We start from the raw sequence: 137749 nt of genomic DNA on the forward strand, positions 1-137749 counted from the left end.
TTGTCCTTTACCTAAAACACATACACCTCCCTCTGCCCTCTGGCCACCTCCCAACTCCTGGCCTGAGAGCAGTGGCTGAAGGGGGGCTGGGATCCAGGAACCCCGAGTTCTAATTCTGGCTCCTGCCACTAACTTACTGACCTGAAGCTTGTCACCACCTGTTCTGAGCCTCAGTTTCCCTGAGGAATGACAGGAATAGACTGGTGGTCTCATGTTTCTGAGCCTAAGGGGAACACCTAGTGACCCCTTAGACTAGACTGAAGCTTGGTGGAGGACGTGAAGGGGAGTTATCAGGGAGGTGCTCCCCCTTTGGAGACAGCTCCGTTTTGGTTTTTGAGTGAGGAGCAGGCCATTCCCAGGGGTGCTCCTCCCCCAAGTGTTCCCCACCCCAGGTCCTCCTTCTCTTATCAGAAAAATGTGTCCAAAAAAGAAGTACCATGGGGCTTCCCTGGTGGCGCAGTGGTTGAGAGTCCGCCTGCCGATGTAGGGGACACGGGTTCGTGCCCCGGTCCGGGAAGATCCCACATGCCGCGGAGCGGCTGGGCCCGTGAGCCATGGCTGCTGAGCCTGCGCGCCCGGAGCCCGTGCTCCGCAACGGGAGAGGCCACAACAGTGAGAGGCCCGCGTACCGCAAAAAAAAAAAAAAAAGAAGTACCATGAAGAGTATCTCCAAACACACACACACACACACACAAACACACACACACACACACACACACGCACACAGAGCCAACATCAAGCTTCATGGTGAATTACTGTAAACTTTATTATGAGATCAGGAATGAGACAAGGATTTCACTATCACCACTTCTGACTAGCACTACACTTGGAAGTCCCAGACAGGGCAATGAGGCAAAAAATAAAAGTTACAAGAACTGTAAAGGAAGAAATAAAACTACCAGTATTTTGGGGTGGGGAGGGGTGTTGAATCATTTATCTTATTTTTTTTTTTATTGAATGAAAGATTCTTTAAATTCTATAGTGCTTTACAATTTTCAAAAGTTTCACACACATAATTCATGTAATCCCATCATAACCCTTTTTCTCCCTACCCTTATATTGCCCCTCTCCCCTTCCCTCTCCCCACTGGTAACCACTAGTTTGTTCTCTATATCTGTGGGTCTGTTTCTTCTTTGTTGTATTCACTAGTTTGTTGTAGTTTTTAGATTCCACATATAAGTGATATCATACAGTATTTGTCTTTCTCTGTCTGACTTATTTCATTTAGCATAATGCCCTCCAAGTCCAACCTTTGCTGCAAATAACAGAATTTCATTCTTTTTTATGACTGAGTATTCCATTGTGTGTATATGTGTGTGTTTGTGTGTATCACATCTTCTTTATCCATTCATCTGTTGATGGACATTTAAGTTGCTTCCATACTTCGGTAATTGTAAATAATGCTGCTATGAACATTGGGAAAACTACTAATATTTAGATGACATATGATACACAGACAAAATCCATAAAATATACAAAATATTAGACTAAATAAGTGAATTTAACAAGGTCACTGGATACAAGATCAGTATAAGAAATCAAATGTTCTTCGATATACTATCAATGTACAATTAGGGAAAGGAATTTTTTTAAAACACCATTTATACACCTTAAGATTAGCAAATACCTACCTAGAAATAAATCTAACCAAAATAGTGCAAGAATAGTCAATACATAGAAAACCACAAAACATTACTGAGAAATACTTTAAAATACCTAAATTAACAGAGGGGTATACCATGTTCATGGATTGGAAGACTAGATATTGTAAAGGTGTTCATCCTCCACAAATCAATCTATAGATTCAATGCAGTCCCAATCAAACTCCTAGTGAGAATGTGTATGTGTGTGAGTTTGTGTGTGTAACTTGGCCAGTTGATTCTAAATTTACTCCTATAAAAAAAAATAAAATTTATACAGAAATGCAAAAGACCAAGAAACACCAAGACACTCTTGAAGAAGAGCAAAGCAAAATAACTCCAGCACCAGATATTAAGACAGCATGGTATTAGTGCAAGAATAGACCAGATAGAACAAAATACAGAGCCCCAAAACAGATCCACACAAATATGGCCACATGATTTTTTTTTTTTTTTTTTTTTGCGGTACGCGGGCCTCTCACTGTTGTGGCCTCTCGCATTGCGGAGCACAGGCTCCGGATGCGCAGGCTCAGTGGCCATGGCTCACAGGCCTAGCCGCTCGGCGGCATGTGGGATCTTCCTGGACCGGGGCACGAACCCGTGTCCCCTGCATTGGCAGGCGGACTCTCAACCACTGTGCCACCAGGGAAGCCCCGCCACTTGATTTTTGACACAGATGATACTGCTATGCTATACTGGGGAAAGAATGGTCTTTTCAAAACGGTGCTGGGTCAATTGGATATTCATTTGGAAAAAAAGTATCTTTTAGAAATTGAAGTATAATGGACATACAACATTATATTAGTTTCAGGTGTACAACATAATGATTCTACATTTGTATACATTGCAAAATGATCACCACAATAAGTCTAGTTATTATCTGGAGAAAAGATATCTTGATCCCTATTTCACGCCACACCAAAAATAAATTCAGGATAAGTTTAGTTCTAAATATAAAAGGTAAGGAAACTAGAAGAAAGCATAGAATATCTTCATGCCTTTGGGGTGGGCAAAGATTTCTCAAACAGGACACACAAAGTACTAACCATAATGGAAAAAAACTTGATAAATTATTCTCCACTAAAATTAAGAACTTCTATTTATCACAAGTCACCATGAAGAAAGTGAAAAGGCAAACTACAGAGTTGGAGAAGATATTTGCAATGCAAAGGGCTTGTGTCCAGGGCTTGTCTTGCAGATCAATAGGAATAAGATGGACAACCCAATCAGAAAATCAAGAGGCTTGAATAGGCACTTCACAAATAAGGCTTTGCAAATGGCTTGTAAACATCTGGGAAGATGCTCAATATCATTAGTCACCAGGGAGATGCGGAACCATAAGGAGCTAAAAGGGAAAAGACCGACACTATTAAGTGTTGGCAGGATGTGAAGCATGTAGCACTCTTGTACCCAGCCGGTGGGAGTAAGTTGGCACAGCCACTTTGGAAACCTTTATGGCAGCATCAACTAAAGCTGAACTTATCCAACCCCTACGGCCTAACAATTTCCCATCTGGGCATGTATCCAACAGAAAGGCATACATTATGCCCCAAAAGACAGGGACAAGAGTGTTCACCACGGCACTATGGTCAGCAGCCGCAAATTTTAAAAGCTGGATGTCCATCAGCAGTAGGATAGACAGATAAAGGGTGATATGTTCACATGATGGTGTATTATACAGCAACTCAAAGGAACAAACTACAACTACAAGAAACGACATGGAGGATCTCACAAGCTTCACGCCGAACAACAACAACAAAAAGCCAGACACAGAAGAACACATACTGTACGATGCTGTTGATAGAAAGTTCAAAACCAGGGAAAACTACTCTGTGGTGGTAGAAGTCAGGGTGGTGATTACCTTTAGGGAAAGCAGAGATTAGGGGGAGGCAAGAGGGGCTTTGGGGGATGCTGGAATTAATCTAATTTTTTGAGCTGCATTCTGGTTACATATTGTGTTCATTTTTTGCTTTAGAAGTTTGATTTTTTGTTGATGTTGGCCATGCCGTATGCCGTGTGGGATCTTTTATTTATTTATTTGGCCGCACCGGGTCTTAGTTGCAGCACGCGGCATCTTTGTTGTGGCATGTGGGGTCTTTAGTTGTGTCATGCGGACTCAGCTGCGGCATGCATGTGGGATCTAGTTCCCTTACCAGGGATCGAACCCGGGCCCCCTACGTTGGGAGTGCAGAGTCTTAACCACTGGACCACCAGGGAAGTCCCACATATTGTGTTCATTTTGTGAAAACCCATGCACTTTTCTGTCTGTATGTTACACTTCAATAAAACATTCACATTACAACAAAGTTAAATGGTGGCCCAGAGAGACCTGTGAACTTGCTCAGGGTCACACAGCTCTTAGACCGGCAGTTAAAGTCCTAGGTTCTTACTCCTGCTTTGTTCCCCCCCATCTATGTGGAGTGGGAAGAAAACAAAACCACAGTTGCTGTTATAAAAGCTGACAGCAGAATTCCCCTGAGAGGAGGCTATGCTTGGGAAATAACTTGCTGGGCTCTCTCTGGACATGAAAGGAAGAGCAGCCTGGCCCCAGCTAACAGCCTGGAGCACTCGGGGTTTCAGGGGAGAGTTCTTGAAGAGAGATGTGGGCGGGGCGGGAGGGTGGGGGGAGACAGAGAGACAGAGAGAGGCTGAGAACCAACGAGATGATGGGTGACCAGGGTGAGATGAAAACATGGCGGCTGGCTGTGAGAGGAGAGGGCAGCCGTGGGGCTTGAAGACCAGTGGTATCTGATATTCATCACTCCCCTCCCTCCTCCAGCACCCCCACCCCGCAGGAATGATCCTCCACCTTCACTGCCTTGGGTGACTACTATTCAAGGAGGAATTAAGGAAAGAGGGGGTGCATTCCACACCTGGGCTGACAAAGTGCAGGGCCAACAGCCCACAGGTGAGAGGCAGAGAAGACAATTCAGCAAAAGCCAGACCCTCGGGGTGGGGGGCTCATGCTGTTCCAGTATGATTTTTTTTTTTTTTTTTTTTTTTTTGCGGTACGCAGGCCTCTCACTGCCATGGCGTCTCCCGTTGCGGAGCACAGGCTCCGGACGCGCAGGCTCAGCGGCCATGGCTCACGGGCCCAGCCACTCCGCGGCATGTGGGATCCTCCCGGACCGGGGCACGAACCCGTGTCCCCTGCATCGGCAGGCGGACTCTCAACCACTGTGCCACCAGGGAAGCCCCCAGTATGATTTTTATTGTGAGAAGGGGAAGGGTGAGCCTAGAAATCTGGAGCACTCGAGTTCCCTGGGTGACTGACCCTTGGGTTTCATGTGAACCAGGCAGGGGAGCTTGGATGTGGTTTAGGGCCCATTGCACTCAGCTAACTTCCCCAAGCCCTTTCCTGCACTGGTGCAGGCTGTAGAAGGTCAGACCTTTCAGCCAGATGTTACACAGACACACAAACACCGTGGAGCGTGTCAGTGACCAAAGGCCAAGATGGCTGGAGGAGGCCATGGAGACCTTGCCGACATCTGGGAGCTTGAAGGAGCCCCCCTTTCCAACCCACCTCCACCCCTGCCCTGTCCAGGCCTATCCTTGGGTGGAAGGACTCTGACACTCAAAGAAACAGGGGTTCAAGGCCCCAAGGGAAGAGTCAGCAGCCCTGAGGAGCTGAGACTGAAGGCGGGGGTGGGGGGGCGGGGGCTCAGCTCCCCCCCAGGGCAAGTGGGAGGACGCTTACCACAGTATCTCCTTTGCCTCTCACAATTTAGAAACCCCAGTCACCTGCAGTAGGTCTAGTTTGTTGGTGCAGAGGTGCAGGACCTCTCTTCTCTCGGACCTGTCACTCACAGGACCCCAGTCGATCAGCAGGAAGACTGCAGGAGGCAGTGCTAGACCATTTCTTTCGCACTGATGAGGCTCTGAGAGGCTCCAGCCCAGACACAGCTGGGAAGTCATGGGGGTGCAGGAGAGTCCGGCCCTGGGTGAGGTGGCAGGAGGGCGAGGAACGTGCTTTGCTCCTGGCGGTTAAGGAGGCTCCAGGTCGGTGTGGGAGTGCGGGGGCAGCAGTGGTGGACACAGCCCCCAAGAGGGATAGGACCCTCCTCATGGAGGCCCGTCTCCAAATGTCACCTCCTCCAGCAAGCCTTCCCAGATGCCCTCATTAAAGAGGCTGTCCCCATCCTCAGCCCCAACCTGCGCTCCCAAACACAGACACACCAGCCCCCCACCTGAGTGGAGGGCCTGCTCTGCCTGTCTCCCCACTGAGCACTGAGTGACCTCTGAAGAGCAGGGCCAAGGGCTCCTCTGGGTCTCCCCCAGGCTGCCGAGGTGTGCTCCGCACAGGGCAGGTGCCCACCAGCACTTTCTGGGTCAACCAGAGACGGGTCCACGCCACCTGGAAGACTTCCTGAGGGAGGGGGCCCCGGAGAGGCAGGAGGACCTTCCAGAATTTAGGGGAGAAGAGGGGGTGCTCGGATCTCCTCTGACAGCCACATGCCCACCGAACCCTGATTCTAGGGCAGACCTGCCCTTGCTGCCCTGGCTGGGGACCAGCCCATCCCCATAACTAGTCCCAGCCAGGGAAGCCCAGGTCTGGGGAGGAGAGGCCATGACTGGGCAGAGGGCCCATCCTTCACTGGAGCCCTTGGACCCACAGGGCCTGGAGCCTCTCAGGCCTACAGCCCCTCCCCCCGCTGGCCAGAGCTGAATGGGGCTCCCCAGGAGGCAGGCGGTGCTGCTTCCCCCTCTGTCCCCAGGGGTGTTATCAGGGAAAGGGTGGCCTTCAGGGAAGGGGAGCAGGTGTTTGCCTGGTTGGGAGAGGCTTGGCTGAAGTTCAAGTTTAGCTACTTAAACATGCCAAGGGGGAAAGAGGTGTCGTTTGCTCCTATGTTGCTGCCTCAGACCTCCCAGGGCACGGGTGGGGCCGGACGGGACCGAGAAAACTGAGTGTCTGGGTCCTCAACACGCTATGGGGATGCACAGCCACTTCTCCTGGCCCGGCCCCTCCTTCCACCAGACCTCTCTTGGGTGGGTGGCACCTGGATTCTTGTCCCAGCCTGTCCGTGCAGAGATGAGAGATGAGGAGAGAGGGGACAGAGAGGCAGAGGAAGACAGGACTAGAAGGCAGAGGTGGGTGATGGGGGCAGAGGAGGGGACAAGGGAGAAGGCTCGAGAAGGCTCTTGGGCAGAGGCCCTGGGAGTGGAGCAGGGCTGCCCAGTTTCCTGGCCCAGAGGGAGGGAGCTACACAGGTCTGGCCCCTGTACACTGCCCAGGAAGAGTAGCGTAATTTTCTGGGGGCCGGCCCCTGCCTCTGGCGCCCCAGGGCAGTTCTGAGGGTGTGTCTGAGGCTGCCATGCATGATGGGGCGGTGTGCCCTGGGTGGGGGCCGCTTGTGAGGCCGACAGGCCTGGGACGGCACCCCCAGCCCTGTCAAGCTCCTTGATTGTTTTTTCCTGTCAGCTCTGCCTTCAGGGACGGCCTCCCGCCCAGGATGTAAGGCAGGCAGCAGCTTGTCTGACCCAGCCTGGCCCTGGGGGAGCCCCCCTCCTAGGGGGCTGAATAACCTACGCCAGTGTGACAAGAGAGACTCTTCCCACCGTCATCCCGGGAGCCAGGGAGGGCCCCCTCCCTGCCCCCAGCTCTCCGACCTCTCCCCTGAGAGCAGGCCCGGAGCCTCTGGGATGCAACCAGATTCCTGCTGGGCTGGTGGGCTGTGGGAGGATCAGTAGGCTGGCTACTGTTCTCTGCATCTCCCATCCCCCTCAGAGGGTGAGCCAGGCTCCTGCCTCCTCCGACTTCCCCTCCCCGTGTCCAGGGCCTGCTTGCCTGAGTGAGACAAGAGTAATGGATGCAGCCAGGGCCTGACCCAAGTTCCTTGGCTCTGGGCCCAGCGCCAGGAACACAGTCCGTAAATATTTGGGGAGTGAATGGTGCCCGCCCCTCCCCACACAGCCGACTCATATAGCCACAGAAGGCTTGCAAGAGAAGGAAGCCTTGGTGCCCGTCTTCATCAGCCTTGCTGATGGATGTTCTTCCGAAAATCTAGCCTCTGTCCTTCAGGGGCCCCTTTACTTGGTATTGGGACCGAAATGAACTGGTCTGGCCTTTGGAAAGTTAACCATGGTCCTCATCCGGCTCCACTGTGCCCCCTCCTGGAGAGTTGTCTGCCCGCTGTCACCCTGTCTGGAAGGGCTCAGCCCTGGGTGGGCGCCCCAAAACTCCTTGGGAGTCCCCTTTCCTGCCCTACCGGGAGCCTGGAGGGGAACAGCAGCCTTCAACTCCCCCTCTCCCGTGGCCTCAGATCAAGACAACAAGGATGTCTTTTTTTTTTTTTTTTTTTTTTTTTTGCGGTACGCGGGCCTGTCACTGTTGTGCCCTCTCCCGTTGCGGAGCACAGGCTCCGGACGCGCAGGCTCAGCGGCCATGGCTCACGGGCCCAGCCACTCCGCGGCATGTGGGATCCTCCCGGACCGGGGCACGAACCCACGTCCCCTGCATTGGCAGGCGGACTCTCAACCACTGCGCCACCAGGGAAGCCCCAAGGATGTCTTTTGAAGGAAGTCTCTGGACAGTTCCCATGCCAGGCAGCTGGGAATTGGAGGGAACCGGCGGCCGCCGGCTGCAGGGGGATGGCTGAGGTAGTCTCAGGGTGCTCCCCGCCCGCACTCCTAGAGCCTTGGGACAGGCAATGGAGCAGGAGAGCTGGAGTCAGGGCAGGCAAGGAGGTGCTCGTGTGTGCTCTTCCAATTTAGCTCTGTGGGTCTGCCCTCACTTCATGATACTCCCCTGGCCCACTGTCTTGTCGTGTAATATGCATGGGATAGAGTATGCAGTAAGTAGTCAATAAATGTTAACCATGATTACTAAGACTTTTAAGACTCAAAGACCAAGTTCTCCACGTTCCCTCAGCCTTGAGTTCCGGGTGTGCTTCTCATTGCCTGGGGGAAGGAAGGCTGTGTAGGAAATAATATACTTTGGGACTGGACAAACCCCTGCCCCAACCTGCCTGCCCTGAGCAGGCCGACCTGCTCCCAGCCACTGTTGCCCTCCCCACCGGGTTCTCATGGGACCCCAGATCTGGAGTCTTCCTTCATAGTCCTCCAGCCTTGCCGGCCTGGTGCCCATCCCACTTCCAGGAAGAAGGACGTAAACACTGCTGAGATAGATTAGAGCCCCCAGCATCCTCTCCGGAAGTACCAGGATAGTTGGGGTTCCTGTCTGGGTCAGGGAGGTCTGGGAATTCCTAGGGCTTGGGTTAGGGAGCCCAGAGAGTGGGGAAGCACCCATTCCAGGAGCTAAGGAGAGAGGGAGCAGGATGGTCCCACCCAAAGGTGGCATTTAGACCCCTACCACCTCTGCCTGCATACCTAATGGGTGTGAAGTGGCATCTCCTTGTGGTTTTTTTTTTTTTTTTTTTCGGTACGCGGGCCTCTCACTGTTGTGGCCTCTCCCGTCGTGGAGCACAGGCTCCAGACGCGCAGGCTCAGAGGCCATGGCTCACGGGCCCAGCCGCTCCGCAGCATGTGGGATCTTCCCGGACCGGGGCACGAACCCGTGTCCCCTGCTTCGGCAGGCGGACTCTCAACCACTGCACCACCAGGGAAGCCCTCTCCTTGTGGTTTTGATTTGCATTTCCCAGATGACTAATGATGTTGAGCATCCTTTTTTTTTTTTTGAGCATCTTTTTTTAAAGCGCTTATTGGCCATTTGTGTATCTTCTTTGGCGAAATGTCTATTCAAATGCTTTCTAAACACCTTGCTGGCACGAAGCCACTAGGCTGTCCTGCCTGCATCCATTCTCCCCGTAGCAGCCTGTCCTTTGCTAAGTGAGGCTCTAGCCAGGCTCTTCCCTGCTTAAACCTTTAATGGCTCCCCACTGCTTACAGCTGAACTTGCCAAACTGTGTCCTGTGAAAAGTGTTTTGGGAGAGGTCAGGAGAGGTTCCTTTGAAGATGGTTCCATGGTCAAATTATGGTCACAATTTGGGGAAATGCTACGTCCTCTCACCCATGCCAGGAGTTTGCCAACACATGTCAGCCCAAGGAAGTCCCAAGGCAAACATTCCCCTCCTTAACTCAGCATTTCCCAAACGAATTTGATGATAAATTCACACGCTCCTCACCTTGTATTTTCTTTTTCACAGCTTTATTGAGATAGAACTCACAAATCATACAGCTGACTCATTTAAAGCATGCAATTGAATGGTTTTTAGTATCGTCACAGAGATGTGCAGACATCACTAGTATCAATTTGGGAACATTTTCATCACCCTCAAAAGAAACCCCATACCCCAACCTGCCCCCCTTATCCCTCCCTCTCGTCTCTGGACAGCTACTAATCTACTTTCTGTCTCTATATTTGCCTGTTCTGGACATTTCATAGAAATGGAATCATACTAGATGCAGCCTTTTGTGAGTGTCTTCTTTCACTCAGCAAAATGTTTTCATGGTTCACCCATATTGTAATGTGTATCAGTACTTCATTCATTTTCATGGCCAAATAATTGTCCATAGTGTGGATAAGCTACATTTTGATTCATCAGTTGATGGACATTTGTGTTGTTTTTACTTCGGAGCTATTTTGAATAATGCTGCTATGAACATTCATGTACAAGTTTCTGTGGGAACGTGTGTTTTCATTTCTCTTGGGGTATATACTTGGGAGTGGAATTGCTGGGTCAAATGGTAACTCTATGTTTAACTATTTGAGGAAATTCCAGGCTATTTTGAAGCCATTGCATCATTTTACAGCAGCGTATGAGGGCTCCAATTTCTCCACATCTTTGCCAACACTTATCTGACTTTTTGGTTCTAGCCATCCTTGTGGGTGTGAAGTGGTATCTCACTGTGGTTTGATTTGCATTTCCCTAATTATTAGAGATGTTGAGCATTTTTCATGTGCTTGTTGACCATTTGTATGTCTTCTTTGGAGAAATGTCTATTCAGATCCTTTGCCCATTTTTAAACTGAGTTACTTGTCTTTTTATTATTGAATTGTAAATGCTATTTATATATTCCAGATACAAATCCCTTATCAGATATATGATGGATCAATATCTTATTTCATTCTATGGGTTATCTTTTTGCTTTCTTAAAGGTGTCTTTTTATTTATTTTTATTATTTATTTATTTTTATTTATTTAGGCCGTGCCACATAGCATGCAGGATCTCACCCATGCCCCCTGCCGTGGAAGCATGGATTCTTAACCACTGGACCACCAGGCAAGTCCTTAAAGGCATCCTTTGAAGCACAACTTTGATTAAGTTCAGTGTCTCAATCCATTCTGGCTGCTATAATGAAATACCTCAGACTAGGTAGCTTCTAAACAACAGAAATTTATGTCTCACAGTTTTAGAGGCTGAAAGTCCAAGATCAGGGTGTCAGCATGGTCAGGTGAGGGCCCTCTTCTGGGCTGCAGACTTCTTGTTTTAGCCTCACGTGACAAAAGGGGCTAGGGAGCTCTGTGGGCCTCTTTTATAAGGATACTAATCCCAGTCACGAGGGCTTTGCCCTCATGACCTTATAACCTCCCAGAGGTCCCACCTCCTAAAATCATTGCCTTGGGAATTAGGATTTCAACATATGAATACGGCGGGGGGGGGGGGGGGGGGGGGACACAAACATCCAGCCCACAGCATTCAGTTTATCTATTTTTTCTTTTGTTGTTTGTGCTTTTGGTGTTATAACTAAGAATCCATTACCAAATACAAGACCACAAAGACGAACCCCTATGCTTTCTTCTAAGAGTTTATAGGTTTACCTCTTATATTTAGGTCTTTGATCCATTTCGAGTTAATTTTTGCATATGATCTGACATAGTGATTCAACTTCATCCTTTTGCATGTGAATATCCCAGTCCTTCCCTGCAGCCCACCTTGTATATTTACAAAACCTCCAGTAGCATCTCATGGAACCCTGGTGCTTCAGGGAACACCAATTGGGAATTGCCAACCTATATGATCAGGTCCAAGTTTCTTAGCCTAGCCAAGGCCTCTCACCATCTGCCCCCAACTGGCCTCTTGCTGTTCCTTAGACTTGCACTGGGTTTTTCTGCCTCCAGGCCTTAGTATATACTGTTCTAACACTGCACCCAACCACTATCACATTCACACACACCATCCACCTTTTCCTACTGAAATTCACTCATCCTCTAAGGGATAATAATAGCTAACATTTATTGAGCACTTGCTATGTACCACTTTCCTAAGCGCTTTATTTGTAGTATTATCTCATTTAATGCTTACACTAACCCTATGACATATATACGCCTATTATCCTCATTTTATAGGTGAGGGAATCGAAGTTCAACAAGGGTAAGTAAACTGCCCAAGGTTGCACAGTTAGCAAGTGATGGAGGGAGAATTTAAACCCAGACCGTCTGCCTCCAGAGGCCCTGCTCCAACTAATCACTGCCCTCCAATCAGCCTTCGTTTATCACCCCCACTCTGCCCACTACTTCATTGGTACCAAAATATATTTACTGAACTCTACTATGTAGTTTGCTGAAATACCAAGTTAGCAAATGAGTAAAAGAATGAATAGAACTGCATTGTCAGAGCTGGAAGGGCCTCAAGCTTCCTGGAATGTGGGGTACACTCCAGGATAACAGGCTCTGTGACTCACCCAGGGTCACAAGGTGGGGCAGAAACCATGTCAGGAGGAGGTCTCTACCTCCTGCTGGTAGCTTTGATGCCATGCCTGCTGTGTCTCCATTCAACATGCGTTTATTGAGTTCCTTGCCTGTGCCAGGCCCCAGTCTGAGCCCCATCTGAGACAAACAGAACAAGACCCCTGGGACCCTGCCTTGTCTCTCTCCCCGGGGACAATGGGGCTTAGGCCTGGCAGGGTTCCTCCAGGGTTTCAAGGGCCATTCCCTGGGCTCCGACCCAGCTTTCCCTGTTCCCTTGGAGGAAGCGCTGAGAATGGGAGATGGCAGGCAGTCGGGGCACAGAGCTGGCCGGGAGGAAGGGCCTCAGCTCCAGTTCTTTTCCTGGCACCCTTGTTTGCTGCGTGTCCCTGACTTCCGGTGGTTGTTTCCGCCCCACCCATAACCTCCCTGGCTGAGTGGGCAGCTGGCCTGGGACTGGAATTCTCCCACCATCCTCAATTTCAGCCATCTCTCGGATAGGCAGTCCCTCAAAGCCCAACAGACCTGGATGAGAATCTTGCTCCCTCCACCAGCTGCATGACCTTGGGCCTGTCACTTTGCCAGTCTAAGTCTTTGTTTCCTCTTCTGGAAAAGGGGACAATGGGACTGACCTCACAGGTTTGTCATGAAGAATAAAAGACATAATATACATAAGGCGCCTGGCACAATGAGACTCCCAATACAAAATGTTATCTCTTTTCTCAGCCTAGCTCTTCCCACTTTCCTCCTCCAGGAAGTCTTCCAGGATGCCCTCTTTCCCCTGTCTCCCCATCCCTGTGTTGGGGTCCCAGTCTGAGCCCTGAGGAAGGCCAATTGGGCTCCTGAGTGATGGAGGTGCTATGATGGGGCTCTCCAGGTGCTGATATCTCCATGAGCTCTCAAGTGTCCATTTCTCTTACATAGACGTATCCATGTCTCATAGGGAATGGGGCTGAAGGGGACCCACAGGGAGCTTCATGAGTTTTTCAATGGACCAGTTCAATTCAATGTACATCATTGACCTCGAGTCCAAGCAGAGCACTGTGGTAGGAGCTATTGGCAGGGTGGAGAGAGAGGGGGGTCTGAGCTTACTTTTCCTGGAGTATTGAGCTATAGGGGGAGAGGTAGTCACTGCCACCCCCACACCCATTGCAATGAAAAATAACTTTTATTGAGCTATTACTATGTGATAGACATTGTGCAAATTCTTTTACTCTCCACAATGACTCTATGCTTAGGGTGCAATTTTAAACTCAATTTTACAGACATAGAAACTGAGGCACAAAGAACTTAAGCAACTTTGCTCAAGTGAATAAGTGACATCTGGCCAAATGTGACAGATGCTCTATCAGAGGGAGAAACAGGGTTATGCTGGAGCAGAAAACATCCACTGAGATCCAGGGAGCCTGGGAAGATGATGGGTTTCAGCTGGCCTTGAAGGACGAGGAGTTGTTCATGGGCAGGAAGAAGTAGGAGCACTGCTTGCAGGCAAAGGCCTCAAGAAGGGGGCGAGGGCTTCCCTGGTGGCGCAGTGGTTGAGAGTCCGCCTGCCGATGCAGGGGACACAGGTTCATGCCCCGGTCCGGGAAGATCCCACATGCCGCGGAGCGGCTGGGCCCGTGAGCCATGGCCGCTGAGCCTGTGCGTCCGGAGCCTGTGCTCCGCAACGGGAGGGGCCACAACAGTGAGAGGCCCACGTACCGCAAAAAAAAAAAAAAAAAAAAAAAAAGAAGGGGGCGAGCAGGCATTTGGGGGATGAAGATCTGCCTGGCAGTTGGGGCTGTGTGGGGAGGACGGGAGTGCAGCGGGCAAGGGCAGAAGGTGAACAGGACGGTCATGGAGGACCTCAAGGCCCCGGCTGAGGATCTGGGCTCCGGGTTTGGTTCTGCAAGGCACCCAAGGTAGTGTTTTAAGTGGAGTCAGATCAGAGGAGAGGAGGAGGGCCTCCTGGGGCCAGGTGACAATTGTCTAAGGGGAGAGAAGGGAAAGATATGGTGGGTAGCCCGATGCCAGGTGCTCCCTGGGTATGATCTCAGCCTCCCAACAGTCCCTAGAGGTGGGCATGATCATCACCTCTTTGTAAATAAACTGAGGCTCAGAGCTGACCAGAGGTGGGTTCGAGGCTAATGGCACTGGGGTGGGGGCCCTGTTCCCTAAGGTGAGGCCAGGCCCCAGACCATGTTTGCCCACTGGCGGCGAGGGTGGGTGTGCAGTACTCTGAGGTCTTCTCAGGGTGTCTGTGGGTGCAGAGAGGAGGGTGGGCATGGAATGAATGAGGTGGGGCTTCTGGGGTTACAAATGGGGTCACCAAGAGAGCTAGAACAACAGGGGGTCAAAAGGAAGGAAGGGCAGAGCTGAGGGGCCGGAGCCCAGGGTGCAGGTGGTGAGAGGCCTGCGGGGGTTGGGACCGCAGGGGTTGTCTTCAGTGAGTTTGTGGTGGGCCTGGCTGACCACTGGCCTGATCAACAGCAGAGCTCAGGCTGGTGCTCTTGGGGAAAGGCCTGGGTTTGGGGTACAAACCTTGGAGTCCCTCCTGGCCTCTGGCCTCCGTGTCTATCTCTAGCCCTGCCCTGGGGCCTCGGGCAGATTGCCAGCCAGACCTGCACCTCCACGTATGAGGCCCTAGAGGTCCCCGACTCGCTGGCTGTCCTTACTGCTGACTTCTCCCGTGTGCCCTGCATCCCATAGCCACCAACTCCTGCCCACACTCCTCGTCCAAATATCTTGACAGTCCACCTACATCTCTACAGTAAGGCAGCCCCTCACCCCTTCTCACTTCTCTCTCCACATCAGCCCCAGATGGGTCTCCCTGACTCCCAACCAGAGGAAGCTTTTGAATCCACAAAGGCTGTCAGCTTACTCCAAGGCATGAACCCATCACTTCCCTTCAGTGCCAAGGCCAGCAAGCTGAAGCCCAAACTCCAGGCTCTAGTGCTTTCCTGAGCGTGTCCCTTACAGCCAGCTGTACTTGTGATTACTGCCCAGTGTCCTACCTGCTGCATCTCAGTGCCCCCCACCTCTCCACACTCCACTCGTAAGTTCCCTTCTCAGCAGCCATGGTGGACTGTGCTCTCACCCATCGCAGAGCTATACCTGTCGGGGGCGTGGTCCAGAGCAGTTCAGCCACTTCGGGAGTGGCCTTCACATCCCCCAAGCCCCATCAGATGAGTCCCTGGTGCCCAGGACGATCCCCCAGAGAGAAAAGGCCAAGCCCCTGGGGGATTGTTTTACAGGAAAGTGAAATCTCCGTCATTGCCCTCATCATGCTAACAGTTAAGCGAACAGGGCAGTGCCAGGGCCTCTCTGGAACCCCTGCCTGCCCCGCCCGCTCCCCACTAAATCATTCTTTGTCCCAGCTCTTCCCCCAGCACCATTTCCTCCCTGCCACCACCACTCCCACCTTCATGGCTGCCTGAGTCATTTTATACCCCAGGGCCTTGGTTTCTGTGTGTGATGCTGTAACATCCTGCCCCATCCCTGCCAGGTAGGGCTCCCCGCCTTTTAATAGCAACCTTCAGGAAACAGGCCCTAAGCCACAAAAAGGTTGCCCAGTGGTGAGAATATCTGTGATCCTGGCAGGAAAGGAGAGGGCCATGAGGAGGAGGAACGTCTGCTGTCTCCCAGATCAGAGTCCAGAAGGGTGCCCTGCCTTGCACATCAGACTCTGCGTCCCTAGAGCAGGCTTGCACCTCCCCGCTCCGTCTGCCTTGTAATCTACTCTTTAGCTCACTGAAACTTGCAAGCAGATTTCAAATCAGCGGCAACTCGCCCCACTGCCCTTCTTGCCGCTGGCCGCTCAGGGGTGAGGTCCCAAGTGAGGGGCTGGTTGGGGACGGGGCGGTGCTGGGATGAGGGGCGAGAGCTGGGAGGAGGCTACAACCTGCGTTACTCAGGGCCCTGGCCCGTCCGGAGCGGGCGGGGAGGAGGAAGTGAGTCAGTGGGCACAGCAATTCATGCCTCAGTATTCTGACTTTCCTTTTCAACCCACTGAGCCAAGACGTTTGTCCCAACAGGATCCTGCGGTGGGGGAGGGAGGAGAGCAAGAGGGTATTTATGAGACAGAGCTGGCCTCTCACTCACCTCTACCAGGTTCACTTTTTTAGGGCCATAAACAGTATGTGGCCAACTGAATTCAGCCAGACATGCAGTGGTTGAAGACCTACTGTGTGTGAGGGACTGTCATGGGTGCCGGAAATACAGGTGTCATTGACAGTGAGCACAGCTAGTACTTAGTGAGCGACTTCTGGGTCCCAGTTCTGCTGTTTTTCAACAAACCTGTGAGTCTGGTATCTGTGTCCAATTTATAGTGAGGAAACTGAGACTAAGAGGTGAAGGGACTTGTCCAAGGTCACGGCCCTATCAGTCTCAAATCATACCATGAGCCCAGCCTACAAGTCAGTGCAAGGCCTGGGAGATGCACGAGTGATTACGTGTGTGTGTGTGTGTGTGTGTGTGTGTGTGTGTGTGTGTGTGTACACAGGGGTGCAGGGGGCAGGGGTGAGGGAAGGAAGTGAAAACTCATGAAAGAATTCAAAGAACAAGTGGATATTTCCCAAGTGAACGAGGGGGTGTAGGGAGGCAGAGGTATCAGCAAGTGGCACGGACCAGCCCTGGCGTGTCTGTGGAATCCTGCCAGGGGCAAGGCACTGTGACAGAGGCTGTTACAGGGGAGCAGGCTGTGGGGACAAGGGGGAGGTGCTGAGCCCGTTCCGGACGCTTAGAATCTGGGAAGCCTGTGGGTGGCCAGCTGGAGGTGACTGGCAAGGGTTGAACATCAAGGCTGGAGCCTGGAGGTGCTTGGGTGGGGGTCATCAGCATGGGGGAGGATGGTAATGCACAAAGGGTGATCCGGGGAGGCAGAGGGATGAGCACGAACAGCAGCCCAGGGTGGGCTGAGGAATCTCGCAAGGGGGTGAGGGTGCTGGGCAGAGATAGTGCGGGAGGAGGGCCAAGAGAAGGTGCAGAGGGCAGTCAACAGGGTCACTGCTGCCACCCCAGAGAGGTCAGGGGCAAAGGACCAAAGACTACTACCGGGCGTGCCCCCCAGAGGAGGCTGGTTCCCAAGTGGATAAGGTTTCAGTGAGATGAGGGGGCTGAAACCAGGTTGGGGAGGTAGAAGGGACCAAGACAACCCAAGGGCAGAATCCCTACTCCAGAGAGAGCAGACAGGTGACCGATCTCAAGGATGTGACTTCTAAGCTGTGTGTGTCCTGGAAGAACAGAAGGCAGCCAAGATGACTGGGGGATGGGGGAAGCAGGGTGCCTGGAGGAGATATTCACACCTCTTGCACCTTGGGCATCTCAGTATTTTCAGCTGTAAAGTGGGAGACATCTCCACCTCATAAGGTTATTAGAAGATAACATACATAAAGGGCGGGACACACAGTAGGTGCTCAATAAACGTAAGCTTCCCTTCTGAATTCAAATGTTCATAAAACATTCAGAGACACATAGTCACAAAGGCAAACAGGTGTGAATGTGCAAGGGACCATGTGCACAGATACATGTTCCCAGCAACATGTATATAGGAGTGCTCCATAGACAACCACACATGGCCCTCCACCCTTAGCAGTAGCTCTAGGAAGTTAGTAGGAGTGTGTGGAGGAGGCAGATGAAGCCCCCCACCTGTCCAGATTTCCCACCTGGCCAATAAGAACCCTGCCAATAAGAAGGCATCTCCCCAAGAAATGGCAAGGCCCTAGGGGGCTGGTGACTCAGCTCAGCTGGGGCTACCAGGTGGGTCCCCGTGGCCTCCCAAACTTGAAGAGGCCACCTTGGCATGAGGTAGAGAATGCTATAGAGTCCTAATCTCCCAGCCAGGAGGGCAGGGCTTGTGCAGCAAGGCCAGGCCGTGGCAGGCAGCAAGGGGACCATGGAGAGGGTTGAAGGAACTAGAAAGACAAAGGGGTGGGCCAGCACGGAAGTTTCCTGATGTCTGCAGCCTGCTCGCCAGGCCCCTGTGGGGGTCACTGCCCATTTATCCCTGGAACCCCTCTGCTCTTTCCCTCCCCCACCCGCTGCGTACCCCACCACACATGTACCTGAAGTCCGAGTCAAATCAGCGCCCTGGGTCCTTCTCACTCACTCTCTCCCTCCCTCCCTCTGCCCCTGCCCCTGCTCAGCCCACTTCACCCATTGCCTAAATGATTACAGCAGCCCCTTCCTGCTCCCCAGCCCAGTTCGTCTTGGCAATGCCAGCGTCACGCTGTAGCCAAAATGTTCTTTCTAACACCCCCATTGTTCCATAATCACCAGCCCTGAAACATAATGCAATGTTTAAATTTGAGAGCTTTCAGAACGTGAGGCCGGGATGAAACCCTGCCCTCCTGAAGAAGCCCTCCTTCATCTTTGAACCCCTGAGGCTTCTCAGCTCTGTGCCAGTACATAGCAGGTTGTCAAGGAATGCTTGAAACTGACAGATTCTGAGCCAGAGAAGTTGCCTGGCCTGGATGTCTTTCCTCCCCCACATCTGGGGCACAGGAGAAAGGAAATCTGATAAACCCATTCATGCTTCACTGCTCCTCCCTCCCTCCCCAGTAATTTGCATTTTCAATTCATGTCAGAGATAGAGACCTGAGTCTTAGTTCCATAGCTGAGATTTGGTCCATTTAATTCAAGGAATATTAGGAGCCTTGGGACACAAGGGATGCCAGGTGAGGAATAATAAGGGATTCCTTCCAGTCTTTCGTTTCATAGATGGGGAAACCGAGGCCTGGAGGAGGAAAGGAACTTGCGCAAGGTGAGAGGGCAGAAGACAGCCTGCATCCAGCCCTCGTGGAACCACAGTTCCACTCCATCCATATCTCTCCGTCTCTGCACTGACCTTCCTATGAGAAGTGAGTGAGCAAGTGGTGTGCTCTGGGGCTCTGGGAGAGGGAGATGGGGAGGGGGAAGTGTTGTGTGTGTCGGGGGGGAGCAGCAGAGGAAGGCTGGTATGAACACAGCAGGCACTGAATAAATGGAAGGTACCTTTACAGAATATGACGTTGTCATGTTACAACTGGGAAAACTGCACCCCAAGTTAGGCCCCAACTCTTCTGCGTTCTTCTCTTGAGGCTCCCTCTTGCTAATAATCCTTTCCTTCTCACTTGTCCAGATACTCCTCCTCCAGGAAGCCTCCCTGACTCTACAGCAGAACCCACAGTTTGTATGTTGTCATGTTTGCCCACAGAGGCAGATGGACCCCATCCAAGATTTGGTTCAATGTCAAGACTGATGATGCCACACGCACGCTAAGAGGGAATGAAAAGGTTTGTTATTTACATAACTGAGGTCTCTGCAGGAGCAGGGCTGGCTTCTCAAACAGGTCCAAAATGGCTTGAGAGAGCGAGGAAAGGAGATTGGCCTGGGTTTTTACTGTGGTGAGGGAGTGAGGCCAGGTGAGCATTTGTGAGGAAAGTGGCTTGCACGGTTCGAATCTCCCATGGATGCCAAAGGAGGCAGCACAGCACCGAGGCTTTCTTTTTTTTTTATTACCAAGCTATGAGCTTGTCCAGGTGGGAGGCACAAGGGGAAGAGGGAGAGGGGATGGCTTAAAAGGTGTCAGCAGTCAAACATCAAAAATTGGGCTCAGGGCTTCCCTGGTGGCGCAGTGGTTGAGAGTCCACCTGCCGATGCAGGGGACACGGGTTCGTGCCCCGGTCCAGGAAGATCCCACATGCCGCGGAGTGGCTGGGCCCATAAGCCATGGCCGCTGAGCCAGCACGTCCGGAGCCTGTGCTCCGCAACGAAGAGAGGCCACGACAGTGAGAGGCCCACATAACGCAAAAAAAAAAAAAAAAAAACTGGGCTCAGACTCCTCATTACACATGTTATTCTCCTTGTTTACATTTCTAGGTGGGTCCCTTCTCTACAGGGAAGGGTTGGCATGGGTCAGCTGAGGGATGAGATGAGGCTGTGGATGATAATGGCACTTACATCAGAGGATTCTGGACCTTTGGCATGAATTGGGGATTTCTCTTTCTGCATCTCTCCAGCCCAGAGACCCCTCCAGTCCCTTCATCCCTCCATTCCCATTCCATCTCCCCCAGATCTGTCTGACACTCCCCCGCATTCCTTAGCTTGGGCCCTCCCCCTACCAGGCACCCGTGCTCCCACTCCCACATTCCCTCTGGACACTCCCCCAGAGTGGAAAAACCATCCCTCATCCCTTTCCTGCTCCCAGCCCTGGGATCGGACATGCTGGTCATTCCTGTTTGGGATGGCCAAAGAGATAACACCTGGCATGGAGCCCATCTGTCATCACAGGACTCTCAAAGCTGTTTCAGGTGGGGCCCCTGTCCACACTGAGTGTCCACCCTGGCCCCTGGGCTCCTGGCCCTGTCTGTTTCCTCCTTCTCTAAGAATGAGGTGGAGGACCCAGCAGCCAGCTGGAAGGAGAGCAAGGTAACTGTTCAACTTCCATCCAGGTCAGCTTCCTGTTCCTTGGCCCCACATGTCCTAACCCCTGGAGGCTCTGGGCCACAAATCAGACCATGGAGAGAGGCTGGGCAGCTCTGAGAGTCAAAGCTTGGGAACAAATGCTGTTCAAAGGGCAGACAGGGATGAGTGTCCTCTCCCCAAACACCGCAGAGAACGCTGCTATCACAGCTGCTTTTGTTTAGGCATGTCTGGCTTTCTGACCAACATCTGGAGTTTGTCTCTTAAAGACACAGCTGTGGCCAGTGGCCTCCAGTCCTAGCTCTACCTCCCATGAGCTGCGTGACCTTGGACATCCATGTTCCTCCTTAAGTCAAATGAGGAGTCAGATGAGGCCAGGAGAATATGAGAGTCTGCAGTGAAAGGATTCATAAGCACAAGTTCATCTCGAGTCCCTTCCCAGGCTCTGAATCTAATTCTGTACTCCTAATTCTTTGAATCTAATTCTGTACTCCTAATTCTTTATCTTTTTCCTTAAAGAGGACTCCAAATTGTACAAGCTTCAAGGCCCCACAAAACCTAGATCTGCCCTGAGTATGGTACAAATGTTAATTATTAGCATAAGTGGTCAAGAAGGGCGGCTCAGATAACACAGGATTAAAATCCGAGTTGCATAGCCTTCAAGTTGCTTAACCTCCCTGAGCCTCAGTTTTCTCATCTTAAAACAGAGATAACACCTCAAAGATTGCCGTGAGAATTTAATTTAATAATATTTGTGGGCTTCCCTGGTGGCGCAGTGGTTGAGAGTCCGCCTGCCGATGCAGGGGACACGGGTTTGTGCCCCGGTCCGGGAAGATCCCACATGCCGCGGAGCGGCTGGGCCCCTGAGCCATGGCCGCTGAGCCTGTGCGTCCGGAGCCTGTGCTCTGCAACGGGAGAGGCCACAACAGTGAGAGGCCCGCGTACAGCAAAAAACAAAAAAAAAAAATTGTAAAGCACTTAGCAGTTTCTGCTGCACAAGCACTACTATATGGTGGTTTTCTTATTATCATAATCTCTCAGAGTTAGGGGCTCTAAAATGAATTTCAAGGAAGTAAGAGCTGAGAACTGAACTCCTGGACCAAAATAAGAAAGCTCCTTTAGCCTAGAAAAAAGAATGGTCAGGGGAAAAATGGGTCTTTGTGCTGCAATAAGGGAAATCTTAGTCAGACTCAAGAAAATACAGAGTGATCTCTTTAAGTTCCCTTTCAGTTCGATTCTTCTGCGGATAACCAGGCCTTTGGGCCTCGCCCACCGAACTCCTCCACCTTGGCGCCACCCACTACACACCAGTGGGGGCTGGAGTCCCCCGCCGTCTCCAAACGCTCGGTTGGAGCCTGCGTGGTTGGAGGGGGCCTTTGGAATTCTGCTGGGCTGGGCCCTGAAGGCAAGGGTGGATGAGAAATGGGTCCAGTCTGGGCCCAGCTCCCTGGCCACGCAGACACTCTAAAGAGAAGGGACTTCTTTCCACATCTACCGGACATCCATGATACAAAATAGATATCAGAAGGAGCAGCCCTTTGGGGAAAACGCTGTCTTGTTGCTAATTACAGTTAGCGATGCTTGGTTATTACCAATGCTAAATATCTGTCTGATTTTGTTGAGCGACCATTCCCAGCTCGGATCAGGGTGGGTGGGAGCGAGTGGGCAAAAGAAAGAAATCTTGACAAGGACGGTGAAGGGCTGGGTACGAGGAAGAACGCCCAGAGACCGCTAACCTTCTCTCAGGGGCTCACAGCGCGGCGGAGGCGAGGGCATTCCAGCCAGTGGCTTGCGGATGTCGGCTCCCAGATGCGCCAACGCCGGGGCTCTCCAGCCGGACCCACAGAGGTGGCCGCGTCCGGAACGGCCTTTCCAGCGGCTGTAGCCTCCGCAGCAAAGCAGCGGGACAAATCCCACCCCCCGGCCCCGCCCGTCCAATCCATCTTGCTCGGGAGGCGACGCTTCTCGGGAGAAACAAGGGGCGGGGAGGGGTAATCCAAGCCTTTGGGGGCTCCGGACAGGTGTTTGGGGGAGAGGGCGGAGCCGGGTTAGGGAGGATGGAGAGGGAGGGGCGGTGCTGCCCCTTTAAGAGGAGGCGGCCGAGCCGGGACCTTTTCTTTTTCCCCGGAAGGAAAGCCTAGCCCCGGCTGGGCGCGCAAGGTGGGGAGGTGCGGGGCTGGGCGTGGAGAGGCGGGGCGCGCGCGGTGGGACCCCTCCTTCCCGTCCTCCTTGCGGTCGACAGGTCTGCCAGCCCAGATCCGCTGCCGAGCCCGGATCGAAGGCGACAGTGCGGCCAAGTGGGCGCGGCCGGCACGAGTTGGGGGGCAGGGTGCCCGGGGCAGGGGGGCGGTGACCCGGGACAGTGCAGGCGGGAGAACAGACCTGCGGACCTCAGAGGGGAATCTGAGAGCTCAGACCGTGAGCGGACGTGAAACTGGCCAGGGCTGGGGGCCAGAAACTGATCAGCGCTTCGGGGCTCAACGAAGCGGACGCCAGAGTGTTCTCCGGTGGCGCGGGGGAGCAGGTGAACAGGTCCTCACTCCCAGCTCCACGCCCTCACGCGCTCTCGCCCGGGCCCCGGCTCCCGTCCGCAGCCATGGGCCCCGGCCCCAGCCGCGCCGCCCGCGTCCTACGCCCGATGTTCTGCGCGCTCGCCTTGATGGTGGCCGCCAGCGACCGCGTCGCCTCCGCCTTCAACCTGGACACCCGATTCCTGGTGGTGAAGGAGGCCGGGAACCCGGGCAGCCTCTTCGGCTACTCGGTCGCCCTCCATCGGCAGACGGAGCGGCAGCAGCGTTACCTGTAAGTGAAACTGGCCGAGGTGGGGTGGGAGAGTGTGTGAACAGGGTGCGGATCCCGAGTGGAGTCCAAGCCCTGGGCCAGCTGGCTTCCAGGCTCGCAGGCCTCCAGCTCTGGGGAGCGACGATTAAGGGAGCGGGGACCTAGGCAGCCCTTCTGCTGCCGAGGCTTGGCGGGAAGTAAAGGGATTGGGTGTGGGATGGGGGCAGTAATTATTGGCAAGTGCTGACCCGGCCAGAACCTGTCTAGACTCAGCCCCTCAGGCCTTTAAACCTCTCTTGAGAGTAGAAGTGGGGTCCCCGTTTCCTGACCCCCCTCCCATTCAGTGAACTGGGTGCTTAGTATACCGAATGCCTCTTCTCTCCAGGGCGGGGAACTGGGGAAAACTGCAAGATAAACACCTTTCCCCTTTCCTGGGAAGAACCTACGGGGACATGCATTTAAGCCCGCCCCCACCTCGCACATAGTCTGCGGCCCGCCAGCCACACCCTCTGCAGAACCACACTGAAGGGCCTTCTCAGCTGCTTGGCGGTTGGGGAGTGAAGTGATGGGCGAGTCTGGGCGTTTGGAGCTGTCCAGGCGCTCCTTCTGACCCCTTGAGGATGCAGAAGTAGAAGTGAGAGGAGCTGCTGTCCCAACTCCTGCTTGGTCTTCTGCAACCTACCCCCACCCCCAGCAGTGATGCCCTCGCACCAGACGTCCTCCTCGCATTCCACGGATTCATGTTGAATCTTCAACCCTGAGTGTGTTTGTTTTGGTCTCCGGAGGGAAATAGTGTTTTTCTCTTTCTTCTGTTCTCCTTCCCCAACAGCTGCAAGAAGGAGGAGAAAGAGCTAGGCAGAGGGGAGAGAGGGGAAGGAGCGCATCCAGCTGCTTGTGTTGCCACCCCCGCCCCCCTTAGTCATGCCCAGTGGGGCATGTCCAAGTTTGAGAAGTTTCTCTGCATGGGCTCAGCGTGCTGAGGTTGGCAGTTAGAGGAAGAGGCTGCTGGGGAAGGTGAGGCTGCCACGGGAGGGAAGGTTGTTAGGACGGGACAGGCAGGCCCTCTTTGGGCAGTAGCCCTTCTGGTTGACCTACCGAGATGTCAAACCCTGCTGAGCAAGAGGACATGGTCGGATAAAGGGTGTGTTGAAACCTCTCTCAACTCTGGCTGGAACCTGCAGAAACTTGAGGAAGTTGCAATGTCCAAAGTTCAGACTGCCCCAGCCTTGTTCCCTGCCCTCCTGGTCCAGCCCCTGCCCAGGCCACCTACCTACTTGGCCTCAATTCCATCTAGCTTCTGCAGAGGCTAGGGCCACCACACCCTTCCCAGCCTGGCCCCAGCAGCTGCGGTCTGGCCTTAGCCACTCTTCCATCTTTTGGAGACCCTAAGTGATCATCAGCACACGTTTCTATGTTGGTGCTCTTTCTGCCCCAGCCCAGAAAAAGATTTTCAGATTTTCAGTGCTGAATCTGCATGATATGAGGCAATGGAGTGTAAAGAGAGTATCAGAAAAGCAAGGGTAAATAATGCAAAGCTGGAGTAAATAATAGATTCTGTAATCACACACACACACCCCCCCCTTTTTTTTCGCTGTGTGACCTTAAGCAGGATATTTCTCTTCTCTGGGCCAGTTTTCCCCAAGGAGAGGTTGGGTCTGGATCTATGTACTCCTTCCTGCCTCTGTTGGCAGCGTGGCACTGTGGAGAAAGAAGAGGCTCCCAAGTCCCATTGCCAGTTTCCTGTCTTGAATCTGTCACTAATACCTGAGTCTTAATTATCTTACACGTCAGGGGGAGGGGAGCCACATGCCTTCTTCATGGGGTGACGGTGGGCTTTTAATGAGATAATTTGTGTAAAATGCTCTGCATCTGCCTTCTTCTCCCAGGGGCAGCTGAGGGCTCTTGTGCTGAAGCTGGGACCTGGATGCGCCCTCACTAACCAAGGACCTCACCCAAGAGGGCTGAGCAGAGGGGTCCCGCTTTTCTTCCTGGGCAGCTAGAGATGGCATTAGGCCTGCCAGGAGCCCGGAAGTTTCTAAAACGAATGAATCTCGTAGAGGCAGGTAGTTCTAGATAGCGTTCTGGGTGACTCACTTGGGTATCCTCAGACTTTTCCAGGGGTGGTTCTGCATCTTGGATCATCTCCTCATCTCACTGAATTCTGCCCCGTGACCCTTTAGGAGAATCAGCTGGGCCAGCTGGGCTGAGCTACAGCCAGCTGTATAGCCAGATGTAAACAGCTGCCTGAGTGCACAGCCCAGGGCATCCAGCAAGTCAAGTGGCGGTTTTGTTAGCTTCAAAGTCCCTTTGGAAAAGGGGGAGGGTTCATGATCCTGAACAGCCTGAAGTTCACTGAAGGTTTTCAGGAGATGCAGGGGTCCTGGAAAGTGTGTGCAAAATCTTGCGTGTGTGTGCCTTGTTCTGGGGCCTGGAGGAGGGGAGAGCATAGCTTTCGTTATGTTCTCAAAGATGGCCTTATTCCAGAAATGGTTAAAATCCCAGGTGTGTCTTTGTTCCCCATCACCTTCATCTCTAGACTGAGGTTCCATGCCCACAACATCGGAGGCTTACTGCATCCCCAGCCCCAATTTCGCAGCCTCTGGAGTGAGGGGTCAGGAGCAGGACAGGGAACCAAGGTTCTCTGGGCTTCTTGGTGAGATACGTGAGGACCCCTGGGTGAGCAGAGGGACTGTTCCTCGGGGAGATGGTCACTGACCTCCCCCCCTTCCCCCAGCATCTGTTCTGTCATTCCCTCCTGGGATTCCAGGTGTCCTGGTCCGGCCTGACCTTGTGGGCTATGGGAGATACCTCTGGGGCTCTTGCCTGGAAATGAGGATGTCTGGGATGCCTGGGGCGGGGGTGGCTGCAGCTCCTGGAAGATGAGGTCATACCTGAGGTAGGCAGGAACTAGGCTTACTTGCTCTCCTAAAACATGTTTCCCTGGGCAGGGTGGGCACCTGGCAGCCTCCAAGGCTCGTGCCAGAGGAAATGGGCGTAGCAGCTGTGGCTGCAAGCAGAAGGCGGGGATGCGTAGTGTCCTTTTTCTCTGGCTCTCTCCAATGACCAGGCCGAGCCAGAGAGCTTAAAACTGGGCAGGAGGTAAGGGAAGCCTGATCTTGTAGAAAATGAAGTGAAAGGGGCTTGGTCAGAACTAAACAAAGAAGGAAGAGGATGGCGGTAACAGCAAGGGAGATTGAGGTTACATGACATGCAGAATGCCCTAAGGGATCAATGTGGAAAAATACTAAGGAGCCAGGGAAAGGGAGAAGAAGTGAGAAAAACAGCCTCGTTCTTTACTGTTGGAGGCTTGAGCAAGGCCTCTTTCTCCTGTCCTCTCTCATTCTCTCGCTTTCTCCGGCTTGTGGCTCTGATCCTAGGGCTGCGTCACCAGAGGGGAAAGGGAGCTGGGGGGCAGCGTAAGAAGTAAGGCGGGGATTGAGAGGACTGCAGTTTCAGCGACCGCAGGAGAAGCCTCTGGGGACGTGGCTAACTCAGTCAGGAGGATTGGCTCAGAGCTGGGATCCAGGCATCTGAGAGCTGCCCCCAGCCCACCCCAGGGCTCAGAGCTGGAGTGGGCCCCCTCCCCAACTGGCTTCCTGGCCTAAGGAGTAAGGCATGGGGGCCCGCTGGACCCTCGTTGTTAACTGAAGTCTTTCCACTGGGGCTACCCCAGTGCCTTCCTGAGGTGAGGAGTCTGGGAAGTTGAATCCTACAGGCTGTTTCTCTGAGCATCACCCCACCCCAGTATCCCTCAGGGGGCCTTCTTCTCTGGGGTGAGCCAGCCTGGTGCCCTGACACCCCTGGGCCCCATTCCCCTGCCTCCTCTGATTCCACTGCTTTCTACCTGGCTATTCCATTAGCTTTGAACTGCCCCAGGAAGAGTGATGGGGCAGGAGTGAGAAAGTGCTTCTCCGGAACTTGGAGTTCAGGGGCCTCCACAAAGGCCAGGAGGAGCTGTCTGGACGGAGCCTAAGGATAGGGTGAAGAGGCAGCTGTTTGAAAGCCCTTGCGAGGTCATTTTATTCATCTCCCTACCTCCTGGAAAGACACCTGCTCCCACCCGGCCCAGCCTGACTCCAGCAAGGAGGCAGTCCGGTCTCCTTTCCTCCTTGCTCCCAGAGCTGGGCACAGCCTCCCACGTAGCATCCCACTTCTGGCTGCTGCTGGGAGGGTGACCTCAGTGGTGGTTTCAGAGGGATCAGCTTCTCCACTCTTTGATCTGGACCAGACCCAACAACAGGAGCAATGTGCTCATTTGCATAGTAACTTACATTCATTTACATACCAGTAAGAGCTTTCCCACCCTCTGGATTTTCCCACACCTGACTGTGGCTGGAGGAAGCTGGACCTGGCCCTCTGTGCACCCTCCCTCCCCCATCTACTCCCAGTCCTCTGGCCGTAGACCCATTGGATCCTGGGCTGGGAGCCAGAGGGCCTTAAAGGGCCTCTAAGCAGGCCAAGTAGGAGCTAAAAATACTCCAGGGAGGTGGGAGGTGCTCCCTGTGGAATCTCTGAGGAGGGAGGGGCCTGGGATGCGGGGGGGCTGGGATTAGGACCCTGCCCCACCGCCCATCAATGGGCACAAGGCTGGTGCGGGGTGAGAGTGGAGAGGGTATAGGTGGTAAGGGGATTTATGTCAATCCAATTGCTATTCATGCCCAGCTCTGCCTGCTCTGTACCACAGGAGGCAAAGAGGCGGGGACCCTCAGGCCACTCCCTCTAAGATGAGGGAGCTGGGAGGGCGTGGCCACCCTGTTCCTCAGCCACCTCCCACCCTGACAACTTGGGCCCAGAGAGCTGTAGGCACGGCAACACTTCCCTTGCATCCACGCCCTGGAATGCAACCTGGGCTCTCCAGGGACCCCTTGCCCACTGAGGCCTGGACCCACCCCTTCAAGGTCATTGTAGCCAACCCCCAGCTGCCACCTCCCACCCCCGAATGACTAGCTGCCAGTGCCCCACCCCCACCTGACTGATTGCCTTAGGCCGTGGATCCTCTGCCCCATGGGAACACCTGAACTAGTCTGCTCTGTGCCTGTGCTTCAGGTCCCCTAACCCAGTGGGGCAGAAATTCCTGGGTCCCCGGAGCAAGGCCTGGGGGTGTGCTAGGGCCAGTCCTGGTGCCACAAGAAAGCAGAACGACAGTGCTCACGTTGGCCTTGGCTTCATAGTCAGGAGGCCCTTTCAAAGAATGAACCCACTTTTTCCCCCAACAACCCTGGAGGATGGTGAGATAGCTGCTGTCCCATTTTACAGATGAGGCACTCACAGCTCAGAGAGGGAAAAGAAATTGTCCCTTGAGGCAGAACAAACCTAGAACCAGGCCCTTCAGCTCCAAGGCTGAGATATTCCTTTCCCACAGGCAGCAGCTCCCCTCTCGCACCTGTCAGGCTGGGGGTGGATGCCCATGGGTGGTCAGGCAGCGGACTCGCTAGGCACCCCACCCAGCCCAGACAGAGGGTGACTAACAGGGCCTGGCTGCCACACTGGCCCCCTGCCAGCCTTCCTGCCGGAGCTCCCAGCCCTGCTCTGCTTAGAGAAGCTATACCCCTGCCCCCAGGAACCCTTCCCCAGGGTGAGGTCTGAGCTGAGGTGTGAGGTGCAGGCAGAGTCCCCTTCCTGGCACCCCCAGGCAGCGCATTCCTGACACCCAGTGGGCCGAGGCACCCAGGCCCTGGCATGCCCGGGCCCTGCCCTGCCCACTCCCTGCAGCCCTCACTCTCAGGTCCCAGGCAGGAGCTGCAGGCAGGGCTGTTGCTCTGCACGTGCAGACTCTGGCAGGGGGCCTGGCGCCCAAGTTCTGAGCTGGGCGCCTCAGGTGACAGCACTGCTGGGGCCGGATGGAGGGGTACCTACCTAGGAGGTGCCTGCCACCTAGGAGGCTGGATCCAGCAGGACTGACGAGGCGGTCTTGGCAGAATGTCCAGAGGCTGCAGACAGATGATGCTGGGAGAGCAAGGGGTGGTAGAGCTGGGTTCTCAAACTGTGGTGTGAATATTTGGGGTGCATGTTAAATAAGCAGGTTCCAGGGCTCCACCCCCAGATTCAATCCAGGTTGTCTGTGGTGGGCTGAGGAATTTGCCTTTTTAACAAATATCGCAGGGATTTTTGATTCTGGTGGTCCAAGAACTGTCTTTTGAGATGATATTTCAAAGCTGATCACCGCCTTCCTCTCCTCTAGTCACCTCTCTGGTATGGGAAGGGCTGCTAGAGCCCTAAGAACCTTGCAGAGACTTGCAGTTGGTGTCCCTAAGAGGGGTTCCAGGCAGGCTGGGGACAAGGTGATTTATAGTCCTTACCCATCCCTATTCTCATGCCCAGCAGCAAGAACTCTGCCCCGGGGCCACACTGTCCAAAGTGTCAGGTACCCAGCTCCCCTGCCACCACCCCTGTCCCTCATATGTCTGTCTCAACAGGGTTGGGGGGGGAGAGTAGACATCACCCAGGTCACATAAGGGCCCTGCTGACCTCAGCTCACCCAGCTCTGGTTTAGGGTCAGTTGTCCTTTCCTGCCCACATTCTTCAGTGCCCGCCCCCGGATCTAAGTCCTCAGATGTGGCTCAAAGAGGTAGGACCAGGACTCCTCCAGCCTTGCTCTCTTCCCCTCTGGCTTCATCTCAGAGGCCAAGCATTCCTTCCCAAACCCAGATCTGATTATGTCACTCAGATGCCAAAACAGTTCTTCCAAAACCCAGATCTGGCCATGTCGCTCCCTTGCTTGAAATCCCTCCGTGGCTGCCCTTCCCACCCTGCCTCCTGTCCCTCCCCGTGTTTCTGGCCTCCAGCTGTACCGAGGGCCTTGCAGGTCCCTGAGTCACTCTCTTGCTCATGCTTCCCGGCTCTTGCACAGGCCAGACCTTGGCCTACAGAGCCCCTCCTCCCCTTCTTCACCTGGTAAGCCCTGGTCATCAGACTCAGGCCAGGGTCCCCTCTTCTGTGGGCCTCCCTGATTGCCCCCCCACGCAGAGTCTGGGCTGGTTTGCTCCCTGCTTTCCTCTCATGAGGCACTGACCACAGGTGTCTGTCTCCTTGCCTGCCTTCCCCTACCCTGGGCACTCCTCGAGGGCAGGGGCGGGGAGCCATTCATCTCCCGACGGCAGAGCCTGGCACAGAGCGGAGGCCCGGCCCACGCACATTCAGCAGTGAGTTGTTTGAAGCGGGCTTTGGGGACTATGGGCCCGGGTCTACCTACCTTCTTGCCCCCAGGCTCCTGGCTGGCGCCCCCCGGGACCTTGCTGTGCCTGATGGCTATACCAACCAGACCGGTGCTGTGTATCTGTGCCCACTCACTGCCCACAAGGACGACTGTGAACGGATGGACATTGCAGAGAAAAGTGAGCGGAGGGCCTGGGAATGGGCGCTGGGTCAGGAGCCTGGTGGAGGGCGTAGCACAGAGAGGATGACTGGAATAGACAGAAGGCTCACCCGGGTAGCTTCCAGTCCCTTCTTGTCCGGCTGGGAAGAGGGAGTCCTAGAGTGGGACCAGATGGGATTTGTGGAGCTCGGACTACGATGGGCTGGAGAAGGCGGGGAGGGAGGGCTGCCCTGCTGGAGTGGAAGATCCGGGAGAGACCAACCCCTGCCCCCTGGGTGCTCTTGATGCTGGGAGGGTGGGGTGAGGTGCCCTGGCTCATGACCCCTCCCATGCCCACAGGTGACCCTGACCATCACATTATTGAGGACATGTGGCTCGGGGTGACTGTGGCCAGCCAGGGCCCTGCGGGCAGAGTCCTGGTGAGTGGGCGCTCGCCGTCAGTGTCCCCCTCCAACCCTCTCCTTCGTCTCCCAGGAGCTTCGGAGGGAGGCAGAGGGCAGGAGAAGGGTCCGTTGTGCATGAGCTGATGCCTTGCAAATGTCCATTTCTGTGGCTGTACGTCTCCACGGCATGTGTGTCCCTTCATCCTGCACTTGTAGCAGGGGCTGGGGGTAGGGAGGGTGTCTGGCGCTCTCCCAGGGCCAGCCTGGGTCCTGTCTGAAGCACCCACTGTCCCCCCCCCCGGGGGGGGTGTTCACCCTTCGTAGGAATGAGCTGAGGGAACTGTGAGATGGAAAGGGCAGAGAGGGCCTCAGGCAGTGCGGCCTGGGCGCGCTCCTTCCGGGGAGGCCGGCTGGTGGAAGAGGCACAGCCCTGCTGCCCCAGCTCACCCGGCTGGGCTTTGGGGGCCCCCTCCCTGCTGTCAGCTGTCACCTCCTCAATTTCTGAGTCCCAGATAGACAATTTATTTTTCATCTTTAAATTCATGTAACATTTACATACAGTGAATGTACAAATTTTGTTTCAGTTGCGTTTTGACGACTGAACTGCGTTTATACAACTGTGTAACCAACACCCACTAAAGAAATAGCATATTTACATCATTCCAGAAAGCCCACTCCTTTCCAGTCAACTGTCACCCCCATAGCCGTCACCTTTGGATCACGTTGTGATTTCTGTCACCTTTGAACACTGTCATAAGCTCTGGGTTTGACCAGTTCACTGAAACACCCTTTCTAGTCTTTTGTTAAGGATGGTGTGGGTCCAGGTGTGCACTTAAGTCAGTTCTAGATCCTGGGTCCTTCAGCAGTTTTCTGCTCACCCATCCATTCATTCAGTCCGTTTTTGGTGAGCACGTCCTGTGTGCCCTGCACTGAGCCCGCACTACAAACCTTGTAGTTACCCGGGACAGGCTCAGGCCAGTACGAGCATGGGTTTGGCTCACAGCTGGACGGGGACACAGACGGCGAGCAAACAAGAACTAGGCCTGGTTCTGGGTTTCCCCTGGCCCCTGGCTGTTTTTACAAATACCCTATTCTGATTGATTTGCCCAATGGAGCACCTCCCATGTGCAGGGAGAAGCTTCAAGAGAGGCAGCACAGCCTGATACTTAGGAGCTCAGACCCCGGAGCCCCGACAGCCTTCGTTTGAACATTCCCTGCCTCTCTCTAGGTGTGAGATCTTAAGCAGGTTTCTCGGTTCTCTGTGCCTCAGTTTCCTTATCTAAAATGGGGAAGATAATTATCCCTACTCCATAGGGCTGGGAGGGGGCTTAAAAGAATGAATATGTGAAGGGCTCAGACTTGTGTCTGGCATACGGTCAGCACGCAGTAAGTGTCAGCCGCTGCTGCTGTGGTTGTTGTTATTCTAATACTGACCTTTCATTAAGAGGGCGAGGCCATCAGGGGACAGCAGAGAAGCAAATTCCTAACCTGCTCTGTGTCTAGCTCCTTTTATTTATTTATTTTTTATTATTATTATTTTTTAAATTTATTTATTTATTACTTATTTATTTATGGCTGTGTTGGGTCATCGTTTCTGTGCGTGGGCTTTCTCTAGTTGCGGCGAGCGGGGGCCACTCTTCATCGCGGTGCGCGGGCCTCTCACTGTCGCGGCCTCTCGTTGCGGAGCACAGGCTCCAGACGCGCAGGCTCAGTAGTTGTGGCGCACGGGCCCAGTACTTCCGCGGCATGTGGGATCTTCCCAGATCAGGGCTCGAACCCGTGTCCCCCGCATTGGCAGGCAGATTCTCAACCACTGCACCACCAGGGAAGCCCTGTGTCTAGCTCCTTTTAGACCCAAGGGCCTGAACCCCACATTCTCTCATCCTTTTCCCTTTTCGTTTTGCCAAGATCCCTCAGCCACTCTCAACTCCAGTACCTTCTGGCCTTCCAGAAGTGTTCTCAGCCTTCAGAGCAGGTTTTTGAATTCTGGAAAGGCAATGCAGGTCCAAGCACCACTGTGGGAAGAAAGAAAAGCTGGGAGACCTCTTTCCACTCCCCTCCTGCAAAGCCAGAGGCGCACAGGGCTGTGGAGTCACTGCTCCTGAGTCCCTGCCGCGGGCTCAGCTGTGTGCGTGGGTGGGGGCTGGGGTCCCCAGGTCTGTGCCCACCGCTACACCCAGGTGTTGTGGTCGGGGTCGGAGGACCAGCGGCGCATGGTGGGCAAGTGCTATGTGAGGGGCAACGACCTGGAGCTGGACCCCAGTGATGACTGGCAGACCTACCACAACGAGATGTGCAACAGCAACACCGACTACCTGGAGACCGGCATGTGTCAGCTGGGCGCCAGCGGCGGCTTCACCCAAAACACTGTGTACTTTGGCGCTCCTGGTGCCTACAACTGGAAAGGTGGGGACCGTGGGGGAAGGGAAGGGGGCAGAGGCCACCACCCCGTTAGGCCCGAGGGCAGCCTGCCAGAGCCTCCACACGAGAGGGCAGAGGAGAGCATTCGTTTGCCAACACCAGCAGCTACCTCGACCTCTGCTATTTTAAAGTGCTTACTAGGTACCAGAGGCTTTACACCTATTCTCTGAATTAATCTTAAAATACGAGTATTATTATACTCATTTTACAGAAAACTGAGCCTCAGGGAGGTGAAGTAAATCAACAGTAAGTTCTGAAACCTGTATTGCAATGCAGGTCCATCTGACTCCAGGTTAACCATTTACAAACTTAAAAAATAAAGCACGTTCCTGGTACAACTACTAAATGGTACAGTAAAGTAAAGAGGAAAAGTGCCCTTCTTCTCCCCCATCTTCCATTTCCCAGTATATACTGCTAAGTGTCTTGTGGATCCTTCCAGACTTATTTTAGAATGTATAGGTATCTTAACACACACACACACACACACACACAATCACATTAAATATACTGTTCTGCTACTTCCTTTTCACACATCGATAAACTGTGGGCATCTTTTCATGTCAGTACATACAGGGCAATCTTTTGGGAGGGCCGCAGAGATTTCCTTGTATCCAAAGTCATGCTTGTATCTGCCACACCACATACTGCCTCTCAGGAGTCTGACAGCTCACACCCCTTCCACCTGCCTCTCTCCACCACATAGGCTGTAGCGACAGTGGCCCCTTTTCCCTTACTGCACCTACTATTGCGGAACCAACAGGCAGAGGGAGCCCAGAATCTTGTTTTGCTTTTTTTCTTTGCAGTATAGTTGACATACAATATTTTGTTAGTTTCAGGTGTACAACATAGTGATTCAGCATTTAAATACATTATAAAATGATCACCCCTATAAGTGAAGAAACAATCTGTCCCCATGCAAAGTGATTACATTATTATTGACTATATTTCTTATGCTCTCTGTTACATCCCAATGATTTATTTATTTCGTCCTCTTGACCCACAGGTAGCGCAGGGCGTAGTCACCGCTCTGGGCTTGCCCGAGGCCGAGGCCTCTGCTCGCTCTGCTAGTCTTACCTCCCACCCCTTGGTCCTGTAGAATCTTGGCAGGGCCACAGGTACACTCCAGCAGCAGCCCTGGGGAGCAGGGTAGGGGTAGGCAGCTCGAGTTTGGGGCAGGATTATGAGGATATAATGGTGTGGAGTCTGGCTTCGGTGTCTAGGGTGAGGGAAATGTCATCTAGTATCTGGGTGCCTGGATGACTGGATTCCAGCTGGACAACTAGCTCACCATCCCTGAGCCTCACTTTTCTCATCTGCAAAATGGGGGTCATCATTCTACCTCACAGAATTGTTAAAATAAAGAGGAAGTGATTTGCAAATGGCAAAGTACTCACAAATAAAAGGGGTTATTATTATCCTTATCTGGAGGTGGGGGGCCTGGACATAGTGGAGGAAAGGAGTGGTGACTTATACTCCCCCTCCTCAAATCCTTGTGAAGGAAACAGCTACATGATTCAGCGGAAGGACTGGGATTTATCTGAATATAGTTACAAGGACCCAGCGGACCAAGGCAACCTCTACATTGGTGAGTCCAGTTGTGGTGGCCCTTTGGGTGGAGAGGAGGAAAGGGGCTCAGTGGCCCTCTCACCTTCAGTGTCTGGTGGAAGAGTGAGGCCAGGGTGCAGTGCGACTAGTGGCATTTAATTCAGCGAGCACACAGTTATTGAGCACCACCTGTATGCCCCCAGGATGCAGAGTCATGACCCTCATGGAGCTCACGATCCAGCGTGCAGGCAGGACTGGGGGCTGGGCATCCAAGGTCCACCTTCTTGCCCAACTTAGAATAGAGGAATAGAAGATAATGGGGGGATATTGGGAGGTGGGTCCAGAGTAGAAGGGGACAAAACTTACTGGAGCCTTGATTGACCACCTTCCCCGCTTCCCAGGCTACACGATGCAGGTGGGCAGTGCCGTCCTGCACCCTACGAGCACCACCATTGTAACGGGTGCCCCTCGGCACCAACATGTGGGCGCTGTCTTTTTGCTGAGCCAGGAGGCGGGTGGAGACCTGCGGAGGAGGCAGGTGCTGGAGGGCAGGCAGGTGGGCGCCTATTTTGGCAGCGCCATTGCCCTGGCAGACCTGAACAATGATGGGTGAGAATCCAGGGACGTTTCTCTGGGGCCGGGATTATGGTGAGGGGGGCGGGCTTGCCCAAAGCAGGGCAGAGAAATGGAGGTTTGCAATTGTGCATTTCTTTGCATGCTGTTTGCAGGGATTTGCTGTCAATTTTGCATGTTGATCTGCAATCAGACTTTATGGGATTCTGGGTATTTGCATGCCAATTTCATGAGGCTTGCATCTCCTCGTCTATGCCTGTCATCTGTATGGCTCTAGTGGATGTGGGCTGTTTGGGTGTGACCTGTGTCTACATGGCTTCTCCACAACGTGTGTTTTCTATTAGACGGGTCACAGTGACGCTTCCTTGTCCTTCCCACGACCTGTGGCCAGAGGCGCCATTTGTATAGTCACGTGCCCTGCCTGGCACAGTTGTGTCTGCTAAATAAGAGTTACGCTGCATGTCCCATCTCCACCTTCTTCTCTCCTGTGCAGGTGGCAGGACCTCCTGGTGGGTGCCCCCTATTACTTTGAGCGGAAAGAGGAGGTAGGAGGTGCTATTTATGTCTTCATGAACCAGGCAGGCACCTCCTTCCCGGCCCACCCCTCCCTCCTTCTTCACGGCCCCAGTCGCTCTGCCTTTGGCTTCTCCGTGGCAAGCATCGGTGACATCAACCAGGATGGATTCCAGGGTATGAGCCAGCACTCCTGCCCCAGCATCCACTGACTGAGAGCCAGCTGCATACCAGGCTTGACAGGGTCCGAAGAGAAGACAGGCTGGGGCCCAGGTCTGGGGAGCTCACAGCAGTGCTGGAGAGACAGCGTGCAAAGGGAGCCCCCACAGAGGCGAGCTTGGTAGACCTCCTGGAGGAGTGGACGTACCACTGGGCATCAAAGGCTGGGCTGAGTGTGCACAGTGGAGGGAAGAGAAGGGGCACAACATGAGTGTGGTCCACTTGCCTGATGTGCTCAAATCTAGTAGGTGTGGGTTGTTCGCATCAGAGATGAGGCTGGAGAGGTAGTGTAGGGGTGGGGTGGACGCTCTGAAAGCCAGGCAGAAAAACTAGGGCTTTATGTTTGGGTTATGGCAGAGCGGTGTCCAAAAAGATCTGGGGGCAGGGATTTGATATGATAGCTTGGTACCTTGCAAGATGATTCTGGAGGGAGATGTGGGATGGATGGATGTGGGGAGCAAGGCTGGGGGTGTTAAGATCGAGAATATAGTATATCAGGTGTGGGACGTTAAGCGCTGGGACAAGGTGGACGTCCCAGATATAGGGGATGCCATTAGTGCTCTGCAGGACTTGGGGACCAATCAGACCTGGTGTATCAAGGAGAGGGACAAATCAAGGGGTTGAGCCTGGTTGCCACGGGAGCACCTGGCGTATCTGTAAATCATTTCTCTGACAACCTCAACTTCCCAGAACATACCTGAGAACCAAAAGGAAGGCAGAGGCGCCGCTGAAGAGACAAAACAGGTGCTAGAAAGTCTAGTTAATGAAACCCAAGCACTTACTGATACAAGAGTTGCCCAGTTGTCACTCAGGACCTACTTCCTTTTCCTTTTCTAACAAGCTTGGCTTTCTGGTTACCTAGACCTTATCAGATCAAAAGCAGAAAACTAGAAAGTTTAAGAAGACAAAACGTTTTGGATTTATTTGTGCAAATAATGGTTAGAATTTAAAAGCCTGGCCATTTTAACAAGTAAAGCTCACTAGAGTGTTGTGATTAAAATCCCAGCCCCCACACAGAGACAGACATGGGCTTAGAGCCTCTTCTCTACTCCTTAGCTGTGTGACTTTGGGTTTCCTGAGCCTTTTTTCTCATCTATGAAGTGGGGACGGTAGTACCTACTGCCAAGAGAAAAAACAACAAAAAAGTAGTACCTACTGCCAGTACTCTTGTGAGGACTGGATGACATGAGTGCTTGATAACTACCTGGCAAAGTCACCAACGGATAACACCTGCTTTTGTGACCCTGCTGGTAAATGTCATTAGAAGGACCAGGTGTCTGGAGGGGCAGTTGGTGGGGGAGAAGGAAGGCACTGCAATAAGGGAAAACAAACAACAGCCAGTGGTCAGAAATCTGGAGTTTAGGCCTGCTGGACACATTAACTTGCTTTGTGACTTTGGGTAAGTCACTTCCCTCTTCTGGGCCTAATTTCCCTCATATAAAAGAGGCAATTGGGTGCCCAGTGGTCCCAGTTTTAATCGTGAGCCACAGAGCTCTGTTCCCTGATGCTCTGAGCACTGTCTGACAGGGAGGTCAATGCCATGCTGGGCTCTGTGGCCTGGAGCACAGGGTTGGGGAACTGTGGGGCCCATAGTACACGGGGTGACCCTGTACTGTCTCTCTTCCCCAGACGTTGCCGTGGGAGCCCCTTTCGAGGGCTTGGGCAAAGTGTACATCTACCACGGCAGCTCCAGGGGGCTCCTCAGACAGCCCCAGCAGGTATGGATGGACAGGGGCGGAGGGGCCCTTCCTCCTTTCCCTCATCCACCCCTCCCTATTCCCCCTGGGCCCCACTCCCTGGAGCCTACCCCAGAGCCTGTCCTCACCACTTCCCTCTGCCTCCAGGTAATACACGGAGAGAAGCTGGGACTGCCTGGCTTGGCCACCTTCGGCTACTCCCTGAGTGGGCAGATGGATGTGGATGAGAACCTCTACCCAGACCTGCTGGTGGGGAGCCTGTCAGACCACATCGTGCTGCTGCGGTGAGCCAGGGCGACAGTGGATGGGGGCCTTTCTCTCCTCCATCCCTGTCTGCATGGAGCCCCAGCTCAGCCCCACCTTCAGCATCATGTCCGCGCAAACCTGAGCCCCAACCCCAGCCTGGCCTGGGACAGGCCAGAGGCATTGATGTCTGTGGGTTTTCCATGCAGGGCCCGGCCTGTCATCAACATCCTCCACAGGACCTTGGTGGCCAGGCCATCCGTACTGGACCCTGCACTCTGCACAGCCACCTCCTGGTGAGACCCTCAGGCCCCACTCTGCCCACCCATTCCTCCTGATGTACGGGAAGGCTCTCCCAAAACCCTCCCCTGGCAACTCCCGATATCCCACCATTAAAGGGCTGATTCTTGGGTAAGCATGGCCCTCCCTACCCAACCTCATTAAAAAGCAAAATTCCTTGCAGGAGGTCATGGGTGAATTGGGGGTGGGGGCAATAGGGCACGGTGGTTGAGAGCGGGAGCTCTGACTGCCTGGTTCAAATTCTAGCTATGGCCATTGCAGTGGTGGGGATGGGCTCTGGGGGCTGAGATCCTGGAAGGGGAGGGAAGAGAAAGACACTGAGGTGATGGGATGTGGGGAAGGAGAGAGAGCCACCTTGAGCAAATTAATCTCTCTGAATCTCGGATTCCTTGCCTATAAAACAAAGTTAATAACCAATCCACAGGGCTGCTGTGATAATCAAATGAGATAGTATACAAATAGCCCTTAGCACGGCTCTCTGTGAACCCTGAGGCTCAAAAAATGTTAGTTGCTAAGATGGTTACAGTAATGATGGTGATGACCCCAAGGTCTGTGTGTGAATGAGGGTACTGGATCAGAAGGCAGGGAAGTGGGGGGCGGGGTGGGGAGGGAGATCTGGACTGGGGATCCTGCCCAAGACTGGGCTGGGCCAACAACTGACTAATGACTTCAGGCAACTCCTGCTCTCAGGGCCTCCATTTCCCCATTGGTGCCCTCTAACCCTGTTTTCTATGGCTCTGATGAGAGTGGGGAGGGAAGGGGCCAGGGACACCCCAGCCCAACCCTGTGGACTCCCCAGTTTTGTCCCTGCCTTTTCCCTGAAGGGCCCTGTTCCGCCTTGCCCAGGAAAGGGGGTGAAAGCCAGGGCCTGGATATCTGGGTCCCACTGTGACCAGACCCTCCTCCATGTCCCCCACCCTCAACAGTGTGCAGGTAGAGCTGTGCTTTGCTTACAACCAGAGTGCCGGGGACCCCAACTACAGGCGGAACATCAGTGAGTGCTGGGCTGCAGGGCGAGGGGGAGGGCATGCTCACCTGGTCACTTGCTGACCACACTGTGCACCACAGCCCTGGCCTACACTCTGGAGGCTGACCGGGACCGCCGCCCGCCCCGGCTCCGCTTTGCACGCAGTCAGTCAGCTATCTTCCATGGCTTCTTCTCCATGCCCGAGATGCGCTGCCAGACGCTGGAGCTGCTCCTGATGGTGAGGGAGGGGCGAGGGGTGGCACATGGGTTCCGTGGCCCCAGGAAGAGGTAGCCAGAGTCCCCAAGGTCAAGGGTGAGGGAATGAGGTCTCCCCAGAGACAGAGGTGGCAGGTCGGCCTGGAAGGCCATAGGTAAGTAGAGGGTACAGTGCACAGCACCCAGCCCATGGTAGAGGAGAGAGGAGACCCTTGGAGTACGGATGGGGGCCACAGTGAGGGGTGTGAAATTCTTGCCTCAGCTCACCTCTGGGGAAAAGGCATCCGTTAGTAGGGGCAGGCTCAGGCTCTCTCTGGGACATCAGGGTGAGAAGGAAGAACTCAACCTGGGAACCCCAGGGATGAAGGGAAGCTCAACCCTTCCCCCAGAGGGTTCCCTGGAGAGGAGGAGCCCCACCTTCTCACTTGTGGGTCAAGGTGGTACCAGTGGGGTCAATTTGGTGATCAGACGGGAGGGGGTTCAGCCTTACAGGGGGTTTTCAGGGTTGAGGCGGGGTGGGGGCCTTCAGCTCCTCCCTAGGGGTTTAGGATGGTGTGAGGATTCAACTTGGTTTGGAGGGCAGTGCAGAGCTGGGTTCAGCGCACCTTCCTTTCCCAGGACAACGTCCGTGACAAACTCCGACCCATCATCATCTCCATGAACTACTCTTTACCTTTGCGGATGCCTGAGCGCCCCCGACTGGGGCTTCGGTCCCTGGACGCCTACCCGGTCCTCAACCAGGCGCAGACTCTGGAGAACCACACGGAGGTGGGTGGGGCCGAAGGACAGGGACCCGGAGAGCTGTGGGGCCAGAGGGCGCTGTGAGTGGTGGGCCCTCCACGCCTCCGACCACCCCCAGGTCCAGTTCCAGAAGGAGTGCGGGCCGGACAACAAGTGCGACAGCAACTTGCAGATGCAGGCGGCCTTCGTGTCTGAGCTGGGGCAGCGGCTGAGCAGGTGCGCTCTGGACCGCGGGGATTGGCCAAGGGTGGGGCGGACTTCACTGGCTTTGGGGAATTGAGGGGCGGGGCCCTATTGGTCTGGAAGAGGGGAGAGAACTGGTAAGATCTGAGGGGAGGCGTCTCAGAGAGAGGCGAATCGGAGAGGAGGGACCTTAATTAGCGGGGTGGGAGCTGTTCAGACTGGCCTTCCCTGGCCAGAAAAGGGGCTTTCTTCGGGGGGGCGGGGCCTAACAGGTCTGGGGCGGGCCCGGGGGCGGGGCTTTGGGCTCAGCCCGGGGCTCCTCCCCTCTCAGGCTCCCATACAGTAGAGACTTCCGAAAACTGCTGCTGAGCATCAACTTGACCAACACCCCAAGCCGGGAGCGGGCTGGGGAAGACGCCCACGAGGCGCTGCTCACCTTGGCGGTGCCTCCCGCCCTGCTGCTGTCCTCAGTGCGCCCCGTGAGTGCCTTCCGCCCCCTCGGAGCCCAATCACGGCTTCACCACGTATATGCATCCTTCATACATGTCATGTACATGTGTTGTCATTTGCCATGTGTTCCCCGCCCCCCCTCAACTACTCCAGGCTGGGCTTCCTCAGTTGCCTGCAGCGTCTCTGCTGCTAGGGGAACACATGGGTTCTCAGGCCTCTAGGGCTTCAGGCCCTCTACCACAGGAGAGGGGCGGGACAAGCCCTAGTCTGACCACCCAGACCTGATTTGTCTTCTTTCTTCAGCCTGGAGCTTGCCAAGCCAATGAGACCATGACCATTGTTTGCGAGCTGGGGAACCCCTTCAAACGGAACCAGAGGGTGAGCGCCGACCACACCCTCCCAACCCTGTGGGTCCCAGGCTCCTCCTCTGATGAGTTCCTTATCTTCACTCTGCCTGCCTGCTTCCCAGGCTTCCTTGAAGCAAAGAGCCAGAGTGGAGGAGGGGGGGATACAGTAGGGGGTGGGGAGAGACCCAGAGACAGAAAAATGGGGCCACTAGGGAGCTATGCACAAAGCTAGAGCAGGTGGAGGTGAGGAAACCGATTTTGCTGAGCACCTACTATGTGCCAGGCCCTGACCCCAAGGCTGTGCTTCTTTTATATGATCTAATTCTCACAACCTTCTGAGGAGGTAGGTGCTGATTTACAGAAAGGAAACATGGGCTTATCTAGTTTCAGTGATTGCTCAAGGTCATGTGGCTCAAAAGTAGCAGAGATGTTACTAACAGAAGAGAATGGGAAAAGGGAAACAGAAGGGCTAGGAAGGTGGAAAAGTGGAGACAGGTGGCAGTGGGAGACTGCACCCTGAATGGGAGGAGGAGGCCAGAGAACCAACTCCTTAGCGTAGCATTCAGCCCCTCGCTTCCCCATGGCATCATCCCTGCCTGGCCCCAAACGCCCCTCTCTGCCTCCCTCACCCTCATGGCAGATGGAGCTGCTCATTGCCTTCGAGGTCATTGGGGTGACCCTGCACACAAGGGAACTCCAGGCACAGCTGCAGCTCTCCACGTGAGTGACCTCGAGAAGCCAGGCTATGTCGGGGTTGAGATGTCCTGGGCCCCCCCACCCCAGCCTTAGCTGACACATTCCTCCCCTACCCTCCCCATTCTTTCCCCAGGTCAAGTCACCAGGATGACCTGTGGCCCATAACCCTGACTCTGCTGGTGGACTACACACTCCAGGCCTCGCTCAGCATGTGGGTACCACTCCCCCCAACCCCAGCCTGCTGGGCCTGAGCTAGGGTCTCCCCTCCCTAAGGTGTCTCTCAAGCTCCTCTGAGACACCTCTCCTGGCTTGGTATCCTTAGGCCAAGACATAACAACATCACTATCATTATTGTTACTATTATTATTATTCTCCTTGCAAAGCAGGTAGCAGTGGAGGAATCAGAAACTCTGGGGCTAAGGTGTTGGTGTGGCCCTGCCATTTCATGAGAGCTTGTTGTGCTAAGGATTATTTTTTTTTAAACATCTTTATTGGAGTATAATTGCTTTACAATGGTGTGTTAGTTTAGGCTTTATAACAAAGTGAATCAGCTATACATATACATATATCTCCATATCTTTTCCCTCTTGCGTCTCCCTCCCTCCCACCCTCCCTATCCCACCCCTCTAGGTGGACACAAAGCACAGAGCTGATCTCCCTGTGCTATGCGGCTGCTTCCCACTAGCTATCTATTTTACGTTTGGTAGTGTATATATGTCCATGCCACTCTCTCACTTTGTCCCAGCTTACCCTTCCCCCTCCTCGTGTCCTCAGGTCCATTCTCTAGTAGTTCTGTGTCTTTATTCCAGTCTTGCCTCTAGGTTCTTCATGACCATTTTTTTAAAATTTTACATTCCATATATATGTGTTAGCATACAGTAGTTGTTTTTCTCTTTCTGACTGACTTCCCTCTGTATGACAGACTCTAGGGGAAGCAACCTAAGTGTCCATCAACAGATGAATGGATAAAGAAGATGTGGCATGCATATAAAATGCTAAGGATTTTATATACATCATCTCATTGTTTTCTCACAACAGCCCCATTATATAGTGACCCTGCTTAACAGATTAACCCCACTTTACAGATGAAGAAACTGAGGCTCAGAGAGGATAAATAACTTGTTTGAGGCCATACAGCTAGTAAATGCTAGAGCTGGGGTTTATCTCAGGTCTGCCTGATATCAGAGGAGTTGTAGTTAACCTTGGTGCCCCCGCCCCCGCAAGGGCCCCTCCCATCCCCTGTGACTCCAGCATCTTTCTTACCCCTAGGGTGAGTCACCGGCTACAAAGCTTCTTTGGGGGGACAGTGATGGGTGAGTCTGGCATGAAAACTGTGGAGGATGTGGGAAGCCCCCTCAAGTATGAGTTCCAGGTAAGGGGACCTCTGGGTCCAGGGTCTGAGGGTGTGAGGGTGGGGGTTGGTGAGATGGAGATGGTTTTCCAGGAGACAGTAGCCATGACACCCCTTGTACCCGCAGGTGGGCCCAGTGGGGGAAGGGCTGGCAGCCCTTGGTGCCCTGATCCTGGGGCTGGAGTGGCCCTATGAAGTCAGCAATGGCAAGTGGTTGCTATACCCCACGGAGATCACGGTCCACGGCAATGGGTCCTGGCACTGCCGGCCACCTGGAGACCTCGTCAACCCTCTCAACCTCACTCTCTCTGTAAGGACACCAGGGGAAGCGTTCACTTGCATCTCATTTCCTTTGCAAGCTGCAGGGCAGAAAGGCCGGTGTCTTCCTCTCCCTCCCCTCCTACATCTCTGGGGCCTGCCCCTCCACCTGCCCTTTCCTCCTCTCCTCACCTTTGATCCTCCCTCCAACAAATCACCTCTTCCCCCTCAGGTTCCTGAGGACAGGCCGCCATCTCCACAACGCAGGCGGCGACAACTGGACCCCGGGGGAGGCCAGGGCCCCCTGCCGGTCACTCTGGCTGCTGCCAAAAAAGCCAAGTCTGAGATCCAGCTGGTGAGTGACGGGGCAAGGTTGGAGGGGATTGAGCCCGCCCATCACAGGGTGGGTGGGCACCTGGGGGCACACGAAGCAAGGGAGATAGGTGCTACGCCCCAGGAGAACCCAGTCTGATGAGGTGATGTGGCCCCTGCCTTCAGGAGCCTCCATTCAGGGGGGGGACTCATCTCCTGCCCTCAGAGGGACCCCGCTGCCCTTGCCTTGTGTTGGGGAGCAGCCAGTACAGTGGACTGAAGGAAGAAATACTGATTCTGTTCCCAGGAGCCCCAACCTGTTGGGAGTGATATAGATGCTCAAAGCTTTGATCATTAGGGCTGGGAATGTGGAGAGGCAAGGTGAAGACAGGGTGCAGGGCGCCCTCTGTCAGAAGGGAGAGGGGAGCAGGCCTGGGCAGCAAGTTGAGGTCTAGCTGGGTGGAGAGGGAGAAGTGGCCTTCCAGGTAGAGGGAGCCGGCAGGAACAAAGGCTCAGCGTGGGAAGGCATTGGAAAGGTGGCGGTTGGGATTGGGCCCCATTTACACGAACAAGGATCAGATTTCCCGTGCCCCCTGTCGCTGGCATCTACGGATGCCTGGCCCAAAGAATGTGCCTTAAACACGTAAGTGCAGTGTGCATGAGTGAAGGGATTAGGGCAGGCCCCTTCAGGTCAGCCATGGGTGGGACAAAGCCAGGGGCGAAGCCTGAAGAATCTAGAGACCCAGACTGTCTCGTGTTCTGTGTTCCCTGCCCACCTCAGAGCTGTGGCGGTGACCACACCCGCTGTGTGTGGCTGGAGTGCCGGATTCCTGATGCCCCCGTCATCACCAACGTGACAGTGCAGGCACGAGTGTGGAACAGCACCTTCATCGAGGTCAGTGCTGGGGTCTGGAGGTCTCCACTGCCACCCATCCGGGCAGGGAGAGCAACAGGAAGAGGATGAGGCCAGGGTGCATGTGTGTGCCCGAGTGTGTGTCAGTGACTGCCTGGAGATTGATACATGCTGGGCTGTGCACCTGTTACTGTGTGCTGTGTCAGTGTTAGTCTGTGCATCTGTGTGGGGGATATGACATAAGTTTGTCTCTAGCCAAGATGACCAGTCTTTTCTGACTTTTCCAGCTGAAAATGACCTCTCCCCTCTGGACACGCACAGAACTTTCTCAGAAACCACGCATGCCGCTCACCATGCTCTGCTCTGGGTTGCAGTGCCAGCCATCTTGTGCCACCTAGACCAAACTTTTTCTGTAAATGACTAGATTATATGTCTTTTCAGCTCTGTGGGCCACGTGCTCTCTGTTGCAACTATTCAATTCTGCACAGTAGCACGAAGCTGCCGCAGACAATACATAGATGAATGGGCGCGTCTGTGTGCCAGAAATACTTTATTTACAAAGGCAGGTCATGGGCCAGATTTAGCCCACAGGCCGGACCTAGACGGTGACCTTCATTGTCTCTGCTGTCCCCAGCATCCAGCACAGGACCTGACGCACGGATGAATGAATGACGTGTGTTCGTGTGTGGAGGAGAGGCCTGGTGTCAGGTCCTTTTGGGTGCTGCTTAAGGATGGGGGGATGGTGTCCTGGGGGTTGTTGTTGACCCTGAGGGAGGGTCAGGAGAGAGGCTCAGAGGGGCTTCAGCTGCTTCTTTTGACCCATCCTTCCCCCCTCCAGGATTACAAAGACTTTGACCGAGTCAGGGTAGCCAGCTGGGCCACGCTGTTCCTCCGAACCAGCGTCCCCACCATCAACATGGAGAACAAGACGGTGCGGGTGAGTGACCGTGCTAGGAGACAGCAGTGCCTGGCCAGGGCACGGGAGAACAGGGCATCTTTCCAGAGCATGTTCACACGCTTTAGCTATGTGGTCTCAATCTCGGCAGCACGTTGGAATCCTCTGGAGGACTTCTGGTGTCTGGACTACACCCCTGATCAATGAAATCTGAGTCTGTGGAGGTGGGACCCCAGTGTTGGTACGTTAAAAAGTGCCCCCCAGTGATTCTGCCGTGCAGCCAGGGTTGAGAACCTCTGCGTGAGCTCATTTGATCTGCACGACATCTCTGTGAAGATGTGCCATCTCCGTGGAAACTTGAAAAGAAAGTTCCCAAACTTGATTCTGACTTACATATGGAAGAATAAATATGACAAAATTCCTAATCATTTGTTATGAAAGGGATATAAGTGGAGATATGAAGGGGATAGGTATAGGAGGTGAATGAAGTTTTGGTTAAATACATTATGGTACATTTCCTAAAATGAATTAAGGTAGTATAGGAAGGGCCAGAAAGATCAATGGAACAGGATAGAAATTTACTTTATTATACAGATGGCATTTTTAATCAGGAGAAAAAGGTAAACAAGTAGTATTGGGAGAACACATTTGGAAAGTAAAGGCAAACCCCTGCCTCACACCGTAAACAAAAACACATTTGAGTTAGATTAAATATTTAAATATCGGAAATAAAATCTATTATACCAGAAGAAAATTCAGGAAATAATTTAATAATCTTTAATTATGGAAAAAGGGAGTTATTTTATTAAACCCAGAAGTCACAAAGGAAAAATTTGACAAATTAGACTATATGAAATTTTATTTTATTTTTTAAATTTTTATTGGAGTATAGTTGATTTACAATGTATTAGTTTCAGGTGTACAGCAAAATGAATCAGTTATAAGAGACTATATGAAATTTTAAATCTGTGTACAGCAAAAGAAATGTAAGGAAACTAAAAAGGCAAATGATACATTGCTTTTTTAAAAAGTTTATAGCATACGTGACAGTGTTGATAGACATATATATATATATATATATATATATGTGTGTGTGTGTTTTTTGTTTTTTGTTTTTTTGCGGTACGCAGGCCTCTCACTGTTGTGGCCTCTCCTGTTGCGGAGCACAGGCTCCAGACGCGCAGGCTCAGTGGCCATGGCTCATGGGCCCAGCCTCTCCGTGGCATGTGGGATCTTCCCGGACCGGGGCACGAACCCATGTCCCCTGCATCGGCAGGCGGACTCCCAACCACTGCGCCACCAGGGAAGCCTGACATATTTTTAATACATAAAGATAAAGGGTGGCATAGAGATAAACAGGCAGCGTACATAGAGTGAAATACCAATGTTCAATTCAATAGTAAAGAAATAAAAATAATAGCAATAAGATTTTTTTCCTATCATATTAGAAAATATTAAAAAGAATAATGCTGTCCGGTGCTGATGAGGTAGAAGGAAATGCTATTGATTGGAATATAAATTGATGGATTTTTTTGGAGATGAATTTATCGATATCTATTAAATTTTAATTACACATTTCCTTTGATCCTGCACATGATAATATATCTTAAGGAACTAATAGGACAAGTTTGCAAACATAAATATATGGGGATATTTTTATAGCATTGTTTATAATGGCATAAGATTGGAAACAATCTAAATGTCTTTCAGTAGGAGATTGGTTCAATAAATTATGGTACATTTCCTACAATGACTATGCAGTCATCAGAAGAGATTAGGTTGATCTTTATTAATTGACATCGAAAGATAATGAAAAAGGTCACAGAAGAGTGCATAGAGTACACACAGATCCCATTTATGTGGAAGAAAAAATATATATGTTTAACACATACATTTAAAAATATGGAAAGAGGACTTCCCTGGCGGTCCGGTGGTTAAGACTCCACGCTTCCAATGCAGGGAGCACAGGTTCAATCCCTGGTCGGGGAACTAAGATCCCACATGTTGCACAGCACGGCCAAAAAAAAAAAATATATATATATATATATATATATATATATATGGAAAGAGATTCAACAAAATGTTGAAGATAGCTTTTGCTATGGAGTAAAATTACTGGGAACCTTTAATTTTCTTCATGTCATCTTTTAAAAAAAATAATCAAAATAACTTTTTGTTGTTGTTGTTTTTTGTTTTTTGTTTTTGTGGTACGTGGGCCTCTCACTGTTGTGGCCTCTCCCGTTGCGGAGCACAGGCTCCGCACGCGCAGGCTCAGCGGCCATGACTCACGGGCCCAGCCGCTCCGCGGCATGTGGGATCTTCCCGGACCGGGGCATGAACCCGTGTACCCTATATAGGCAGGCGGACTCTCAACCACTGCGCCACCAGGGAAGACCCCCTAAATAACTTTTTAAGAAATAATAATGTAGCATCAGAAAAAATATTTTTCCATATATAAATGCATATTTAAAATATATGAAATAACTTCATATTATAAAACATATATTATATATATTATATATATATATCTTCATTGTAGGGGAAGAAAAAATTGTACTGTATGCTATGCACTCTTTGTTTTTTTGTAAATATTTGTGGAGTGTTGCTGTGTACCAGCTGTTGCTCAAAGCAGTGTACTCATACTAAACACATTTAATCCTCTCCAGCAACCTATGATGATGTAGGTATTATTAGCATAATCCCCATTTTATAGATGAACAACAGAGAGGTTAAGTGACTTGCCCAAGGTCACACAACTAGTGAATAACACAGCTAGGGCTTGAACCCAGGTAGTCTGGCTCCAGAACCCATGCTTTTGGTTTTACTTTTGGTTCTCTACTGGATTATGAGGTAGGCATTATGATCCCCTTATCAGAGAGCATGAAATGGAGATTCAGAGAGGTGAAATTACTTGTCCAAGGTTCCACAGCTTCTGAAGGATGGAGCTGGTACCCAAGCCCAGATGTGTGGGTCACAAACGCAGACTACAGGCTGCCTCCCAGATCTGAGGCTGCTCCTGTGGAGAAAGGGGAGGATGGAGGAATCTGTGGCTGTCAGTGGGCGGGCAGGGGCTTTTCCAGTCCCTGAGTGCCCCCTACTGGCAGTAGATCAAAAAGCAGGGTCCTGCGCAGATGTACTAGAGAATGGACTTGAGGACGCTGGGAGGGGGAAGGGTAAGCTGTGACAAAGTGAGAGAGTGGACATATGTACACTACCAAATGTAAAACAGATAGCTAGTGGGAAGCAGCCGCATAGCACAGGGAGATCAGCTCGGTGCTTTGTGACCACCTAGAGGGGTGGGATAGGGAGGATGGCAGGGAGATGCAAGAGGGAGGAGATTTGGGGATATATGTATATGTATACCTGATTCACTTTGTTATAAAGCAGAAACTAACACACCATTGTAAAGCAATTATAGTCCAATAAAGATGTTTAAAATAAATACATAAATAAAAATTTAAAAATAAATAAATAAATATGTGCAACTAAAAAAAATTTTAAAAAAAGCAGGGTCCTGGGTCCAGCTGGAACAGGAGGGATGAGCTCTGGGCCTAGGGCACGGATACAGGCTGAGCCCCTTCCCGCCCCTCCAGTTCTCCGTGGACATCGACTCCGAGCTGGTGGAGGAGCTGCCGGCCGAGATCGAGCTGTGGCTGGTGCTCGTGGCTGTGAGCGCCGGGCTGCTGCTGCTCGGGCTCATCATCCTGTTGCTGTGGAAGGTGAGGACACCCAGCCCGCCACTGCGACGCCCGCTCTGGGACCTCCTGCCAGCAGACCCTCCCCAGCTCTCCCTTCATCTCAGTCCTCACTTCCGTCTCACCCCCCGTCCCCCAAGTCCCCCCTACCTCTTCGCAGCTCCCAGTCGCACCCCCTGCCCCATCCTCATCTCACCCAGGATGCTCCTGCCTGGGTTAATGGGGGGACCTGCAAGCCAGAAAGGGGAACCAGGAGCTCTGGCTCCTGCTACATCACCAAGCTGGGGCTGGGACCCAGGCATCCGGGCCCCCGTTCATGAGTGCTGCTGGCAAGGACCCCCCAACCGCCCCTGATGGCCCCTCCCCACCTCCTCCCCTCCGCAGTGCGGCTTCTTCAAGCGAGCCCGCACTCGGGCCCTGTATGAAGCTAAGAGGCAGAAGGCGGAGATGAAGAGCCAGCCATCAGAGACAGAGAGGCTGACGGACGACTACTGAGGGGGGCAGCCCCCCACCCCTGGTCCACTGGGTAACGTGGCCTCCGGGCCCCTTCCCCCAAGCCCCCAGCTGGCTGGGGCCTCTGACTCTGTTCTGTCTGCTCCTCTTCCTTTATGGGCCCTCTCTGCACGTCACTCTGTCCCCAGCACCACCACAAAGAACAGGCCACTCTGTCGGCCTCCTTCTCCGCACCCTGGGAGAGCTCGGGGTGTCTGCTCTCACCAGCCTCCCCACTGAGCCCCTCAAGGACTTGGGACCCCCAGAGGGAACCATAAAACCCTCCCTGTGCCCCCTCTGCTTTCTGGGGATCGGGAAAGGGTCAAGGCCAAGGCCAGGCCCCATCTTTGTAGGCCACAAGACGAACTTCAGAGTGATTCCACACCCCCATCCCCACCTCTAGAGAAGGAGGGCACTAGTAGAGTCCTTCTTCTGGGAACCAGCCCTCTTCCTCTTGGGAGTCCCCTGGGGTGACAAACTGACCCCTCCCGACACTGTGGTCAGGGTAGATCACCACCCCTCCCAGCCATTCCGTCAGCAGTCTCAGCGACTGCCCCTCTGTCTCCATCTGCCTCTCCCTCTCCTCTCTGCCTTCCTCAACTCCTCCTTCCTCTGGGGCCTGGGATGGGGAACCTTGTCCTCCCCGTCTCAGCGCAGGGAGATGGCATTGTGTTTGGGTAGCGGTCCTGGCTTTGAGGACCTCCGGGTGGGGAAGGAAGGGGCTGGGCACATCTTCCCACTGGCGCAAAAGCTGGATGCTAAGGGCCGTTCTCTTCTCCCCTTCTCCAGTGTGACTTCTTTAAGCGGACCCGCTATTACCGGATCATGCCCAAGTACCACGGGGTGCGGATCCGGGAGGAGGAGCGCTACCCACCTCCAGGGAGCACCCTGCCCACCAAGAAGCACTGGGTGACCAGCTGGCAGACTCGCGACCGATACTACTGACATCCTCCCTGATCCCACCCCTGCTCCCCTAGTGTCTCCTTCTTCTATTTATCATAAGTTATGCCCTGACGGTCCACAGGGGCTACTGCCTTTGGCTGGCACCAGCAGGCTCGGGCACACACACCTGTTCAAGTGTATGCACGTGCCCTCCAGCCATGGCCTTCTCCCCGAAGGAGGGCTGGGGCCGTGGAACCTGCATTGCTGAGCACTGCAGCCCTGGACACATATGAGCACATATGGGTCCTACTGCTTGTGGACTGTGCTTGTGCGCCCAGATGGTGCATGGACATGTGTGTCCCAGCCTCTACCTGTGCCGTAACCACGCCAAAGGGCCTCCACCAGAGCCAGGAGGAAGAGGCCCCCAATGTGGTGACACCTCCTCTGTCACACTGGACCCATCGTGAGCCACAGTCACTGGACTGACTCTGTCCTCAAGATGAAAACTACTGACAGGCCCCCGGTGCAGCTCCCAATACCCATGCCAGAGAGTCGGAGCCTGCCTAAGGCTGTCCAAGGGGGTGTTCACAGGACCTGGCATGCTCAGACCCAAGAGCAGAAGGAACTAGAAGGAAGGTCCCCAGGATGGCTTTCTTTCATGAATCGTTGCGAAACCTCTGTCCTCAGCCATGGCCATTCCATGCACTGGCAGGAAATTCAGCCCTAAGAAACAAAGATGGACACAGTGCTAGGCAGCCAGGACACACTGTGCTGGGACTGCCCTGGGAGCACAATGGAATCCTCAACAGAAGAGGGGACTGGTCCTGGGCCAGGGAGATGTTGGAAGGATACAGAGCAGATACCACCTTTCAGCCACATTACCATCCTGGCCTGGAGGGACCCCCACAAGATCACAGAGGGGGCGACACTTGAATGTAGAACAGGGAGGGAGCCCCACGATGCCACATCAGCCAGACCCCCCTCTGCCCCCCCCCCCCGACCGTGGGCTGGAGACCTAGAAGTGAAGGTCTTGGCTGTCCTTGGCTTTCAGAGCCAGGTTAGCTCTGCCTTCTCCCCTGTGGCCCATTCCAGAAGTTGAGGCTGGTTCCAGAAAACCTCTCCTGACCCCTGCCTATTGGCAGGCCCCCTCCCCAACCCCTGCCCACTTCCATGGTACTGTAGCAGGGGAGCTCCCTCCCCCTCCTCGTGCCTTCTTTGTATATAGGCTTCTCACGGCAGCCAGTAAAGAGCTCCCAGTTTGTACACACTGCTTCTGCTTCCATCCACCCACGCGCCTCACCAACGCCATTCGGTCCGACGGATCATGCTACCTAGCTGACCCCCAGGTGGACAAAGCCAGGTGCAGGGCTCATAGAGGTTGGGAGGGTGAAGCTCTATGGCGGAGACACCTGCTCCTGTTCTCAGGGGTGTCCCAGTCTAAGGGATGGTCATGGTCACGTAACTGAGATCCAGAACATGAGATGAATGAAAAAGACCCGAGTAGACTGGATGGAACCCAAAATGGCTTCTTGGTGGTGAGTGCGCCAGGCCTGGGGCAGAGGTGGTAGAGGGCGGGGTCTGGAAGAAGCAGGAAGCCACTGCGCTGTAGAAGCAGGTAGGCCCGGGGAATGGTGGAGCGAGGCTGGGTGCACAGGTGGAGAGCCGAGAGCCCTCGTCGGGTGGCTAAATTCAGACAAGAACCTGCTTTACTGCCTCAGTTCCCCCACAACCAGCCCTAGGCCCCATGATGAGTCGAGCAAAAGGTGGACCAGTGACCCAAGCCCGGAAAAACTGAAAGGTCATAGTATCCACGTCCTAGCCTCTGGGCGGGAGAACCTGGAGTCCTAGTCTGCGGCAGCTGCTCTAGACGTGCTGCTGTCCTGAGGCCACAGCCACAGTCCACAGCGGGTCAAGCTCTCCGCTGCCTCCTCTGCGCTAAGGTTGTCCTAAATCGTGGCACAGGTCCTTCTGTTAATTGTCCCTAAGGCGGTGACCTTTGGCAAGAAAGAAGGCCGAAATTACCACCCAGAGAAGCCTAGAGGCAGAACTTCAATTCAGCTACTCAGAGCCCTCAGACCCAGCCGCTGTCTCGGGCTCCTCCTGACGTGTCTGCCTTCCTGTGCCAGCTGTCTGCCCTCCCCAGTCTCTACCAGAGCCCACCCCCTCACTTTCTGTGCTGGGATTTGTCACTGATTGACAGTGAAATGTCCAATTCCTCCAGGAAAACCCCAGCCCCTACCCAGAGCTCTCAGAACCAGTAACCGGAGACCTCAGTTTGTTTTCCAGAATCTGGGTTATTCACTGGGCCAGGAATAATACACGTGTGGGCTGTCAAAGCCCAGCTCAGGTTGAGCAGAGTTCCGTGCAGTTCGGTCCAGTCCTCTGCAACCACTTCCTGCTGAAGAAAGAAGTGGGATCTCCACATCCCTCTGGCCAGCTTCACGGGCCCAGCCCCCCACCTCCTGTGAGCACCTGTTTGGATACGAACACACCGTCTGTCTCACACACACAGTTGTGAGAATAAGTAGTCATTTTTCAGGACTGGTGCAGCTACCCTTCCATGAAAGAAACATACTGGCAGAGATGCAGCAATGTCCACTTTATAGAAAAGGACCCTTTCTAATGCCAAGCTTCTTGAGCTCCTTGGAGCTGCAGCACCTCCGAACAGTTTCAGAAGAGGGTGTTGGCTTTTATATCACTAAAAGAATCCATAAGGTAATTCTCTTCTCTGGTCACAGGGCTGGATTGCGTTTCCTGGGCCCTCCTGGTTGGATGAGGCCCCGTGAGGCCATTCCGGCCGATGAGTTGTCAACCAGAGGGAAGGGGATCAATTCTGGGCTGAGACAGTTAACTACTGGGGGAGCCTCTCCCAGTTCTGCTTCTCCTAACTCTGCTGCTGTGGGAGCCTGTGTTGAGATAAAGCTTTGTCAGTCCTTGACAGACCCCCACCAACCCACGTTGTACATTTAGTGGGAAATTTGGGAATTTGGGGGGTTTGTTACCTCCCATCACCTAACCTAGCTGGACTGATACACCACACCACACCACGCCCATCACCACCCTTCAGCCATCTCTGCAGGAGGAATTTAATCCAAGCTCAGAGCCTCATTACGGAAGTCCAGCTCTAAGGGGACGATCATGGGAAATCTCCTTCTGTCGCTTACATGTAGCCTCAGAGGTCATGGCCTTTTCCTTGTTACTTTAATTTTGATAATAATAGTAATAGCTGCTATTTATTAATTATTTACTGTGTGCCAGGCGTAGGGCTTGGCTTTTTACATATAGTATTTCATACACTCTTCTGGGCAACTTGAAGACTGCACTCACCAACGTTGTCAATGACCTAATGGCTAGCCTGAGGGATGTTCAGTGGTCCTCCCTGATACCTCTGTGGCCTGTCTTCCCAGTGACCCCAACTTCTTTTTTCTCCTTCTTTTCCGTTCAATGTGCTGGGTGCTGGGCCTGGTGCTGGAGACAGTGGTGAATAAGACCAAGACAGCCCTGCCCTCGTGGAGCTTAAAGTCTAGTTGGGGAGACGGATGAGTCAGCAGATGATTACCACTTGGTGTGATAAGAGCTAAAGTAGTGCTAGATCGGGAGGCCTAAGGAACTTTTGGAGGGAGCCCGTAACCCAGCCTGGGGGGTCAGGGGCCTGGAGAATGGGTAGGTGAAAGTGAGAAGAAAGAATGGTCCATGGGTAAGAGACAGCATTAGCAACAGCGGCGAGATTGGAGGCTGGTTCAAGGCAGTAGATAAGTATGGCTAGGAGTTGAGCAGGGAATGTGGAGAGATGAGGCTGGAGAGTTAGGCCAAATCAGATCATGTGAGAGCTAGAAAGGCTCCAGTAAGAAATGGAGAGCCATCAAAAGGCTGTGAGCAAGAGAAGTAACACCTTCAGATTTGCAGTTGAAAATGATCCCTGAACCTCTTTCCTCATCTATAAAATGGGATAAGAGTAGCACAGTAGAGCCGTCTGGAGAATTAAATGAGATGATGCGTGCAAACAGTGCCTGGCACATAGGTTATTATTCATTCAGCTAAGAGATCCCTTCCATTGTGACGCCTTGCACGTAGCTCTGCATTGGCTGTAATTGCATTCTGTTATAACTATTATTTACTTATGCAGCTCTCTCTCAAACTGAGAACTGAAATAATCAAGGGAAAAGACCATGTCCCAATCCTGTCTATGTTTCCCGTTCCCAGCATATATGCCTAGCACCTGTTAGGCACTTGGTGAGTGCCAGACAAGGACTGAAGGGTGAAAAACACCTCAAAGGGGAAAGCGGGAGGGGTGGAGGGAACAGGACTTACGGCGTTCGACCACAAGAGGGCGCGCTGCGTTCCCACGAGAGAGCCGGGCTGCTGGGCAAGGCTGTGCTCTCGGCCTCCAGCACAAATCACCTCAAAGGACCTTTCTCTAAAGAAGCCCAGGGCAGAAAAGGTTGCTTTCTCAGGTCAAATGAGTAGGGAGTAATAAAATAAAAGTGTTTTGAAAAGTTTATTGTAGCCGCCGCTAGGCGTTAGTTAGGGGGTTGGGTGTTTTTTAACTGGAAAAGCAAAATGCCGCCTTTTCCTGAGCGCTTAGATATTTGTGGAAGTGGGTGGGTTGCATATCTATATGAGGGATTAGCGTGGGTTTGCACCCCGAACCCGAAGTTAGCAAACATTCACAGTCTGAGTCACTCATCAGGACTGGAAACCCACCAGACCCCCTGAGGGAAAGCAGGTGCGTGGAATTCAGGACAGGTGAATCAGACCCCTTTGGGAGGAAAGGAATGCGTTGAAAGCTACCCGGACAATCTCAGGGAAGGCAAGTGAAGGAGATTCAGGGAGGGAGCGGGGAAAGGAAGGAGTGCAAGAGGAAAGGGAATAACGGGCCTCTGGGGAGGGAGGGGTTAACCCGGGCTAGGCGCAGAGGAGGAAAGCGCGTGGTGACGCCCGGGAGGCGGGCTCTCGGCGAGGCCTCTCGAAAACACCAGGCCGCTCCGGGTAAACAACGTGTTAAGGGGGTGGGCCCAGGGGCAGCCACGTGCCGGGGCGAGAGGCTACTGGCTCTCCCGGAGTTGTTTGTGAGCCGCCATTGGTAACGTCGGGGCGCCGCGACGAGCCGATTGGCCGGGATTCGGAGCCCCGTCAGGGCCAGGGTGGGGTGTAGGCGGCTGCTGCGGCGCTCCTGGGCCGAAAGGAGCGCCAGCGCTACCCGGGCGGGGACCGGAGCCCGAGCCCGAGGCGCGGCCGCCGCCGCCGCCGCCGCCATGCGCTGGGTCCGCGCGCTGCTGAAGAATGCGTCCCTGGCAGGGGCGCCCAAGTACATCGAGCACTTCAGCAAGTTCTCCCCGTCCCCGCTCTCCATGAAGCAGTTTCTGGACTTCGGTACAAGTGGGCGGGAGGCGGCTGGCAGCGAGGGCCCGCGGGGGGTGGAGGTGGAGTGAAGGAGTCCTGGCCATGAAGGATTAACGAGGAGGGTAAGGGAGGCCGAGTGACAGGGAAGGTTTGCTTGCAGGGGTCCAGACAGGAAAGGGTTAACGGGGAGGAAGGGGCCGGCCGCCGGGCTTGAAAGGGTTAAGGGCACCGTTACTGAAGAGACTGAACTGTTAGCAGGAAGGGGGGGGGCACTGAGAAGGAAGGGTCCAAGATGTCTTCCCGGGCTTTGTGAGGGGTCTTGGAGAGGAAGGGGCAGTGAGGCGGTGACGTTGGAGCAGGAGGGTGTAACCAGGCACTAAAGGGTTACTGGGGGTTGTCCTGGCGACTCTAAAAGTGAAGGTCAGAGAGGAGATGAGGGGGATGCTGGTGGGGGCAACAAGGCAGCACTGGGAGGTGCAGCCATCTGGAAGGAGACCTGCGCGGGGGTGGGCGCGGAGGGGTCGTTTGGGGGAGGGGGCTCTCTCAGATGAGTCAACAGGAGTGAGGCCCTGGCCGGTCCACCTCCGCGCACTGAAGGAGCTGGCTCCCAGCTGTCCTAGAGGGCAAGGACACTTGCAGATCACATCTGCTGTGGCCTGACCGCCTTACCCCAGCTGGGCAGGGGTCCGGGGCACCATGAGATGGAGCCAGGTAGCTTGTACCTACCCATCCTTGGCTGCCCCCCTGGGATCCTGGGCCAGGGTCACCTACCATCAGTGTTCTGGGGGTGGCAAGGCTGTGCCAACGTCGGGACTGAAACAGGCATTGTGTGGACCCTGTCTGTTCACACATGGTGCCAGCTGGAGATCAGGGGGGGTTGCCCGGGTCTCTCAAGAGTTGAGGAGACAGAGCCTGGCTTAGGTTACAGCTGTGTCACTGGTGGGACGGGGCGGGGAGGTGGCAGCCATGATACAGGGCATCTGTTCCCCGAGACTTGTCCGCCTACCCCCCTCCCTGTTTGAGCTCCGCCCATGTAGGAAAGCCTCCTGAGCCCACTCCCAGCCCCCAGCATCTGTCCAGTCCAGACTGGACCCCAGTTAACAGAACTGTCACAGCAGGGAGGGGCTCACAGTAGAGTTTGGTCCCCCACTTGGAGTTCAGTGAGGGAAACAGACCTTCAGAAGGATGGTGACATGCACTGGATGACAGTTAAAAGCAGAACCTGGACTTAGAACCCAGGTTTCCTGACTCTAGGCCATGGCCTCATTCAGTCCTCTACTCCCTCTTCATTTTCAAGCCAGACCAAGGATCAAAGTATTTGGGCCCCAGTTCTCAGGCCCTGTCTACCTCACAGGTGGGCGGGCATTAACATAGGGCAGCTCTACAATGGGCATAAAGACCAGCTGGGCCAGAGATGACACTGGGACCCTGCAGCTGCGGTGGTCCGAGCATAGCTCCCCTCAGCCAGGGGGAGCTCATCCCAAGGTAGGGATGGATTTCCCAGGCCTTTCTGCCCACCTGGATCAACGCCCCCGAAGTGAGTATCTACTAGGAGGGAAAGAAAGAGAAGTGAGATAACTTGGGCTGGAGGCAGCTCCCTGTGGGACCAGGGTGGCCCTTTTCCCTGTGGTTGAAGGCAAGCAGGGTTCAGCTGGGGGTGGGGAGAGGATGCAACCTCTCTAAGGGTTAGGCTGGGTGGTGTGGTGGTCAGTGCAGGGGGGGGTCAGGAAAGACTCCTTGTCCCATGCCTCCATCTCTTCTCTTCTGAACCCTCAAGGAAATAAAGGATTTAGTGACCTGACCCCGCCCCCACCCCCAAGATGTCCTCTGGCTCCAGTGCTCTGTAACTCTGTGAGCTCACCCTTCCCTCTCCCACCAGGGTCCAGCAATGCCTGTGAGAAAACCTCATTCACCTTCCTCAGGCAGGAGTTGCCCGTGCGCCTGGCCAACATCATGAAAGAAATCAACCTGCTTCCCGACCGGGTGCTGAGCACACCCTCGGTGCAGCTGGTACAGAGCTGGTGAGACCCCTGAATAGGTCCCCGCACCTCCCACCCCATTGTCAGATGCCCCCTGCTCCCAGGAACCTTGAGGGAGGCGGGGAAGGAGGAGGGGCACAGGGACTCCGAGAGGCAGGGGGGTTCCTGCGGTCAAGTGGGAACGTTAGGCCAGAGCAGGGACTCAGATCAAGCTCGTGGCCTCCCTGTCTAGGGGACACAGCCCTGTACTCACCACCCTCCGTTCTCTGGAAACACAGGATCCGCCTAGGAAATCATCATTTTCACAGCCCCAAACCCAAATCAGGCTAATGTCGGCATTTGCCACCAGCCCTGGTCCTGAAAACCTGGCACCTGTTGGGTAGTATTTACCTGAGGCAACTTTGTGGGAAGCAGACACCGGAAGAAGCTAACCTTCAAATTATGTAATCCAAACACGTCAGCGTGTTTTGGATGTTGGAAAACACTCGAATAGATGCAAGGATGGCACAGTACCAACTCCAGAGAGCTTTGGATGGGCAAAGACCAGAGGTTTATTGCACAGAGCAGCAGTAGCAGAGAGAAATCCTCAGTAAAGTTTACTCAGAAACTCTGTCCAGGGATAAGTAACTGAATGCCATTAGCCAGAGGCCAGTCACATGGAGAAGGAGCAAGAATTTGCTGTGTAACTGGGTATGTAAATGCGTCACGTGGCTGATCTTCAGTGGCGTGTGTGCAGAGATCTTCTGCCCTTGCTCCTGGCGGTGGCAGGTGTGGTGTGACTGTGGTTTCCTTTCGGATTCGCGGCATCCGCACCTACTTCGAGCCCAGTGCCGTGCTAGGTTAAACAGGCAGCAGCGGCCCTCAGGGAGCCTGTGATCGCATGGGGGGGAGTAGAAGAGGGCAAACTAAGAGCTACACAGTGGCAGGAGCAGGAAGCCGCTGAAAAGTTAGCTTTATTTAAATTAAAAGCGAAGTATTATTTTAAAATAACATGGATTGGGTTTTTTCCCCTCGTTGCGGAAGTATGACATGTTCACGTGGACACCTGGAGAACACAGAAAAGTAGATAAAAGGGAATGCCAACCACTACCCTCCACCCCTTAACCACACACTGTTAAGGTTTTGTAAGTGCCCTTTATTGGTGCCCTTCCAGCTTCTTTCTATGCATGAATATGCATATGCGTGACTTACTCTAATTAAATGAGGAGAAGGTAAGGAAGGACCAGGTACGTGATGTGTGCACAGTGAATTTCAGTTGAATCAGAAAGTTGTGGGGCAGTTGAAATGGACGCAGAGAGGAGGTGACGTGCCACTGGGCCTTACAGGGTGCCTAACTGAACCCTGACCTAGAAGGGAGGGAAGGGCATTCCAGGCCAAAGCAACTGCTTGTGCAAAGGTGCAGAGGCCGGAGAGGGCCCGGCTGGGGCATCTGAGCACTCACTTTGTGGATACAGTGCTGTTACTGCAAGCGGTGAAGGTGGACGGGGGGACAGAGGGCAGAGCCTGATTTGCATGTGGCCCAACAAGGTCACCCCTCGCTGGGCCCTGTCCCTTAGAGGTCCAAGACCTCTGAGCCAACTGGCATTTCCTGCCATCGGGCAGTGTGGAAGGCGTGGGGAGGGACGGAAGGTACCATCTGTTCTCCCCAGCCCTCCTCCGGCTGAGTCACCTGGCTGCCTCTCCAGCTGGTCCCTGACTCCAGGTCAAGGCTTCTCAGGCCCCTCCCTGGACACCGTGTTCCTAGAAGAGTCAGGGGATGTGGGGAGGGAGGGCAGGGAACTGCTGAACTGCCCGCGACGCCCCCGAGGCCCCCAGAGTCCCTTCCTGAAACTCGGTTACACGTGTCGGGGGGCTTGACCTGACGTTATTCTTCCCTCAGAGCTGGGAAGTAATGTCCAGCAGCAGCAGGAGGGAGTGAAGTTAGACAAAAGGGAAGACTTCCCAGTGCATGACTCGCTTAGAGGGGAGCAGGCCAAGGTATTGCTAGAGTGTGCTGACACACTGAAGAGACGGCCTGCTGAGACTGTTTCCGGAGAATGGGCATCAGCTGCAGCAAGAGAGACTGTGGTCTGAGGGAAGGAAGGACTCTCTGAGGCGGCTGCCTGTGAGAGAGGGCAGACCTCCCTATCCGGGGGAACCCCCTTGCCAGCTTGAATGATGGAGGCGGTGGAGGTGGGTAGAGTTTGCAGGAGAGGAGGGGGACGACCTGTCAGAGAGCCTGGCAAGAGGCCCGCTAGCCTCAGAGTCTGATGAGTGAGGAGCAAAACCTCCCCTTTGGAAATGGACAAGCCCTGAGCACCTGCTCTCTGGAGGAGCAGAGGTAATAGTTAATCTGTGGCAACAGCTAATGGAGTTTCTATTCAGCTGGGGAAAGGTTCCAGGCAGGAATCACTGTGGGCAAGTGGAGAATTCCTGGCTCTAAACAAACCTGATGTATTATTTCAACCGGACAGACTTGGCGTTGTGGGAACCTGTTTTGGAAGTGACTGGAAGGTAGAGGAAAGCCCTGGGTGTGGCGCTGGCATGCCTGACTGAGGCTGGGCTTTGCTGCTTGCTAGACACTTAATGTTTGGTCAACCATGTGGCCCCTCTGAGCCTCGGCTTCCTCATCTGTAAAATGGGGATCCGTTCTGTTGCTGAGGGTCAGATGCCACTGCTGGATGTGAAAGTACACGGAACTCTCTAAGCGTGAGTGATGTCTGCGAGCTTCTGGCAACAGCACCTCCGGGACAAAGACGATGTGCTGTGGCAGAGGTTCTCTTCACAGCGTAGTAATAATAATGATGACGATGACAGAAGCAGACATGCCTGGAGCCGTTCTAAGCGTGTCCACGTATTAACTCATTTAACTTCACAACAGCCTGATGAAGTAGGCCTTGTTCTTATCCCCATTTCGTAGACAAGGAAACTGAGGTTCAGAGAGAGTAAGAACCTTGTCTGAGCTCATTCAGGTAATAACTGGTAGAGCCAGGATCCCAGCCCAGGCTGTGTGATCTGGAGGCTGCGTTCTTGAAGGGAAAGGAGAGAACCGCATTCTGGGACAGTGACCAGGAGTCAGAGATTTCTAAGCTCACAGAGCAAGTCAGTGGGAAGGTAGATTTTCTTTACAGAGAGGGTTTGATGGCTAGTGTTGTGGGGGCACAGAGGGGTAACCTTGCCTCCTCTCAGGAGACAAAGACAGCCTGAGGAAGGGCGTGGAGTCGGTGGGGATGTACTTCGAGAAAATGGAGGGTTGAGTGATGACTGCAGAGTAGAATCGAACGACAGCGAGTCCCTCCTGTCACAGTAGAGCCTTGGCAGGGCTGCAGGGAAGGGGGTGGCAGGGGGTATCACCAGCACCTTCTATGAACTTCCCTTGCGTCAGCAAGGTATGTAGACCCCAAACCCAGTCCTTGCCCTTGAAAAGAATAACCACCTCACAGGTTCCGGGCGCCCAGGGCCAAACCCTGCCATTGAATCCCTCAGCCGCCACTTACGTAATCAGAATGGAGACCGGGCACCAGCATCGTCTCCTCTAATCCGCGCCTGCTGCTACGAAGCCCACTTCACACACGGGAACCTGAGTGGCACCGCCAGCAATGGGACCCAGGTCGGCCTGGCTCAGGGCCGTGCCCATCAGCCCTCCACAAGCAGCTTCCAGATAGATGGAGGACACGTCTGCCCCCTCTCCCCTCCTCGCAGGGCCTTTGCCTTGTTCACACCCCTGGTCCCCAGCGGCTGTGGACACTAGTACGTGGTGCACACACACCCGCAGGCGCCCAGACTCACACATGCTTACCACTCCTCTGCCCTCACGCAAGGCTGCACACGCCTCCTCCCCAGTTGCCGGGCACTCATTCCGACACCCACGCTCACACACGCGCGCACACACACACGCTCACACACACATGCTCACTCACCCACGCTCACACAGACGCGCGCGCGCGCACACGCTCACACACACGCGCACCCACGCACACCCACATGCTCACACACACCCACGCTCACACAGACGCGCGCACACACACGCGCACCCACACACTCACACACACACACGCTGTCTTGCTCCCTCCTCTCCACGTTTTCCACTCCTCCCAGCTCCTAAATCCAGGGCTCTGGAATGGCTGGAAAGCCCCAGAGGCAGGGTTTGGGGCTTCCACATTACCTCGGTGGAGGGGAGGGGAAGGAAGCTCTAGATCTCACCCAGGAAGTCCTGGGCGGCCTTGTTTACTGTTGGGGTCGGCAGGCCAGGCCTTCCCTGGGGCGTCACATTGGCCCCACTGCCTGCTCTGCCAGGCCCAGGGCAGGTTGCGCATCTGTCATCGCACCACTGGTCCAGACCAGTGTCTGAGCCCAGCTCTTTCTCTGGCCCTCGGGGGTGGGCAGCCCAGGAGCCAGCGTCACTCCTTCCCCAGCGTCTTTCCCTGTTTAGGACCAAGATCTGGCCCAGGGGTGAGGTCTGGTCTGCCAGGCCCTTGGGGGGCTTCAGGCCAGAGTCAAGGTTCCCCTGGGAGAATCTTTGTCATCCTCTCCTCTTCCTTCCAAGAGTACACTCAGGACCACTCCCCTGAAGGAACGGCCCTGCGAGGGAGGCAGGCAGGGATTCTAAACCCTGCTTCACACTCAGGAGACTGAGGCCTGAGGCTACAGCTCTCCCCAGAGCCCTGCCCGCAGGCGCTGCTCGTTGCCAGTCCATCCTGGTGCCCTTTGTTCTACTTCACTGGCCACGCGACAGCGCCCTATGGTTCATTAGGCAGCCACAGAGGGGCGGGGCCCGCAGCGAGAGCTCTCATCCTACCCTCGCCCCCGCTCCTGGCCAAGCTGGTCAGGGGCCCCTAGCTCTCTCTGCTTGCCCCCAGGGTCTTGGGAAGGGGTTCCAGGGCCCCCACCCCTCAGCTGGTCTCCTCCCTCTCCTCTCTCTGCCTGTCCCCACCATTGCATACTCGCAGGTTCTCCTCCCAAATCCCCTCTCCCTCTAAGAATCCCATGAGCCTGACGCTTTCTTCTGGGTGTGGTCAAGGAATGAGGGATAACACAGGCCTGTGAGAGAGGATCCCAGCTCTGCATGTTAACTTCCTCATCTGTAAAATGGGTCTAGCGGTAGCACCCCACACACACGCTGGGTCACTGTGGGGGTTAAAGTAGGGGAACACAGAGCAGAGCCCTGGCACAAGGCTGGCGCCAGTAGATGCTGGGCCGCCTTCACCAGCAGCATCGCTGTTGGGACCGGTGTAGACTGAGCACTTGACCGTGTGGTGTAGACTTGGCATCAGACAGACCTGGGTTGGAATCCCAGTGCGATGCTTACTGTGTGGCCTGGGGCATATTACCTGCCCTCTCTGAGCTGGTTTCCTTGTCTGCAAAAGGGGGGAAATACCACATGCTCATGAAGGCTGCTGGGAGATGAGAGACCCTGTGTAGACTCTGAGCTCTAACAGTCACTGGGTAAGTGTCGTCTGTTCTTATTCTCCAGGGAGCCTGCGGTGAGGCCGAAGGAGGACCGCTCTGTCTGCTGGGGCTGCGGGGGTACTGAGGGGGAGCTGATCTCCTCTGCCCTGTCGGCTCCCCCTACCAGTGACTACGCCACCTCTTGCCAGGCGGCGTGCCGGGCCCTGGGTGGGGAGGGCAGGCAGGCGCAGCAGGGCGAGCACGGCCCCATTCCTGCCATCAGTGGCCGTCCAGAGCATGACAGATTCAGACATGGTGTGATTCCGAGTCTTTGCCCAGTACAACCAGGAGAAGTGTGTCGTGTGCTGCCTGGGGACCCAGAGGGTGCACTCAGCTGTTGACAGTGTCTGAGCCACTGTTCGAAACAAGAGCAAACGTTTAGAGAGTGCTCACTGTTTGCTGGGCACTGTGTTAATTATCACATTTAATTCTCACCAGAAAGCAGCGACAGTAGGTCCAAAACCCTTCCTTTTCTGATGAGGAAACTCAGGCCCAGAGAGGTTCCATGACTTACCCAGAGCCACGCAGCTCAAAGTGGAAAAAACCCAGCCAGGAACTCGGCAGAGCCAGCTTCAAAGCAAGCCCTTTACCCTCTTCTCTGCTGGTTTAAGCAGCAGAGGGGAGGGTAGCAGCTAGTGGGTGGAGGGGGCGGGGCACTCCGGGCAGAGGGAACCGCAGGCCCCGCGGGGCCGAGCACTTTGAGCAGCCAGCGCTGTACAGTGGCAGGTGCGCTGGAGGCCGGTCTTCACTGTACTACCTCCCAGCTGTGGACCTGCCTCAGGCCTCAGTTAAGGAGACTGTGAAATGGGGCTAATTACTGCCGTTCTTACCTGTCAGGGTCAAAGCACTGTGTACCTGGGAATGCTTCCGACTGTGGTGGGGGCCTCTTCTAGAGACACTGTTAGGCCCCGGGCTCCCCCCCCCCACCCCGCCCCGTCAGAGCTCTCGGTGGCCCCTCCTTCCTGCCGGCTGGAAGTGTTTCTGCCGGAGAGAGGCTCAGCTCTCCGCCTTCCCCAGGAGAATGGGCTGTTGCGGGCTGAGGCGTTAGCAGGGAAGCAGTGGCGTCCTGCCTCGCAGTAGGGGCGGGGGGGGACAGTGGCTCCAGGTTGGCAGCATCTGGGCAGCCCGGGTCGCTTCAGGCTCTCCGTGGGCTCCAGCCCTACCCAGTGTCAGAGCTGGGCATGCCCACCCCACCCCGAGTCCTTCCCACCCACCATTTACAATCCAGTTCCCTAGGAGCCTGCACAGCTCCTGGTGCCTGCAGTCGGGAGTATGAGGCTGTCATCTTCCTCCCTGAGCCCCTGCTCTGGGAGAGCTCTGGGCCTCCCTGAACCCCTGCTCTGGGAGAGCTCTGGGCTGGCCACTCTGCCCCCGTGCCCATGGGATGCAGCAGCAACTCTGCGGGACAAACACTAAGATCTGCTTCCACGACGGGCCCTGGGGAGCTAAGTGCCTTGCCCCAGCCTGCCCTCACTGCTGGTCTCGGGCAAGGCCCCCTCTCCGGTCTGGGCCTCAGTCTCCTAATCTGGGAGACCTGTGGGTGGGGTGGTCACCAAACCCCCTTTGAGGACTGGTATTCTAGGATGTCAAGCAGAGGCGCTCTAGGTACCAACAAATGAGAGACTTTCTTGCATAACTCGCGGTGTCGTTGGGGAGACTCACGTACGGAGGGAGCAGAGTGAGAGAACTTTAGACGCAGCTTATGAACCCACGCGGCCCAGCCCTGGGCGGCGCCCACTGGAGGCGCAGGACGGAAGCAGGGTCAGCAGAGTCAGGTGTGCCGGGGCCCGGCCTGGGGCTGAGGCGTCCCCCGCCCCCTCCCGCACACAGGTATGTCCAGAGTCTCCTGGACATCATGGAGTTCCTGGACAAGGACCCTGAGGACCATCGGACCCTGAGCCAGTGAGTGAGGCCTCGGCTGGGGGCGGGAGGGCAGGTGTGGGCCACGGCCCCGGGGGCAGAAATGCCAGCGGGATGAAGGAAATGCCCCCACCCTCAGGGGTGTCCAGTCTGAGGGGGCAGACAGCCCCTGATCCTTGGTGTGCCCTGAGTCTGATGGGGGGACCCAGGCCCTGCCCCTGTGGAGCTCCCAGGCCATCAGGCAGGTGGTGGGAGATTTGGGGTGGGCTTCCGGGGGAGTGGGCTGGGGAGAGTCGAGTGGGTGAAGGCACCATGGAGAGAAGCGGGGTGCTTCTGAGGATGTCCCAGGGCTGGGGCAGGGTGAGGGCCGACGTGTACCCCCATCGCAGGTTCACCGACGCCCTGGTCACCATCCGGAACCGCCACAATGACGTGGTGCCCACCATGGCGCAGGGCGTGCTGGAGTACAAGGACGCCTACGGCGACGACCCCGTCTCCAACCAGAACATCCAGTACTTCCTGGACCGCTTCTACCTCAGCCGCATCTCCATCCGCATGCTGATCAACCAGCACAGTGAGCGGGCGTGGGGCCGGTCGCCGTTCACATGTTTACAGAAGGCAAAACCGCGTCGCCTCTTTGCGCGGCGTTCGTAAAAGTCTCTTTATGTTAGGACACAGGTGGTTGTCTGGTGTTTCTTACTCCAGGAGTATTAACTATGATTGTTGAGAAATCGTAGCCAGTCATTAATTACACAAGAAGGTAAAAATTATTTTTAAATGTATAGCGAAAGAGAAGCCTAAATATAATGTAGAATGTATGGGGAGGAAACTTCCGAGAAGAATGCTTCAGGCCTACAAAGGTCCACGACTGGCCTGGGCCAGGGCTGGAGGGGCCAGGGGTCAGGGGTCAGGGGAGAGAGGGTGGGGGGGTGCGGCATCAGGGTCAGAAGTGTCAGAAGTAGAGGTGGAGCACTGGAGAATGCGGGGGAGGGAGCGCTGGGGTTGTGCGGGCCCCGCTAACCGCGCCCGCCCTCCCCGCCCGCAGCCTTGATCTTTGACGGCAGCACCAACCCAGCCCACCCCAAACACATCGGCAGCATCGACCCCAACTGCAGCGTCTCTGAGGTCGTGAAAGGTGAGCTGTCCCCACCGTGCCTGGCCCACAGAGGAGCCCCAGTGATCCCCCAGTCTTACCTGGCCAGACGGTGACCCATTCCCCAGTGGGTGGGGGCCACGTCCCCATGGGTTCAGTGTTGGTGCCAAGAGGACTGCCTGCTGGGGAGAGGTCACCCCATTCCCTGATGACCCCTCTCTTCTCTCAGATGCCTACGACATGGCCAAGCTCCTGTGTGACAAGTATTACATGGCCTCACCTGACCTGGAGATCCAGGAGATCAATGGTGAGGGAGTGAGGCTGTGTGTCTGCCTGTCTGTCTGTCTAAGGGCTGGGCACATGGCAGAGGAAAGTGAGGTGGGACTCAGGAAATGAACTGTTACCTGGATGAGGGAGAAGCAGAGCTATTATTGTATTATTATTATTAATTTATCTGGTAAATATTTATTAAGCAGTAAACACAACAGGCAAGGTCCCCGTTCCCACGGAGCTTACATTCTCCGTACTGGGGAGGTTGGGGAATGGGACCTTTAACCAATGAACAAATAACAAACAAGATAACTTGAGGTCATGTTAAGTGACAGGAAGGAAACACAATGGGGTAACATGACAGTGATGGATAGGAGCAGTGTATTAGGTGGGATATGAGTTTGGCTGTCTTCCCAAAATCCAAAAACTGGTTTAATTTGAGAGAGAGGTTTCCCTCTCCCCAGCCCCTGGGGTAGAATGGTTAAAGCTGGCTACCCACCCTCATGTCTCAGTTCCAGCCTGGAGAAGGGGAAAGAGGATGTAGAAGGCAGGGCCTAAGAGCTGAACAGAGCGCTTTCCTAAGACTCCCAGCTGCAAGGGAGGCTGGGAATTTAGTCTCTAGCTGGGTAGTCACGTGCTGGTCAAAACTTCAGGGGAGGGAGGCATCTATTACTAAAAGAAGAAAGGGAATAACGGATACAAGAGGATGGCTACAAGGGTCCTACTTTGGATGGGGTAGTCAAGGACCAGAAGGAACAGTGTGGTGGGGTTAGGAGATTAAAGGGGTGATGGGTGGGAGAGAGGCTAGGCATGCAGGGCCAGTGGACCACAGACAGGAGCTGGGATTTTGAGAACAGCAGAAAGCCACCGGAGGTTTGAAGCCCGGTGATGACAGGATCTGAGTAACATTCTAAAGATATTTAGAGGGGACTTCCCTGGCGGCACAATGGTTAAGACTCCGTGCTCCCAATGCAGGGGGCCCAGGTTCGATCCCTGGTCAGGGAACTAGATCCCACATGCATGTCGCAACTAAGGAGCCTGTGAGCCGCAACTAAGGAGCCCACCTGCCAAAACGAAGACCCAGTGCAACCAAATAAATACTAAAGAAAAAAGAAAGATATTTAGAGGTTGGAGGAGGCAGGAGAGGACACAGGAAGACCAGTTAGGAGGTCATTGCAGATTCAGGCAAGGGGAAGGGAAGGCAGCAGAGAGGAAAAGAAGGGGGTGAACTGGATAAATACCTTGGAGGTGGAGGGGTGAGGAGGATCAGGGCCTCTACCCTCCCCTCCACCCACCTGCTCCTCAGCCACCCTGGCCTGTGGGCCAGAAACCTGAGGTGTTCACGCCTCTGTGCCTGGAAGGCGCACTGCCCACATCCTAGTCTTTCCTTAAGACCTGGATCAAGTCCACCTCCTCTGAAAAGCCTTCCCGGACTTCCCAGGAAGAGTTAGGCACCGCCTGCCCCAGGTGTGCCTCTAAATTGCTCTGTTTGAATTACTTGGCAGAAACCAAAGGGCAGAGACAGGCCGCTTTACTTCAGGATCCCTGGGGTCAAGCCCAGGGCCGAGCACACAGCTCTGGGTACAACACCTAATGTGAAAGTCAGTTGTGCGTTTCTCTGTCTAGACTTGAATTTCTGAAAGGGTAGGATTGAATTTTATTCAACTTTATGTCTCCACTGCTCAGCACAGGGCCCGAGTTTCCTTCCTTCATTGATCCACTGCACATTTACTGAGCTTCTGCTCCATGCAAAGCTCTGTGCCAGGCACCAGGAAGAGACACTCAGTCTATAAAACCAAGAAAACTCTCCAGGATAGAGTGATTCTTGGGAAGTAGGATGCTTGTGTCAAAATCACCTGGGCAGCCCCCTCCCCTCTCCTCTGGGTGAAAAGGCTCTACAGGGGATTCTGGTATCAAGGTGAACGCTAGTGGGCTACATTTAGGATAGACAGATATTATTTGGGTGGATGAATGATGGATAGATGGGTAGATAAACAGTGGATGAATGGAAGGGTGGATCTGTACTTTGAATGAATGGATAGATGGGAAAGAGATGTTTGAACAGATACATAGATCGAGGGACATTTGGATGGTTGGGTGGACATTGAATGGGTAGATAGAGGAACGGATAGATATTGAATGGATGTGACTATGAATGGGTGGATAATGGATGGCTGGACGGACAGACAGACACTGTACAATGGATGGATATTATACAGAGAGAGAGATGGATGAATGGACACTGAATGAATGGCTAGACGGATGAACGAATGAGCAGATGGATGGACGATGGAGGGACAGTGGTTGGTGGTTGAGTGCTGAGTACTGACCTTTTGACAATTTCCTGATCTGTGGTTTGGACTTCCCTGGCAGCATCCAACTCCAAACAGCCAATTCACATGGTCTATGTCCCCTCCCACCTCTACCACATGCTTTTTGAACTCTTCAAGGTGAGGAGGCTGGGGGATGGTCCTTTGTGGGGGGTGGGAGTGGTGAGGTCTAGGTTGCTCTCACTGTGTCTTACCCCTTTTCCACCACAGAATGCCATGCGAGCGACTGTGGAAAGCCATGAATCCAGCCTCACTCTCCCACCTCTCAAGGTCATGGTGGCCTTGGGCGAGGAAGATCTTTCCATCAAAGTATGTGACCCTTGACTTTGGGGACCAGAGAGCAGTGGTGTGGAGACTTCCCTCCTGCCAGGAGATGGGCTGAGGGAAGCCCCTGGGGGTGAGGAAGATCTGAGAAGGTCGGGTGGGGTGTGGAGAAAACTGAGGTCTGCAGACCCTGACGTGTCCCACGTCCCCCAGATGAGTGACCGAGGTGGGGGTGTTCCCTTGAGGAAGATTGAGCGCCTCTTCAGCTACATGTACTCCACGGCCCCCACGCCTCAGCCTGGCAGCGGGGGAACCCCACTGGTGAGACGGCTTCTCTCTGGCTCCCCCCACTGGCCTCCGGAAGGATGCCTGTTGGCCTTCGGGTCTCTTATCAAATTGCCACTCTTGCCCATCTCTCGCCTCCCTGCCTCCCATGGTCCCTCCGCCCTTGTGTGGCCGTGTGTGAGTCTGAGTCTGGGCCTCCCCGCTCTTCCTGCCTCTCCCAGCCTGTGCCCACCTGCCTATCGGTGGGTGTCTTCCGTCTGTCACTGTTGCTCAACTCTCCCTCCCCCTCTCTCTCTCCACAAGTAACTGCCTCTCTCTTGGAGTTGTTCAGCTTACCAACACCTCGCTGTCCGTTCCCAGCAGAGTGGGCGGAGCTGGGTGTGGGAATTGAGACAGAGAGGTGCCCCGTGACCTGCCCAGACCCCTGGCTGCCGGTCCCGAGCCCCTCTCCCTGCCCTGCTCACTGCTCCCCACCCGCCCCATGCTCCGCAGCCTTCCTCCCTCTGCCAGACCGGTTTCCTTTATCCCACGGTCCCCACCTTGCCTCAGAGCTGTCCCTTTCTCATGTCCCCTCCCCACCCCAGTTCTGGGAGTCCCCGTGCACGACCCCAGCTTGGCCCTCCTCACTCAGCACATCGGGTCCCTGCAGTTCCAGGAAGCCCAGGGCCAGTGTCTGATCACGCTCCCTTCTCACCCCCTTGCAGGCTGGCTTCGGGTATGGGCTCCCTATTTCCCGCCTGTATGCCAAGTACTTCCAGGGGGACCTGCAGCTCTTCTCCATGGAGGGCTTTGGGACCGACGCTGTCATCTATCTCAAGGTGAGTGCCCCTGCCTGCAGAGTCTGGCTGGGGGAGTTTGCTGATAGGTCGGGCCTGTTACTAGGTTTCTTTTCCATCCCTCCAACCTTTTCCTGATTCCAAACTGAGAATCAGAGCGAAGCTATAGTTCCCAGCCACCAGGCACTCCCAAGTTGGCAGGCAATTTCAGGGAGTCTGTGGTTTGCCTGAGTAAGACCCTGTTCTGGGAACCCTTGACTTGCTAGACTCAGAAGGAAACGGGGTGGGGGGGCGCTTCCCTGGTGGCGCAGTGGTTGAGAGTCCGCCTGCCGATGCAGGGGACACAGGTTCGTGCCCCGGTCTGGGAAGATCCCACGTGCCGCGGAGCGGCTGGGCCCGTGAGCCATGGGCGCTGAGCCTGCACGTCCAGAGCCTGTGCTCCGCCACGGGAGAGGCCACAACAGTGAGAGGCCCGCGTACTGCAAAAAAAAAAAAAAAGGAAAGGGGGGACCACAGAGGACTCCTGATTCAGCTCAGGGGGAGACTGAGGCCCAGAGCTGGTGACCTTGTTCAGGGTCACAGAGCCTAGTCTCCTTCCTATCCCTCCCTGACCTTTAAGTGAACAGCCTTCTTGAATGGGCAGGAGCGAGCCACAGAAGGGACAGACCCTTTCGTGGGTCTTTCCGGGTTAGTCATCTCAGCCAGCGTCTGGCACTTGGCTGGGCTAACACGTGGGCCACAGTCAGCAGCCACCAGAGTGTACCGGGGCAAGGCTGGTGTGCCGAGGAGTGGGCAAGGCGCAGGGAAGCAGGAGAGGCTGACCCTGATGCCGTCCAGGCCCTGTCCACGGACTCGGTGGAGCGCCTGCCCGTCTACAACAAGTCAGCCTGGCGCCACTACCAGACCATCCAGGAGGCCGGCGATTGGTGTGTGCCCAGCACGGAGCCCAAGAACACGTCCACATACCGCGTCAGCTAGAGGCCGCCCCACTCACCTGCGCCCAGGAGGATGGACTGCTGTCTCTGCATCCGGCCACCATGGTGACCCTCCCTGTCCCCACCCCAGGTTGGGGGAGGCTCTCCCTGATGACCAGCTTCTTGTCTCTGTGGAAATCACTGCGGTGACTGGTCTGTGGTGGCCCCTAAGTGCCAATCTCTGTCCCTGTGGAGACTCCTAGGGGATCTCCCTGGGTCCAGTCTCTGTGGGCAATGCCTGAGGATTGGGGGATGCCTCCACCCTGATAGGGTGTCCCAGAGATACATTTCCATGGCATTCTTTCTCTCTGAGCCCAGAGCTGCCACTTCTCTGCTGGGGGTCCTAGGTCCCCCTCACTGCCTTCCACAGCCCTGGCCTTCCAAGTGGACACCCCTGCTTGCCTTATTCCCTTGGCCCGTGCCGGTACCCTGGCCCTGGTCTGGTGTCAGTGTTAGGAAGGGGCCAGGTACCCGCCACATCTGGCATAGTGGGAGGGGACCCTTGGTTGGGGACCTGGTCCTACAGTCTCTCTTCCTCCACTCTGAGTTTAAGGTCAAAGTTAGGGGGGAGGGGTTTCTCACCTGGGGCTCACCCCCAAAGCCGAGGAGCCTGGGAGGATCCAGAGCTTGGCCGTCCAGCCAAGCTGCTTGAAGCCTGCAGGTGGCCCCAGCGATGTTTCTGCCGCCGCCCGAGCCCTTCCCCTGCATGTCCTCACATGCATCCACCTGCCTGCCACACACGGTCCCCCACCGAGCTCCAGACCCCAGTTCCCACTGTGCCCGCGTGTGCTTGGGGTGGCTTTCTCCCTAGAATGTTGTGTGTACATAGCTAGTTTTATAGCCCTTTCCCTTAGCACACAGGGGGTTAAAGTTGTGTGCTCCTCCCAGTGGCTGTGATGGTGACAGTGACATCCACAGTAAAGAGGAGATCGAATGAGACTGCAGCCCCGCTGCTTTCCTGGGGGAGGGAGATCCCCACGCATAAACGCATACAGACCGCAGCCCCTGTGACCAACACATGACGCGCTCGGGACACCTGATCCCAGCTCAGGACATGGTTCAGTGCGTGCCGAGTGTAACAGCGGCCACAGCTGTCCATTCAGAGCACTTGACGGTGCGCCACCCAGGGACGGGACTGTGGCCTCCCACATTCGGGGCCCAGCCCAACCCCCCAGCTGGGGCAGACAGAAAGGTCACTGGCACGTCGTAAGTGTTTATTGAAATAAACTGAGTACCGCCTCCCCCTTCACATGCAGGTGGGCACCCAGATAACTCCTGATGGCTTCAAGGACCTGGGAACTTTTCTCCTTTCCCACTGGCCCCTCCTCTGGGCCCAGATGGTACTGATGCCCCCATATCTCAGTCCCCTCTCTGAAGCCCCTCTCCCGGCACAGATAGCAGAGAGGAGGAAAGGACTGACACCCAGGAATAGGGGTAGCCCTCAGGCCACAGCGCCTGGGCTGGAAGGAGGGGAGTAGGCATGCATCGGGTCCTGTCCACCGCTCCAGACGGATGGGAGGAGGCGGAGGGAGGTCTCTAATCAGAGGCCGCTGGCCTCATTGTTAACTCCGGCCAGTGCTCCAGAAGCTGGGCTAGCCGCTGGCCAGCACCGTAGCCGCACACTCCCTCCCTACAAGGACAGATGGCTTGCTCTGGGCTGCTGGGGTGGACTCCACCCCCACCCAGGGAGCTGGCCCCACCCCTCCCTGTGGCCCAGGAACCGGAGCCCGCGCTGTCTGCCAGTTCTGGAACCCACTGAGGCCTCGCTAGGGACCAGGGCAGATGGGGGACGGCTGATGAACCTTTCCAATTTAGCAGCCTCCGGGGGACCTCCCAGATTCTGCCTCTCTGGCTGGGATGAGGATTCGCCAGTTCAGGACCATCTAGGCATTGGTAGGGGGTGTCTTCTGTGGCCACCAGCTCCCAAGTTTGCTCTGTCCTCAGGGAGGGCCCAGGTGGCCCCTGAGGGAGCAGCAGAAGTGGGACCAGCTTGGAGAGTGGGTCAAAGACCAGGCTTTGGGCCTCAGGAGGGGCAGACCTGCAAGGGCATTATCTCAACAGAGACCCACGGGACAGGGACAGGGAAAAGGAGGAGCTTTGCCTCCTCCCTTCCTTCTGAAGTCCTTGCAGAGATGATGTGGGATAATCATGCTGCTTTCTCTGCCCTCCTGTTGAGGAGTGCAGACTGGGAGCCCACCTTGCATGCAACGTGCTGCAGGCCCACCAGCCTCCCTGCGGAGCAGAACGGGCTCTCCTGACACAGTCACCTGGGAGAGCTGGCAAGGAGCTGCTCTATCTACCTGCTCCTGCAGAGACGCCCGGCCCCCTCTGAGCCCAGGGCTTCTGGTAGGTAAGCAGGCCTCCTAATTCACTGCTGGTCCCAGGACCACCATGGCCTGAGGGCAGAGGGTCAGAATGACTCAGGCACTTCTGGGCTCCGAGACCTGCTTCAGCCCTGGCTTCTCTGCCCATAATCTGCCATTTCCCCCAGGAACCCTGTGCCAGACGAGTCCTTGAAATGGGGTTTATTACTGGGTCCTCCCCCTGGGGTCTCCCTTTCTGAGGAATCTGGGTCCAGATAGAAGACAGGGTGAGAGGGCTGTTCCTCCTGAGAGCGTGGGGCCAGGCCCCACTTCCCCGGGCGGCCTGTGCCCTCAGAGCCCAGCAGCTGCGCGCCCGTCCCCCTAGCTCCTCTTGGCCGTCTGCTCCCTGCGCCGGAGCTTCTCACGCTGCCGCGCAGCCTTCTCCTGGGCCTTGCGCTCCTTCTCAGCGGCCGCTGCCAGCTCCTTCAACTTCCGCTTCACTAGCGCCCGGTCATGTGAGTTGCTGAGCCCCAGGCTCTGGGGGAGGAATCCAAGGGTGAGGGGAAGAGCCCCGGAGCCACCCAGGCCTGGCCAACCCAAGCCCCGGGTTCTTTGTGCCCCAGGTGTATTCTATCCGGAGCTCTTGCCAGCCCTCAGCCTCCACCTCCCAGACTTGCTGATGGATCAGAACCCTCAGGGCAAGAATTTGGAATGGGAGTGGCTGACTGGGAGAGATGAGGGTAGAGGGATGGCTCCCATATTCCTCCACTCAGTATTTCAGCCTTGGCCATGACCCTGCCTGATCCCCTGAGGCCCAGAGACGGGGAGCAAAATGTCCAAGGTCACACAGCTAGTCAGTAGCTGAGTCCCCTCTCCATCCCAGAGACTTCCTGGGGGACTCTTCGCACCACCGCTTCCCCAAGCAGCTCAGCAGAGGGTGCACAACAGGCCAGAAGCCCCCTGCCACCGCCCCCCCACCCCACCCCCGACTCGTTCCCTCCCACAACCACCAGCCTCCAAGATTCTTAGTGTTGGAGACTAAGACTCCAAGAATCAGGTGAGATGACCACAGGAGACTGATTAGAGTGAAGAGTCAGAGGATAGGCTAGTCCTCAAGGTCAGAGGTCAACCTGGAGACTTGGGCTGGAGCTTGAAGGTCAAACTGAGGAATTGGGCTGGAGTCAGACTGGGAACCCAGACTAGAGAGCAGCGATCAGGCCGGGGATCCTGCCTAGAGGTCAGAGGCCAGGGCAGTGGTCTTAACGGGAGTGGAAAGGTCAGGATGAGGGGATCCTAATTCTTGAAGGTTGCCTCAAGCTCTGGCTGGGTCGTGGTCCTTGTACTCTGACCCACCTTCAGTTTGCTTCCATCCAGCTGCAGTAGCTGCGGCCCATCCACCTGCCTCGCAGCAAACTCAGCAGCGTACTGCTCCAGGTTGAGGCTGTGCAGCCACTGGCCCACCTGCTGACTGGTCCAGTGGTAGATGGTGGGGAGAGGTTCATCCAGAAACTGGGGCGGAGACCAAGGAGCGTGAGGGGGGAAGGCGTGGCCCGTGGCCCGCACACCTGGCTGCGTCAGACGTCAGGGCCTGCTTACCTCATCCGAAGACTGGGACAGTGTGTGGTAGGGGTAGGAACACTTGGCTGCCTGCCGGGGACCACTTGGAATCTTGGGGCTGCTGCTGGGGGGTGTGGAGTCATCACTCAGAGTGGATTCCTAGACGGGAGGGGGGCACGCTGCTGAGGAAAGAGCTCACCTCCAAGCGCAAGGCAGTCACCCCCGACCCTGCAGCCCCATCCAGAGGAAGCTGAAGCCCAGGGCTGGGCACCAGGAGTTGCTCAGGGCCCTCGTAGTGAGCCAGGAGCTAGGCGGCCACGCAGGGCGCGGTGACCCGTGCGACACATCGCATCCGAGGCCTCTGGGAGGACGTGGGGCTCGACCTGAGCCAGGCGGAGTAGTTAGCAGGAGTGGAGGAGGTCAGACTGGTGTCGCTTTCTAGACAGCGGACTGGGATTCCCTCGCGCTGGGTCGGACGTCTCTGCCTTGTGCCTCCCCAGCATGGCCTCTAGCACCCTGGCTCGTAAAAACCTGGTTAGATGTCTTTGTCCTCACTGGACTGTGAGCTCTGTGAGGGCCTGGGCTGTGTCTGTTCACCAGGGCCCAGCACAAGGGAAGGAAGAAAGGGAGGGATCCCTTCTCCCCTGAATTTCCAGTTTTCTGATCGCTGACCAGGCTGCACATAAGGAACAGAATCACAGAACAAGCACGGCTGGGAGTCATAGCGCCTGGCACCTAAATCCAACTGAGTCTGTAGGCACATCCCTTCAGTCTGGGCTTGCATTTGCTCATCTGTGCAATGGGGGTGAGTGTGTCTGCCTTCCCCACTTCACTGAGCCTTTGTGAGAGTAAAGCAAAAACATGCGCTCAGAGCTTTGTAGACCGCGGAGTCCCGGGGAACGCAAACAGATGCCCGTCCTTGCTTCTGCTACTCGGTCTCACTTCTCCCACAGGGTTGTGCACTTTCTGAGCACTAGCTAGGTTGGGGTCCTGTTCATCTCTGCTTCCCCCAAGCATCACCACACCACACACGTAGCCCAGCTCCTAAGACAGGACATGGGGCTAGAACTGAGCCAGGCAGAAGAGTTAGCAGGGATAGAGGAGCCCTCAGGCCGGGTGTGTACTAGGGGATCATGGAGGCAGCAATGAACGAATCAATGAAGGAGCCACTCGGCATATAAACAAGTGAATGAGCGAATGCCTGAACTCAGAAACTGGATGAATTAATGGATCACGGAATGGCTCCATGGACAGACAGATGGACTCCAGGAATGCCTGGATCCCAGCCCAAGCCAGGGTGAAGTATGTCTTCATGTCACCTGAGTCTGGGGGCCAGTATGGGAGCCAGAGGGCCACAGACTCACCTGAGAAGCTGACTTCTTAGGGCTGAAGCGCTCGTGTTTAGGGGAGCAGGCCGGGGAGGTGGTGCTGCCAGCACATGCCGAGCCCTTGCCACTGTCTGTGAACCAGGAAAAGGGCAGGAACGGGGAGCCCCCTGACCTGCCGGACCCCTCCACCGACTCCCTGTGGAGAGAGCGCCCTGCATGGGTGTGGGCACCAAGGCGAGGGCTGGGGCCCACAGGGAGCTGGGGGCAAAAGCTGTAGCTGAGGGGCTGTGGGTACCTCTTACCTGCTGCCCATGGACAGACGGTTGCTGCCCTTCTCCTTCCGGCTCTTGCTAGTGGACGCTCGGCGTAAGGTGACCCTGTGGGGAGGGCAAGGGGGAGTGGGACAGTGCTGCCCCCTGTGCTACCCCCATCCCCAAGCCTTTGTTCTTGGCCCCTCTTCCACTCACCCCAGGTCCAGGAACTTGCGGCGAGTCTTCTTATCCAGGCCAATGGTAGGGCTGGCGGGCTCAGGTGGGCTGGCATCCCGGCTGTCATCTTTTGTGGAAGAGAAGGAAGAAAACAGCCTGGGTGGTGGCTTGTCTGCCTCTTCCAGCTGCCAGTGAGGTGGTAGGAATTCTCTCGACTTAGAATCAGGTAACCTGGCTCTGGTGCCCTTCACTAGCTGTGTGACCTAGGACACGTTACTACCTTCTGAGCTTCCTGCATCTCAAATATGGGGATAATGACACTGCCTATTTCATGAGACCTAATCAGATGTTGATGAAAGCCTTAGACAAACCATAAACCACGCTGAAAAAGTAGGGACCACTGCTGTTTACTGTTAATTTTATCTTGTCCAACTTGTAGCCAACCTTCTAATCTTGGCTCACATGTCACTTCCTCAGAGAAGCCTTCCAGGATGCTCCCAACTGCTCCCAGGAGGCTTTCACGCTGATACATGCTCTCCCGCCCCGCGCGCTGTTTTCTCACATAGCACTTAATACACCTTGTAACTATACGTTTAATCAATGGATGATTTGATTGTTTCTGCTCAAACCTATAAGCCCCGTGAGGACGAGAACTGCATCTGCTTGCTCTTCTGTGTGTGTCAGTGCCCAGCAGTGCCTGGCACATATTAAGGCGCTCGGGAAATGAGTGAAAGAACCGTGGTCTTTATTCCCCACCTTCCCCAGCCACCCTGCCCCTCGGATCCCGCCACGCACTTCGGCGCCCAAGGGACCTCTTGCCAGCAGGGGGCGCCGCGCCGGCCGCCGCTCACCTTCGCTGTGTGGCTCGGCGCGGGGATGGCGGCGCACGAAGCTGGGCGAGCTGTCGGACGAGGGCGCGGAGCGCGGCGGCGAGCAGGAGGCGGCGGCCAGGCCCTCGTGCGAGGCGGCGTTGTGCAGGGGTCGGTAGCGTGCGAGCGGCGAGGGCGGCGGCTCGTCCTCGTCCAGGCTGCGCCGCAACCCCGGGGGCTCCAGGCAGAAGGAGCTCCCGGCTGGGGACCCCGGGCCCGAGTGCAGAGGTGAGCGCAGCCGGTGCAGGGGGCTCCCGCAGCCATCGGTCACCTGGGGAAGGGGCAGCCGCTCACCGCCAACCCTCCTCCCCTCTTCCCGGAGGGGAGCGCGGGCTCCTAGGTCCTTCCGGGACTTGGAGGGAGGGTTTCCTCGTGCCTTGGGCCGAGAGGTGGCTGGGCAGCGAGAGGTGGGAAACGGGACTTCCGGTCACATGGGCTGGGGCTGGATCCCGCCTCCTTCACTTCCTAACTGTGTGACTTTGTTAGTGAACCTCTCAGAGCCTCAATTTCCTCGTCTGGAAGATGGGGCTAATACCTTCCTTGAAAGGATGAGATGAGCCAGAATTGAACTGCAGCTAATATTTGTTAGCCTTATGATGTCAGAAGTCTAGGGGTGTGGTTTCCCTGGAAGAGTGGTTTGGAGGGACTATCCAGGAGCAAGAAGGGTGGGTGGGGTATGTGCGATTGGGTGGATTGCCCCAACCTTGCCTCCAGGCCCATCGGAGCCTTCACCATCCTCTGCAGAGCTGGCACTGTCCCGAAGCCTCGAGCGGGAGGGTCTGTGTCTCCGGCCCTTGGCCAGTAGCTGGGCTCGGGCCTTGTGTAAACTGCTGTCCAGTCTGACGGTCTCTGGCACAGCCAAGTCCAGGTCTGCAAACCGGGGAAGAGGGGCAGAGACCAGACACATGAGGACAGCAATCCCGGAGGCCCACCTCAAGTGGCCACCTGTACTCACACCCAGGCATTCCACAAATGTCTCCAAGCGCAGGGCACTGATAGTCCTATGAGACGGAGAGCTGGGTCTTTCACAGTCTCGCAGGGAGCTGGACATATCAGCTCATACATACAGTGTGTGATGGAACCTCTCACGGGCACAGAGGACAGGATGGCTCTGTTTGGATGGGTTGGAGGAGGAAACGCCAAAGCTGGGTCTTAAGGTCTGGATGGGAGTTTACAAGAGAGGAGGTTGGCAAAACTGGTATATGCAGTGCTGGGAGGAAGGGAAGCTGGGGGCGGGTACCTCCAGGGCAATGGGAGGGCAGGTTTGTGGAGAGAAGGACTGGAGGATGAGGCCGGAGAGAGCATGGTTGTAACTGCTACCACTGAGGAAGTGCCCACTACACGCCAGGACATACATACAACACCTTGTCTACCTAGAACAACCCGCAGGCTAGGCACAGCTGCTAGGGACATTTCACAGCTAAGCAAACTGAGGATCAGAGAGGTTAAGTCTCTTGACTGAGGCCAGCAGCTAGCAATGGGCTGGGATTTGAGCCTGGCTAGTCTAGCTCCAGAAATTGGCCCTGCTGGGGACACTGGCTTGCTGTGCCACGCTCAAGGTCATGCTCAGAGACAGCACTGCTGAGCATCTAGAGGGCTCACAGTTAACTGGAGCAGAGGGACCCCCAAAAGCCAGCGGCGGTGGCAGAGGAAAGCCTACAGACCCCTGAAGCCTGTCTCTCCCGTCCTGGGGTCCGTGGCCCAGGGCTAGGTCCTGGATGAGGACATGGCGGAAGAGTAGGCAAACCCAACGGATTATGCATAGACCCTCCTGCTCCAAGTTTCACTTTCCATTTGCTCCACCGGAGAATGCAACCTTCACTCTGCAGTGACCCTGAGCTTCTCCAGGCAGAACAGGTTCTTCCCAGACCTCAGCATGAGTTAAGACCTTTCTTCACCACTCCACCCCTCATGATCTCAGGGACCCCATCCCATCACTCAAGGCCCTGCCTTGCCTGCTCCTCTTTCCCTTGTCTGCAGACACCCCCTAAGCCACCCCAGTGGCTGAACTACTACCTCTACCTATTTCCAACTCTGACCCCTCCCCTGAATTCCAAGTCTGGGCACCTCAGCACCTGCCAGGGAACTTACCATGTCAGAATCACCCAGGGACCTCAAACTCGACCCATCAAACGAACCCACCACCTTGCCTCAAACTGGTTCTCTGTCCCTGGCTCACTGAAAGGCCCCACTGTCCACCCAGTCACTCCTCTCAGACCCAGTTGGTAATGCATGTGTCCAGCTGCCTACTTGACACCTCCACTTGGATGTCCAATGGGCATCTTCAACGTATATGTCACAATTGGACACCTGACCTCCCTACCCGCTAAGCTGCCCGGCCTGCCCAGCTCAGTGAATGGCGTCTCCATCCTTGCAGCTGCTCAGGTCAAATCCCTGGAGTCACCCGTGATTCCTGCCTCTCCCTCTCACCCTGCAAACTGATCCGTCCACAATTCCTGTTAGCTCTACTTTGGAAATATATCTAGACATGCTGAAATATTTATGGTGAAATGACATGATGTTTTGGGTTAGGTTCAAAATAATCCAGGAGACTAGGAGTGGAGAGTGGAAGGGGATGTAGGTGAAACAGGACTGTCCATGAGTTGATGATGGTTGAGGTTGAGAGATGAGTACGTAAGCGTATGATGGGGTACATTGTGCTAGTCTCTCTACTTTTGACTTCCCACAGTAAAATATTGTGTATATGTGTCTGTATATACACGCACTTACATACATGTATACATGTGGGGAGAAGGAGGAGGGGAGAGGAAAGGAGAGGGAGAACACACAGCATTCCTGGTCTAGGTCACTACTACCTCTTGCCTCCATTATTACAGATCATCCCGGCTGGTCTTGCCTCCTCCTCCCTTTCCCATTTACGGCCTAATTTCAACCCAGCAGCCAGAGTGATCCTGATAAAACATGTCAGCCCAGGTCACGCCTCCCTCCGCTCAGAACCCTCCAGTGACTTCCATCTCTCACAGAGTAAGAAGCCGAGTTCTTACCACGGCCTCCAGACTCAGGCAGCTCAGCGACTCTCTCCCTCTTCTTCCCTCTGCTCCAGCCACCCTGGCCTCCTGGCTCTTCCTTACACCAGCTATCCTGCACCTCAGGGCCTTTGCACTTCCTCTTCCCTTTCCTGCAAGGCTCTTGCCACAGACTTCTGCACAGTTCTCTCTCTCACCTCCTTCAAGTCTCTGCTTAAATGCTTTCTCTCACTGAGAGACCACCAATTTGGAACACCCCCAACCCCCACTGCTAATTTTTCCTGTGTCATTTGTCATTCTCTGGCACACCGTATATTTTACTAATTTAGTTTATTGCCTCTCTCCACCCGTTAAAACGTCAGCTCCGTGAAGGCAGGCGCTTCTCTCTTTTGTTCATTGCACTAACACAGGCATAGGATAGTGTGTGTGTGGCGTGTGTGAGAGAGTGTATGTGTATGGGAGTGTTCTGAGTGTTTTACAGTTTCTAGCTCGTTTAAACCTCCCCACAACCCAAGGAGGAAGCGACTCCAAGAACCCCCAGGGCAGCCTTCATTTGCCTGAGGGTTAGGGCTGGTGAAGAGCAGGCCAGGGTTACAGGCCTTCGGGCTCCGGCTCCAGGGCTCCGTGTGTAACCACCAAGCCCTCTCTACGTCCTCTGAGGCAGAGATGGGAGTGACTTGTGAGTCCAACCCCTCACCTTACAGGCCCTTACTTTCCTTGGAGAGGAAAGTTGGGCCCGGGGTGCAGAGGGAGTTAAGGACAGTAGGCAGGGCTCCTGGAAGGGAGCTCGTGAGCCTCCTCGACCCGTCCAGCACGCAGCTGGTGCCCAGCCGCCCTGGGCCATGGAGAAGGGCTCTCTGCACCTGAATCTGGGCCACATCAAAACCATGGTCATCTTACCGTGGAGGGTCTAGGGAGCAAAGGAACTCCTAAGGGGCTTGGGGCTTTTTGAGGCAAGGTGGGGACAGCCTCTCCTCTGGTCCCTTACTCTACCAGGCCCTCATCACCTTGTCCATCCCTCCCACCATCTTGCTCTCCCTCTCCCTCTCTCCCTGGGAGTTAGCCCGGCCCTGGGCAGTGGGAAGTCATGAATATTTCATTGCCTTTCTCTTCAGGAAGGCCGCCAGGCAGGCAGCTACCTCAGCAGGTCAGGGAGAAGGAAAACAGGAAGGGTGGGGGGTGGGGGAGCGGAGGCCAAAAAGCCCAAGGAACGGGGAGCTCGCCTCTGCCAGGCCAGGGGTCAGGCTGGGCCTGCGTGGGGATGGAGAGACTCAGAGTCTGAGGCCCAGAGACAGTTCGAGGCTGGGGGCGTCCCCGAGGCAAAGCCTCCATGCACAGGCCCCAGGGAGGCCAGGCCGGGAAGCAGTTCCCCAGGAGCCAGGAGGCAGCAGTTCCGGCGGGCGGCGTTGGCATTGCCGGGGCCTGTGGCAGCCACAGGGGAGAGAGAGGTGAGCGGGGAAGTGGGAGGAGGAGAGGGCAAGGAAGGTAGAGATGAGAGGCAGGGGTGGAGAAACTGGAGGCCCTGTGGCATTCCACAGCTAGGAGCCCCTCCCAGCTGAGAGTCCTGAGGGCTGCATACGCGAGCTTTCTGCCTCCACCGCGCCCTCCACGTTCCTCCACCGAACCCAGCTGGTAAACAGCCTTTCCACCCCAGTGCATGCTGGGAACTGTGCCCCGTCAGTGGTCTTTCTCTAATCCACACAATAGAAAGGCTGCAGGGGGTAAATGATGCGGGGGGGTGTCCATGCACCCCAGTGAGAACACAGGGGGGTCGGTGCCCCCAAGGGTGCCTTGGGGGTGCCCCAAGGGTGTAGATGCTGAGTGTGTGTTATGCATTTTTGATTTCCCTGCACATCCATGCAGATGAGGTCCCTTATTTATGCAGCTCGGAGGTAACCTGTGTCACCTGCGCTGGGGAATACTGGTGTACATACGGCACAGTGGCTGCCAGCAGGGAGTTAGGCAGTCTGGAGTTTTAGTCCTAGCTCTGCCACTAACTTGCAGTGTGATCTTTAAAGCAAGTCACTTCTGTGCTCCGTGTCCTAGGCTTAGGACAAGTGGGCACACTCCTTAGCCTTGTTGTGAGGGTTAAATGATACAGTGCATGTGAAATGGGGGTGCTAGCCTAGTACCTGGCATGAGACAAGCACTTAATAAATGGGGACCCTTATTATCACCGTGTTGTAATTGGATATCTACTCAGATAATGGTGACAAAAAATCAGGCTGTAAGGCCAAAATACACACACACACACACACACACACACACACACACACACACACAGTGAAGTTACCAGGACTCCTCTTCCCCAAGGCCCGATAGCCTTGGCTAGAGATAGCGCCAAACAGAACTTACCGAAAACCTCATCCGCAGGTTCTCGGAGCTTTGAAGAAGCCATGACTCAAGAGAGCTGGGAGGACAAGAGGAGAAAGAGGAAAAGAAGACCATGGATAAGAGGTTCAGGTTGGTGCAGGCAAGGGAGCTGCCAATGGCTACCTGCTCCTAGCCTTCCAGCCCTCACCTCTCTTTACAACTCTTTCTCTGGCCCCTGAAAGAGAAATCGTCTGAACCACAGCCCAGATGGTTGGGGCAGGCAGGAGGTAGAAGCGAGTCCAGGGTATAGACACAGGCTGTCCTGCAGCCCGGGTCCAAGCTGATTTGCCGAGTGCCTCCACACGGGTCACTGAACTTCTCTCCCCGTCACTGTCTTGGGCCCTTCCGTCATTAGCATTCCCTAAAAGCTTTTAATCATCATAAGCGGTCCAATATCAAATCTGGGAGAAATCTTGGAGACTATTAAATCCAATCCTCTCATTTTACAAATAAAGAAAGAGACAGGAGAATGACTGATCTAAGATCGCATAATAAGTTAACGGCAAGATCAAAATGAGAACCCAGGTTCTTCCATCCACCCACCTACTTACGTCCGTACTTATCCATGCATCTACTTGCCTATTCACCGTCCACTCATTCACCCATCCATCATCTGTCCAAACATCTCTCTTTCCAGCCACCCATCCATCCACCATCCGCCCCGTCCAACCATCCACCCATTTTTACATCCGTCAATTTATACCATCCACCCATCCATCTTCCCATCCATCACCCAGTCCTGCCTCCCCCCACTCTCATCACTGGTGCACTCACCACCTGTCTTCCTGAACATGAGCTGTTCAGGAAGCTGGCATCATCAACAGGGCCACTGTTCTTGACAAAGTCACAGTTCTCACAGTTCAAGACAGACTCACAGATGCAGAAGGGTATAAAGAGTACCCGTAGCAGAACAGTGTAGAGCAAAATCTCTGTGATGCATCAGATAATGTTCTGGGAAGAAATATGGATGGATAGGGGTTTGGTTTTGTTTGTGGGAAGTAAGAAAGGAAGGGCAGGTGGGAAAGCAGGATATGTGTAGCTGGAACAATTTGGGCAGGCTTCCTAGCAGATGTAGGATTGCAGCATCCCTAAACCAAAGCCTGGGTGTCAGAGAAGCAGGGGAATACCAGATGAGGGGAGAAGGAGGAAGCTCAGGGTCAGGGGCACGCTGCATGCCTGGGACGTGATCTCCAATTACTTCTAACACTCAGGTCCCCATGAGAAGGGCAGAGCACTGCATTAGACCAGCCATTTGACAGGTGTAGGAAAGCTACCTCATGCCTGCTTGGTCGTTTCCGATTCTCCTCTTCTGTTATTACATAGATTCATCTCACTGTGAACTGTCCAGGCTTGGGATTCTTAGTATCCCCACTTTACAGATGGGAAAACTGAGATGCAGGAGCTAAGAGGCAGAACTCGACCTTGACCACAGTCTCCTGCCCCTCAGCTCTGTCCTGGGTGGTGATCTGCAGTTTGGGAACCTGCTCATGAGGAAAGAACACTGCTGGGAGAAGGGACAGGGGTAGAGGTAAGGGAGCTGGTCCATACCCGCTAGGACCGGATACGCTTCAAAGCTACCTCCACCCCAGGCTCTGCGGATGCTTGGGGCTGCAAGCAGGAAATGAGGTATGAGAAGGAGCCAGGGATGTGGGCCCTCCAGGAACCCTCCTGCCATTCTTCAACCCTGGGTGCTAGTAACAGAGAAGTTCTAGAACCTCTCTTCCTGTCCTGAAGGGGTAGATGGGAAGAGAGGCTGCCCCTAAGAATGAACTAAATTCCCTCCTTCAATCGCAAAGCTCATCTGACCAGGACCTAGCTGCCACCTCCTCCAGAAAGCTGTCCCAGATAGCCCTCACTCCTCTCATTTGTCTATATAATTTCTAAATCCACTCTTCCCCACTACTAGGAAATGAGTAATTTTTCATACTTCATTGATTCCCTAACTGGGTCATATCTCTGCCACATCAGATGGGAGCTCCTGAGGAGAAGGGGCAGTATTCCCCATCAGAAGAGGGAATCTCTGAAGATAAGAACTGCCTCTCCCATCAGAATGGAGGTTCCCTGAGGGTGCTTCCTCTCTTAGACCACCTGAGAATGGAGAGCCCATGTGCTCTTTATTCAAGGTCCCAGTTTAGGGTGGAGACCCTCCTGTGGATGCCATCCTCTTTCAGGTACGCTCTGGGGTGGGCTGGGGCCTCCAGCTCACATCAGTGCCGAATGAATTCTGATTCAGCACAAACCGCTTTCTTCAACAACTAACTCCCTGGGGGGTGTATGGGGGACCCTCCCTACGCTGTCCCTTGGGGAACTCTGGGAAGCATGACATCAGAATGTCACCAGGCCCTTCCCACCCCCCCTCCAACACTGAACCTTGGTAAATTAGACATCTCCCCCATTTACACTCCTACAACATTACACTCCTACACACACACGCACACACACACACACCCACGCCACACTCATACATGCACATTCAAACCAGGTAACCACTACAAGGTGGAAATGAACCTGTTCTCTGGATGCAGTCTGGGCTCTGACTCTACCAGGCCACTCCTTCCTCCCAAAACTTCCCAATTCCCGGAGGAAGAACACCAATAACTTTTGACCCTTCCCTATGAGAAAGGGAAGCAGGTGAACTCTAAGTTTCCTGGGACCCAGGGGAAGGAGAAAGACAAAGAAAGGGTACACAAGCCCTGGAGAGGAAATGGGGAGCAGGACAGAGACAGGTTGGTGGAGAGTCAGTCTACAGAGCTGCAGAGGAAGAAAGAGCAAGAAGGAGATGAGCCTGAGAGCAGCGGCGGCAGCGGGGCCAGGGGAAGAAGCAGTAGAGACAGGGCTCCAGCAGCCCTGAGTGAGGCCCAGGGGAGGGGTGCAGAAGGGCAGAATCGGCTGCCAGGAGAGAGGCGGCCCTCAGTGGGGAAGGAAAGAGGAAAGGGGCCCTGGAAGAGGAGAAGGAGCCCGAGAAAGAAGTGCAACTGGGGAGGGATGGTTGGGAGAGAGGAGGCTGGGGCAGGGGGAGGCAGTGTGGAGCTAGAGAAAGGGGTGACCCCCTCCCATAAGGCCCAAGCTGGGGGCATCCAGCAAGCACCGCTGGAGAGGGGGTGGGGGTGGAGGACAGGGCACCTTCTGCACTCTCGGGGCCCCTATTGCCCAATCAGAGCCAAGTGGCTAGTTCTGTCCGATCCATTAGTCCAACTCCGCACCAGGCAAGAAGGGGTTAAGCTCTCCCCCCTCCCCCAACACCAGTTTTTTAAAAAAATTAATCTCTCCGGACCTCGGGCAAAGGGAGAGGATTAGGGACACAAATCCTATCTCCACCCCATCTCCTAACGGCCCAGAACCCTAGCTCTGTGCGGGCCGCCCTAGGGACAGGCGAAGAAAGGTCCTTGTCTCTTCGCCCTATCCAACCCCACTCGGGTTCCCACCGCAAGCCGGAGACCCCCCCAGCTCCGCTTCCCCGTCCAACTTGGGGCTCTTGGGGTCCCAATACCTCACCTCCAGCATCTGTCATCTTCAGCGTCCGGCGCCTCAGAATCCCCTCAGGCCCATGGTGTTTGGGGCTGGGGCCAGGCGGGAGAGGGGCGGGGGACAGTCACCCCGGCCTCGGGGGGCTCCGGGCTGGCTCCATCCGCTCCATCCCAGGAGTAGGGGTAGGGGTCAGCGAGGGGGGTCTTGGAGCCGGAGGGAATGTGGGGGTGGGGGTGGGGGAGTTCGGAGAGAGAAGGAGAAGGTTTGCAGGAAGCAGGAGGCACGGCGGGAGGGGCTGGACCAGGAGACCTGACGGGAGGATGCTCCGTGCGTGTGTGTGCGTGTGTGTGCGAGTGTGTGTGCGTGTGTGTGCGAGTGTGTGTGCGTGTGTGTGTGTGTGTGTGTGTGTGTGTGAGAGAGAGAGAGAGAGAGAGAGAGAGAGAGAGAGGAGACGAGAGGAGAGGAGAGAAGAGAAGAGAGAGGGAGGGAGAGAGAGAGAGAGAAACCGTCTCCCCGCCCCGCCCGGCTGGACGCGGCGTCCCCCGCCTGGCAGGCGGATACTCTTAGCGTCGTGTCAACGGGGATCCGCGGGGGGTCCCCAGGGAAGGGGCGATGAGGGGGCGCGTGGCGGGGAGGCCGGGCGCCCGGGAGACAAAGAACGGGAGGGAGGGAGGGAGGGAGGGAGAGGCGGAGGCAGCGGGAGCGCGGGGGAGGGAGGAGGCGGCCCCGGCTGGCGGAGCCGGGCGAGGGGATTCTAGTTACCGCTACTTCGCGGCCCGCGGGAGTCGGGGCGGGTGTGAGCGGACGGAGATGCGGCCCCACCTTAGGACCTACGGGGCTTCTGCCTCCTCTGCAAGGCCTGTGAGGGCTCCTGATTCATCCATTCAACAGAAGTCCACAGAGCAGTCGGGTGCGCCGAGGCCCGAGGGGACCGTGGAGAACAGAGCCGACCCGGTCCGGTCCGTCGTGGCTCTCGCAGCGTTGTCAGGGGGACAGACGAGTGGGGAGGCCCTCAAGAGAGCGGGTGCTGTGAGCCTTGGTTCACAGAGGACACTTCAGCGCGGGGAGAGCACACCAGAGGGGAGCCAGGCCTCGCCCGGGGGCGGGTGAGGACCGGGGCGGGGGCTGTGTGTGGAAGGGATCCAGGAGGATTCCCGGAGGAGGTGACCTGTTGGCTACTTCTGCAGGCCAGGCCAGGGTAGAAGTGCTAGTGGGACTTGTGGGGGTGGGGAGGGAAGGAGAGGAAGATGAAGGACGGGGAGAGGGGCTTGCACTTTATCCTACCAGCCACAGGGGAAAAAGTAACAGAGGAGTGAGGGGCTCTGATCTGCATTTTAGGAAGAACCCCTCGGCTCCTTTGGAGAAGGCTGCCTGAAGGCTGGGGCACCACTCATGAGGCTGTTGAGAGGTGACGGCAGTGGGCACGAAGATCAAAGATCGTGAGGAGGAATATTAAGGATGTAGAATTGAAGAAACTGACAGGATTTGGGGACTGGCTGGCCACAGAAGGAGAAGGAGGGGTCTAGATGACTGCAGGCCTTGGCTTGAGGCCCCGTAGGTGGAGGGGGCGTGGGGGGATGAGGTCAGACTTGGACCTGGTGAGCTGGAGGTGGTGGCAGGCCAGCCAGGGGAGAGAATACAATAATCAACAGCTAGCTACGATCCCGAGATGGTGCAGGGGATGCCAGACACTGTACTAGGCACTTTTCTCAGATGATTAATGTCACCCTCACGATAAACCCATGAGGTAGGTGTTTCTGTTACCCCCTTTGTCTGTTCAAGAGCAAGTGGTGAGGTTGGGCAAGGGGGTCCAGAGCCCAGGGGAGCAGTGTGCAGTCTGTAGGGATAGAGTTCCCCGATGGCCAAAGTCTCTGCAGTCCCAGGTCTCTGAGGGGCTCTGGGAGGTGGCATGTTGAGCCCGGATGGTCTTAGGACCATGGGTAAGGACAGAATTCATAACCTTTAGGGGCTGAAGATCCAATGAGATCGTGGGAGTTGTGGCATCTCTGGGTGTCTTTAGAATCTGCCGGCAGCCATGGGTTGCTGGCTGGACTGTGGAGATCTGGGGAGGGAGTGGTGACTCTGGAGGTGTTATCGGGGCTGTGTCTGGGAAACACAGTTTGTGGGCATTTGGTGAAATCTGGGTGGTAGGCTGGAGTGACGGATTGACTATATAGCCCCCGTAGGGAGTGGGGAGATGATAGGTATGTAATGTCAATGTTGGGGGCACATTCTATGGGAGGGTGTCTATAGACCATAAGACTCAGGAGGACCCCCTAAATTTCTGGGAGCTGGGAAACTCCCCTCATCTGATTTCCCTCCCTTATGGCGAATGTTGGGGCTGTGGCAAACCTACGCAAGCTCCTAAGAACTGGGGAGGGGGCAGGGCAGGGCTGGGGTAACGCCTCACACAGGCTTGCCCATGGCTACTTGACATAGCTCACAGGTGAGTCACCTCTCAGGCCTGAGGAACTCACAAAGCCACACACACCGTCCCCAGCCACACACCACACTCAGGCTTTGACTTGGGCTACTTTCCAAAGGGATTCCACCTTTTGGAACATACGGGGTGCAAGCCCCTCACCTAATACACAGGACAGACGGGGGCAGGACCCCACCCTGGATGCTCTGCTCTGGTCAGATCAACAGAAGCCCTCATCACAACCCCCGTGTCTGCCTCGCCACCCAGGAAGATCCAGCCACTTCACTCCTTGGGACCTTTTTTTTATTTTAATGAATTTATTTGTTTTTGGTCGCGTTGGGTCTTCGTTGCTGCGTGCGGGCTTTCTCTAGTTGTGGTGAGTGGGGGCTACTCTTCGTTGCAGTGCGTGGGTTTCTCATCACAGTGGCTTCTCTTGTTGCGGAGCACAGGCTCTAGGTGCGCAGGCGTCAGTAGTCGTAACACGCGGTCTCAGCAGTTGTGGCTCATGGGCTCTAGGGCACAGGCTCAGTAGTTGTGGCGCATGGGCTTAGTTGCTTCGCAACACGTGGGATCTTCCCGGACCAGGGCTCGAACCCGGGTCCCCTGCATTGGCAGTCGGATTCTCAACCACTGTGCCACCAGGGAAGTCCTCCTTGGGTCTTCTTGGCCAGGTTGCCTGAGCAGGGCCCGAGTCACCTGTAACTCTGGAGATATGACCTGTGACCTTGTGGTTTGGTGGTTTCTGATCCTGGGATTCAGCCACCTGGATTTGTCTGCCCAGCAGTGTTCCAAGGAAGATCCACTTGTAAGAGAAAATGCCTAGAGAGGCATGGCCACCATCTCCAGGTTCCCAGGTGATTCTTAGGTGGGTGGCAGAATTGGACTGGTTATATATGGCCCTGAGGTGTAGAACTAGGATTTTTGGAATGAAGCTATGGGAAGCCAGAATTTGGCTTGACATGAAGGAGACTTGTGTGACAGAGCCATCCAGAAGGGAGTGGCCACCCCAGGAGCTGACTGCCACTGGGAGTTCTGGTAGAGGCCACTCGTCTCGGGTTTGTCAGGGACCCACCAAAGTGACTTTGAAGGGCCCTAATGTTGGGACTTCCATTCTTTAGGGCAAAGGGGACTGTGAGAATCCTCTTGGTGGCCGGGCCACTGAACACAAGTGTCTTGTACTTTTTTCTCACACATAGCACACAGCTCCCAGAGCAAGGAGAGGCCCCACTGCCCCCTGCTCTCATCTCTGTCTGGGATTTCACTGAAGTTTGTCCCTGGAACCCTGGCATCTGGACTCCCAGACCCGTTGGTATTAGAACTGGTGAGTTAGCAACCAAACCTGCTGGCACAGAGCAGAGGTCCAGGACTACTTAAGGCCTCTCTGGCTACTGCCAGAGGGAATCTCTAGAACCCAGGCGACAAAATTGCTCTGACATATCATCTCCCACCCCCAGCTGCACTTCCAGAAAACTAGGGGCTGGGTATCCCCATCAGGTTACACTTCTCAGGGGAGGGACTCAGGGTTCATCTTACTATATCTAACCCATCCTTTGAATTCCATCAGAGACCTTGAAAAAGAGGAAAGCGATGCGCCTAAGGAAAGCTCTAGAAACCCCAGCCCTGCCCGGAAGGGATGGGGGGCGGTGGGGGGATGGTGGCAGATGGAGTTTGCGGGAACAAGGGTTCTCAGTATAAAGATCCTCAGGGTCAGAGGTAGCACTAGCGGGAGACCACTGGGCTCAGACTGGCATCTCTGCCCCCACCCCCTCCTGCGAATCAAGAAACCAGGCAGCAAGGCTCTGGGGGCTGCTTTTATGGGGACGGCCTGACAGAGGGCATGGTCCGTACAAAACCGGGAACAATACATACATATATATATTATATACAGAGACGCAGTCCTGTGGAAGGCGGGATAGAGGTGGTCCCGGCCGGAGAAACCAGAAGCACCCCCCCACGGCCCCGCCCACCCAGCCCCGCCCCCTCCATCTGCTGAGGCCGAGGAGGTGAAGTGCACGGGCCCAGGCACTGAGACAGCCACCTCCTTCGGGGGTAGGCGCACGTCTGGGGGCAGGAAGTGGGTGCTGAGAAATACTGATCGATGGCATGGTCTATTTACAGGGGACGAGGAAAAGCCAAAATGGATGGAACAAGCGTTGTTTTTTAAAAAAAGAACAAAAACCCAGGCTGAGGCAGGGGCATGAGGAAGAGGCAAAATGAGGGATGTCATCTGAAAGGGGAGGGGACCTGGGGTGAGGGTCTCACCTCCCTCGGTCCAAGCCCCAATTTGGGCTTAAAGTGGGGAAACGGAGTCGATTTCACTTAGAAAGCAGGCTGCCAGCAGGGCAGCCCTGGTCTCCAAAAAGACGAAAAGTAGTAAAATTTTGCCCTCCAGTCAAAACATTGGAAAACTGTGGGTGTGGGTGGGGTGAGGCTGAAACTCTGCCATGTTGGTACAAGGCTTCCAGGTGTGGCCCTGCGTAGGGCAGGACAGGGCCTGGCTCTCCAGTGACAAATGTTCCCCTTGCCTAAAACCAGGCCCCCTAAGCTGACCTCCTGTCCTCCCGCTCATTCCCAGGCTTGGCCAGGAAACCTGGTCCCCAAAGAGGCCACGGAACAGTTCCAGGAAGAGGTTATGGCTATTTGGCACCTGGGGGAGGGGAGGCACAAGGAGAGACTGAGGGCTGCTGCCCCGAGCAAAGGGGGAGCTGGACATCAGGTGTCCCGGACTCTCCCCTTTTCACGCAGGATACGTGAGAAATCAGTGCAGGGCCAGGCCCAGCCTCCAGGCTCTGGGTAGACGCTACCCATCCTGGGAGGGCAGACAGGGATGGGAGGAGAGGTGTAGAGGCAACCCCTCCCAGCAGGAGGGTCAGGATGCAACAGAACAGCACGATGACGGGGGAGCGGGGAAGGGACAGGAAGGTAGACTCAAGTCAAGAGGCCCAGGGGCCGCCTAGGAGCCCCGTGAGCAGGGAGCAGCCTCCAGGTGGTGAGATGCTGGGAGAGCCCCCGGCCCCTTTCCAGTCCAGAGACAAAGGCTGGAGGTTGTAACGTCTGGCAGTTCGGTCTGCAGGTCCTCGTGTCCATCCACCACCCAGGCCAGCCCGTGGCATCCCATGGCCTCTGTGCCTCAGCCCCAAAGGCTAGAAGGAGGCCATCCTTCCAGCCACCTGTCTGCCCGGGGCCACCTTAAGGGGGCCTGTAATATGGGCCCTCTGGTCCCTGAAGCTGGGGGAGGTGGGGTGGAGGGGTGGGGGAGTCGGGGCACCTGTCCCCAGGCTGGTAGGGGGCGGGGTGAAGTATTGAGGACAGGGGAGGGAGGAGGACAATGGGAGGGGATTAATTATTGTCCGGTCAAGGAATGATTCCTGTTAAGTAGAATTGGAATTCCTCAGTGTTTGCAGGTTTCCTTCCAGTTCCGAGATCTGAAAAACAAAGGGGAGAGGGAGTCAGGCCTGGGTGCTGGGCATGGTCCCTGCCCTTCGGGCCCCGCTGAAGGAGGCATGACCCTGAGCTCCCAGCCAGCAGCATGACTCCTCTCTCTCCCTGCAGGATCCACAGGGTGGGCGCCAGAGGGGGGCTGACCTGCCTGCCCCTAGGGCACCCCTGGGCCTACCTTGTCCAGGAGCTTGTCCATCTCTTCCTTCCTCGCCAGCTCTGACTCCTCTAGAACCCGGCGCTGTGCCGTCTCCTTTTTCAGGAACTCAATCTCCCTGGGTACCAGTGGGAGACAGACAGTGGGTAAGGGTGTCTGGTCTAGCTTCCATCCAGCGTCTCAGGGTCCTCGGCCCCGTCCTCGGCTCCACCTGGGCCGCTTTTGCTGGCTCCTTGTCCTCGGGTCGGGAGGTCCCAGCTCCTCCCAAAGCCTCTGGGGCCCAGTCATTACAAACCCAGGCATCCCCACCACAGGGCCCTCCAACTTCTGTGCTCCTTGCCTCCCTACTGGGCTGGGGTGGGGAGGGAATGCCACCACAGGCCTCTCAGTCCCCCCTAGGCCCAGGAAGCCCAGCCCCCAGCCACGTACTTCTGCTGGTAGTCCTTGATGAGGCGCTTGGCCTTGCTGTACTTGCGCTCCAGCGCCTGGTACTGGGCCTGGGTCTCCCGCAGGTGCTCGTCCACAGCCTGGCACAAGCTCTGGGCCTCGCCCCAGTAGCCCTCCAGTTTTTCCATGCGCTCCTTGTTCTCCTCCACACTCTGCTCCAGCTGGGCCTTCTCCAGCCGCCACCTCCCCTTCTCCTGCTCCAGGCTCTGCAGCTGAGAGGAAGAAACACCCCTGGGTTGGCGGGGGCCAGAGTCGCTGGATGATTCCCGCAGATGTGGAGCCCACTGCCCCCCAGCTACTGACTCTCCTTGGCTGGGCCTGAGAACCGAAAGCTGGAGAGGGACGAGGTGGGACCACAACCTCAGCCTTCCCAGCCAGGGGCCCTGACACGTGCCACACTCCTAGAAGGCCGGAGGCCCAGGATCGTCGCTGATTAGCTCGGGGACTTGGGGTAAGGCCACTTCTGTCTTAAGCCTTAGTCCTCCCATCTGCAAAGCAGGAGTGATTCCTTCCTTGCCAGGCTCACAGAGGCTGCAGTGAGATGGGAGGTAAAGGAGCAGGGCAGGTGAGGGTCACCATTGCCCTCTATCCCCTCTCTGCAGCCCTGGCTTCTGTGGCTTCCTCAACAGTCCTGGCTCCTCTCCCAGCTCCCTGGCCACCCCAGTGCAGACCTCCCAGCGCCCACAGCCCAGTCCTGGGGACTCTGTTCTCTCTCTACTCACCTCCTTCACCACCTCTGTGTACTGAGCCCCGCACCTCCAGCCCAAATTTATTCCCAGCTCCTCAGAGGCACCCTGCCCCCACCCGCACAAACCTATTCCTCCTTTTCTGACTAGCCCACCTCCATCCAAAGGTGCCGTCATCTCACTGCCACCCCAGGGCTCAGCTTCAAGCCCCACTGCCTGCCCCTCAAACCTCGTTGGCTGCAAACACCCCTTGCCCTCTGTGTCCCAGCCACACGGGCCTTCGTGCACATCCTCAGACCTGCCACATTCCCTCTTGCTGCAGGGCCTTTGCCTCCCCATTCCCTGTGCCTGGAATGCCCACACCTACCCTCCCACCGCCTCGTCATTTCCCACTAGCTCACCTTTAGGCCCTCTCCTTAGCGCATCACTTCCCAAGAAGTCTCCCGTGATTCCCCTCTGACAGCACGGCCCACACGCAGCCCGGCTGCATCAGGCTCTGCTGGCTCTAGGAGCTCAGCAGCCCTGTCCTCTCCTCTAGAGCCCGTGTCAGCTTCTGTGATACCAGTGTCGGTGCAGAGACTCTAAGCCGCACAAGGGCAAGGATCACATCTGCTTTCGCCCATCACAGGTCCCAGATGGCGCTGAGCACTTAGAAGGCGCATCACAGGTCCTAGATGGCGCTGAGCACTTAGAAGGCGCCCAGCAGTTCCTCCCCTTCATGCTCCGCATCTACCCAGGAACAAGGCCTGTCACCTCACCCTAGAAAATGCAACTCAAACCCGCCCTTCCCATCCATTCCCTCTGCCTGTGCCCTGGGCAGCCCTGCCCATCCCTGCCGGGACATCACCTGGGTTTCTAACTGGTTCGCCGGCCCCCAAGTCCTGCTCACCCCCATGCCTCCCACTTTGTCGGCAGTGACCTTCCCCCTCGTGGCCCCATACGGCCAAAGAATCAAGGCTGGAGCCCTTAGCAGGGTGTCAGGACACTGCAAGCGTAGCCCACCCTGGCAGTCCAGCTGTCTCCCACTTCTCCCCCACAGGAACAGCTGCCACAGCCTGTGGGCCTCCTTCCAAAGCCAGCCTCCAAGCTCACGCTGGTCTCCCTGCCAGGAATGCCCTTCCCCTGCCTCAGTCATCTAAACCCTTCCCTCCCCCTGGGGCTGTTTCACGCTCTCCTCTCTCCAGGTGTGCTGGTCTGAGCCCACATATGGGAGTGCACATGTGTGTACCTGGGTGCAGCATGTCTGCACAGTCCCTATGTGCCCCTGCCTCTCCCTGCCACACTGGAAGCCCCAGGGGAACTGGGACTCCTAATGTCCAGGCCCAGCAGGGACCCAGTACAGACTGTGTATCAGAAGTCTGTGTATCTATGCCTGTGAGGGTGTGGGCACCCAGTGTGCTCATGTGGGTGTCTGTACATAGCACATATGTGTGTTTGTAGATGTCACGTGTGTGCACCAACTGGTAGCATCAGCATCTCTGTGAGAATGCGCACGTCCTGTGACACTCTTCTTGTGTCTCACAGCGGACGGACACAGCAGACGGACACAGAGGTATTGCCATGTGAAGCATGGGTCCGTTGTCCCCGTGTTATGTCTGAGCAGAGTGGGTGTCTCTAGGTGTCTGAGTGAGTGAGTCTGTGGGTACCACGTGCCTGGACCCCTGGATGGTTTACGTTTACCGCTGGGCTTGTGTGTAGAGGACACGTGTGGGACTGCGTGAACGTGAAGATATCCACGTTCAGCTGTTAGAATGCTGACGGCTAACAGCACAACTTTTTATTGAGCACCTGTTATGTGTCAGACACTGTACTAAGGACTTTATGCGTATTATTCTATTTTATCCTCACAGTGATCCTACGGTGTTGGCACTGTTATCAACCCATTTTACAGGTGAGGAGAATGAGACCCAGAGCAGCAAGTGAGTGGTGGAGAGATGGGTCCAGAGCTTGTGCTCTTAACACTACCCTCCCTCACCTCAGAGCGGCTGGTTCTGCACGCACCTGTGGGTGGAGGGCAAGGGCCAGCGTGTGCAGTGTGAGGGTGGAGGGGTCGTTCCCCCAGCGCCCCGCCCCCACTCCCCGCCGCCCTTACCTTTCTTTTCAGCTGCTGGATCTCCGCCTCGGTCACGGCATGCTTGATCTGGAGCTGTGGGGGCAGGGGCGCAGGCACTCAGCTCGGGCTGGGGTAGGCAGTACTGCGGGGCTGGATACCAGCCTGCCCTCGCCTTCCACCAGCCCAGGGACCCCTCTGCCCACCTCCTTGAACTTGTGCACCAGCTTCTCAGGCTCCATGTCCACAGGGGACAAGGCATCCTCGTTCTCTGCCAGCTCGAACACCTCGATGGCCATCTCGCCACCTGGAAACGTGGGGCTCAGCTCCTCATCCTCGTCAGTGGCGTATTCTCCTGTCTGCGAAGGGAGACAGGCGGCTGTGCACCCTGCCCACCACAACCTCCCTCAGCCCTGAGGACTGGGGCCTAGGCCAGCAGCAGTCTGCCCATGTCAGACTGGGGGCCACCCAGGGGTGTGGTTCACGCTGCCCTCAGCAGACTGGAGGTCACCCAGGGGCATGGTTTGTGTCTACCCCCAACAGCCTGGAGAGTCCCCAGAAGACAGGGGTAATTCCCCTGTAAGACTGAGGGCCCTGAAGAAACAGCCTCTGCTCTCCCCCTCACACAGCAGGTCCCCTGAGGTCTGGAACTGTCTCCTTCCTCAGACTAGGTCCCCTCAGAGTGGGGGCTCTTAGAGGGAACTACGTTTTTCTTGTAGGACCAGGAAGGCTTTCTGAAGACAGAGGGTGTGACTCTTCCATCAGACTAGAGGTTCTTTAAGGGAAAGGTCTGCATCGCCTCCCTCAGACTGGGGGCTCCCCCAGGATAGGAGCGTTGCTCTGGGGTTCTTCACAAGGCCTGGAAAGTGGCAGAGGCAGAGGACGGCTATAATACTCCATCAAGCCACCAGGGGGCGATGACGCTGCCAGCCAGGCGGAGTCCCTACCTCCTCGTCATCCTCCCCGTACTGGGCGTATCTCTGCTCCATCATCTCCCGCTGCCATCGCTCCTGTTCCAGGGTCTGCTGAATTAGCTGGGCCACCTCACTCTGCTCACCCGGCCGCTCCCGGCCAATCATAAATCTGCAGAGGCACCAGCATCGTTCCCTTTGTCTCTGTCCTTGGCCGGAAAATGCCACCATCCTCCCCGCTGGTATTCCCCTCTCCACATCCAGGTCCTCCCAGGGAGGTGAAATGAAAGAACTGAGTCCAGAGACTGCAGAGTGTTAATAATGAATGGGGTAGCAGGGGGCCCTTATTGGGTTTCCTTCCCAGGAGAAGCAGAGGCCCACTAGCCCTTCTGGCCAGTTTGTGGGGAGGGGAGACGTCAGCCAAACTTCAGGCTAGGCCGCAGGGGACAGGAGTTCGGGAGATGCCAGCATAGGAGCTCTTCCTCCACCACATGGGAGAAAACGAGGCAGGGGATTGGCGAAGCTGACCCTGGGGCTGTAGACGGGTGTCTTGTGTGCACTCCAAGGCCCTGAGCTTCAGGAAGGGGCGGGATGATGGCAACTAGAGATTAGGATGGAGAGGAAATAGTGGAACTTCCAGGCACCAGCCCCTCCTCTCCGTGGCCACCCACATCCTGTTTCTCTACCACCCTTTTCTGGGGGCAGTGCCCCTCTTGGAGGGGGCAGGGAGTGGTCCTTGAATGTTATGCCAGAGAGGAACGTAGGGAGCTTCTAACCCAACCCCTTTAATTGACAGACCCAGGGAGGAGAGCCTTCACAGGAATCACCAGGCTAGAGAGGGAGGGAGGGATAAACGGCAATTTGGATGGCATTCTCCCTGCACGTCCCGGATCTTCAATGAATGAGTCAGGACAGGCAGCGAGAAAGGAGAATAAGCCCAAGAGGCCAGTTTGGAGGCATGGTGGACAACGGGCCTTGAAGCCTGCGTGCTGGTGGCTAGCAGCAGTCAGGGGCTAGAGATGCGAAGGCAGACAGGGCAGGGGATAGGCACACAGCAGTTCCTTCTGGCAGGGGGGTGGTGGAAGCTCCTCTGTAAGTTGGGCCACCCAGAGTCTTAACCAGGCGTGGGCAGCTGGGCAAAGTGGCCAGATGAGGGCTGAGCCTCCTGTCTGCTCCCACTGCCCACCGCCCCCACCCTCCCGGGCCTCACCGCACACGGCCCTTGGTGTTCCGGAGCACGGAGGCTGCAAAGCTCTGGGTCACTCCCACCAGACTTGTTCCATCCACTTCCACCAGGAGATCATTCACCTGGATCCTAAGGGAGATGACACTGGTTGGGGGGGTCACGAGGCGAACTGTGGAGCTGGGGTAGACATGGCCCCCCTCCCATCAGTAACTCAAGGCTCAGTCCCCACAGGGACCTGGTACTTTGTCTGCCTGCATAAGATGCATGAGGCCGGAGGACCAGGTATCAGCCAGGCCCATGGGCAGTGAGACCAGGCATCCAGGACCAGGAATGGTGGCAAGCACACTTGCCATGACAATCACAAGCTATTTCCCCTCCTCCACCACGCTCGGCGGACCAGTGTGACACCCACAGAGCTCATCACAGCCATGCACACCAGCAAGGGCCTGCCGCGCACACGTAACACACAGCCTTCTTATACATCCATTTCCGTGCAGACCTGAGTCTGCAGATTTCCTCCAAATGCCTGAGACCTGTGTTCTCACACAGTCCCACAGGGTCACCCCCTGCCCCCATACAGGTGCACAGCCCCCAACACGCTCCAGCTGTGGTGCTGGAAGCCCTTGTTCTCCACACAAGGAGAGAGACGGGGGAGGTCCAGACAGGCCGCCGAGGGGGACGAAAGTGTGGGAGGGACCCTCGGCCACCTCCTTCCTCCACTCCCACCTCCCCCCAGAGGGCCAGGCCTCCCCGCAGGGCTCCCACACAGAAATGGAGGAGACAGCCTACTGTCAACAGCTCACACCAACACGCCCCGTGTGGGGACACTCTCACATGCACACACACTCCCCACCCGGCCAACGAGAGACCATGGGAAAGGCTCTGTAAAGTTCAAATGAGGGGGTAAGTGAAAGAGCAGGGATGGCCTGCCTTCCTTTTCTCTGACCCCCAAACCCCAGCCTGCCATGCCACCTGGGCTGCAGCAGACAGAAGCTCCCTGAATGAGGCAACCCCACCTCCAACATCATGACCCCGGTCCTCACAAGGACACCCACTCACCTCTGTCACGTGGAGGGGTCTGTGCTTAGAGGTACCACAAGGTACCCCTGATATCAGCCTTTAACTTACAATAACCTAGGGGTGCCCTACAGCTGTTCCCACTCCCCCTCTGCAATCCACACACAGTAGGGAGGCTCCAGAGGGGTCACTGGGCTGCCCGTAACTCCAGGGGGTCTTCCTGAGCCCTCTGACCCACAGAACTCACACCCTCCAGCCTCAGAGGCCAAACACAGGCACACAGGCAAGAAGCAGCCTCCTCCCTGGCATGGCCCCACTGGCTCTTCCAGCCTCACCGCACACCTGATCCCTTGTGGTCTCTAGCTCCAGCTATACCTGCCTGCTTTCGGTGCCCTGCCTGCAATGCCTTGCATGCCCCACTCCCTCAGCCTAGCTAACTCTTGCTCATGCTTCGGGTCTCAACTCCAACATCACTTCCTCCAGGAAGACTTCCCTGATACCGAGAGGTCAAGCCCTCCTGTTTTAGGGTTTGGTGGCACCCTGTATTTTTCTCTGTTTCACCATTTTCTGTGTATCCACTACTCATCCATCTGCCTCACTACACTACATGCTTCCTGAGGGCAAGGCCTCAACACTGACTCCCCAGCGCCTGGCACCAGCCCTACAACAGTGTCAGAGGCTCAGTGTTTGCTAAACGAAAAAAAAGCTCACAGGTACTCTGCTAGGACAGAGTCTCCACACCCGTGCTCTCCTCCCCATGGCCCAACACACACTCAAAACCAGGACACACACCACCTACACATAGCCCCCTAGCATGCACGTGCCATGAGGGCGAGCACTCCGTCGGTTCTGTTCACTGTACCCCCAGGGCCTGGACCAGCACCTGGCACAGCAGTGCTCCATGAACATCTGAGCCCCACACAGGTAGTGGCCTGCCCCCCCTCGCCCGGTGGCCCGCCCCATAAATGATGGCTGAGCAGGGAAGGGGAGGCGGTACCTGCCGTCCCGATGGGCCGCACCGCCTTCAGTCACAGTCTTAACGAAGATGCCCAGCTTCTCCAGGCCCATGTCTGCCCCGGCCCCCATGCCAATGATGCTGATGCCCAGGCCCTCGGAATCTGCGAAGCAGAGGGTGATGAGAAGCAGGTAGGGGGGTGGGGTGAGGAGCTCCAGCCTGGGGCTTGCAGGGGACAGAGTGAGAGACTCCCCATCCCCTACCCTCACGCTGAGGTATGGCCTCACCTCAAGAAGCAGTCTCCACGTGGGGATGTCCCACACCTGGGGAAGGGACATGGTTCTGGCCACCTCTTCTCTGCCAAGCCAACTAGGATGCTCTTGGGTCACTGCCTGCCCTCTGCCCCATCCAAAGAACAGACGGGCAGCAGAGGTGCTGAGGGGTACTGTCTGGATGCAGATGCAGGTGTGTGGTGGCCACAGGACCACTGAGGGAGCCACGATGGGGATGATCTCCCCCCTCCCTAAGCAGTCTCATCGCTGCTCACAGCCTTTACAATTCAAGACCTCCCGCTTTTGTCCCCCCCTAGACCCACTCCTCTCTCCACAGCTGCTGCCCCCGCCTGTCTAACGGGCTTCTGACATCCAAACTCATGATCTTCCCCCACAAACAGGCTTTTCCTGTCTGCCACTCCTTCATGGGGCCTGGGAGCCACCTGGATTCCTCCCGCCCCCTCGTACCCTCTGTGGAAGCCAAGTAACCACCGACTCTTGCCGATCCCACCGTCCAAGAAGCTCTCAAGTTGTTCATCCACTTCCTGCATGGCCATCATCTTGTCCACACCGCAGCGGCCCCTCTCCATCCACTTATAACCCTTCACCCCACAGCACAGCCCGGTGTGGTCTCTCTAGAATACCTTTCCCAGGCCTTGCAAGACTTCCGGTCCATCTTAGAAAAAAGTGGTCTTGTTTGCACACCCTTCTTCCCCCACCCTCTGAATCCACCAGGTCTCTCCTCTCTCCCACACACTCCCCTGATCTCTTCTTCAGGGCTCAACTCAAGCATCACTTCCTTGGGGATCCCCCCGAGTCTGGTCAGGTTTCCTGTTAAATGCTGTTATAGCGGCCCCTCCCTTCTTTTCCCGGCCCCCTCACTGTACACAAGGACGTAGTTAGATGTGACCATTCCACCCAGGCCTGTCCCCCACCTCCACCGTCGCTCTCCCATCAAGGCTTGGCCCACACAGCCCAGGACCCAGCCCCCAGTGCTCCCGGGGGCCTGATGACTTCAGGAGCACACAGTGCAGCATGACAGGGGTGGTGGCGGTAGGAGCTTGGGCTGGGCTGAGTCTGTGGGGCTGTGGGGCGCTGACAGAGGCCCAGTTAGAGGGAGAAGCAGAACGTCTCTGTGGAAGCGCCTGAGGGTCCAGGGTGGAAGCTGGCACGGGGGAGGAGGCGCAGGAGGCCCGGCTCACCCTTCTCCAGCTCCACAGGGAACAGCTCCAACCTCTCCACCCGCTTCTCCAGCTCGTACTCAGCAGAGGCTGCCATGGGATCCACGTCCTCGTTGCGGCGATCATAGTCCTCGTTGGAGTAGGTGCTGAACACCTGGGGAGGAGGCCGCCTGTCAGAGGAGCCCGCAGGAGGGCGAGCGCTAAACCGCTGAGAGGGGGCCCAACGGGCAGGCTGCACCACCCGCCGCGCTCCCCTCCTGCCACAGGCCTCCCCCAGTCCGCAATGACCCCAGCTCAGAGGGGGGGCCCTTCTAGTTCCGGAACTGTGGGGCGAGAGAGAAAGGGAGCCAGGCTTGCCGCATCCACACCATTACTCCCCTGCAGCTCCGACCACATGAGCATGGCCAACTGGAGTAGGAAAGGAAGGTCAATGCCGAAGAAACTGTCACACTCAGGAACCCAGGTCCCCAGGTCAGAGAGAGATGGACAGACAGCCCCTGTCCCAGACAGAGGCGAGGGTGGGCACGGACACAGACGGCAGGAGAGAGGAAGGAACAGGATGAGTGGAAGAGGGGAAGAGGAGAAAGAGTGAAGGAGATGCTGGAGGATGCCACATTTGGGGGGTGGCGGACGGGAGTGGAGACACAGGGAGGGGGAAGGGAGGAGAGAGAGCGGTAGAAAGAGGCAGAGGGGCACCCAGGACCCAGCTGACCTGAACCTGAAGTGAAGGCCAGGGTGGAGGAGGGAGGCAGGAAGGACCACCTCTACCCCCATGGAGCGAGGGCAGGCCAGAGGAGCCCCTATGGCCTTGCCTGCACAGCCAGGCCTCAGTCTCCCTCTAGAACCTCAGCTCTCTGAGGTACGCCCCTATCCCCAGGGCACTAGGAGGCCTGGGCAGAGGTCCTGGGCCCAGTGCCCTGCAGAAAGCAAGGAGAGCGGGAAGGTGGCAGCCTCTGACACTGTCCACAGCGAACCCGGCCTTACTGTCCCCCGTACCCCTCTGCTGTCTCTCAGCAGAAAGGGAAATTCCCCAGCCTGACCCTCCTCCAAAGAGCAGAGAAGTTAGGACAAGGGCTCTGCAGGAGTACCTAATTCTGGGCCCAGGCAGGGTGCCCCTGGTGGGAGGTTAATGAGCACCATTTGGGGTACCATGACGTGTTCCTGCTTCACTGCCTGCAGCGACAGGCTGGTACCACTTGGAGCCAAGCGGGGGCGACGAAGGGTGGCAGCAGCTCTATCAGATGGCTGGGCCTGAGGCCTGAGCAGCTGAAGTGGGGCACCGTCTCCCCCAAGGCCCCTGCCAGGGCCCCACTCCTCCAGGAGCAGGCTCCACGGGCACCCAGGCCGGCAGCGGCACTCTCGTGTCCCAGCCTTGGTTTGCTGTCACCCCCGCGAAGCCCCACCACTCCCACAAGGGGGCTCCTAGCTGGAGGAGTCCATGTGGTCACTTAACTCACTGCCCTCAACTTCACAGCATCAGAGAAAGTTGAACACAAACCCTTAAAAGCTCCTTGTGGATTGTGCAGTAGTCGGACTGCCCCCCTGACATCTGGCCGGCAGCCCCAAGCTCCTGGGAGGGACGGGCTACCTCGTCCACACATAGTGCAAGATGCCAGGTCCGCTGCCCAAGGTCACGGGGGTTAGCCTGTGACAGGGCGGGATGCGACTGGCGGGTGGGTCACTGAGACTCTGTCCCCTTTGCACATATGCCCCAGGCCCTGGGACAGGGGCTGGGGTGTGCCTAGACCCGGCAAACTGGCTTTGGCCCCCTTTTGTACCTGAGTCCCTTTGACCCTCACCCTCTACTCCAGCAGAGATGGTCCCTTCATCCCTCAGTCTATGTGGTGGCCTGGGTCAACAAATGCCCCCCCATTGTGTAAGCACACGCAATCTCTCTCACACACACACACACACACACACACACACACACACACACACACACACACACACACACACACACACACACACACACACACACACACACACAGTGACCTCCATAACACCCTCACAGCCTGTCCTGGGCTTTGCCCTTCCCTCTTTTCTCAGCCTATCAAATCCTGCCCCCTGCAGGAAACCCAGGCCTCAGGCTCAGAGGTCCCAGACCACCCCTCACCACTGCCCACCACCATGTGCCCAGCCTACCTCAGGGCCCTGGACCCAGTCCCCCCTCTCCAGGTGACAATCTGGAACTGAGCTCTCTGTCCTCAGCAGAAGCCTCCGTAAAGGCAACAATTGGGTCAGCCAAGGGGCACAAGACCTGGACTCAGTATCAATGCAGGGGGCGCAGCAAAGAGAGGGAAAAACTGGGGGGTGGGGGGAGGAAATTCCCAGTAAGGTCAAACGTCAGACACGCACAGGCGGCACCCCACACCACAGGCTCCCACACACAGGCGAGCAACAGTCACCAGGGAGTCAGAGAGCACTGGTCCAAATCATGTGCTATTTTCTACCCAAAAATCAGGGTAAGGTGTCAAATATAGACAGTCAGAGGCCCAGGGCTGAAAGACCAAACTCCAACTGAGGGGATCGGACAGCTCAGAGAACTGCCGGTGGTGGGGGGGGGGGGGAGGTCCTGACCGCCTCAGTGGTCCCCACCTCTGTCCTCAGTGTCCCAAGAAACACCCATAATCTTCAATTCTCTCCCTCCAGGATGCCAGCACCTTCAGAAGAGGAGAGGGGAGGGGAAAGGGCTTGTGAGGTCACAGCTGGGGGAAGGGGCTGGCCCAGGGGGGGAGTAGCACTTTTCAGGCCCCCTGGGGTGGAGGTGGGAGAGGAACAGAGGTTAAGATGCTGGGGCAGGGGAGAGGAAACGTGGGCAGCTTCAGTGTCCAGGAGTAGTTATGGAAACTTCAGTCAAACAGATGAGGGTTTGACTGGTGAGGGGTAAAGGCTGGACTTTCCTTGGCCTGGACACCCCCATGAAGCAGACTTGGAGTTGGGCACAGCTGAGCCTGGCGTGGTGAGAGAGAGCCTTTAGGCTGAATGTGCCAGCCGAGAATGGAGGGTAGCAGGAAAGGCTGTGGTAGTAGGAGGGCTGTGGCTCTTAATTCTCCCAGGGATCTCACCATCGACAGTCTCCTGAGGATCTCAGGGCACTGGCACAACCCACAAACCAATCACCAGTAGTGTGTGTGTGTGTGTGTGTGTGTGTGTGTGTGTCACAACCCACAAACCAATCACCAGTAGTGTGTGTGTGTGTGTGTGTGTGTGTGTGTGTGTGTGTACACACGCAGCTGAGTCCCCAAAAAAGAGGGCACCCAGAGAATGAGGCAAGAGCGCCTGGGTCCTGCCAAGGCCAAGAGCAAAAGCAGGAGGCTGCCGCCAGGCACCTGGGGGTTTCCCAGCCTCACCCCCTCCCTTCTCCACACCCCTCAGAAGGCCTAGCCTCCCCAAAACCCACAGAAAGCGCCTGCTCCCCGTGGCACCCTGTACCCCCACCTCGGGAGCTGGCCCAGCACACACCCCGGGGAACAGGGCCCGAGTCACATGGCCCCAGCTCAGCTCAACCTCACAGACCTGCTTCCTTCTTTCAGTTCTGTAAAGTTGGGGTGAGGGCTACAGACATTGTGGAGGAAGGGCTGCAGGCCACTGCACGTTCCTGCTTCTCCATCCCCCTATGCAGCTCTGGTGCAGGGGGAAAGCAGGGGTGTTTCTAAGCTCCCCGGGCTCCTCCAGCCCAGAGTGGAGTAAGGACCAAAGTGGGGAGGCTCTCCTGAGGACACAGATACACACGCACACACACATACACAGACACACCTTCCCACCACCCAAGCCCACGCCTCTGGCAGCCTCTGGAGGACGAAGGTCTGGGAAATGAAGGGAGAGCAGGTGTCCCAGGACCCGCGCAGGGCAGGGCAGGTGAGCCCCAGGGCTGGGCGGGGCAGCGGGCACAGGAACCTGAGGGCAGGTCAGAGCAGGCCACCCCGGCTCAGGCCTAAAAATCTTCCCCCTCTGACAAACAGCTGGAAGTCCCGCACGCCCCCCTTAGGGTGGTAACTTCTGGGAAGGGGGCTGGGTGACAGGGCTTGACTCAGCCTGCCAAACCCGGCTGGCTGGCGAGGCGGGGGCGACTGCGTGCACGTGGCAGGGGCGGCGCGGGGGCGGGGAGGGGGTTCACTTACTTGGATGGGCGCCGTGCTGAAATGGATCTTCCGGCTCGGGGCCGGGTCCTCTTCTTCCGAAAGCCCCGGGATCTCCACACACCCCGACTCGGGCTCGTAGGGGGGCTCACCCTCCTCCTCATCTTCGTCGTCGTCCTCCTCCAGGGCACTGCCCCCAGAGTCCTCCCCCAGCCCACTGTAGGCGCTCACGTCCACCAAGTCCGCCTCCGAGAAATCCTCCTTCTTGGACTCGTCCACCTCCTCGGGGGCCACGTCCGGGGCCCGGCCATTGCCCACCCCTCTCTCAGGCGCCGCCACGGTCGCCGCCTCCTCCTCGGGGGCCGCCTGGGCCTTCTGCTCCTCGGGCGCGGGGCTGGCGGTGGTTGCCAAGGCGCTGCCATTCTCCAGGGCCGCATGGACCGTCACCTCCGCCTGGATCACCTCCGCGGGCGCCGCCTCGGCCTCCGACTCCCCGCTCTCCTCCACCTCCACCGGCTTTATCTTGCGCACCTCCCGAGGCTTGGGGGGCGGCCGCGCGGGGGCCACTCGGTGCTGCGGGGGCTGCTGCCCTCCGGGGCCGCGCTCCTTCTCGGCTGGGGCATCCCCCGACGGGGCGGGCGGAGGCGGGGGCGGCTGAAACACCCGGGACCGCCTGCTGACCAGCTTCGAGTTGACCTGGGGCGCCCCGGCGGCCGCGGCCCTGGGCAGCCCCGGCGCGCGGTGGAGGCCGGTCCTCGAGTCGGCCTTCTCAAAGACGGCGCTGAGCTGACTGACCGTCGGCGACACGGCGTCGGCGTCCAGCTTGTCCAGCGCCTCGGTGCTGCCGTTGAAGCGCACCACGACGTCCAGCTTCCGGTCCTGCAGGCCGGCGCGCTCCTGCCTCAGCAGCCGCCGCGCCGCGGCCTCCTTGTCGCCGCCCGCGGCCGCCGGGACGCTCCGTTCGAACAGCTTCCGCGTCTCCTGCAGCCGGGACGGCGGGTGCGGCGGCGGCGCAGGCTGAGCGGAGGGCGCGGGCTTGGAGTCGAAGCGGCTCACGCGCTCCGACACGCTGGTGCCCAGCTTCAGCAGGGCACTATGGTCCACGTTCTCGTTTAGGCTGCTGGCCCGCGGCAGCGACAGGCGCACGCCGCGCTCGGGCGCCCGCAAGGCCTCAGTGGGGCCCGCGCCGCCGCCCGCCTCGCCCGGCGCGCCCGCCGTCGTGCCCATCTGCAGGAACATACTTTTGATGCGGTGGACGTTGGAGCCATATTTCTTGTGGTGGGCCGCCTTGGGTGCCTCGTCTGGCCCGGGCGCGTCGGGCGGCTTCAGAGCCTGGATGCCCGCCTCGTAGGCGCTGCGGTGCGGGGAAGCGCTCCGGAGGGGACCCCCGGGCCCCCGCGGCTCCGTCTTCATCATAATGGGGGGAGCCGGGTTCTCATCCCCACGCTTCCCGCTCCCCCCTTCCAACAGGCGGCTGGCCAAGTCGGGACCACCGCCCCCTCCCCCAGAGAAAAGGAACCCCGAAAGGCCTTTTTTAGCCTCCCCCCAAAACCAAGCTGCCCAAAACAGTTAACCTCGCTTTAAAAAAAAAAAAAAAAGGGGAAAAAATATCTCCGAGAGCCCTGTGTGGGTCGCCTCCCCCAGTCAAGCTGCCAAAGACAGCCAGCCCCTCTACCAAAGACCGAGCGGCCTGGAACGGTCGCCCCCACCCAAATTAGAAAAGCGGCGGCCGGGGCCGGTGGGACTGCGAGCCCTGCCCGCGAAGCAGCAGCGGAGGCGCCGGCTCACATCGTCCGAGGCGGTGTCAGCGGGGCTGATAGCCCCGGCACCCCCAACCCCGGCCGGGGGCCTTGGCTCTTGGGGGGCCCGGCACCAGGGCACCCATGGCTGCTCGGCCGGCCCGGGCCGCTCCGCCGCTGCACTACCCTCCCTCCCTCCCTCCCCCCCGCGCCCCGAGCCTCGGTCTTTCTCTGGCTCTGCCCGAGCGGCGGCTGCCGGAGACCAAGCGGCTGCCCTTCTCGCAGCCGCCGCTGGGGACTGGCACCTCTGGGTCCTAAAGGGATCGGATTTCCGGGGCCGGAGCCTGTGAGCCCTCCCCTTCCCCTCCACGCGACTGTATTCCCCTCCCCTGCCCGTTCCTCGCCACAGCCTTCCACTGACCCCAGACGCTGGCTTGTACACTTCAACCCTTCCATCCCAACCTCTGACTGTGGCTTTTCACAACCCACATAACCGCACTCCCACTAAATATTGGGGGTTGGCAAGCCAACCACTGTGGTCTCAGTGTGGCCCTCCTCTACCCAAGGTGTGGAGGGAGAATAGTGGGGAGGGGCAAAGGATCATTTCCTTCAAGGTCCTTGGAGCTTGCTAGTATAGTTCACTTTGAAAATTTTAAAAATTCAGATTGCCCTGGAATCTGCATTTTAACAATTTCCCATAGGGAACATTTTGCACCCTTTAACGCGTGAAACCTTGGCCCAGTGTTGCTGGCCTTATGGTGGAGGAGGAAGGGGAAGAGAGAAAGGAGATGGTCCTCATCACCCAGGTGGCAGTCCGAAGCTGGCTTTTGCCCTCTGCAATTCTGAAGAGGGTGTCCTGTCACCTGCCTGCACTGCACCCAGGCTGGGAAAGAAGGGGTGGTATGCCTGTCTTCACGGCCTTACTAGAGCACTCCTGCCTCTCAAACAGGAAGAAGGAGTTTTGGAGGAGGAATTCTGGAGGCCTGGGGCCAGAGTTTCACCAGTGAGAGCTCTAGCTTGGATCTCTAATCTAAAGGATTCTGGCCACTGTGTGCAAGTGTGTGTGGGGAGGGAGGGGGAAGGGTGGCAGTGACCTATACGTTCCCTGTCCTGGCAGTTGTTTTGATGCTCCCCCCAACCCCCACATACACAACAATGGGCCTGGGGTTGCCCTCTACCCTTCCCCAGATGCCAGGGCCTGGGAGTGAAGGTCCACCCCCTAGACCATGGCAGATCCAGATGCACGGCTTCACTCCACAGATCCCAGAAAATGATGAACATTGTGGACCCTAGGACCCAGAGAACAACTCAGGCACAAAGCCTCCCCCCACTCCCAGCTGCTTCCTGCATCTCGGGCCTTCCTGCAGCCTCTGCCTCCTCCCCCGCCCTCTTCCCTTCCATCCTCTTCCTCTTCTCCCCAATCTCCCACTACCCACTGCCCTTGCCTGGAAGGGCTGTCGAAAGGAATCCTCTCACCTCTCCACTGTTGGGATATGTGTGGGTTTTGTGGGATATAAACTGGTTAGCACGTGCAAAAGAGCGTGGGGGATGGGGTGTGGGAAGCCGCCTGGGAACCCTGAATATTGGGACAGGGAGGGGCCAGGAACCACAGGACTGGATCTTGAGGCTGGCAATCCTGAGGGTAACGGAGAGGAAAGATTTGGGTTTCCAAGCTCAAGTCTGGGATTTGAACCTCCCCACCCACAGCGCCCCCGCCCCCGCTCAACCTCACTATAGAAGTTGGGTGAGACAGAAGTCTCACCTAGTTGGGGGTTTGGGCGGTGTCCTCAGAAGCTCTTGTGTGGATTGGGGGAGGGCACAGGCCCCTGGGTGTTCCGCCCAGAATCTCCCACACCCTTTGGTGAGTCATTCTAACTGGTCCCAGCCCAAGGGGTCTGTGCCCATGCTTCTGGCCAGGTGGGGAAGCCAGCTTCTAAAGGATGGGAGGAGGGGGTGGGAACCAAGTCAGGCCCAGTGGACGCTCCCCACCCCGACCCCCAACAACATCTCCAGCAGCAGCTTGGAGGGACTAGACTCGGGATGCTTGCGTCCCCCTTGTCCTGAGACTTCCAAGAGTGAAACTCTTTTAAGTACTTCGGGATGCAGGACAGTTGGAGCCAGCCCAGAGCTCGCAGGACTGAGGCTAACGAGTGGGATCATTTCCTGGGCGACACCCCCTGCCAGGATTCCCGAAGAAGCTTTTATGGAGCAATGAGTGCTTTAGCACCTCACTCCTTCCCCGGGGTCAGGCGCCAGGCTGGCTGGCCTGTGAGAGGAGTGGGGAATGGCTGTTATCTTCTCCACCCAGTCCCTGCCTGCCTGAGGCAATAATCACACCTGCAGGGAGGGTGAGGAGGGCGGTTACTTTGGGGAGGGTTACGCCCAAACTGAAGGGTTTGAACCTAATTTTCATTCCTCAGGCTGTGATCCTCATATCCTTACTTATCTCCCAGGGTAATTTAGCTATTCTTTCTCTCTCCTTTTTCCTTTGTGGAGCTGCCTGATGGTCTTTGAGTGGAAGTTCCTTCCTTACCTCTGACGTGGAATAGAGTGGTCCCCAAAGCTGGCGCTGGAGCCAGGCTGCCAGAGTTCAAATCCTGGCTCCACCACTTACTAGCTGTGTGATGCTGGACAAATCCCTTAGCCTCTCTGTGCTCTGATAAGGGTAAACTGAGGTGAAAGTGTGGAACACAGAAAATAGGGTGTGTGCCTTTCCCAGTTCTTGCTAAAAAGCCCGGAGGCTTCTATAGGGAGAGGTAATCTTTATTCTCCAGATAAAGCCCCTCCCTGTTTTCCCACTTACCCTCAAATTTGATGGGGGCCCTCTGATCCCGGATGCGCAGGCCCAGCGGCCATGGCTCACGGGCCCAGCCACTCTGTGAGCATGTGGGATCTTCCCAGCCCGTGGCACGAACCCGTGTCCCCTGCATCGGCAGGCGGACTCTCAACCACTGCGCCACCAGGGAAGCCCGAGGCTTCATAGTTTTAAACACCAGGTGTTAACTGCAAAGACAGGTGATGAAGGTGATGAAGGCAGGGACAGACCTGATTTGTGATAAATCCCAAGCTCTTAGCACCCTGGGCTCACATCCAGGCTGGGTGCCAAGGCTGCCTTCTCTTCCCAGCCCTGGGGCCTTGAGACTCAGCCTCGGAAAGTGGTGTTTCCGTGGCTAGGGTCATCTGAGCAAAGACTGGCCTAGACCCCGCTCTTTGGTCGTTTTGTAGTGAGCCAGTGGCCCCTGCCCCAATCACTCTCCTTCATCTGTCCTCCTCTGCCAGGGACTTGGGCTAATCCAAGGATGCTGGAAAGGCTTGCCTATGTGTACATGTTTTATATACAGGAGAGCTCAAATCCAGGATGTCAGTGTTGAAGGGCCTTTAGCGGCCCTTGGCTGACCCCTTCCCAGGGGGAATGAGGAAGGCTGAGACTTGAAGTGGGAAGTGACTTACCAGTTTTGGAGGAAAGAGACCAGGGTTCACAAGGTCTGAACCGAGCCCTAGCTCCACCCATTTGCTGAGTGACCTTGGGCTAGTTGTTTCCTCTCCCTAAGCCCCACTTTCCTCAACTTGCTCAAATTTGAATGTCTGAGTGTGTCTCCCGAGCATAGGTGATCCTGGTTGTTCCCAATTCTGGAACAGAGCAGAACACGGGCTTTGCAGCCAGACCATCTTTGTTAGAATCTCCAACCTGCCACTGCCCAGTTAAGGGACTTCAACAAATTTCTTCATGTGTAAAATGGAGATAACAGACCAACCTCATAGTGTTGTGAGAATTAAATACATTTAGAACAGCTCCTGGCACAAAGTAGGAGCTTGGTTGTTATTGATTACATGTGTATCTGAACGTGTATGGGTGTGTGTGCACACGTGTACACGTGTGGGGAGGTACGACTGAAAGTGGGCATCGGTATTTGCATCTCCACCTGTGTCTTCATTGGACTATAGGGCCTCTTGTTTCCTTTTAAGGTCTATTATATGAAATTCTGAAATATAAGCACCCCCTGCCTGCAGCTCCTCCAAAGCTTTTGGGATCATCCCTGGAGTGAAGGTGACCTTCCTTCTCTACCTCCCAAAGTGTTTTTCATTCCTTCCTCTTAGTGTCTCAAGTCCCCCAGTGCCCCTGCAGAAAGAGTGCCCCTTGGGGTCCTCCCACAGCTGGGAGACTGGCTTGCCTGGGTCCCTCTGCTCTGCCCCGCTTTCTTTCATCCACCCTCCACGCTTCATTCTAGTGTCACTTGGAAAGTTCAGATACCTCTTAGAGATTCAGGAAGGAGACCAAGAAGGAAGAGTCAGGGTGTGTGTGTGTGTGTGTGTGTGTGTGTGTGTGTGTGTGTGTGTGTGTTGGGGGCAGGGAAGGGTTAGGACAGAGGAAAGATTTCTCCAAATCATCAGTTGCTTTAAAAGAAAGCCTATATTTAGCTAAGCTTAGAGGGTTTGTAAATATGTATTTTGCAAAGCAGACAGCCATAGCCGTCGGAGCTCCAGAGATATGCAGGGAGGTCAAAGAAAAAAAAATAACTGGAAAGATTGAGCAATATTATTTTGTCATCAGCAGATTCGTAGAACTGTTCCAACTGCTATTATTACACATTCCTGTGTTTTGATGTTGGTTTCTGTTTTTCATCTGCTCTCTGGATCTGCAGTGGATGCCTGGGGAAGAGACTGGCTCTCAGAGTCACCTTCCCACCAGCCTTTGCCTCACCTGCCCAAGGTCAAAGGAGAGAGAATCCTGGCCCTGCCAGCTCCCCTCCCAACTGGTTCCACCGGGCTCGGCCAGGCTGCATGCTCCTGGCCTAGGTACTGTCTGCAAAGCCAGCTTTCAGGCTCCACACTCAATCCTTTGCACTTCAGGTGGCCTTGAGGGCGAGGGTTGGGTGACAAATGTTGCCACTTCAGGGCAGTTCTACTTTAGAGAACTCTTGTTTCTGAGAGAGAGAGAAAAAAAGAAAAAGAATGTACACTTACTTTTTTACTTTTAGTTTGAAAAGTTTCTTTAAAAATAAGAAAAGTTCAGGGAATTCCATGGCAGTCCAGTGGTTAGGACTTGGTGTTATCACTGCCATGGGCTCTGGTTTGATCCCTGGTAGGGGCCAGAAAAAAAGAAAAGTTCAGAGAATCACATAACAAACAGAATTTATAAATGCTATCAGAGACTTCCCTGGTGGTCCAGTGGTTAAGACTCCACACTCCCAATGCAGGGGGCACAGGTTCAATCCCCTTTCTCTTTTTTAAAATAAATTTATTTATTTATTTTCAGCTGTGTTGGGTCTTCGTTTCTGTGCGTGGGCTTTCTCTAGTTGCGGAGAGCGGGGGCCACTCTTCATCGCGGTGCGCGGGCCTCTCACTATCTTGGCCTCTCTCGTTGTGGACCACAGGCTCCAGACGCGCAGGCTCAGTAGTTGTGGCTCACGGGCCCGGTTGCTCCGCGGCATGTGGGATCTTCCCAGATCAGGGCTCGAACCCGTGTCCCCTGCATTGGCAGGCAGGTTCTCAACCACTGCGCCACCAAGCCCCAATCCCCTTTCTCTTTATCCCCAGTCCTGTTGCCCACCCTACCCACTCTCACAAATTTGGAATGCATCCTTTATAGCCCATAATTTTAAAAATTAATTAACTAATTAATTAATATTTTGGCTGCGTTGGGTCTACGTTGCTGCACGCGGGCTTTCTCTAGTTGTGGCGAGCAGGGGCTACCATTGCGGTGCGCGAGCTTCTCATTGCGATGGCTTCTCTTGTTGCAGAGCACCGGCTCTAGGCGCGCGGGCTTTAGTAGTTGTGGCACGCGGGCTTAGTTGCTCTGCGGCATGTGGGATCTTCCCGGACCAGGGCTCAAACCGGTGTCCCCTGCATTGGCAGGCGGATTCTTTTTTTTTTTTTTGCGGTATGCGGGCCTCTTACTGCCGTGGCCTCTCCCGTCGCGGAGCACAGGCTCCGGACGCGCAGGCCCAGCGGCCATGGCTCACGGGCCCAGCCGCTCCGCGGTATGCGGGATCCTCCCGGAGCGGGGCACGAACCCGCGTCCCCCTGCACCGGCAGGCGGACTCCCAACCACTGCCCACCAGGGAAGCCCGGCAGGCGGATTCTTAACCACTGCGCCGCCAGGGAAGTCCCTAGCCCATAATTCTTAAATTACCATTTTTAATTGTCAGATATACATAACATAAAATTTACTATTTTAACCATTTTAAGTGTACAGTTCATTGGCATTAAGTACACTTGCCTTGTTATGCAACCATGGCCATTATCCATCTCCAGAACTTTTTCATCTTTCCAAACTGAAACTCTCTACCCACTAAACAATAACTCCCCAGGCCCCACCCCCGAGCCCCTGGCAACCACCATTCTACTTCCTGTCTCTATGAATTTGACTACTCTAGGTACAGCATATAAATGGAATCATACCGTATTTGTCCCTTTGTGACTAGCTTATTTCGAATAGCAGGATGTCCTCAAGATTCACCCACGTTGTAACATATGTCAGAATTTCCTTACCTTTTAAGTCTAGCCCATAATTTCATACTTTCCCTACACATTTAAGTATTCATAAAGCAGCGTATGGTAATGTTTTCTGTATTATTAAAATGTATATAATGACCATCATGCTGTGTGTATCATTTTGCGTCTTTTTTTCACTTGAGGTGTTTTCCACGATGCAGCCACATTAATACATGTGGCTTTGGTTCATTCATATTAACTTCTGTTTTCTATTTCATCATATGAATAAGCCACAACTTATTTATCAGTTCCTCTACTCATGGGCCTTTTAGTTGTTTCTATGTTTTGCTGTTATAAGCAGGGCTGCGATGAACACCCTTGTGCTTGTCTAACCCATCTCTGGAGTGCACAGCTCGGAGCAGGAAGCCAGGGTTGCAGGCACCCTGTCACCTAGACTAGTACTGCCAAGCTGCTCTCTGAGCCAGTTTATGCTTTCACCACCAGCATTTGTACAAGATGTCCTATCTGACCACATCCTTGCCAACATCTGCTCTTGTTAGACTTTCTATTTTTGCCAATCTGATGGGTGTGAAGTGGTATCTCATTTGAATCTGCATTCCCTGCCTCTGAGGTAGAGCATCTTATCATGCTTATTGGCCATCTGGGTTTCCTCCAGGCAAATTGCTTACGTCCACATCCTTTGCTCTCCAGTGCAGCTGTTGATACAAGTTACAGAAAGCCCAACTAGAAGTGGTTTAAGCAAAAAAGGGAATTTTATTATCTCACATAACAAGGAGTCCCAGGTTTGGTTCATTTAGAGACTCAACTATGACATCAAGGAAGAGGTTCTTTCCATCTTTCTATAAGACCCTCCTCATCGTGTTCGTTTGCTTCCTAGATTGGCCCCACCATGGTCCATGATGGCTGCCTCAGCTCCGGGCGTCTCATGCAGACAACAATGTCCAGAGGCAGAAGAAAGTGGATGCTTTCTTCTCAGTGTCTTTTTCCTAGAGGCCCACAGGAGCTCTTCCTTCTGGTCTCAGTGGACAGAACTGCATACAGGTCCACACCTAAACTAATCGTTGACCAGAGGAACTGTATTATCATGCTCTATTTAGACCAATCACTGTTCACCTGATGCGGATGGGGAAGGCCCAGCCTCACCCAAAGCCTAGACCCCTGACTTTTGAATCAGGATTCTGTTAGCAAGGAATAAGGGAAAGACTGCCCTTTGGGGTGGCACTCAAAAGTTCTGTGCTTGCTTTATTGATTTGTAGGAGCTCTTTACATATCCTGGATACTAACTTTTTATCTGCTTTATGTGCTGCCGATATTATCACCTAGGCTGTTGCTTGTCTTTTAACTTTGTTTATAATGTCATTTTCATAGAAGAAACCTTTTTTTTTTTGGTAATGTAATGAAATCAATCTTTTGTGAGTTGTGTCTCTCATCTAAGAAATCTTTTCCTGCTCTGAGATCTCCTACATTTTCTTCTAATTATTTTAAAGTTTTGTTTCTCACTTTTAGGTCTTTAATCCATCTGGAATTAATATTTATGGATGAAAAGTCAACTGTCACAACACTTTTTATTGAGTTGCCTATTCTCTCTCATTACGTTGCAATGCCACTGCCATCATAAATCACATTCCCACATATGCTTGGATCTGTTTCTGGGCACTCTATTCTATTGATCTCTTTGTCTAGCCCAGCACCAATACCACATTGTTTTAATTACTATCGCTTTCAAATAAGTCTTCGTTTCAGAATTGTCTAGTCTATTCTTGGTCCTCTGCTCTCCCATATGAATTTTAGAATCATTGCTTAGCTCTTTGAAAAATCCTGTTGGAATATTCAGCGGACTTGCCTTGAATCGACATATTTTTATGGCGAGAACTGTCTTAGTGACATTGAGGCTTCTCATCCCTAAACTTAATACATCTCTCAATTTATTCTTTTTTTAGCCTATAGTTTTTATGGTTTTATAGCCTATAGTTTTTCTTCACAAATATCTTCAGATATCTTTTCTAATATTTTTCTGGGTTCTGTACAATTTTAATTTTATTGTGAATTATTTCTTTTAAAAAAGATATTACAGTTTCTAATAAATTATTGCTTGTGTATAGAAACACTGCTGAATTTTGTATTTTATTTGTATTTGGATGTTAAACTTTGTCCAGCAACCTTGCTGATCTCTCTTAATAGCTCTGACAACATGCCTATGGAATCTCTTGGGTTTTCTATATAATCATACCATCTGCAAAAAAAAGTCTGAGTCTTTTGTTTCTTTCTTTTTCTCCTTTTTTTTTTTTTTTTGGTCCCAAGGTTTACGGTGAAAATATTACAGCACAGCAGAGTCAACTGGCTCCATGGTATTTTGAAATTCATCCCAGCTGTGGGCTGAGTGACCTGCAGGTTGGACAGATTGCCAAAGTTCAAGAGCTTCAGCATTTCCTTAGTGTCAGGATCTACTTCAATGATCTCCTGATCCAGGGCTGAGACCTCAGGCACATAATTCTCTCTCCTCCTGCAGCTTAATGGAGACACTTCTCACTGGGCCTCTCTGAAACTGCTTCATCAGATGTGTGACATAGCCTGCTTTCTCCCTGCGAAGCTTCTTGCTGGGAATAATGGCCACCTCCTCGCACACACGCTTGTTGGTGCAGAATTCGTTGCCCAGGAACTTGCATTATTTCTCACTGATGACCTGGGCCACCTTCTTCACGGTTTTGGTGTGAACGTGGCCCATGTTGGCAGGTCCTTGGTAAAAGAGTGAGATTTTGTTTCTTTTATTTCCTAATCCTCTATCACCGAGTGGTAGCTTCTAAATCTGACCTCTCCCAGCTCTTGGGCTGTGCCAGTGGGCTGGCCCTGGGCAGCTCCTGCCTTGCGCTGTTATAAATAAAAGACCCCTTACTCTCTCCAGAGCTTTACAGTTTACAAAGCACTTTTTCTTCCGTTATCTCATGGATCCGTATTGCCCCCACTTTACAGAAAGGGAAGGGCTGTAAGCTCCAAGTGCAGCAATCGAGCTGTGCGGAACACTGCGCTGTGAAGCCTCAGACAGTCCCTCCCCTTCTGTGTTTCTCCTCTGAGCTAAAAAGTTTGGCCAGGGATGGTCTCTGGCATTCTCAGACTCATGATTGATAGCTTTGGGCGGCCACGAGGCTCAAGGAACCCCTCTGAAGACTGAAGTTCACCGATAAAAGGGGGGTAAGAGTCTGGGTACACTTAGGTCCTCAGGCTGGTGTCCCCAAACATCGTGGGGGTGGGGAAAAATGGAAGTGTTTCAAGTCGGAGAAATGATATAAATGATGGGGAGAGTGGGAAACAGGGCATTGTCTCCAGTGCCCTGCCTCCACGCGGGTTCTCCTCCCTGTTTGGAAGAACATCCTCCGGACCCGGAAGGGGAGGACGAGGAAGGGCTAGAGGCCGTGGGTCCCCTCTTCCGTCGCCCCCTCTAGCCGCCGAGCTTAGCAAGCACCTCTGACGCGTATCCGTAGCCTGGGGCGGGGCTCTCTGTTGCCATTCCAACGGGCCACCCGGCTCGGGCCCCATAATGCGCAGGCGCAAGTCCGGGCCTGAACTGGCGAATGCGCCCTCTCGTGGCAGACCGTCAGATCGCACCCTTTGTTATAGTGCTGGAGGCGGCGAAGAGGATGCAGGAGAAAGATGTGGGTGGAGTCTGGGAGGCAGATGCGACAGTCAGATCACAATGACGAGAATCCCTTTCCTTTGTCCCTCATGCCAACATCTAACCCCCCGTTTTAGTTGCAGATGAAGAAAATACGGCTCTCAGAGATCAAGAAACAGGTTCATAGAGACGGAAGTGGAATGAGAGAGTTGGGGAGATGATATATTATTCAATCAATCATTCATTTATTCAGCAAACATTCATTGAGATGGGGAGAGACAGGGACAAAGGACCCAAGGGATTAAACTGAGACATTGACGGGCCAAGATGGGGCAGAAAGCTGGGGAGACAGGTGCGGAAGGCAAAGCAGCAGGGACAGAGAATCAGCTAGCTGAGGTCAGGGCTGGAGTAGCAGGAGTAAAGCAGAGGCATGGGAACCTGGGCTGGGCTTTTGGAGACAAGGCTGAGAAAAACCCAGGTGCAGAACTGACCCTCCAGTTCACCTAGATGGTTGTTCCAGCTGGATAGGACAAAATCAGGAGCTCCAGATGGGCTCCTATGACCACCTATGAAGTGGTCTTGCCAAAGAAAGTGGAATATACACCTGATCAGGACTCTCGATCCAACTACAATTTAAAAGAAAAAACAATGTCCAGGAGATACAATTTATAAGAAGTACAGAGGTCAGAGGAATATTTTAAAGAACACAGTAGAGATGCAATCAGCAAAATCCAGACTGGGAAATTACATGACAAATGACCTGGTTACCCCAAGGGCAGAGAGAGACAGAGAGTTAGTTGGAGGGAGACTCCAAAGATTTAAAGAGATTTCAAAGAGACTTATCGATCAGTTGCAATGTGTGCATCTTATATAGATCCTGATTCAAACAAGTACATTGTAAAAAAAAAAAAAAGACATTTATGAGAAATTGGAAATTTGAGCACTATAGATCTGATATTAAGGAATTATTATTAACCTTATGGTAAAATAATGTCATTGGGTAGTTTAATTGTGATTATATTTTTAAAAAGTCATTATCTTTCAAAGATTCACACTGAAATATTGACAGAGGAAATTAACTGGGAGGGCTCTAGATGAAATGAGATTGGCCATAAGTTGATCATTGTTGAAGCTGGCTGATTGATATATGGGGGCTCATTGTATTATTCTATATATTTTAGTTTTATTTTAAAATTTCCAGAATAGGTTTAAAGACCCTGTGACACCCGCCCACCACCACCACCCTTAAGCCTCAAGGAACGGAAGGCACTCAATCTGTTATAGCAGCAGATTGCAATCCAGACAGCTCTGAGGTGGGGAGGTCATCTGTGGGGCAGAGGAGACTTTCAAGGGACTTCCAGCTGCCTCCTGGCCCAGTCCCTGGTTCCCTTGATTTTGGGGAGAGAGCGAAGGATCAGTAAGAAAGGCTGGCCTCAGTGGGCCTGGTGGCACTGGGTTCGGGCAATGCCACCTTAAGACAGCTGAGGGTGTGCTTGGGTGGCTCTAAAAATAGCAGGAGAGGCAGCAGCCAGGGAGGGAGGGAATCACATGGAGCCACTGAGGGGCTGAGGCCTGGGCAGCTAGCCAGGCTCTGGCACCTCTGCCTGCTCCCCCAGAGCCCTCTGATTTTCCTCTGCCTCCTTTCTTCCTCTTGCCCTCCATCTCTGAGAAGGCAGAGAGGTACCAAGGTGACTCTGGGACATACCCTGCCCTGTCTGAGAGCCTAAGTGGACACTCATTCTGGAATTTGCTGGCTATCCAAGGACAGGTGGGATGGTCATGTGGGGAGAGACAGGAAGGGACAAGGACTGAGTAACATGCCCACCGGTCACCCCAATCTTCAGGCCAACACCCTCCCTCTCAGGCTGACTCAGGGCAGGTCCCAGATGTCCTTGCCTGGGGCATTCGCCTATGGGGATGAGGTGGCAACCCCCTATGTCTCAAGGCCCAGGAAGAATGCTCACACAGGTACCGAGGATTTTGGAACGCTGGCACCCACAGTCCCCTGCCTCCTTCTCAGGGCATCTGGGGAGAGTGCCCCTCTGCTTGTTCTGAATGGGTGGTCCAGGGAAAGAAGGGCACACCGCTTCCATCACACCTGTACTGAGATCCTTCGGCAGACGCAGGAAGGAAGGGAAAGTGGTACCCCACCGGCAAGGACGTTGGCGGCATCCTGGACTGAGTCAGGCACCGGGCTGAGGTCTTTACATGCATTCAGCTGTCTATAGTGTGGCCTCAGGAAAGTTATACACCCTTCATGCCTCAGTTTTCTCATCTGTAAAATGGGGACAAAGATAATACCTGCTTCATGGAACAGCCGTGGGGATGGGATGAGTTACTATATGTAAACCTATGTAAAACCTTCAGCATAGTAGCAGGCAGAGGGTAGCTGTCATCACCTGCTGACGTGAGAGCTCCACCTGAGTAGGGGCTGCTCATCTCTGCCCCCTCAGTGCCTGGCACATAGCAGGTGCTCTGTAATATGTGCTGAATTCATGATTTTGTGGATTCCTCACAAGGACACCCGGAGGAGAGCACTGCTCTTGCCACTTTGTAGTCGTGGAAACAGAGCCTAGGGAGGGCAGATGACTTCTTCAAGGCCATATTCTCCAGTGAATGGGTCAACGTGGGATTCGTGTCCAGGCCTGCAGGCCTCCTTTACTCCCTGTCTCTACCTGGTTGGTTCTGTCCAAGGCTCTCTCTCTTCCCGGACCTGGGGTGCATGCTGGGGGTGCCTAGTCTGAGGAGAGGGCTGGGTGAATGGGTGCCCTCACGTGCTGTTCATGAAGCTGTCACCTCGCCCCCTACACCTACTAGTTGCCAGGCCCTGGGCTAGGGCCAGGGATGCAAGGATCATAAGATCCCAGGCCACCCCGCAACACTGTGTGGTTGGCTGTGCCACACAGGAGGGAGGACAGAAAGGCTTCAGAGAGGAGAGGATGCCTGTGCTGCGTCCGGAAAGGTGAGTAGAAGGTAGGATGAAAGGTAGGATTAGGGCAGGAAGGGAGCTCCAGGCAGAGGGAAGAGCTCGTGCAAAGGGGTGTATACTCAGGAGAGATGATCAGGTTGTGGGGCAGCAGAGGGAGGCAGGGCAGAAGCCTGGGGTAGTGTGTGTGTGCCGGGAGGGGGTAAGGAGGAAGAGAGGGGATTCTGGACAGGATGGCCAGGTACAGGCAGGGCCTGAAAGCCATCAGCCGCTGCGGAGCTCAGGGCGATGGAAGCCATTAGGGTTTTAAGGGGGGCCTCAGGCAGTCAGGTTGATGGTTTAGAAAATATACTCTGGCCCTAAGAAGGGGATGATTGGAGGGCCCTCATCCTGTGAGGAGGGTGTCCACCCTAGATTTAGTGCCTGCTCTGGGTGGGGAAGGGGAGGGTCCCGCTGGCTGAAGCCGGGCCCAGCTGCTCTGGGACATCTTCCCGTCCTTCCCCCTCCCTCCTCCCTCCTCCCTCCTCCCTGCTCCCTGCTCCTGTCTCTGTCACTCACAGGCAGGGCCAGGTTGGGACAGCCATGGCAGCAGTGCTAATCTGGATTTCTCTCCTTGTGGGTAAGTTGGGGTCTTCTTCAGGGGAGAGGTCCAGGTTGGGGGGGGTGAGAAGTTCCTCAGGGGAGGGGTTGGGGGTCGGGGTGAGGCAAAGGCCACAGGGACTTTGGGGTATAATTCCACAGCAGATGGGGCTCTAGGGAACTGGGGCTGGGAGCTGGGATATGGGGTGCTGGCTGGGAACTCTGAGGGGCAAGGTGTCCTAGGCTAGGCTGGGCCTAACTGCACAGGCCCAGAGCGCCATGGGCCCTTTAATGGGCTGGCTTCTTTCTGGGTCCAGGCTAAATTTGGCCCTGGGAGAGTGTGAGGGTCACTGGGGCAAGTCCTCTCCCTGGGGCTCTGGGCTCAGGCTCCCCTTTGCTCAGCTCCTAGTGGCCTCCAGTGTGGGCCCTCTCCCCTCTGTATATTAGGGGAGGCGGGTGGGGGCCCCAGAATGGCTACCTGCCTCCTCCGAGGGGTCCTTACCTCTCCCTCCCTCCAACCCCCTCCAGCCTCCCACAGTCAGCTTGGGGGTCTTTTCCAAGTGCTCTTAACACACACACACACTTGCACACACAGACACACACTCACACACCCCACACCCCTTTCAGCCAGACATCAGTCCCTGCCCATTGTGACCCTCAATGGAGGCCCAAAATGAGGAGTGAGGGGCTTCCGTGAATCCAAAGCAAACTAAGGTCTGGGTCTTGTCACTGATTAAAGTGTGCGGCACAGCCAGGGCCCCAACCCATCCTGCCTGGGAGCCAGCAAATCCATCTGCCTCCTCTCACACATGTCTCCACTCCCTCAGGGCCACTAGGGGCTGGTGGAAAAGGGGACCTTATTCCCTGGCCAGGACTGAGGCTGGGCCGTGTGTCTGGGGGTCGTGGGTCCCCACAGGTCTCCTGGCAGGGCTGGGGCGCACCGAGGCCCAGCAGACCACCCTGCACCCGCTCGTGGGCCGCGTCTTTGTACACACCCTGGATCGCGAAAACTTCCTGCACCTTCCTGAACTCGTCGTCTGTGAGAGGGGCCTGAGGGGCACCGGGGTGGGCTGGGGGCGCCTGGCCCAGGGCTGGTGAAGGCTCCTCTTGTGTCTCCAATCCCCTCTCCTCCCTTCCGCCAGCTGTCCCAGCCACCGTCCCTATCACCTACCACGCCCACCTCCAGGGACACCCAGACCTGCCCAGGTGGCTCCGCTACGCCCAGCGCGGCCCCCACCAGCCTGGCTTTCTCTATGGCGCCCCCACCCCAGCAGATCGCGGACGCCAGGTCATCGAGGTACCAGTAGGGGCCCCAGTGGGCTGTGTCGCTTGCAACAGGGACCCGGCGTTCACTCATCTACGTGACTCACATGCCTCTAATTTGGTGGGCTATCTCAGTCTTCTCCCGCCAGGCCCAGCCGCACCACCCGGGGTTAGGGGTTAGGTTCTCTCCTAACCCCACCTCTCAGCCCTCTACCGCATCCTCCAGGTCACAGCCTACAATCGGGACAGCTTTGACACCAGCCGGCAGAGGCTGGTGCTGTTGATTGGAGACCCAGAAGGTACCGCCAGCCCCGCCCCACCCCTACCCCACCAATGCCAGTCTTGGGGGATCTCCCCTGGAAGGCGGGTGTAGAGTGAGTAGTGGGGAGCAGGGCACCCTGGAAAGACTCTGGAGTTGTATTCTCGGCTGCTCTGCTGATAGACGGTGGAGGCTTGGGCGAGTAATTGAGGCTGTGGGTGTGGAGGAAGGGCGTTTGAGGCCTGTGATATAGGGGGTATTAGGGAAGAAGGAAGGGAGCTGAGGGGATACGGGGACCAGCTTGGATGGGGGGAGGCTTAGGAAGGATCCACGCAGGGCTGGGGGCTGGGTGCGGCCTAAGGTGCCCACCTGGCCCTCCCAGGCCCCCTGCTACCATACCAGGCTGAGTTCCTGGTGCGCAGCCATGATGTAGAGGAGGTGCTGCCCTCGACACCTGCCGGCCGTTTCCTCACAGCCTTGGGGGGGCTCTGGGAGCCAGGGGAACTCCAGCTGCTCAACATCACCTCTGCCTTGGACCGTGGGGGCCGAGTCCCCCTTCCTATCGAGGGCCGCAAGGAAGGGTAGGCATGCAGCCCAGGAGGGCTTCCTGGAGGAGGGGGCAGCTTGCCTTATGTCTAGGCGGTGGGCATAGAACATGGGTCTCCCTAACTTCCAAGTGGGGCTTTACCACTTGCACGCTCACCGTGCTCATCTTTACTTCCCAGCATCACATCACTGTCCACTTCCTTCTGGCCACCCCCTCATCTCCTCCCTCTTGCCCTTCCTGGGCCCAAACCCTAGTTACCCTGAACTCTGCACTTCCTGGTGCCCATAAGGACATGATAGATCCATCCATCAAAGGACATTCCCGGGGGCCAAGGCCCCAGAAGATGGGTGCTCTGTGTACTCTCACCATAACCCCAGATCTCAGGGTGACCATAACCCTCAAATCTCCAGTGCCCAGTGATACCCCCAATTTTCTGATAGTGGTTTCTGTCTGGGCCCAGGGTATACATCAAGGTGGGCTCTTCCTCACCCTTCTCCACCTGCCTGAAGATGGTGGCATCCCCGGACAGCCAAGCTCGCTGTGCCCAGGGCCAGCCTCCACTGCTGTCCTGCTATGACACCTTGGCACCTCACTTCCGAGTTGACTGGTGCAACGTGTTGTTGGTGAGGAGGGACCCTGGTTCTAGGGGTGGGGGCGGGGCATGGCCCCCATCACGGTCTCCTCCATCCCCATCCCATCCCATTTCCGTTTCTTCAATTATCTACGCGCGCGCGTGCGCACACACATGTTCTACCTTCTTCCACAAGAGGGCAACAGAGCCCATGATCCAGACAAGGGATCACCCGCTCCTGGAGCCCCAGCTGTGCCCAACGGAACAGCTAGAACAATCACTCCCGCAGGATGGTTCCAAACTCCTTTCTCCACCTGGGGCCTCTGTGTGACAGCTCTATTTTCCTCTAAGGTGTCACAGCAAATTGGCCTAAAATAAGGGACAGATAGCTCTCACCCCCATGTTATAAACCCAAGATGCTCACTACTGCTCTTTGGGATATTGAGCTGAGGGGTCTAGGGTCCCTAGAGATCTTATTCCCAGGGCTAGGAACCCTTCCTGTGACTTGACCGACAGCACAGGCAGGAACTGGTAATCAACATTCTTGAGCACCTGCCATGGGCAATGCACTATGCAATCAACATGTTTTATCCTCACAACCACCCAGGAGACAGGGACCACTATTAGCGTCCCTACTTTACAGATGAGAAAACCGAGGCACCTAGGGGTAAGTCATTGCAGCATAGCACTTGTCTGAAACAGGATTCAAACCCAGGCAGTCAGACATGAGAGCTGTGCTCTAACCGTTGTGCGGTCCTGCCTCTCCTAGAATTTCTTTCCTGGCACCTAGACCAGTGCTTGTTCTGCTCGGTCACATGAGCTGGGGGAGGCCAGGCAGGAGGAATCCCTGCAGTTGCATGGAGCAGGTTGGCTCCAGAACTCCTGCCCTGCGCCCTGAGGTTCTCTGTGTCTGGCCATCCACTCCTGGGTCAGCCCTGGGCTCTCTGAGCAGGTGGACAAGTCAGTGCCAGAGCCGGCAGACGAGGTACCCACGCCAGGTGATGGGATCCTGGAGCACGACCCGTTCTTCTGCCCACCCACCGAGGCCACAGCCCGAGAATTCCTGACCGACGCACTGGTCACCCTCCTGGTGCCCCTGCTGGTGGCCCTACTGCTCACCCTGCTCCTGGCCTACGTTATGTGCTGCCGGCGGGAGGGACGGTGAGTGTGGGGGCTGAGGGCAGGGAGGGCACTGGGGCTGGTGCTCACGTTGTGGGATTCCTTGTGGCACTGGTGCCACGTGGGGACCCAGATCCCTCAGGGAGCAGAGTCCTCAGCCAGGAAGGGAGGAAGGGCCCCTTGCCTGGCCTGGCACCGGGAGGGGCTGTGGATAATAGCTAATCCCCTCCCTTGTTCTTCCAGGTTGAAGAGAGACCTGGCCACCTCTGAGTGAGTAGGGGAAATCTGGGGCTGGGTGGGAGGTCTCCTAGACTGGCAGGCTGGACCCTCCAACCTCCACGAGCAGCAGACAAGCCAAATTACTCTGGGAGATGAAGCTACCCTCGGCCTGTGCGCTCCAGCCCTCGGCTGCTTGGGCGCTGGGCCCGACCTGTCCTGGCTTGGTTTTCTCATTTTCTGGCCTCCATGGAGGAGCCTAAAGTGGGACAAGAGAGGAGACCTAGCCAAGCTTCAGGGATCTGCTGCCACCCTGGGAGAAATTTTAGAAGCAACTTTAGAAAGCAACTTAAAAGGCTTCCAGCGCGTGCACGTGCGCGCGCGCGCGCACACACACACACACAACCATGATTCGCTGGGAGTCAGACACTTGGGTTCTAGGCTGCTTTCTGCCACACAGTTACTGTGACTCTTTCTGGCCTCCGTTTCTTCACCTGCAAGATGATGCGGTTGGACCAGCTAATATCTGGGTGCTTTCAATCCTTCCAGCCCTTCCCAAATCTATCTCACTCTTATTTTGCCCAGGTTTTCCCCACCCATGGCCTTCCCTGTCCTCTGTGCCTCCAGACCTCTTTCTGTCCCTCTCCCTTGAACCCCAGAGATTCCAGGAGGCAGGTGTGAAATGTTAGGCTCCTTTTATCCCCACTGCACTGAGCCTGTGGCGGGCCTGGCAGCCCTCCCTGCTTGCCCAGCCTTCCTGGTTAACTGTGGCAGCATTTGGCCGCCCTGCGAACCCCCTTGGCGAGCTTCTTGTGCCCCTGCTTGGAGCCCATGGGCAACCGGCGCTGCCCAGGCCGGCGCTGCCCCGACTGCCACTGCCGCTGCCGTTGCCGTCTCTTTGCCTCGGGCTTGAACTTGGAGGCATGCTTGCTGGCCATGAAGACGGAGCCTGTGGCCCCCTTGCCTGTCACCTGCTTGAGTATGCCCTTGTCCACCAGCCTCTTGAGTGCTCGCTTGAAGCGCCAGGCGCTGCGGGTCATGTTGTAGCCGCTGGTGGCGACGGCCTTCCTCAGGGTAGCCAGGGACACGCGCCTGCGCGCCCCCTTGCTCGCCATGACCCCCAGGATCACTTTGGATATGTTGGGCTTCCGGTGGGTTTTGGAGGAGGCGTGGCACCCAGTCCCTCTCTCGCTCGGGAGTCCGGACGTGCTGGCCTGCTGGACTGCACCCAGGGCACTGTTTGAGGCCAAGGGCCCAGATGGGGGTGGCAGCGAAGTGTCTTTCTTCATCTCTTCTTGGGGCCAGTGAAGGGAACTGGGTGCGAGGACCTCCAGGATGGTGGCTGGAAGTCTCCCCTGAGTTACTCCTCGGTGGAGGAGGTGCGTCCCAGTTCCTGGTTCCCTCAGAGGCTTCCTTGTAGGGCTCTGGCCGGAGCCTTGCCCTCCCTGGGTGGCCAGAAGGAGGGCTAAGGATGGTCACCCACGCTGGCCTCAGCAGAGCTGTGCCTCAAGTGCAGAGGATGGTAAGGTTATCCCTGTGGTGACCTCAGGGGAGCATTGTGAGGTCACCAGAATCTTGTGAGGGTCACAGGAGCCCCGTTGTTCCCCCCTGGGTGGGGCAGACGCCAGGTAGTGTGGGCATCTGACATGCCAGGGAGCCTGGGGAGAAGGGCTGTGGCCGAGTGAGCCAAGCAGGTGGACCCACGGGGTGTGTATGTTCTCGCCAGCTGACTCTAGGGCGCCTTAACCCCCCCATTTTGACCCCACCATATAAATCCATTGGGTTAAACAATACATTTTTAGAATCAGAATTATACCAACATTTTTGAATTTTTATGGGGAATAAATGTCCCTGAGTGAACATAAATGTAATTCCTTGATCTATCTAAGTCGATTTAATTCCTTGATCAACTTTTTACACAAAGCAATGAAAAAGATTTGCTTTTTTTCTGCTTTCATTTTTATTTGGTAGAATTTTCCCCCACTGGGATCAGTGATTTTCTATGTAAATTTTACAAGGAGGATTTTATTTCTTAATTTGGGGGCCTGTGCCAAATTTGATGAGTGTCCTCTCCTGCCACTGCGGGGATTCTCTTCTGGTCAGTTACTTCCACCAGGTCTGCCTTTCCTGGGTCAACTTTCTAGCTCTGCTGGTGTCAGGAAACTATGCTTCCTCCATCAGTTTCGAGTCAATAACCAATTTTACCCTGTGTGCGCGGGCGCGCGCGCAGTATCAGCCCTTGTTGGTTTGGATTTTGTGTTGATTTATTTCTACAAAATCCTATTTTTTTTCTTTCTGCCTGTTCAGGTTCATTTTTCAAATGATCCAAAATTGTGATTCTGCTGCCTGTTTTTCACCTACGTCAGATTTTATTGGTCAGAACATCCTCTAGCCCAACCTCCAGCCCAATGACCCTCTCCTGTGATCTGTGTGTCAGAATCAGGGCTCAAGGGGCTGTGCGTGCATGCGTGCGTGCGTGCGTGTGTGGAGAGGGAGAATGCCTGCCAGTTGGTTTTTCTGCCCAAGTGCTGATGTGGAAGGACTGCGGAGGAGGGCACCGCGGGTCTGACTTCTGCTGCTGCTCTGGAAAACTGTCCGCAGAACGTTTTTCCACCTGTGTGTGTTACTAGAGTAATGAGACCCAGATGTGGGGCTGGGAGTGGGGAGGAGGCCCATCAACTAAGGCCTCCCCCACCGGAGGGATCAGTACCTGCCAGGCTGCCTCCGCTGCCACACGCTTCCTGCTCCCGTCCCCTCTCAGCCTCCCCTTGCCTGCTAATGGAAACTTGTGTTTTGGACAACTCTGCTTGCCAAATTCCAGACTCAATAGCTCATCTTGACCCTCCCCGGCACATTCAGTAGGAAGCTAGAAAAACTTTTCTGTAGTCCGATCTCTCAGGCTCTAGCTGGAGTCTGTGTCCACGACTTGAGACACGGGCATGGGTAGGGATCATTTCCTCCTCCCAGATTTGATCAGTGATCCAGCAGTAAGTAGGATTGCTTCCACCCTGCCTGGGGCCCCCACCCCTTTAAGAAAACCAGTTCTTATTGTCTGTACTGAAAAGTCCCTGTTGTTTGTCTGACCCAGCAACCAGGTAGTCTGGGAAAAGGTCTCCAGGCTGAGCCCACAAATGTGGGTGGGTTCATGTAAAAGGGCTCGGAAACATCCTTCCCCTGGAGGCCAAGTTTATCAGTGGGCCTACTATAATAAAACAGCACCAACGATAATAATAGCAATGGAAGTCTCCCCACAATAATAGCTATCTTTTGCTGCATGCTGACCAGTAGATGTAAATGTTTTTTCTGCATCAACTCACTTAATTCATACAACAACTGCATTACAGTCGAGGAAATGGTGACACAGAGAGGTTAAGTAACTTACACGGGGTAACACAGCCAGTAAGCAGTGGAACTCACACTCAGACCCAAAGCAGGTTCTCATGCTTAACCACTGTACTACCCTACCCTACTTCTCAAAACGAACTAAAGTTGCTCCTGGACAGCAGAAAGCAAGCCCATGAGAACGTCACATGAGAACGAGGCTCAGTCTTCTTAGGGGAAACTGGAGCTAGAGCTCAGGTAGGACTTACTAAAGGGGGTGGTAGTCAGTCCTTTGGGCGCTGCTGGGGCTTCCAGTCCGGTGAGGGTGGGACCTCATTCCAGCCTCAAGGAGCCTTGGTCCGAAACACAGACAGGAAGCAAGACTCTGTGTGTGTCTGGAGCTAAGCAATGCTGGGGACAGCCTGGGGCAGGGTGGGAGGGGGTCAAGTTACAGAGGGAGTGGAGCCCAGGTCTGAGGGTCCAAAATATAGGCAGTCAAAGCCCAGCAGGAAAGAACTTGGGCAAATCTAGGAAAAGGTGAAGGAGGTAGATTTGCCAGACTAAGATGGGGATGACGGGGAGGGGAGGGAGGTTCGGTGCTGGGAGAGAATATTAGAAGAGGGAACTGATTGCTAGAAGGGACACAGGGGATCACCATCAGAATATAAAAACAATATAGAGCCCAGCAAACACTGGCTTCTGGTAATAAATACCACTGTAGGTATCTATTCATGTCTTAGTATCTCAGGAACTCTTACCATGTGCCAGGCACTTTTCTAAATACCCAGCCTGCATTTTCTCATTTAATCTCCAAAACAATCCTAGGAGGTAGGTTCTATTATTATCCCCATTTTACAGTTGAGGAAACTGGAGCACAGAGTGGTTAAGCAACTTTCAAAGGACACATAGCTTTGAATCCAGGATGTCTGCACCCAGACCCCATGCCTCAGTCACTGGACACTAAGCTGACACCATAGAACTTCCTGTTTGTCCTCCCCCACCCATCCCGTGTGTGTCTCCCCACACATTGTAGGTGGGGAAGACTTCAGGGTGGCTCAGAGATAATGCCAGGCTGGACCCCAAAGTGGGTGCTGACTCCCAGAGCTGATGATTCTGCTGGCCCTGTGTCCCCAGTATCCAGATGGTCCACCATTGCACCATCCGTGGGAATACAGAGGAGCTGCGACAGATGGCAGCTAGCCGAGAGGTGCCCCGGCCACTCTCAACCCTGCCCATGTTCAATGTGCGCACAGGCGAGCGGCTGCCCCCACAAGTGGACAGCGCCCGGGTGCCCCTCATCCTGGACCAGCACTGAGGGCCCACACAGGTGGGTCCGGCTGGGCAGTGCCAGCCTCTTTTCTGGGAGTAAGGTGGCCTCCGTCTCAAGGCTAGGGCAGGTGAGGGGGCGGATGGGAAAGGGCACACAGACCTGTCTGCCCCTCCGAGGCAGTGGTGGGGGGTGCTCAGCAGTGCCAGGTGTGTGGGCCCCAGTGCCAAGCACTTGGACTCAGAGGGTCAGGGTGGGGAAGGCAGGAGAACCGGGGCCTGGTCCTCGCAGACCCCCACTCTCTCTTCTCTTTGCCGCTCCAGTTCCAACCCTGGCCTCATCCTCCCTTCTCTCCCCACTCACAGAGCAGCCACGACCCATGGCCACATCCTTCCTTCTGACTCCAGCTCCTGTCCCAGTGGACCCCAGGCTTGGAATAAGCAGAGAGATGAGGATGGGATGGGATGGGATGAGGGTATCTGGGATCAGGTCGCCCAGAATAAAACCTGCTGTTCTGCTCATCTGTTGCTGTACCTTCCTCTCAGCAGCCTCCTTCCCAGCCCTCATTGCCTCTACTTCCCTTTCTGCCTTGGGGGAGCCCTTCGAGGGAGCCAGGAGCTGCCGCCTTGCCCTCTGGACTCTTGGCACTTGGCCGTATCTCAAATTATCTGAAAGTAAGAGCGAAGGACCTGCATATGCAGCCCTGATGTTAATCCTCCCATGAACCTAATGGCGAGGGATACCTGGATCACCATCCCCATTTTATAGACAAGGACACTGAGTCCGAGAGACAATGAGTGACTTACCCAAGGTCACAGAGCAGGCAAGTGGCAGAGCTTGCTTTCAAACCTGGCATGTCCACCTCCACGCCGCCTTCTGGAGGGTTGAGGGGCTCTGGAAGCAGGAGATCCAGACTCTCACCCATCCAAATCTCCTGGGGGGAGGTCCCTTTGGGAGTCATAACCTAGATATGGAGAGGGGGTTTGGGTGCAGGACCCTGAATCAGTGACCCGGATCAGCGACCCCTCCCGGTGCGCTCCTCAGGGACAGGGGCGAGGTCCGCAGGACGCTGCACAGCCCTTGTTGAGCTTGGGGTCACCAGCTCAGCTTGGTCCCCACGTGAGCGCTGGAGAGACTGGCTGACCAGGAAGCGGCCACAGCTTGCTCTTCTCAGGTGGCTGCAACCAAAGCAGGCCGGCTCCACCCCTGCCCCTACCAGCCAGGGCACATCCCGTCTCACATCTCATGCTCCCTGGGGAGGACAGGCCAGGGACCAAGCCCCAGAGGGGACCCAGGTAAGGAGGGGGAGGGAGAAGCAGGGCCTTTTGGCCCAGGCCCCTGACGCCGGGGGCAGCTCCAAGAGAATACAGACAAGCCCACCCTGAGGGCTCGCCACCCCTTTCTAAGCCCCTCACACTAGGCCTGGGCCCCACCCGCTGTCCTGGAGCTGATGCTTAATCACCCCTTTTCCCCGTGTGTGTGTGTGTGTGTGTGTGTGTGTGTGTGTGTGTGTGTGTGTGTGGAGGGGGAAGGTAGGGGGGATGCATGGGAGTTTTCTCTCACCTGGAGGCAAGGGCAGCCCCCAGTCTAACGGTGATGCCCCCAGAGCCAAGGACCCCAGAGGAGGCCGAGTTTCTGAACACTGCATCCCGCTCTTCAGAAATGTATAGGCAAGGGGGTCATGAGGACCCCAAGTTGCTCTCCTTCCTCTCACTTCCCAGAATCCCCACCTTCAAAAAATGTCCTGAATCCATCCACATCTCACGGCTTCCACAACGACCTTCCCAGGCCAGCTCCAGGGTCTCACCCCGGACCCCCACAACAGCCTCCCTGTGGCCTCCCTGCCTCCTCCTTGCCCCTTCAGTCTCGCCTCCAACACCAGTTGGGCCCATCCTTTAACAAGAAAAATCAGGGAGTCTCGCCCCTCTGCTGTCAACTCTCCTCTGCCTTCCCGTGACACCGAGAATAAATCCACGCTCTTGGCCAGGCGTAGAGACCCCGTCCACCCCTCTGACCTCATCACCACCCCTCCCACTGCTTGTGTGCCCAGCCGCACTGCCTTCTAACACAACCCTGTTTCAGGGCCTTCGACTCGCTCTTCCCTCTGCCGGGGACCCCCAGTCCCCATGTCCACACAACTTCCCCTTAGTGCAGTCATTCTGGCCTCTGCCCAAATGGCAGGTCTTTACAGAAGCCTTTCCCCTGCTCAGAGAGAGCCCTCTGCCCAGCCTCCGTGCTCTCCCATAGGATGTGCCCTGTAGGAGCGCCTTGTTGGGGTCCGCTTTGGCCCTAGAATGTAAGCTCCAGGAGGGCAAGATTCTGTGTGCCCCCAGGGGGTGCAGCGCCCGCACACAGCAGGCACGCAGGAAGGTTGCTCGGAAGGAATGTGAAGGGAAGCCATCAGGTCTGGGCCACTCCGAGCTCTTAAGGAGGTTGCTGCTCCTCTCTGGGCAAAGGGGGTGAGGTGAGCAAGGCCATTGCTAACGTTTCTACCATTATCTTGTGGGTGCCTCCCCCTTCCCTGCTGGCCACCCCACACCCATTAGTTAGTTAATCCCAGAAGCATCTGTGGACGCAGGAAGAGGCTCCGAGCTCGCACCGCGTATGTACTCAATAAACGTTTGTTGGCTGAAGAACTCTTTAGGTAACAACCCCCAACCACATGGGCTTTGCGACTTCTCATGTGCAATTTCCTTCCCCCGGGGCCCCTCATCTGGCTGAAACCTGGAGCTGCACAGAATCTGCTCAGATTGGAAGCTCCACTCGGTCAGCTGGCTGTCTGGGGTGGCTCCTCCCTGATCCCTGCCCCCCACCCCGTGAGCAGGGGACCGCCCTCTCCGAGTCTCACGCTCCCACCCTGGGCCTAGGCGCTCTTCCTGTGCTGCCAGGACGGGAGAGTCCGAGGCCCGCGCCACGCTTCCCTTTGCTGCGCGACTTTGCCTTGGGATCCTGGCAGCGCCTCCCTCCCAGCTCAGCTACCAGGAGCACACGGGAGCCTGGCTGCTGGCCGGGAGGAAGTGGCCCAGACAGGGGCTGGGGGCATGGCATGACTGCGGAGGACAGAGAGCTGTGCCTGGGCTCCCAGCTCCCAGCCACGCTGGCAGCACGCGGGGAAGGCAAGGGGGCAAGATTCCACCTGGCAGTCACACCCCAGTCCCTCACCGCCGAGGACAAATAGCTGTTGTGTTCCCCTCCTGAGAATTGATCGCCTCCAGTGCCACGCCCACGATGCCCACAGGACCCAGCGTCTCCACCTGTATCCCAAACACAGCCCTCGTGCGTGGCCTGACTCTAGATGGTAGCTCACCACCTCTCAAATTGGTGAGAAGGCCCTCTGCTACCAGGGGACACAGGGACCCCTACAGCTGGCCTCAGCCCCCACCTGCACACTTCTTCCTTATTCTTGAGATATATGCACGCACACACTTAGACCCCGTGTTATAGAGAGCTCCGTTGGTGTATCTGCTGGGATTTGGAACCAGAGAGAGCAGGGTTCCAATCACAGCTCTGACATTTTACTCACAGATATTAATTATAACTGTCTTGAGGCTTTTGTGAGAATTTGGGAGAACTAGGTGAGTGCCTGTCATCTGGCAGCTCCCGAGAACGGAGACTTTATGACACACAAACATGCACATGGTCACCCCAAAACCAGAGGTCTGTGAGATCTCCCTGTCCCCTAAGATCCGGATTAAATGGACTCAATTTCCATTCTACGAAAAGTTCAAGCTCTCCCTGTGAATGAGGGTGGAGCTTGAAATTCACCTGCTCATTGGCGCTGACCTGCTGTCCGATCCCGCTCTGTCTGGTAAGGCAGCTGCTGGCCACCTGTGGCCACTGAGCATTTGAAATGTGACTTCTAAACTGAGATGTGCTGCAAGTGTACTGATGAAATGATGATATTTGGGGTTATATGAGGTTAAATAAAATATCTTATTAAAATTAACATCCCCTGTTTCTTTTTATATTTTTAATATGGCTGCTAGGAAATGAGAAATCACGTGTGTGCCTCACTTTGTATTTTTATCGGGCAGTGCTTTTCTTCTTTTTTTAATTTTTAAATTAAATTTATTTTTTTATACAGCAGGTTCTTATTAGTTAATATTTTATACATATTAGTGTATATATATGTCAATCCCAATCTCCCAATTCATCCCACCACCGCAGTGCTGTTTTCATGGTCCTTCCTGTATCTCCACTTCAGATCGACCCAAACCCAGAACTCAGGCACTTTCCAGAACACCTCCTCACACCAGGCCTCTGCATGTGTCAGTTTTCAGAAACCTTGAGGAGTGGCAGGCCTTTGCGTCACAGCAGTGAAGTCACCTAGCACTTGAATATGTGGCCTCCTTGTTCTAAAATGTGCTCTGGTCCCCACCCTACCCCATTTTCCTTTTCCTCCACTGTCTTACGCAGAGAAAACCCCACTCTCTCCAGCACCCATGTGGACCAAACTCACCTCCCTCCGGGCCTTGCCATGCACATCCTCTGCAAAGCACTGGACCTCTGTGTGTGTAAGGGCCTGATTACCCTCCGAGACAAGAGCCGTCCTTCTTCCAGGGTCTTGCTTCCTGATCCATGGACATCTTATAGCCCTGTTTGGTACCCTCTGGAGCACACACCTGGGAGGAGACACAGAGACACAGCTGCTCACCCGCACTAGAGCCCTGCGGCCCTGGACTTGAGGATGGTGCCCCACCCCTCCAGCCTCTCCTCATTTCCCCCACACTCCTCTCTGCTCTACTGTCCCCCTTTCATCCTCGTCACACAGACTCTCCTGTGCCCTCTGTCATGCCTACGTACACACGTCTCAAATGCCTAGGCCCGTCCCTCAGGTCGCCATCTGTGTGTGGAAGCAGTCCACACGTACACAGACCCCCCACCGTCCCCCCACCCCCACGGGTACAGGGCCCCTTTGGACACCGACGCAGTTTACTCCTAGGTGGGTGGGCGCATTCTCATCCGCTCAGAGGAGGCCGGGGGAACGCACCTCGCTCTCCCTCCTCCTGTGGGTCTTGGCTTTGAGAGCCCCACATCCAGCCCCACCGGGCCTTGTGTGCCCCTGGCCTGAGGCGCCCACGCTCAGCAGGGAAGCCCCTCTCAACCTCAGCCAGCTCTGCCTAGGAACGTGTTGGGGGCACCTGGGGAGCCGACAGTTAAGGAGCTGGAGAAAAAAGAGGAAAATCCGCCACGTTTCGGTTATAGAGCATCCTGCCAGGAGATGGGGTCGAGCCCGAAATGGACCCACGATTCCGAGAGAGAGAGCAAAAGGTAAAATATCCAAATGAAGCCTCCTCTCTTTCTAGAATGTTCGGTCTGGATTGGACTGAAAAATCAGCCGCAGGAGCATGACCCATTCCTTCACAGAGAAGCAAGTGTGAGCCCACGGAGCAGCAGGGTGGGAAGTCCACGCTGTGCCTCCGTGCAGGCAGCGGGTCTGGGCAGCTGTATTTAGGGCAGCTGTGATGTCAGCGGGGAGGAGGGCTCGAGTTGGGAATGTGATACAATGGCCCCTTTGTCCCCCTCCCCTCCTGTCCTGCACACACTCTGCAACCACATTCTGGCCCCAAACCACATGACACAGGCGGGGCTGCACAGCGGGGCTCTGCCACCACCACCGCCCTGACACTCGGCGTCACCTGGCGTGCCCTCATACGTGCGCGTGCACACATTGCGCGTGCACACACGTACCCACGTGTAGAGTTGTGCATATGCAGTGAGAGGTGTAGTCCCTCCTTTACCGTGCTGCCCAATACGCTAGCCATGAGCCACAGGTAGCTTTTAAAATTAATTACAATAAAATTTAAAATGGAGTCCTTCGGGGGCACTGTCCACATGTCATGCGCTCTATAGCCACGGTGGCTAGTGGCTACCGTACTGGACAGCAGATAGAGAATGAGTTTATCATTGCAGCAAGCCCAAGCCTAGCGCCTTCCACACCGCTGGCTGCTTGCACACAGGGCCTGGTCTGGATGTGCTCTTCCACACAGGGCTGCTTGCACACAGGGCCTGGTCTGGACCTGCTCTTCCTCTCACACGTGCTCACTCCTGTTCACAGCGACGTCACACTCCACACGCTCACCTAGAAAGGCCACCTCTTGACCTCATGGTCTCTCTCTTCAGTCTCCCGGGCATCTACACCCAGACTTGCACCCAGCCCTGCGTCTCAGCCCCTGGCTTCCAGCCTCAGCCAGCTCCTCTTAGCTTGGAAAGAATAACAGGGTGGAAACATGACAGCATGACAGTGGCACCAATGTCTGGTCTTAAGGCTGAGATGAATTCCATAGACATGGAGAGCTTTGGAAACTCAAGTCAAACTCAGCCTGGGTTGGCCAGGAGAATGAGGGGACAATGAGACATTTGAAACCTAAGAAAGGCCTGGGGCTTCCCTGGTGGCGCAGTGGTTGGGAGTCCGCCTGCCGATGCAGGGGACACGGGTTCGTGCCCCGGTCCGGGAAGATCCCACGTGCCGCGGAGCGGCTGGGCCCGTGAGCCATGGCCGCTGAGCCTGCGCGTCCGGAGCCTGTGCTCCGCAACGGGAGAGGTCACAACGGTGAGAGGCCCACGTACCACAAAAAAAGAAAAAAAAAAAAAAAAAAAGAAAGGCCTGGAAGTTGAGAAGTGTGGTGCACCTGCCGGTGCGACAGGTGTGGGCAGGGGAGGAGAGAGTGAGAACAAACAGGGGGCTAGTGGCAGGTAAAGCTTGGACACCAGGCTTGGCTTGCTTCTGAATCCCCTGTGGGGGCAGATAGGGATGGGACCAAGACAGCCAAGGGCCTCAGGGGGCAGGAGGTCCAGGTGCATGGGAGTTGCCTAGGCTGGTGTCAGGCAGGCAATCATTCAATGGATTGATCAAAGGATCACGAGGTAACTTGGGGTCATTTGCATATTGAATAAACTTCTGTTTACAAGCCACAATTTCTTGCCCTCTTTAGGCTAATTCCAGTCCTACACTTTCCTGAATGTGGTAGAAGTGCTGATGATGAATTATTAAAGGCCATAATTAACCGTCATGACTACTGAATGACAGCCAAGGTATTAGTATTGCAGACAACGGCCTCTGAGGACTGGTCCATCTCTCTGTGGACCTGAGGGAGGGATGAGGGCCTTTCCTGCCCAAAGGTTTAGTTCCTGAGACCTTGGGAGGGGGGCAGGAATGGGACAGCTGTCAACTTCTCCCCGTCTCTAGGTCTCTGGGCGCCTGGTCTGCTCCGGAGTTCTGACTCCCTGGATCCTCTATGTGCCCACGGACGGCACACTGCTGTGCCTCTTCCCTGAGATTGGGGAGCTGACCAGTCACCTTCCTTGTGGGGGCCTCAGGCTCTCAGCTCAGCAGGGAGGGGCAGGCAGAGGGTGAGGGAAAAAGGAAGGGAGGGAGAGAAAGGAGGAAGGAGAAGCAGGAATTTCTAAAAATGAGAAGGAAAGGGCAGGAGGCAGGGGCTGGGCAAAATGATCTCCCCAGGCCGCCACACACCCAGGGGTCATGTTTTGGGGACTTAGAAGGCCTGTCACCTTCCTGGTAGCAGCTGGTAAGTGCCTGGGCTGCAGCTCTCCAAGGCCCTGGGGAGGCTTTCCTGAGGGCTGGTGGTTCCCTCCTTCCCTCCCGGGGGAGACCAGAAGAAGGAGGAGGAAGCAATGTTTTCTCCAGGTCTCCTCTGGCCCTCAGGGCAGGCTCAGCAGCCCTGTCTCATGCTGTATTGCTGACTGCTCCCTTGGAGGAGCTCAGAGGGGGCTAGGACGGAGAAGAGGCCAGATGACCCTAGGCATTTGCCCAGGGGGGCTCCCAGGGACTCCACCTCCCTCCACCAACCACGGGCCTCCCAGTGCCCTGACCACAGCCCCCTAACCCTGCAGGGTGCCCCCAGCAGTAGGGGGGAGCAGCGAGAGTTGATGGCATTGATGGGCATGGGCATGAGGTTTGGGCAGGGCAGGATCTGCAGGGAGGGGTGTGTGTGTGTGTGTGTGTGTGTGTGTGTGTGTGTGTGTGTGTGTGTGTGTGTGTGTGTGTGTGTTGTTGCACAAGTGGGTTGCCTGTCTGGCACTGTAAGGGACAAGAGGGTATGGGAGACATGCAAGGAAGATGGCAGGAGAGAGTTAAGAGAAAGGGTAAAGGCGTAAGAAAGGCAAGAGGGAGGGGGAGGGTCCGTCAAGGGTGCTAGAGGGAGAGGGGAAGGGAAGGGGCAGACGCTGAAGGAGAGCCCACCCACCTCCCAAAGCTCCCTCCCCAG

General features: G+C 55.4%; 7 protein-coding genes, 1 long non-coding RNA gene and 1 pseudogene across 13 annotated transcripts in view; 4 read left to right on the forward strand and 5 right to left on the reverse strand.

The window, feature by feature from the left end:
- Positions 1-23201: 23201 nt before the first annotated feature.
- On the forward strand, positions 23202-50996 carry ITGA3 (integrin subunit alpha 3; the record flags this gene model as incomplete). The annotated part of the gene is made up of 25 exons (XM_082861710.1): positions 23202-23407; positions 30593-30720; positions 31041-31120; positions 33241-33490; positions 35004-35090; positions 35452-35659; positions 36117-36313; positions 37985-38073; positions 38200-38336; positions 38505-38591; positions 39522-39589; positions 39664-39800; positions 40397-40546; positions 40638-40735; positions 41034-41181; positions 41456-41530; positions 42140-42219; positions 42329-42406; positions 43465-43567; positions 43674-43856; positions 44037-44159; positions 44898-45011; positions 45808-45906; positions 49458-49583; positions 50841-50996. 25 exons carry the CDS (start codon positions 23202-23204, stop codon positions 50994-50996), a joined length of 3207 nt encoding a protein of 1068 aa, XP_082717836.1.
- A 5094-nt stretch (positions 50997-56090) lies between these two features.
- On the forward strand, positions 56091-73212 carry PDK2 (pyruvate dehydrogenase kinase 2). Of its 4 annotated transcripts, none has more exons than XM_082861228.1 (11): positions 56091-56306; positions 58156-58297; positions 65513-65584; positions 65932-66116; positions 66588-66677; positions 66865-66942; positions 69279-69355; positions 69446-69544; positions 69713-69820; positions 70489-70602; positions 71398-73212. In XM_082861228.1, the coding sequence occupies exons 1-11, from the start codon at positions 56189-56191 to the stop codon at positions 71536-71538; spliced, it is 1224 nt and encodes a 407-aa protein (XP_082717354.1). In that variant the 5' UTR covers positions 56091-56188; the 3' UTR covers positions 71539-73212. The 4 variants fall into 4 exon arrangements, with proteins under 4 accessions (XP_082717354.1, XP_082717351.1, XP_082717352.1 ...); XM_082861225.1 differs by lacking the exon at positions 56091-56306 and adding an exon at positions 56324-56398; XM_082861226.1 differs by lacking the exon at positions 56091-56306 and adding an exon at positions 57714-57761.
- A 186-nt stretch (positions 73213-73398) lies between these two features.
- Positions 73399-87223, reverse strand: SAMD14 (sterile alpha motif domain containing 14; the record flags this gene model as incomplete). 2 transcript variants are annotated; one of them, XM_082861293.1, is made up of 10 exons in its annotated part: positions 73399-74374; positions 75191-75346; positions 75434-75553; positions 76759-76918; positions 77025-77099; positions 77190-77277; positions 78002-78290; positions 78723-78889; positions 83362-83416; positions 86875-87223. In XM_082861293.1, the coding sequence occupies 9 exons, from the start codon at positions 83402-83404 to the stop codon at positions 74219-74221; spliced, it is 1254 nt and encodes a 417-aa protein (XP_082717419.1). In that variant the 3' UTR covers positions 73399-74218. The 2 variants fall into 2 exon arrangements, with proteins under 2 accessions (XP_082717419.1, XP_082717418.1); XM_082861292.1 differs by lacking the exons at positions 83362-83416; positions 86875-87223 and having other exon boundaries at positions 78723-79070.
- A 4051-nt stretch (positions 87224-91274) lies between these two features.
- On the reverse strand, positions 91275-107568 carry PPP1R9B (protein phosphatase 1 regulatory subunit 9B). Its single transcript, XM_082861291.1, has 10 exons — positions 105691-107568; positions 101591-101723; positions 100159-100279; positions 98169-98273; positions 96995-97130; positions 96254-96406; positions 96090-96143; positions 93294-93523; positions 92886-92982; positions 91275-92694 (listed from the first exon to the last, which is right to left on the reverse strand). The coding sequence occupies exons 1-10, from the start codon at positions 107062-107064 to the stop codon at positions 92641-92643; spliced, it is 2457 nt and encodes an 818-aa protein (XP_082717417.1). The 5' UTR covers positions 107065-107568; the 3' UTR covers positions 91275-92640.
- LOC309975934 lies at positions 95437-96218 on the forward strand. The gene is made up of 3 exons (XR_014326978.1): positions 95437-95549; positions 95848-95888; positions 96102-96218. It is a non-coding gene; the product is annotated as an uncharacterized lncRNA (long non-coding RNA).
- An 8396-nt stretch (positions 107569-115964) lies between the features above and the next one.
- LOC309975635 (small ribosomal subunit protein eS17-like) lies at positions 115965-116568 on the reverse strand (annotated as a pseudogene). Its single transcript has one exon. The product of its transcript is annotated as a small ribosomal subunit protein eS17-like (transcript).
- Positions 116569-120897: 4329 nt separating this feature from the next.
- Positions 120898-129569, forward strand: SGCA (sarcoglycan alpha; the record flags this gene model as incomplete). Its single annotated transcript, XM_082860905.1, has 9 exons — positions 120898-120998; positions 121875-121997; positions 122101-122255; positions 122448-122520; positions 122863-123061; positions 123488-123650; positions 124551-124759; positions 124961-124987; positions 129389-129569. The coding sequence occupies exons 1-9, from the start codon at positions 120962-120964 to the stop codon at positions 129567-129569; spliced, it is 1167 nt and encodes a 388-aa protein (XP_082717031.1). The 5' UTR covers positions 120898-120961.
- LOC309975907 (histone H1.9-like) lies at positions 125695-126222 on the reverse strand (the record flags this gene model as incomplete). Its single annotated transcript, XM_082861257.1, has 1 exon — positions 125695-126222. The coding sequence occupies one exon, from the start codon at positions 126220-126222 to the stop codon at positions 125695-125697; it is 528 nt and encodes a 175-aa protein (XP_082717383.1).
- An 8167-nt stretch (positions 129570-137736) lies between the features above and the next one.
- The window catches only part of COL1A1 (collagen type I alpha 1 chain), a 17428-nt gene continuing 17415 nt past the window's right edge, over positions 137737-137749 (reverse strand). Inside the window, exon 51 of the mRNA XM_082861586.1 lies at positions 137737-137749. This exon is cut by the window's right edge and continues 1619 nt beyond it. The gene's annotated coding sequence lies outside the window, so the exon portion shown is untranslated.

This window comes from Leucopleurus acutus (assembly GCF_964270905.1).
Source record: "Leucopleurus acutus genome assembly, chromosome: 19".
In the NCBI taxonomy this organism is placed as follows: domain Eukaryota; kingdom Metazoa; phylum Chordata; class Mammalia; order Artiodactyla; family Delphinidae; genus Leucopleurus; species Leucopleurus acutus.

What these genes read in the sequence shown, in the direction of transcription:
- PPP1R9B (XM_082861291.1), bottom strand. Translation starts at nt 107,064, where the DNA reads ATGATGAAGACGGAGCCGCGGGGGCCCGGGGGTCCCCTCCGGAGCGCT. An exon ending in CCCTGTGGAGCTGGAGAAGG is followed by an intron (nt 100,280 to 101,590) that starts GTGAGCCGGGCC and finishes TCTGCTTCGCAG; the next exon opens with ATTCCGAGGGCCTGGGCATC. An exon ending in ACGGGGAGGATGACGAGGAG is followed by an intron (nt 96,407 to 96,994) that starts GTAGGGACTCCG and finishes CTCCCTTCGCAG; the next exon opens with ACAGGAGAATACGCCACTGA.
- PDK2 (XM_082861228.1), top strand. Translation starts at nt 56,189, where the DNA reads ATGCGCTGGGTCCGCGCGCTGCTGAAGAATGCGTCCCTGGCAGGGGCG. An exon ending in CATGCTGATCAACCAGCACA is followed by an intron (nt 66,117 to 66,587) that starts GTGAGCGGGCGT and finishes CCCCGCCCGCAG; the next exon opens with CCTTGATCTTTGACGGCAGC. An exon ending in CGTCTCTGAGGTCGTGAAAG is followed by an intron (nt 66,678 to 66,864) that starts GTGAGCTGTCCC and finishes CTCTTCTCTCAG; the next exon opens with ATGCCTACGACATGGCCAAG.